Below are 144,179 nucleotides of genomic sequence, written 5' to 3'. Positions count from 1 at the left end.
ATTAGAATACAAAACACAAACTGTTTCACTGTTTCGAAACAACGTATCGGAACATTACTTTGTACTGTTTCATTTGTTTCGAAACAATTACGTGTTTCAGTTTGCCCATCTCTAGTAAGGAGTGAGGAGCGAGCGACTCGTGCGGACACGTGGCGTCCGGTCGGCTTATCTGCGCATCCAACAGCTGCGCCGCCCGCCCTCCGAGGCAACAACAGGTGGCGTAACGGTCGCCAGCTGCACGGGGTGTTCACCTGTATAAAGACCGTTTTACACACGCGACTTTCTGGTCAAAATGAACTGCTCGTTGTGGGCGTGCATCACGTGCTTGCGTGTAAATTCGCCGCCGACCAACTCGCGAGTGGAAAGTGATGCAAATGATCATTTGACTGTTCGGAGTGTGGAGCGCTAAGATCTAAAGTTGCCAGCACAGTAGCTCAGCGTGTTCGGTCAGAGCATTAGCTGCGTTCTGTAATAAAAAAAACTGTGTGAATGGATCATCGATGAACTTGAACGGGTGTCATGGGACGTCTGCCCCGAACAAATGCAACGAACAAAATTATATATAGGAGGCGGTGGCGCCGTCGGAAGTTATATTAATGGATTTTGTACTTGTGTTTCTTCTTAATCTTTATTTTGTTATTTGCTTCGTTTCGTGGCAACATTGCAAAGGCCGCACGACGACCTAGTGTTGTTCCTACTTATGGTCTCTCACAAGACAGACTGAATATGTTAACACTATGCATAAATAAGAACGTAAATAAATAATGATTTATTAATAAAATTGTTCCGACAGTGAAAAAGTCATATACAGTATATTCAATGAGAAAAATAATTTTTTCTACGTTTTTTTCTTTGTCACTGATCAAGAAACAAAATAACAAGGATACAACATTAGGGCGCTATTTATTGCCTTAAAATATTGGATGTTTATAGATTTATATTTGCTCAAGCAGATAAATTCTTTCAGTCCTCAGTTATATGGAGAATTTACCATACGACCTGCGACAAGAACGTAAACTTGAATTTTGCTTCGGTTGTTAATAAACTCTACAAGGGTCACGGATTTATACTGAAGGGAAGAGTGTGTGTCAGTGAGTGTGTGTGTGTGTGTGTGTGTGTGTGTGTGTGTGTGTGTGGAGCGGGACGGGGGGGGGGGAGCTAAAAACCGTGAAGGGTGACCAAGAAATGAAAATAGTAAGCATATTCCGAAGGATGTAGGTTGCCGTAATTATTTGGAGATGATGGGGCTTGCACAGGATAACGTAACGTGGAGAGCAGCATCAAACTAGTCTTCGGACTGAAGACCACAACAACAACATCGTTGCGTATCCCTAGATTCTGTTAACATATTTCGATATTTTTGTAAAGTGTACCGTCCCTCGTAACCCTACCTTCACCAATGCTGAACTACAAGGGCGTCAGTTCTCTAAACAAATGAAATTTTGACGCTGAGTGTAAAAATGACAACTCATAATATGCGAGACTGAGTGCAAAAATAAAAAACGCCAGGGGCGTAACCCAACTGCCAGAGTAGTCGGTTAAGGCAGTCACTCATGCAGAAGGGGCTTAATGCCTCCTACTGGAGCACAGCAGTGTCGCCTGTCGTTGAAGGAATAACGTTCAGTTCAGAGTACGGCAATCGAACGTTACTTAATTGACATCTCAAATGGTCACAGATTTGTTTAACCCAAGGGAAAGCGTCTCTGAGATACGGGGAAACCGAGCAGGCTGACGCTTGAAAACAAACTCCAACTACCTTGCGAATGCCTACTTCCTGAAACTTCCTGGCAGATTGAAACTGTGTTCCGGCCCGGATCGAACCCGGGTCTTTCAGTTTAGGCTGCGGTCACTGTGACACAGACATCAACTGATTCCGCCGACGACCGACATCGGCGGGTGATGGCCGATCTTTTCAAATCAGTAAGCCTCTACGTGCGCGGTCACAATGCGGCCGATGTCATAGCCCGAACGTACAGACTTCGGACGACAATAGGTGAAATTGAAATCAGTTTTTTTTCTTCTGTCGAATCGACCGGTATTCTCATACATGAAATTTGGACAGTGAGAAACTGTTAAGTTTACTCCAAGAAAAAGCAATTTCTGGCATTTTGAGGATGAAAAATATCACAATCGAGATGTAGCTCGTTATCTATGGATTGAAATCACCGCTACGGTCGCAGGTTCGAATCCTGCCTCGGGCATGGATGTGTGTGATGTCCTTAGGTTAGTTAGGTTTAAGTAGTTCTAAGTTCTAGGGGACTGATGACCTCAGATGTTAAGTCCCATAGTGCTCAGAGCCATTTGAACCATTTGATTGAAATCGCAGCTTTGCTGGAAACCAAAAGTAGCTACAATCTTTATTGGAAATTTTTGGCGTAAATTATAACCTCACAAAACAGTTTATTTATGTGAGACGACTGGCATATCTTATGTTTAAAGTTACTGTAGTGGATAGTTTTTCGGCTGTTGTAGGTGGGCATTAGCTTTCTACAAAAAATTGTTGTAACTGCTTACTCGCGTTTTTATGCTAGTAGGGGGGGGGGGGGGTGATTCTGTTATATGAAGTGGTGTGCAAATGTGGTGTATATGTTGCCACTTTTCAATCTCTATGTATTCAGAATATGTTATTCTAAAATTTATGTTGTCTTTCACATGTGCGCGGTTGAGAGTCATTGAAGGTTAACTGAAATATGTGTAGTTTGCTGAATTTATCTGAATATGTGCAGAGCGTTTGTAATTTTGCTTATGTTACCACAAATCATCTCGTGTATGTAACAGAAAGTTTCTCTCTTCATCTCATATGTTTATAAAATTTTCTGGTTATTCCAATAACTGGAGAAAAAGTGTACAGTAGTTGTCATGTTGTTTTCGAGACAGATAGACCTCATTCAGATGCATTCAACGTCTTTTTAATAGCAAAAGCCGCAATGTAGCACTCGTCTCCAGGCAGAAAAGCGTCGTTGCATCCACGGAGATTAAAATAGAATCTATCCTCCCTGACAGAATAGATTCTATCCTAACTCCTTGAACCCTCCAAAATTAACAAAGGAGATCGGACGCACTGTGACTAACCCGTCTACCGATGTTATCGGGCATCCTGGGCGTGGTGGCGGGGGCGGGGGTTGGGGAGGACGCGGGGGAGGGAGGGGGGGGGGGCGCAGGAGTTGGTTGTACTACAGTAGCTCAGTTGGTAGGTCATCTACCCGTCAAAACCAAAGATCCCAGCTTCGAGTCGCGTTCCGGCACAGCGCACACTCTACTGCAGAGTATAAATTGATTTTAGCCTTCTTATTATTCGACAAAGTGAACCGTGGACCTGCCCCTAGCGCAGTTTGGTCACGTGACTAGCTGACAGCTACATTCCAGTTTAAAGTAGTGCGCTATGGTCCTCGCAGTTCGAGCACGGAAAGCGATCTTCTAAAATGCATTCGAGGGCAATCGCAACGGCTTGTTGTCAACGTCATTAAGTTTATTGATGGTGAGAAGTAAAAAGGAGTGTCAGTACTGAGAAAGAAATTTGACGGAACGTGCAAACCAAATGTTAAAAGCTTGGTGGGAAGGAGACGATGCCATGAGGAACGCGATTCAAGTAGTTACCCCGAAATAGTAGGAGTAAAGCACACTCAATAAATGTCCCTCTGATAATGTGGATTAATATGTTATTAGCTAACAGTAAACATCTGATTCCTCTAAGAATTGAACTCCCGCGTATTAAATTGCTTCAAGCGCCTGACTGCTTTACAGATGAGTCAACGTGTTAAATACTTGACATGTAATCGAGTAAATTTTGGAAAAAATTGAAATTATGTTCAAAGTTTTTTGGAAGTCGCTAAGTGCTGTCATTCTCAAATATTGGATGAGTACAGTCTGGCTATTTGTGAACTGTCACTTATTCTGCCGTAAGACAACTGTAATACTTGTCTTACAGTGCTAAATTTTCAACACGATTATACTTCTTATTGAGCAGATTATGGCAGAATTTTAAATTTTTAATTACTTGAAAATTGAAAACCAAATTTTTGTTGCCCCTGGAAACTGTGAAACAGGCAACCTGCAACTAAAACAGGGTTCCGAAGTAGTCGCTTGTTGTTAGTAATATAGATTCCTGCGGTATTGCGAACAATACAAAGAAATACCAACAGCACTGGGTTTCTCTTCTAGGCTAGCATGGAAACTGTGACAAAATTTGATCTGGCTATAGAATTTCGTTGTAAATGGGGCCAGAATAAACGAATCATCATGTGCGAATGAGATGACATACTTTCATTCGTTACCCGCTTACGAAAAAAATAAGTGCTGTAATTAAAGCTGTAGCAATTTTTTTCAGATGAAACGTGGAATCATACACATAACTGAAAATAAATGATGTGAGGTGCTGGTCGGCGAGAAAAGTTGTCGAACAAAAGTGCCGGTGACGTCTAGCTGTTATGCTTTGCAAGATCTCGGCATATCGATCATAGGGGCACCGACTTCGGTGGAATGTTTTAAAATCATTACACTCATACGTACGCAGTATTACGTCAGTACGACGGATCTCAACGTCCGAAAGTACGGACTTCGGACGACAGTCGGTGGAATTAATTTTTGTTTTGGTCGGTTCGGCCAACGTTCCCACATGCAAAAATGGATTGTGAGAAATTTTTATGCTTATTGCAAGAAAGGAGTTTCTAGCAGCCTGAGGATGAGAATGATAATAACACGGATATGTCTCGCAAGCTATGGTCCTAAATTACTGCTTTATCGGAAACCACAAGTTTCAAATAAATTAAAAGTTTAATAGGTCTAATAATGTATTGAACGTTGCCTTATATAAAGTCATGCATTGCTAGCCATTTCAGATGCGTGATTGTACTCAGTACAATTCACCCAACCTTGACTTAACGACCGGGAGCAGTGGCGTTTGCATAGAATTATCAGTGCTAACAGACAAGCAACACTGTGTGAAATAACCGCAGAAGTCAATGTGGGACGTACGACGAACGTATCCATTAGGACAGTGCGGTGAAATTTGGCGTTAACGGGCTATGACAGCAAGTGACCGATGCGAATGCCTTTGCTAACAGCACGACATCGCCTGCACCACCTCTCCTGCCCTCGTGACCACATTAGTTTTACTCCAGACGAGCGGAAAACCATGGCCTGGTCAAACGAGACCCGGTTTCAGTTGTTAAGAGCTGATGGTAGGATTCGATTGTGGCGTCAGATCTCACGAAGCTGTGGATGCATGTTGTCACAAGCTTGTTGTGGTTCCATAATGGCGTGGGCTGCATTTTCATCGAATGAACTGGGTCCTCTGGTCCAACTGAAACTCTTGGGGACCATTTGCAGCCATTCATGGGCTTTACATTTCCAAAAAAACGATGAAATTTTTATGGATGACAATGCGTCATGTCACTGGGTCGCAATTGATTTGAAGAACATCCTGTACAATTCCAGCGTATGATTTGGTCACCCACATAGCCCGACATGAATCCCATTGAACATTTATGGGACAGTTCGTTCACAAATCGTACACCGACAACACTTTCATAATTATGGATGGCGACAGGCAGCGTGGCTCACTACTTCTGTAGGGGACTTCCAACGACTTGTTGAGTCCATGCCACGATGTCAGTAGGTATCCCACGACTTTTGTCACGTCAGAGCACACTCTGCGAACTCGCGACACCTTTGGGAAATAAAACACCCAGAGGAACATTACTCACACACATTCAATGACACCCGTACAAAGTATTCTGCCAGTATAAACGCTAGGGACTGAAATACAGCATTCACAAAAGGGTTCTCCACTGCTGTTACGTTTGCCCACTCAATCGTGACCATAAGACCATCCGTGAGTATCTAAACTAACATTGAGATAGCAGGATAGTTAGCACTGGTCCACTTACAAGTGCAGTGGACAGCATAAACTTTGACCATTTAATCAAACCACATCTGCGTCTGCAGTTATTGGCAACATTCAAAAGAAAAATTTCGTTCGACAATCAAAGTCTTTTCCTACGCGATTGTAGATATTTCGCTTGACAGCGTCAAATGAATTATTACTTCAGCCTATTTCTCCACTGAGACTCGATCGTCACCAGTGACATGATCGACGCGCTGCCAACCGTCGATACGATCTGCTTCAAAGAAGGGATCGCTACCCGTTTTTGTAAACTTTTCTCCGCTTTTGACGTGAGATACGTCACTTTTCATAGCACACGTAATTAAAATACTTTTATTAGCACCAACTGTGGAGAACGCTTATGTCCACACAGATCATATTACGAGAATTTTAGTATCTGTGTCTCTTATCTAAACAATATCCTTATTGACAGACTGTTTCGTGTCTCCCTTACTTCCGCGACAGCGATGAGTCCATTCCTATGATTCCTAGGGGTATCTCTCCCCTCAAACTGCATTTTACTTTTTAGTTTCGCTGCACGTGTATGTACACTCCAAACTTCTAGAAGGTTCGAGAAGCCACTTTTGCCCCCCTCCGTGACTAGCCTTCCACCAAGTCAGCATCCCCGCGGCACATTTCTATTGGTACCCCTCACGCCTTTCGCACAATGGCAAACCTGGCCAAGACATCAACGTGGCTCCATTTTCATCCTCGTCAAAACACTGTAGTACGATTCTGGCCTTACGACAGGGACAGTTTATCCTTCTGGAAGATGCCATTGCTGCCGGGGAAACATCAAACATGAAGCGATACAGTTGATTATTTACGTAGTACATAACTGTCATGATGCCTTCAATTACTACCACAGCTTCCAAGGAAAATTAGGTGGGGAATAGAGCAAGGCCTGATTCCACCCACCTGCTATGAACAATGATATCATATCGAGTGAATAGCATAGTTTACACGAGTTACTAAGACAACCATAGATTACAGTTAATAAAAAGGCCGATTACATCCTTCAAGATGGTGACTACAAGATAGACCATTACACTCGAAAACAAACAAAAAATAAAAGCGAAATATTTCAGTCAGCTAATGAAACGGAACTGACGGGACAGTAGCGAGAATTAGGGGGCTTGGACCGAAATAATCTAAAAAAAGACAATAAAACTAAGATCACTCCAAAGCAACCCAAAAAGCTAAAAATCACGCACACGGCTTTCTACAGAATAATTATAATATAGAAGAAACACAAAATTAGAACCGAATATTTCACTTGACCTATATAGCTCAAACGAAGAAGGCGACATCAAAATCCCCGACACACAACCGTAAAAACCAATATCCCAATTTTAACTAGATCTATATAGCTGAAACACAGACATAGACCCCCTCCCCTCACCCCCACCAAATGAAACTAACCGAACATTAGTTTGAAAACCCTAATTTCATAGGTATTTGCCTTCCACAAACAAACTACAGTCTCAGAATAATTGAAAAAGTCCATAAAAACACACTTAGACAACACCAAATTAATCAAGGTTGATTCACAACACACACACACACAAATCGTACTGCAAATAACGAAATATTCAAACTGCAAAAAGCCAATGACAAACTCGAACACTCAGTATTAAAAAAAAACTACAAACTAAAAGTAACAGGTCAAAAACCAAAAAGAAAGAAATAACCAGTAACTACTAAAGACTCGATCCATTTCAAATATGCCGCGCCTCCACGACGTCACATTCGAAAACAACAGCCAAATATTTGAAAGAACCAAAATTATAAATAAGATCAATGCTCGTATCACTCGCAAGCATTTGAGCTATGATCTTAGATTCCTGCCTAACCTAGTCCTCTACAAATATGCTACATTACAAAAACAGGGAAATAAGTGTAAGAAACAACATTGTAATTATAATCAAGAATCATTTCACTTGCAACATCTTAAACTGTGTTTCTAGCCTCTATTGTTATTTGAATTTATCTTGGAAGAAGAAAATAATGAAATCTTTCTTTTATATGTTGTAATATTTCATGAGGATCACCTATATACTCGTCACAATTGAGAGAAATGGTTATCGAAGTTAAATAATATCTCTGAAATTAGCATTGACTTATTAGCAACGACTGCATGTAATATTCTTCCTTTTACTGATATCCGGATCAAATTATGTTCTTTAGTAGGAAAAAACACATTGATTTCTTTTCAAGACAAATTTACTGTGTAGCTTCATCTTGCATGGTTGTATTTCAAATATATATCTACCGTAAAATTATCTGAGTCGCGTAACCTCATTAAAGTATCGTACTTCGAAAGCAAATAAACTATGTGCAGTTTCTGTTGTGCAGTAGATACAAGTAATGGCTGTTAAAAATGAAAATAAGTTGGCATTTCGCGACTCACTCTAGCTTCGACTAGTAAAATTACAGTGGCCACATTTAACTTAAATGTTTCAGAATAGTAAAGGATAGAAAATTACATAAAGAAGGTTGGAAGAATCTTTTCAATTAGAAATAGACAATGACCTTCATCAGTATAAGGGCAGCACTCGCAATGGTAAATTGTAAAGACAAACAGAAGAGAATGGAACAGAATGAACGAGTCATTGCCGTGCGTAACTATATGCACTGAAAGCTGGCCGTTGTGACCGAGCGGTTCTAGGCGCTTCAGTCTGGAACCGCGCGACCGCTACGACCGCAGGTTCGAATCCTGCCTTGGGCATGGATGTGTGTGATGTCCTTAGGTTAGTTAGGTTTAAGTAGTTTTAAGTTCTAGGGCACTGATGAACTAAGAAGTTTAAGTCCCATAGTGCTTAGAGCCACTTGAACCATTTTTATGTACTGAAACATGAAAAATCCAGGAGTGCTGGCTTCTTACCATATGGTTTCTCTTAGACAGACATGGCTCTTGACTTAATACTGTAGAATATAGTTATTTCCTTTGCATACGTAGAATCACTCTGAAAAACGAGAATCTTTCTTACATTGCTAACCGGTTTGTAAAGAGGCGCCATAACTGTTCTCGTGGATCCTAGCCTAATGTTATCCTCACAAATCGTGCCAAATACCCAACAAAACAGTCAAATATATGTGAGAAACAGGAATCTACATATAATCGTTACTAGTTTCTCTAGCAACAATTTAAGCTGTGAGTCTGATGTCAACAACTACCGCCCAATCTCTCTTCTGACTGCCTTATCCAAAATTCTTGAAAAAGTAATGTATTGCAGAGTAGCTTCACTCCTTTGTAAAAATAAAGTCTTAACAAAATGTCAATTTGGTTTCCAGAAGGGTTTTTCAACGGAAAATGCTATATATACTTTCACTAATGACATATTAAATGCTCTGAGTAACCGGAAGTCACCCGTTGGGATTTTTTGTGATCTATCAAAGGCTTTTGATTGTGTAAATCATGGAATACTTCTAGATAAGCTCAAGTACTGTGGTATGAATGGGACAATGCTCAAATGGTTTAAATCATACCTAACTGGGAGAGTGCAGAAAGTTGAAATAAGCAGTTCACATAATATGCAAAAAACTGGCGATTTCTCAAACTGGGGAACAATCAAGAATGGGGTGCGGCAAGGTTCGGTCTTGGGTCCTCTGCTGTTCTTAATATATATTAATGACTTGCCATCCTATATTCACGAAGATGCAAAGCGGGTACTTTTTGCCGATGATACAAGTATAGCTACCCAACTGGTGAAATTGTAAACGAAGTTTTTCAGAAAATCATTAAGTGGTTCTCTGCAAATGGGCTCTCATTAAACTTTGACGAAACACAGTATATACAGTTCCCCACAGTAAATGGAATGACACCATTAATAAATATAGACTTCGATCAGAAATCGGTAGCTAAGGAAGAATATTCAAAATTTCTAGGTGTATGCATTGATGAGGGGTTGAACTGGAAAAAACACACTGAGGATCTGCTGAAACGTTTGAGTTCAGCTACTTATGCTATTAGGGTCATTGCAAATTTTGGCGATATACATCTCAGTAAATTAGCTTACCACGCCTATTTTCATTCTCTGCTTTCGTATAGCATCATATTTTGGGGTAACTCATCATTGATAAAAGAGTCTTGATTGCACAAAAGTGTGTAATCAGAATAATTGCTGGAGCTCATCCAAGCTCATCTTGCAGACACTTATTTAAAGAGCTAGAGATTTTCGCTGTAGCCTCACAATATATGTATTCACTTATGAAATTTGTTATTAACAATCCGAACGAATTCAAAAGTAATAGCGGTGTACATGGCTACAACACTAGGAGAAAGGATGATCTCCACTACTCAAGGTTAAATCTAACTTTGGCTCAGAAGGGGGTAAATTATGCTGCCACAAAAGTCTTTGGGCACTTACCTAATACCATCAAAAGTCTGACAGATAGCCATGTAGCATTTAAAAGAAATTAAAAGAATTTCTTAATGGCAACTCCTCCTACTCATTAGATGAATTTTTGGATGCAGTAATGGGTAATTTCCCCAACCCCCACAAAAATATTAAGTGTCATGTAATATTTTGTGTAATGTAATATCTTGTATAGACATCTTTTAATAACCTGACACGTTCCACATCATTACGAAGTGTCGTGTTCATGATCTATGGAACAAGTACTAATCTAATCTAAACTAATCTAATCTAATGTGCTCTCGGGTTCCACCCTAACAATACCCTCATAAACAACGACATATTTGGAACAAACAGCACGGTTTACAAAATCATAGCTTACACCAGATACTAAGACAACCACACATAATATTTAAAAACAGGCTGCACACATCTTTCGCATCGTAAACTCGTGACGTCACTCAGGACGTCATGGGTTAAAGCAGACAGATGGAATCAGACCGTGTGCTTGACCCCCCAGGCGAATGTCCCCTGTAGCATAATGCTGCCGCCACCGGTCTGCATCCGCGCCGCGGTGCATGTATCGAGCAACCGTTCGCCTGGAGGACGGCGTATCTGGCCACGGCCATCGAGCTGGTGTAACAAGAAACGTGGTCCAGGCGACACATTTCCATTGATCCACGGTCCAGTCTCGATGATCCCGTGCCCGCTGAAGTTGTAACTGTCTTACGTTGGCTACATGGGAACATGAAGATGTCGCCTCCTGCCGAGCCCCATGTTTAACAATGGGCTCTGAACGGCTTGTACCTGCACCAGCGTTGCACTCTGTCGTCAGATTTGTCACAGCACGCCAACACTGCTTTACAGAGCGGGCAGGCCTCGTATCTCCGCATTTTGTAATGAGACGTGGACGCCAACTCCTCGTCGCCTACTCGTAGCTTCACCGTCTATGGCTACTTTCCATAGAAGTTCATTACAGTAGCACGCATACCGCCGACCAGCTACGCCGTTTCGAGATGCTCATTCCCGGACACCGCGCCGTAACGTTCTGTCCCTTGTCAAAGTTGCTTATTTCAGTGTCTTTCTCCATTTGCGGCTCACATCGTCGCCAAAATGATTCCCCATTCGTCGGTGCTCCACTTATATACTTTCCTTACTGTGTCATGTGCTCACAACGAAATCAAACGGCATTCAGTCTCGCAATCGCCATTGGTCATCTCAACAGTGGTTTTGAATAGAAGAGGGAAGAAATTTGATGGAGACAAGGAGTAAGTATCTGTAAGATGGCCAAAAGTATAGTTTTCAAAATATTTTTATTTTACACTGATTAGACCGTCTTGAGACGACAATATCCACATATATACATGATGGCAGTATCGCGCCCACAAGGTATAAAAGGGCAGTGTACTATCGGAACTGCATTTGTATTGAGGTCGTTCGTGTGAAAAGATTCCCGACCTGATTATGGCCGCCAGACGGGAAGCGGAAGAGCTAGACGCATGGGGCCTTGCAGTTCGGAAATCGTTAGGGATTCCAATATTCCGAGATCCACAATGTCAAGAGCGTGCTTCGAGCACCAAATTTCTAGGATTACCCCGGGAGTAGACAACATACCGTGAGAACTACTGACAGCCTTGGGAGAGCCAGCCCTGACAAAACTCTAACATCTGGTGAGCAAGATGTATGAGACAGGCGAAATACACTCAGACTTGAAAAAGAATATAAGAATTCCAATCCCAAAGAAAGCAGGTGTTGACAGATGTGAAAATTACCGAACTATCAGCTTAATAAGTCACGTCTGCAAAATATTGACACGAATTCTTTACAGAGGAATGGAAAAACTGGTACAAGCCGACCTTGTGGAAGGTCAGTTCGGATTCCGCAGAAATGTTGGAACACGTGAGGTATTACTGACCCCACAACTTGTCTTAGAAGATAGGTTAAGGAAAGGCAAACCTACGTTTCTAGCATTTGTAGATTTAGAGAAAGCTTTTGACGATGTTGACTGGAATACTCTCTTTCAAATTCTGAAGGTGGCAGGGGCAAAATACAGGGAGCGAAAGGCTATTTACAATTTGTACAGAAACCAGATGGCAGTTATAAGAGTCGAGGGACATGAAACGGAAGCAGCGGTTGGGAAGGGAGTAAGACAGGATTGTAGCCTATCCCCGATGTTATTCAGTCTGTATATTGAGCAAGCAGTAAAGGAAACAAAAGAAAAATTTGAAGTAGGAATTAAAGTCCAGGGAGAAGAAATAAAAGCTTTGAGGTTTGCCGATGACATTGTTATTCTGTCAGATACAGCAAAGGACCTGGAAGAGCAGTTGAACGGAATGAACAGTGTCTTGAAAGGAGACCGAGCGGGGTGGCGTAGTGGTTAGACACTGGACTCGCATTCGGGAGGACGACGGTTCAATCCCGCGTCCGGCCATCCTGATTTAGGTTTTCCGTGATTTCCCTAAATCGCTCCAGGCAAATGCCGGGATGGTTCCTCTGAAAGGCCACGGCCGACTTCCTTCCCAATCCTTCCCTAATCCGATGAGACCGATGACCACGCTGTCTGGTCTCCTTCCCCAAACCAACCAACCAACCAACCATCTTGAATGGAGGATATAAGATGAACATCAACAAAAGCAAAACGAGGATAATGGAATGTAGTCAAATTAAATCAGGTGATGCTCAGGGAGCGCTGATGATCTCGATGTTGAGCGCCCATAAACCCCCCCCCCCCCAACGATGCTCAGGGATTTAGATTAGGAAATGCGGCACTGAAAGTAGTAGATGATTTTTGCTGTTTGGACGGCAAAATAACTGATGATGATCGAATTGTACACTGGCAATGGCAAGAAAAGCGCATCTGAAGTAGAGAAATTTGTTAACATCAAGTATAGATTTAAGTGTCCTTTCTGAAAGTATTTATCTGGAGTGTAGCCATGTATGGAAGTGAAACATGGACAATAAAAAGTTTAAAAAAGAGGAGGGGGGGGTAAAAATCGTAGAGAGACCAAGAGATAAATACAGTAAGCAGATTCAGAAGGCTGTAGGTTGCAGTAGTTACTCGGAAATGAAGAGGCTTGCACAGGATAGAGTAGCACGGAGAGCTGCATCAAACCAGTCTTTGGACTGTAGACCAAACAATAACAACAAGATTCTTTCCATCAATCACAGTCTTCGCATCTGCTTGTCTGCTGTTTGGTTATTCCAGTCAAGATCGCTCCGGTAGACATCCGAAGATGTTTTACGGTCGTTACTGTTTTCAGCAGTTTGTAGTGTTTTCATATATGCGTAGGAAGTTACATTCATTTACGTTCAGAATCAACTGCCATTCCCTGCGCCATTCATCAATCATCCATAGGTCCTTCTGCAAGTAGTTACTGTCTTGTGGCGTTGCAACTTCCTTTTAGGCAACCGCACCTTCTGTGAACAGCATGAAGAGCTCCCAAAGCACTCTACTAGGACGATATACCTTGTAAACAGTAACTATCCTGTAACGCTTCTTTGGGGTACTTTGCATCTGTCGATTTTGTTCCGTTAAGAGCGACATGTTGAGTTCTGTCTGCATGGAAGATTTGAATCCTCTCACAAATCTGGCCGATACTCGGTCATTCGCATTTTTTTTCACTAAACGGCAGTGCGTGTCGGCATCAAATGCCTTTCTGAAATCGAGTAACACGGCATAAACATGAGCGTCGATGTCTGCAGCGCTTTGAATCTCATTGGGGAACAGAGCGAACTGAGTTTCGCAAGATCTCTGCTTACGGAATCCATATTGATTTTGATAGTCATAATGCATGAGCATAAAAAAGGTTCCATAATTCTACAACAGACTGACGTCAAGGATATGGGCCACGTGCATCTGCCCTAGGACACTACGTGAATACTAGAATGGCCTCGCTTTTCTCCAGTCGCTAGGTAACTGCCCCACCATTATATTATTGTACTTGGCCTCTCGTGACCCTTATTGGAAACGCACTGTAACATTAAACAAAAACATCATTTTTTTCGACTGTCAGGTACACTGTAGAAGTCCGAATACCTTCAAGACAAGAAGAGAAAGTTGTCTGATCGTTAAAACAGCGAAGCACATTCTGATCAGCTTCAAGTGTACAGGTAAACACACGAGTCGACCGAATAGCCCTCACCCGCAAGTGCAATAATATTGTGGTCTTTTAATAACCTCCGTTATGTGTGAAAGAGTGATTCTGACCCTGAATCGTACCTTGGTGGCGTTCGCTCGTCCGAGAGAATGAAATCAGTCGCCAGTCGGATGGCGCCATGAGGGAACGGAGGTGTTCCAGCCCACGCTGTGCATTGTTCCCACATGTGATTTGCTAAACGTGAACCTGCTAACTTGAGTGGGCAGTTGCCACCCAGAAAACACCACTGTGCTCGCGCCTCCTCACAATCGGTTCCTAACCACGCAGCTAACGTTCGCAGTTGCTTCGCCCCTTAACTGCCTAGCAGAGGTCCACGGGCATCGTTGCCTACAGCAGAAGCGCCGCGGTGGTTTCATAAAAATAACAATTCTGTTTGTTTGCTTTATGAGCAAAGGAACAACATTTGCCCTAGTAGTGATATCTAGTGGGCCGCTAAGTAAGCAGAGTTACTATGGCAGCGTGGTAGATGGCAGTCGAATCGTACTGTCTTTCATTTGTTTTTACATTAAGTTTGAAGATTAGTTTTATCGAAGGCAGATAGCTTTTAATTGTTGTTTGTCTTCTGTGATTTGTGTTTCTCCGTCAGCATGCGCAAATTTCTAGACGTTAAGTACAAAACGTGATATTTCAAATCTGTCAAGCAGTTCTATACATCAAGCTGCAGGAAATATGACAACAATGACTTGAGTTTTGGTTTCACGTATGCTACTGTTCGAAATAAGGAATGGTTAAATTTATTTCAATGCCCCAGCTCCTAAAATATTGCTTCCTAATAAAGTAAAACGATATTTTAGTAAAATCGCAGTAGTTTGGTAAACAAACCACGAGAATGTTTTCCTACAAGTTAAAAGAACTGACAGAACGAAAAGTATCTTTCACTAAACAAGCTACGATTCTGACAGATCCTCTACTGTCATTTTACAAAGTTGCCTACGGAGCAGCAAAGAGCAAGAAACCTCACAATATAGCGGAATATCTTATTTTACCTGCGCTCTGGAGGTGCTTCAATTGTGACAAGTGAGTCAGTTTTCAATCAACGGACAAGTGAGTCAGTTTTCAATCAACGGACAAGTGTACCTTAGCACATTACTCTGTGGCCGCCAAATACTCGAGATGACTGACTATATTAATGACCAGCTGGTTGGAAAACTCAAAGGTAATGATGATTTTTGTAACACTTGGACGAAGCTACAATAATAACGCGCATCTGATTTGTTATATTGAGATTTATTAATGACAGCAAATTTCATGAAGATCTTCTTTACTACAGCGAATTAACTTTTGGAACAAAAGCACTCTTTGAAACACTGCACTCTTTTATGGAGGTACACAACATTAATTGAGAAAATTGTGTAGGCATGTGTACAGATGAAGGTCGTAATGTGGCTGGCTGTCATGCAAACTCTGATTCGTAAAGAGGCTCCTCACGCTGTCTGGACACACTGTTTTATCACCGGGAAGCAATGGCATCAACAAGAGTGAGTCGTGTCCTCCATGACGTTCTTCAATCAGTGAGCGAAGTGGTAAACTTCATTAAAAGTCCCCAAATGCCGGGATGGTTCCTCTGAAAGGGCACGGCCGACTTCCTTCCCCATCCTTCCCTGATCCGATGAGACCGATGACCTCGCTGTCTGGTCTCCTTCCCCATACAACCCAATTTTAAAAGTCCCCCGCTTGAGACGAGGCGTTTTCAACAAATATGCATCGATATGGGGCGAAGCACATTCCCCTACTTTTTTACGGTAACTCCAGTTGACTTCCAAGCGGAAATGTCTAGAAAAGGGCGTATGAGTTGAGGAATGAACTTTGCTCGTACCTTGTTCAAGGGAAACATTTTAATTTCGAGGCGTTATATAGTATCTTTATGACAAATTTTGAAAAACCCTGTTCATCGGATGTATCCCTTCAGGGAAACGAGCGCAACATTCTGTAACCGTCTAACAAAATTTCAGCCTTTAGAAAGAAACTGCTGTTGTTAAAGAAGTAGATGGATAATAAAAATATACGTTAGGCTGTTCTTGTTCTTCACGATTCCGAGAAGTTCGTAGACAGTGACTTTGTTTTGAAGTTGGCATTCCTTTGTGACGTCTTTGAAAAACTGTATTCATTGAATGTATCCTTTCAGTTAAAAGAGAGCAATATTCTGCAATTGTCACACAAAATTTCAGCCTTCAGAAAGAAATTGTTACTGTTGAAGAAGAAGTGGGATCATAGAAACATATTAGGTATTCCCTGCTCATCACATGTTTTTAGAACACAACGACTCTCAACTGAGTGAAGAATTGACATCTGTGTTTGTGGGTCGTTTAACTGAATTCAGTGATTATTTTCTGAACTGCCTCCCAGAGGAAGTTGAAAATCACAGCCGGATCAAAGATTCTTTAAGTTCAGAGCTTCCATGAACGCTTATGACTGAAGATCGAAAGCAATTTGTCGATATTTCGACAGGCGAAAAACGTTGGGATCAAAGTTCATTTTTTCATCACTGCTTGAATTTTGGAGCTTGGTGAAGCAGGAGCAGCCCCAAGTAAGTAACAAGGCTCTACGAGATTTTATAAATTTTGCAACATCCTAGTCACGTGTCGTAGATTTTTGGCACTGGCAGTCACAAAATGAATATAGAGAAAGAGATGCGACTGGCAGTCACAAAATGAATAAAGAGAAAGAGATACGAGTGGCAATTTCTAATCCTGATCCGAGATTTAAAGAACTGGTTACCTTGTAATAACAAGCACACCCTTCCTCTTGATTTCGTTGCAAGAATAAGTATTTTCGGTACAGTACGGGAACAGTGTTTTGCCACAACGGAGTGTCTACGAATAGATTGAAAAATTCCAAAATGGTCGCTGAAGTGTTACGCACGATGAAGGAGCCGGACGACTGTTTGCCGCCGCAAATGAAGAAACCATTGAGCGTTCACGTGAAATGATTCTCTTAGATAAACGAGTAACTATTGACGAAGTGTCACATTGTCTGCAAATTAGTCACGGTTCTGCCTACGAAATCATCCACAACAGACTTGGGTTTTATAAAGTTTGTGCAAGATGGATCCCAAAACAACTCACACAGTTGCATAAACAAACGCGCTTCAACATCAGCACAAAAAAACATTTAGATCGCTATGGTAACGAAGAGGACAGCTTCTTAGACAGGATCATTACTGGTGACAAAACATGGATCTATCATTACGAGCCGGGGAGTAACCGGCAGAGTGTGGAATGGAATTTTTTCTGTGTTGTGTTGTCTGACCTGTATCCTATTTGATGACACTGTTGCCTCAATATGTTGCCTATTCTGTGGACAATTCTGTTATTGGAGGTGAGTATGTGCCATTATGTTTTGTGTGTGTGTTGTTGCATTGTTGTGTCTTGTATGTAGTTATCGTTTTGTGTGCTGTAGTGCTCTGTGTTGTGTAAAGTTGTGTGTGTGTGTGTGTGTGTGTGTGTGTGTGTGTGTGTCGCTTTCATTCGTTTCCTGTTTACAAATTTGTTGGTTTAATTTCCCTATTATGTGGGGCTTGTAACCATTTTCAAATGGCTCTGAGCACTATGGGACGTAACTTCTGAGGTCATCAGTCCCATAGAACTTAGAACTGCTTAAACCTAACTAACCTAAAGGCATCACACACATCCATGCCCGAGGCAGGATTCGAATCTGCGACTGTAGCGGTCGCGCGGTGACAGACTGTAGCGCCCAGAACCGCTCGGCCACCCCGGCCGGCCTTGTCACCATTTTCCTCTGGTATTTGTTGTATTGTTTTTAATGTCTGTGTGTAATTCTGTTTGCTTATGGGTGTTCTGTTCAAACTGTGGAGCATGAATATGAAGCTTGCTTGTTTGTATGCCATCGTATTGTCTGATGGATTGTGAATGGTGGTGCTCATGATTATCAGTTTTCTGAATATCATGAAATCATGGGTGCCGTTTATTTTTCGTATGGTGAGATCCAGAAAATTTAGTGTGTTTTCTGTAACTGTTTCTAATTTGAAGTTAATTTTTGGGAGTAAGTTGTTTATTTCATTGCGTAGCTCTTCTATATACGTGTGTTTGGGGGGGGGGGGGGTGGCGGGTGGTCCATCAGCATCAGTCTGGCATATTATGTCATCGTCATAATTGTACCAATATACAACTATGTATTTTTTTGTTTTAATGTGTGTGTGAAGATCTTTTCTCTAAGTTGTTTATAAATATGTTGGCTAGGACCACTAATTGGTGATCCCGTTGACAGCCCTTCATGTTGGGAATAAACTGGCTGTGTTGAACATAAAGTAATTTTGTGCTGTTAAGGTTTTGAGTATCGGTATTTCATTAATGTGTGAGTCTGATGTTTCCTTGTTGGTCTTTGTATGATGATGTTGATTGTTTCATTTATTGGAATACAAGTATACACTGATGTGATATCAAATGATATGAGGCTTGCTGTGTCTGGTGTGTCTATGTTCTTGATTCTCTCTACTAGTTGCATTCAGTTCTCTAGGTTGTAGTTATTTTCAAAAGTGTATATTTTCTTTAGTAATGTGTGTCTATATTGGGCTGTGTGGTATGATGAAGCGTTTCTGAAGTTGATGACTGGTCGTAAAGGGGTACACTCTTTGTGCACCTTTGATAGGCCATTTATAATGGATACCTTTGGATTCTTTTGTGTCATTCTTCTTATCTGGCCGAAATTAAACAAAGTAGATTTAATATGTGCGTGCAGTGCCCTCAGAACACAAGAGAAGAAGGATAAGTCACTACAAAACATGAGTCTGAAAACATTTTGCCACACCAGAATCACGTTAAAAAACATCAAGGGATGTGTTATGTGTTAACTCGCTGATAAATTCACATTTATAACATTTGGTTTTCAGATCTACATCTGCGTCTACATAGATACATGGCAAGTCATTGTACGGTGCGTGACGGAGGGTACCCAGTACCACTACTAGTGATTTCATTCCCTGTTGCACTCGCAAATAGAGCGAGGGAAAGACGTCTATCTGTATGACTCCGTATGAGCCCTAATTTCTCGTACCTTATCTTCGTGGTCCTTAGGCGCTGTGTGTGTTGGCGGCAGTAGAATCGTTCGGCGGTCAGCTTCAAATGCCGATTCTCTAAATTTCCTCAACCCCTTCTCTCCAGGGATTCCCATTTGAGTTCCCGAAGCATCTCCGTAACGCGTGTTGTTCGAACCTACTGTTAGCAAACCTAGCAGCCCCCCTCTGAACTGCTTCGATCTCTTCCTTCAGTCCGCCCTGGTACGGACTCCAAACACTCGAGCAGTCCTCAAGAACAGGTCGCACCAGCGTTCTATATACGGTCTCCTTTACAGGTGAACCACTCTTTCCTAAAAGTCTCCCAATAAACCGAAGTGGACCATTCGCCTTGCCTACCACAGTTCTCACATGCTCGTTCCACCTCATAGCGCTTTGTAACGTAACGCCCAGATACTTAAACGACTTAACTGTGTCAAGCACGACACTAGTAATACTCTTCAATAGAATTCTTCAGGGTATCAGACCGCATCGTCATAATTTAAAATGCGCCAACGTTTCGGCCAGCGTTGCAGCTAGCCTTCATCAGGACCTTACGTTAAACGTCATAATTCAAAATGCGCCAACGTTTCGGCCAGCGTTGCAGCTAGCCTTCATCAGGGCCTTACGTTAAACGTAAGGCCCTGATGAAGGCTAGCTGCAACGCTGGCCGAAACGTTGGCGCATTTTAAATTATGACGATGCGGTCTGATACCCTGAAGAATTCTATTGAAGATGACAACGGCCGCGGAAGCCTACGCTTATACTAGTAATACTGTATCCGAACATAATCGGTTTGATCTTCCTACTCATCCGCATCAACTTACATTTTTCGACATTTAAGGGAAAGCTGCCATTCATCACACCAACTGGAAATTTTGTCTGAGTCTTCTTGTATCTTCCTACAGTCACTCAACGTCGACCCCTTATTTTATACCACGGCATCATCAGCAAACAAACGCAGATTGCTGCCCACCCTGTCAGCCAAATCGTTTGTGTATATAGAGAACAACGGCGGTCTTATCACACTTCCCTGGGCACTGCTGACGGTACTCTTGTCTCTTATGAACACTCGCCGTCGAGGACAACATACTGGGCTCTATTATTTAAGAAGTCTTCGAGCCACTCACATATCTGTAAACTTGTTCCATATTCCCGTACCTTCGTTAATAGCCTGCAACGGGGCACCGTGTCAAATGCTTTCCAGAAATCTTTTGCCGGTTGCTTTTCATCCATAGTTCTCAGTATATCGTGGGAGAAAAGGGCAAACTGAGTTTCGCACGAGCTATAGTTTCTAAAACCACGCTGATTCGTCCACATAAGCTTCTCAGTCTCAAAAAAGTTTATTATATTCGATGTGAGAATATGTTCAAGGATTCTGCAGCAAACAGAACTTAGGGATATTGGTCTGTAATTTTGCGGGTCCGTTCTTTCACCTTTCTTATGTACTGGAGCCACCTGCACTTTTTTCCAGTCGCTTGGGACCTTGCGCGGGGAGAGATTCACGAGAAACGCAAGCTAGGCAAGTGGCCAATGCTCGTAGAGTACTCTTTGTAAAATCGAACTGGGATTCCATCAGGACCCGGTGATTTTTTGCTTTCAAATTCTTCACTTCTTCCTCTACGCCAGGTGTTTATTATTATGTCGTCCATGTGGGAGTCTGTCCGATGGCCAAATGGTGGTATGGTTGTATAATTCTCCTGTGTGAACGATTTATTGAACGTGAAGATCAAAACCTCAGTTTTTGTTTTGTTATCTTCCACTGCCACACCAGATTGGTCAACAAGGGACTGAATGGAAGCCTTGGATCCGCTTAGCAATTTTACACACGACCAATATTTTCTCGGATTCTCTGCCAGATCTTTTGCTAAGTTGTGACGGCATAGTTGTATTCTTCGCGCATAGATCTGTTCACAGACGCACGAATCTCTACTAACCTTCGCTTGTCGTCATTTACATGTCCCCATATGAACCGAGAGTGCAACAGCCTTTGCTTCCTCAGCATACGCCGAAATTCATTATTAAACCATGATGGGTCTTTTCCATCCTTTATTCACTTACCAGGCACATAACCCTCCAGAGCACGATTTACAATCTGCTTAAACTTTGCCCATAATTCCTCTACACCAACTTACTGGAACTAAGTGATGCGAATTCACTGTGTAAGTGAAATGTTAATAACTGCTTATCTGCTCTGTCTAGCAGAAACGCTCTCCTAGCCTTCTTCACTGATTTATTAACTTTCGTAATCATAGTTACTACAATGAAATGATCGCTAACCACTGTTTCTATGCTGACATTATCGATAAGATCCTGCCTATTTGGAGCTACAGGGTCTAACATATTTCCATTGCCTGTGGGCTGCCGAGAAAGTTGCTCGAGACAGTTTTCAGAAAACGTGTTCAGAATTATTTCGAATGACTGTCTGTATGTATCCCTTGCAATGAATCCATAGACATCCCAGTCTATAAGAAGTCGCCTCCAACCAATATTGCCTGATCTGGGTATTTACGTGCTATCGACCGTAGACTTTTTTTGAGTGACTCTAGAACTGTCACAGCATGTCGGGTGGCCAGTAAAAACATCCAACACTTAAATTGGTTTCACCCACACCTGTTATACGTGACCGTATGACTTCACTGTCACACTCAACTTTGAGACCTCAATAGAGACAATATTTTTTTCAAATGCAATGAACACTCCCCCTGCTATGGCCTCTAATCTGTCTTTCCGATATACATTCCAAGACTGCCTAAATATCTCAAAGCTTTCCACTGCGGGTATGAGCCAGTTGTCGGCCCCAAGAATAATTTGAGCTCGAGAACTTCCCTGGGGGGTCAGTAAATTCGGGAAATTTATTACGAATACTTCGACAGTTTACTGATACACTTGTGACAGTCGAAGTGTCTTTATTCTAACGCCATTTGACTTCCCTTACTGCATACTGACTGGCAAGTGGTGATCAGCGCACCTCAAACTATTGCCTAGCCTAAGAAACCTTCATGTGCACTCCACAAGTACTCTGCTACCCGAGGAGCTGCTTCCTTTGTGTAGTGCACCCCTGATTTATCAAGGGAAATGCTACAAATCCCCACACGATAACGGAGGTCTAGAAAGCTCAGAAGGTGAATGGGCGAGGCCAAGCGACCAGTCTCCGCATTGGCACTCCTCCCCAAGAGACCCGAAAGCGTTACCACCTGCCACTCGCCCTGCTGTGAGAGCGGAACTACCGTGTGTACTGCACTAGGAGATGCCTTGGAAGCACAACCTGTGGACGAAACAAGTGACATCTGAGACGTCCCATGCAACGCACCAGATTCTCCACCACCTACATCCCGAGGCAGCAGTCTGAAGGTGACTAACCGTAGCCAAAAGCCTATTAAGCTATTGACGAACTGTGGTCAGCTCCTCCTGCGTCCGCACACAGCATGCACACATTTCAGCCATCCTAGTGAGACTAACTGAAGAAGTGAACTATAAAAGCAGACAGTCCAAAATTTGCAACTTGCTCTCCTCCTGATGAGTCACCAATGGACGCTGATGCGTTAATTAGTAACGTAGCTGGCTGTTCCGTGAGCAGCTACTGCGCTGCAGACTGAAAGAATTTACACTTACAAAAAGGCGAGATTAACCCTCTTAAACAGAGAAACATGCACAAAATTTAATAAATATAACTATGTGGAAAAAACAGAAAAGACAAACATTTAATTTGCCATACTGTAAACGTGTTTCTGCTGAGGGCTGGAGCCTGATTGACCAGCTATCAGAGCAGGACACCATACAAAAGATCCTGCTATACCATATAATGTAAAATCAAAGTAAGAAAAAAAACGAACAAAAACGTCTTTAGGACACATCTTGTTAGATCAGCTATAACCTAAAATATGTTCACTTCTTTCAGTCGTTCAATAAACAAAACCCACTGATGATGGCACATAAGTGCCAAAACATGTTTGGGTAACAAGAAAAACAGTGTTTTGCATAAAAGGTGGAACCCGTGTCCAATAATTTCAACTGCAAACACGGAAAAAATACAAGAGCTCAAATCCAAAACATGGATACTGCCAAATTGTATGCATAACATGAGTCTGTAATGTATGTGTACCATGAAGGCATTGTGTTCTTACAGTTGCGTTGGGCAAACTCAGCATCACTGTCTCAAGATTCTAATATGTGTATCTGTGTTGTTGTTGTCTTCAGTCCTGAGACTGGTTTGATGCAGCTCTCCATGCTGCTCTATCTCTGCAAGCTTCTTCATCTCCCAGTACTTACTGCAACCTACATCCTTCTGAATCTGCTTAGTGTATTCATCTCTTGGTCTCCCTCTACGATTTTTACCCTCCACGCTGCCCTCCAATGCTAAATTTGTGATCCCTTGATGCCTCAGAAAATGTCCTACCAACCGGTAACTACTTCTTGTCGAGTTGTGCCACAAACTCCTCTTCTCCCCAATTCTATTCAATACCTCCTCATTAGTTATGTGATCTACCCATCTAATCTTCAGCATTCTTCTATAGCACCACATTTCGAAAGCTTCTATTCTCTTCTTGTCCAAACTATTTATCGTCCATGTTTCACTTCCATACACACCATAGAAATACTTCAGGAACGACTTCCTGACGCTTAAATCTATACTCGATGTTAACAAATTTCTCTTCTTCAGAAACGCTTTCCTTTCCATTGCCAGTCTACATTTTATATCCTCTCTACTTCGACCATCATCAGTTATTTTTCTCCCCAAATAGCAAAACTCCTTTACTACTTTAAGTGTCTCATTTCCTTATCTAATTCCCTCAGCATCACCCAATTTAATTCGACTACATTCCATTATCCTCGTTTTGCTTTTGTTGATGTTCATCTTATACCCTCATTTCAATACACTGTCCATTCCGTTCAACTGCTCTTCCAAGTCCTTTGCTGTCTCTGACATAATTACAATGTCATCGGCGAACCTCAACGTTTTTATTTCTTCTCCGTGGACTTTAATACCTACTCCGAATATTTCTTTTGTTTTCTTTACTGCTTGCTCAATATACAGATTGAATAACATCGGGGACAGGCTACAACGCTGTCTCACTCCCTTCCCAACCGCTGCTTCCCATTCATGCCCCTCGACTCTTATAACTGCCATCTGGTTTCTGTACAAATTGTAAATAGCCTTTCGCTCCCTGTATTTTACCCCTTCCACCTTTAGAATTTGAAAGAGAGTATTCCAGTCAACAATGTCAAAAGCTTTCTCTAAGTCTACAAACGCTAGAAATGTAGGTTTGCCTTTCCTTAATCTATTTTCTAAGATAAGTCGTAGGGTCAGTATTGCCTCACGTGTTCCAACATTTCTGTGGAATCCAAACTGTTCTTCGCCGAGGTCGGCTTCTACCAGTTTTTCAATTCGTCTGTAAAGAATTCGCGTCAGTATTTTGCAGCTGTGACTTATTAAACTGTTAGTTCGGTAATTTTCACATCACCTGCTTTCTTTGAGATTGGAATTATTATATTCTTCTTGGTGTCTGAGGGTATTCCGCCTGTCTCATACATCTTGCTCACCAGATGGTAGAGTTTTGTCAGGACTGGCTCTCCCAAGGCCGTCAGTAGTTCCAATGGAATGTTGTCTACTCCCGGGGCCTTGTTTCGACTCAGGTCTTTCAGTGCTCTGTCAAACTTCAAAATGGTTCAAATGGCTCTGAGCACTATGGGACTCAACAGCTTAGGTCATAAGTCCCCTAGAACTTAGAACTACTTAAACCTAACTAACCTAAGGACATCACACACACCCATGCCCGAGGCTGGATTCGAACCTGCGACCGTAGCAGTCCCGCGGTTCCGGACTGCAGCGCCAGAACTGCTAGACCTCCGCGGTCGGCCCTCTGTCAAACTCTTCACGCGGTATCGTATCTCCCATTTCATCTTCATCAACATCCTCTTCCATTTCCATAATATTGTCCTCAAGTACATCGCCCTTGTATAGACCCTCTATATACTCCTTCCGCCTTTCTGCTTTCCCTTCTTTGTTTAGAACTGGGTTTCCATCTGAGCTCCTGATATTCATACATGTGGCTCTCTTTTCTCCAAAGGTCTCTTTAGTGAACAGTAAACATTTTGATAAAGTAGAACAGTTTTTTTTCTGTTCATTGAGATTCATATAATGTTTGTGACAGGAAATATTATATGGTGAAACGGATAACCAGAAGAACTCATAGAGTGTATACGGTGAAAGAATATCTAGAAATCACTGCAAGTGCTTCCAAACATTGTAAGCTCACCATAAAGCTGAAGCCCAGTTCACACTGTTCATCTCGGCTCCGTCACGTCACGGCACCTTCACGTCACAGCACAAGTCAACTCACGTGACCTCAACTCACATCGCTGTCAACTGTTCCTTTTGCGGGAACTGCGATCTTTGCTAGATGATTTTCAACTGTTTTTCCGTGCGAAATGCACATACACAATGCGGTAGATTATTTGTGTGGATGCCGAAGTCCACATTTGTTCTAAAGTGTCATTTATTGGACTCAAATCGTTTACAGCTTGCAGGGATAGCTTGTATATTAGAGAAGGGCGACAGAAATGCAAAACAACGCAAAGAAAGTGCGTGAGTCCGAACAAATGTTATTGCGTGGTACAGAAGGGGAATTTCACACGTTATACACTACTGGCCATTAAAATTGACAGGAAGATGATGCTGTGATATGCAAATGATTAGCTTTTCAGAGCATTCACATAAGCTTGACGCCGCTGGCGACACCTACAACGTGCTGATATGAGGAAAGTTTCCAGCCGATTTCTCATGCACAAACAGCAGTTGACCGGCGTTGCCTGCTAAAGCGTAGTTGTGATGCCTCTTGTAAGGAGGAGAAATGCGTACCATCACGTTTCCGGCTTTGATAAAGGTCGGATTGTAGCCTATCGCGATGGCGGTTTATCGTATCGCGACATTGCTGCTCGCGTTGGTCGAGATCCAATGACTGTTAGCAGAATATGGAATCGTTGGGTTCAGGAGGGTAATACGGAACGCTGTGCTGGATCCAAACGGCCTCGTATCACTAGCAGTCGAGATGACAGGCATCTTATCCGCATGGCTGTAACGGATCGTGCAGCCACGTCTCGATCCCTGAGTCGACAGATGGGGACGTTTGCAAGACAACCACCATCTGCACGAACAGTTCGACGGCATTTGCAGCAGCATGGACTATCAGCTCGGAGACCGTGGTTGCGGTTACACTTGACGCGCATCACAGACAGGAGCGCCTGCGATGGTTACTCAACGGCGAACCTGGGTGCACGAATGGCAAAACGTCATTTTTTCGGATGAATCCAGGTTCTGTTAACAGCATCATGATGGTCACATCCGTGTTTGCCGACATCACGGTGAACCCATATTGGAAGCGTGTATTCGTAATCGCCATCCATACTGGCGTATCACCCGGCTTGATGGTACGGGGTGCCATTGGTTACACGTCTCGGTCACCTCCTGTTCGCATTGACGTCACTTTGAACAATCGACATTACATTTCAGATCTGTTACGACCCGTGGCTCTACCCTCCATCGATCCTTGCGAAACCCTACATTTCAGCAGGATAATGCACGACCCCACCATGTTGCAGATCCTGTACGGGCCTTTCTGGATACAGAAAATGTTCGACTGCTGCCCTGGCGAGCACATTCTCGAGATCTCTTACCAGTTGAAAACGTCTGGTCAAGGGTGGCCGAGCAGCTGGCTCGTCACAATACGCCAGTAACTACTCTTGATGAACTGTGGTATCGTGTTGAAGCTGCATGTGTAGCTGTACCTGTACACGCCATCCAAGCTCAGTTTGACTCAATGCCCAGGCGTATCAAGGCCGTTATTACGGCCAGAGGGGGTTGTTCTGGGTACTGATTTCTCAGGATCTATGCACCCAAATTGCGTGAAAATGTAATCACATGTCAGTTCTAATATAATATATTTGTCCGATGAATACCCGTTTATCATCTGCATTTCTTCTGGGTGTAACAATTTTAATGGCCAGTAGTGCACAAGGAGCGTGAAGAAGAGGAATCGGCTTTTTATATTTTGGGAAGTGGAGGCATCATTTCGTTCATTCGTTATGTCAAATTCTCCCAGAATTACTAAAAGGAACATAGTGTTACGAGCTGCAATCACATACCATGAAAATTCGGTTTGTGGTTAACTTTAGTTGCTAGTCCAGTTAAAATTTTTGTGCACTAGCCGCATCTCTCTCAATACCTTTCCCTTCAAGATACATAGGTTTTCTTTACATGCTGTAATTGGCTTTTAGTAGCTCAAGTGCCTTATTTGTACTGGGGTTAGCTAATGAAACCACATAAATATTGACCAATGATAGTTGCAAAACTGTATCGCACACAGTTCAGAGAGCTGCTTAACATTAAATAGGCGTGCCACAAAAATATATTTAAACAAACAATTTGCAGTGTCTGAGGGTTTTCAATGCATTTCTTTATGTAACACTAGAAATGCCTGACAACATACAGATAAATTCCACTCACTAATCATCTGATTCTACACAAGATAGTTTTTTTCTCTTCAAGTTGCAGTCATGTTGCAATCCATTTCGCTGTAAATATTAAATAGAGTACTGGTATTTATAAAAATCCACTTTATAAATGTAATAGAGGGCAAGTAATTTAGTATGATCGTATTGTACAATCTAGACTACCGTATCACTGCTTCAATTAATCTGTCATCATTGATTATAAATTTTAACAAAAGAAATAACGTAACGAAACAGTTTATAATGAACAACTGATATCAACCACGAAAACCAGGACGAAACGAAATATGGAGGTCTGCCAATGGCCGTGTATTGGGAGGAAACGAGCTTGTGGATCATGTGATCAACAACGGACGGATGATGCCAGTTGTCAAAACTTTCCTCCAGAGAAACCTTGATGGTGACGTGACATGATGGGACAGGACGGCCAGTATGGATACCGCCATTTCAAATGCACTGCAGTATGTTTAGACGGGATGTGACGTGACGGCCAGTGTGAATTGGTCTTAATAGACACTGAAAATATGTACAACTTTTCTACGTGATGGCCAATGTACTACATGAAAGGGTTGTCGAACGAATCAAAACGTAGACATATTCCAATATACCACAAGTCATGTTTCAACCGTGTTCCTTTATGCATTTTGAATGTTGTAGGTTACAGCCAGGTGTTGTGGCTTCTGAATACATAAGACTACAGAAGCATAATTCGATCTTTATTTCTGCAAGTGTCTGTTGCTTTTAATTCTGAAAAAGCTTACTCTGTACCAGTGGCTATTGACAAGAACAAAATGCAAGACCTTCAACGTATGCCACATGAATTTAGATATTTCCATGATGATTTGATGAAATGGCCTATGTATCACTCTCCTGCTGTAACTGCTGCAGATGATGATCAATGAAACCATTTTGTACATACCTTGATTAGAGTTAAAAATACTGTTAAATTGAATGGATGCAAAAAGAAACAATTTAAAACAATTCTAAAAATGTAAACAGAACATGCATATGAATTACTTCCTCAAGAAAAGTACCTTATTCCAAGAATTGGGAGACTTTTTTCAAAGAGATTGCAAAACCTGGCAAGTGCAGTAATGACAGAATATCAATTTTATTCCATTCTTCAAACATCGGAAAGCCCCATATATGCACCTACAGAACTTTTTCCTTTGTTCCTGAAAACGTAAGATTTTGGAGTGAGCTCCTTTCAAAAATTAGTGATCACTTATAATCTGATGTGAAACTATCATTCTGCAATGAACAAGGTGCTATATATGATAAGTGTCAGTGAAAGTATCAAGTACTTGTGATCTGTTAGTACAATAATTGTTCCCAAAATTAAATATTTGCCTTCTTAAGTTTTAATAGATTACTAATAATTTGTGTGTGTGTGTGTGTGTGTGTGTATGTGGTATCTGATATTTGCACATTCGTCTGTTTCTGTCTAATATAGAATGTTTAACCATGTCAGAGACCCCACAAGAAATGTCTCTAAACGAAGTTCGTCAGTTTCAGGGGCAGCAGATTGAACGATAGCCGTTCAGTGTCCAACAAATGACTATGTTGCTGTTGCACCAATCAATTCCACAACTGGTTGCTACTTCCAAGCTTCGGTAGCTTGACAGCAAAGAAGATGACAGGTGTGAATATTGCACACAACTGGAAGCCCACTTCCCCACGCTATAAGATGAGACATACTTACATTTACCACTGATTTAGCATTCTAAGCAACGTTTTGTGGTCAACCCTCACCTAGGTTTATTCCAGTTTCAAAGACTACAGTTACTCCAGAATTGCAATGATGGGAACACAATGAGGTGATACAACCCATTTATGTAAGTCACTGGCCATCCTCCTTAGTCATTCTCAAAAACTCATAAGAAGCTTTGCGCTTGTGTGCTGAATTCAAAGCCACAGTAAACCCACAACCTGGCATGGCTTCATTCCTTTCTCATGACCAGAGGAGTTAGTGGACAGATTAGGACACGATAGGACAGATTCTTTTTGAAGACTGATAAGATGAGACATATTTACATTTACCACTGGATGAGCAGCCCAAGCAACATTTTGTGTCAACACACACCTAGGTTTGTTCCAGTTTCAAAGACTATCGTTTGAAAGTGCTTCAGCTCCTCCTGTTTTTCAGCAGATCCTGGAACAATTAACGGTATAGGTCCCTTCATGCACAAACTATTTAGACTATTTTGTCGTTGTGGGTCACACGCCCGCTGAACATTTGGCGAATTTCGAATTTTGTTTCAAGCCCTTGCTGTGGCTGGTTAGAAGTGTGACAATGAAAAGTGCTCCTTCTCCCATGAAGAACTTGAATATTTAGTACTTATTATAAATACACAGGTTATTCATCCTGCTAATTTACGCTTGTCTGCCATTAAAGATTTCCTGGCGCCCCATAACGTAAAGGAAATCCAAGTCCTCATGGGGAAGCTCACATAATACTTTAAGCATAGTGTCTTGAAGAAGAAAAGAAGTGTAGGCACTCGAGAAGTTTCGCAGGCCTACCGCTAGGCGGCTCTACCGTCGCTTAGCGCTAGTTGGGGAACGTTATAATACACACCTCTGTACTAGTCGGATCGTACACAGTTTTAAAACGCTGTAATTGACAAGATTAAGACAAGGTGTGGTAAGACAAACATGTGGTTCCTGAAGAGGGGCAGCAGCCTTTTCAGTAGTTGCAGGGGCAACAGTCTGGACGATTGACTGATCTGGCCCTGTAACACTAACCAAAATGCCCTTGCTGTTCTGATACTGCAAACGGCTGAAAGCAAGGGGAAACTACAGCCGTAATTTTTCCCGAGGGCATGCAGCTTTACTGTATGATTAAATGATAATGGCGTCCTCATGGGTAAAATATTCTGGAGGTAAAATAGTCCCCCATTCGGATCTCCGGGCGGGGACTACTCAAGAGGATGTCGTTATCAGGAGAAAGAAAACTGGCGTTCTACGGATCGGAGGGTGGAATGTCAAATCCCTTAATTGGGCAGGTAGGTTAGAAAATTTAAAAAGGGAAATGGATAGGTTAAAGTTAGATATAGTGGGAATTAGTGAAGTTCGGTGCCAGGAGGAACAAGACTTTTGATCAGGTGAATACAGGGTTGTAAATACAAAATCAAATAGGGGTAATGCAGGAGTAGGTTTAATAATGAATAAAAAAATAGGATTACGGGTAAGCTACTACAAACAGAATAGTGAACGCATTATTGTGGCCAAGATAGACACAAAGCCCACGCCTACTACAGTAGTACAAGTTTATATGCCAACTAGCTCTGCAGATGACGAAGAAATTGATGAAATGTATAATGAGATAAAAAAAAATTATTCAGGTAGTGAAGGGAGATGAAAATTTAATATTCATGGGTGACTGGAATTCGAGAGTAGGAACAGGGAGAGAAGGAAACATAGTAGGTGAATATGGATGGGAGCTAAGAAATGAAAGAGGAAGCCGCCTGGTAGAATTTTGCACAGAGCATAACTTAATCATAGCTAACACTTGGTTCAAGAATCATGAAAGAAGATTGTATACATGGAAGAACCCTGGAGATACTAGAAGACATCAGATAGATTATATAATGGTAAGACAGAGATTTAGGAACCAGGTTTTAAATAGTAAGACAGTTCCAGGAGCAGGTGTGGACTCTGCCCACAATCTATTGGTTATGAACTGTAGATTAAAACTGAAGAAACTGCAAAAAGTTGGGAATTTAAGGAGATGGGACCTGGATAAACTGACTATACCAGAGGTTGTACAGGGTTTCAGGGAGAGCATAAGGGAACAATTGACAGGAATGGGGGAAAGAAATACAGTAGAAGAAGAATGGGTAGCTGTGAGGGATGAAATAGTGAAGGCAGCAGAGGATCAAATAGGTTAAAAGACGAGGGCTAGTAGAAACCATTAGGTAACAGAAGAAATGTTGAATTTAATTGATGAAAGGAGAAAATATAAAAATGCAGTAAATGAATCAGGCAAAAAGGAATACAAACGTCTCAAAAATGAGATCGACAGGAAGTGCAAAATGGCTAAGCAGGGATGGCTAGAGGACAAATGTAAGGATGTAGAGGCTTATCTCATGAGGGGTAAGATAGATACTGCCTACAGGGAAATTAAAGAGACCTTTGGAGGAAGGAGAACCACTTGCATGAATATCACGAGCTTTGATGGAAGCCCAGTTCTAAGCAAAGAAGGGAAACCAGAAAAGTGGAAGGAGTATATAGAACGTCTGTACAAAGGCGATGTACTTAAAGACAATATTATGGAAATGGAAGTGGATGTAGATGAAGATGAAATGCGAGATATGATACTGCATGAAGAGTTTGACAGAGCACTGAAAGACCTAAGTCGAAACAAGGCCCCCAGAGTAACAACATGCCATTAGAACTACTGACAGCCTTGGGAGAGCCAGTCCTGACAAAACTCTACCATCTGGTGAGCAAGATGTATGAGACAGGCGAAATACCCTCAACCTTCAAGAAGAATGTAATAATTCTAATCCCAAAGAAAGCAGGTGTTGACAGATGTGAAAATTACCGAACTATCAGTTTAATAAATCACAGCTGCAAAGTACTACCGCGAATTCTTTACAGACAAATGAAAAAACTGATTGAAGCCGACCTCGGGGAAGATCAGTTTGGATTCCGTAAAAATGTTGGAACACATTAGATAATACTGACCCTACGACTTATCTTAGAAAATAGATTAAGGAAAGGCAAACCTACGTTTCTAGCATTTCTAGACTTAGAGAAAGCTTTTAACAATGTTGACTGCAATACTCTCTTTCAAATTCTGAAGGTGGCAGGGGTAAAATACAGGGAGCGAAAGGCTATTTACAATTTGTACAGAAACCAGATGCAGTTGTAAGAGTCAAGGGGCATGAAAGGGAAGCAGTGGTTGGGAAGGGAGTGAGACAGGGTTGTAGCCTATCCCCGATGTTATTCAATCTGTATATTGAGCAAGCAGTAAAGGAAACAAAAGAAAAATTCGGAGTAGATATTAAAATCCATGGAGAAGAAACGAAAACTTTGAGCTTCGCCGATGACATTGTAATTATGTCAGAGACAGCAAAGGACTTGGAAGAGTAGTTGAACGGAATGGACAGTGTCTTGAAAGGAGGGTATAAGATGAACATCAACAAAAGCAAAACGAGGATAATGGAATGTAGTCGAATTAAATTGGGTGATGCTGAGGGAATTAGATTAGGAAATGAGACACTTAAAGTAGTAAAGGAGTTTTGCTATTTGGGGAGCAAAATAACTGATGATGGTCGAAGTAGAGAGGATATAAAATGTAGACTGGCAATGGCAAGGAAAGCGTTTTTGAAGAAGAAAAATTTCTTAACATCGAGTATAGATTTAAATGTCACGAAGTCGTTTCTGAAAGTATTTGTATGGAGTGTAGCCATGTATGGAAGTGAAACGTGGACGATAAATAGTTTAGACGAGAAGAGAATAGAAGCTTTCGAAATGTGGTGCTACAGAAGAATGCTGAAGATTAGATGGGTAGATCACATAACTAATGAGGAGATATTGAATAGAATTGGGGAGAGGAGGAGCTTGTGGCACAACTTGACTAGAAGAAGGGATCGGTTGGTAGGACATGTTCTGAGACATCGAGGGATCACCAATTTAGTATTTGAGGGCAGTGTGGAGGGTAAAAATCGAAGAGGGAGGCCAAGAGATGAATACACTAAACAGATTCAGAAGGATGTAGGCTGCAGTAGTTACTGGGAGATGAAGAAGCTTGCACAGGATATAGTAGCATGGAGAGCTGCATCAAACCAGTCTCAGGACTGAAGACCACAACAACAACAACAACAACAACAAGACAAGGTAAGTGCATTAGGCCACATGCACTGAAATATAAAACGTCGACGTCCTTCAAGGAAATTATGAAACATCCGGTGACGCATAATAAGCAAATAAAATGTAATGACAAAAATTGAAATATAGCTCTACATAAACATGTCATCTGTAGGGGCACATACCAAACAATAATACAGAATGAAATATAGGAGATAAAAGATTATATAAACTCACCTATATAATTTGTAGCTGTGAGTTGTCAGAAACTTTGGAGAGACTTCACAGTCTTCACTGACAAGAGCTCTTTGCTGATTTCTTTCATGCGAAATAAAAAGCAGCCGGCAAGTTCTAGTTTGTTGCAACAACTTTGTAAATTATATTCCTAAAACAATTTCGTCAATGCTGTCGAAACGAACATGAAATATATTAGCCCATAGATTTGAGATGGAACACAGTTTCTTTTCAGGGACTACTTCAACATGTAAAAGAATGTTGAAAGCACATTGGGATGGATAAGTCAAACGAGAAAGGCCATTTACTGAGCCGAAGTTCTTTGTGGTAGTGAAGGTTGCAACTTTTGTGTCAGATGGCATTTCATTCACAAGGATTTGAGCACACTTCACACAGCTCCTCTTTTTGTTAAGCTTCTTGATAGTGTAACCTGCTATGTGATAAACTAAACATTGTTTTGGAATGTTGTCTTTATATGGAATAGGAAGTTCATTCTCCCAATCCGCTATCACCATTTTGTCCTTAATTTCATCCTCAGCAGATAAGTCAATATGTTTATTTCGTACTTCCATTTCTTTAGCACGTAAATGCATCTGAATTTGGGTCCCAGTTCCCAGATGCAGAGATAACCATCTTAATGGGGACATGCATGCACTGTAACATATTTTCTTGCAGATAATCTACAGTTGATGGATGGTTGTCACAACCCATAGACTTCAAAATTGCAGAATGACGTTCCAGAGGATCCTGGTTGAATTTTTCTGTCAGTACATACCTTTGGACCATAAATCATGAGAAGCTTCCTATGTACTCTTTAGTGTGACAGAGATTCCATTGTTCTGATTGAAAAAATGTGTTGTTTTCTGAGAAAATGGTTTCTTAAAAGTCAATTAATATCTGGTATGATGGGGAATCTTTGTTGAATGAGTTATTTGACATTGTAGAGTTGAGTGCATCTGTTATGTTACAGTGTTCGTATCTCTCATGAATAGTTCTGTGTTTTCAATGTCACTAAAATTCTCGGGATTACTTTTGCGGAAAAAGTCTACAAAAACACACTAAAATATTACTCCACTTGTACTTTTTGATAAACAGTTCCTTAACGTCACGAAACAACATCACAACAACAATTCTAAGAGTCCAGAATGAGATTTTCACTCTGCAGCGGAGTGTGCGCTGATATGAAACTTCCTGGCAGATTAAAACTGTGTGCCCGACCGAGACTCGAACTCGGGACCTTTGCCTTTCGCGGGCAAGCGCTCTACCATCTGAGCCTCACGAAGCACGACTCACGCCCGGTACTCACAGCTTCACTTCTGCCAGTATCTCGTCTCCTCGCAGGAGAGCTTCTGTAAAGTTTGGAAGGTAGGAGACGAGATACTGGCAGAAGTGAAGCTGTGAGTACCGGGCGTGAGTCGTGCTTCGGTAGCTCAGATGGTAGAGCGCTTGCCCGCGAAAGGCAAAGGTCCCGAGTTCGAGTCTCGGTCGGGCACACAGTTTTAATCTGCCAGGAAGTTTCAATTCTAAGAGTGTCTGACAAACCACACTGTTAGAAATCTACTTTAGCCAACCACAAGCGACGGCTGCGCAGCAACTGCCGTTGTAAGAGATATCACGAAAACAGAAGTAATGGCACTTCTCCATCTGAGCGCTATGCATTAAGTTTATTGCAACCGAAGCTCAAATTTCTGAACTGGATGCACCAAAAGGTGTTCTCTTTGCGTGGTCAAGATGCGCTTCAGCAATTAAAAAAATACATTGTTAAGTCGTCATTGATTCATTCTAATCCAGCTAAGCCTGCTGTAATAGCTCTAGATGCATCTTCTTACAGGATTGGACCTGTGCTCTCCCATATAATTGGTCCATCTGATCGACCAATTGCTTTTGCCTCGAAAACAATCAACAAAGCGTAGTGTAGTTATAGCTGGTTTGAAAAAGAGGCCCTCGCTATTATCTATGGTGCTATCGAGTTCCACCAATATTTGTACAGTCATAAGTTCTGTTTGATTACAGATCATCAGCCTTAATGGCTTTGTTCAATCCTTCCAAGCCTGTCCCACAGCAGACAGGGCCAAAACTGGGATGTTGGGCTCTGCACAACATTCAAATGCTGACTTGTTGTCTCAGTTATCGGTCAGTGTTTGATTCGCCTGAGGAATTATGTTATCAAATTGATATACTCAAAATTTTGAAATTCTTCAAAATTTTCCTCTTGACTTTCGATGTATTGCTGGAGCAACTGCTTCTGACACAGCTCTTTGGTTAGTTTTACAATATGTGCACCATGGATGGCTGTGCAGTTTGAAAGAATTCCCCACACAGTGGCACATTCTACTTTCACTATAGTCAGGCACTATATGCATGGTCAGGTGTGATGCTGCTGCATACACGGAATGATATTGCACGGTTTGTCATCCTTCGTTTCCTTCAGCAGGAAGTTTTGTCATTGTTGAATGAAGGTCACTGAGGTACAGCTCGCGCAAATCAACTCGCCTGACATAGTTGTACTTGCCATGGCATGTACACCCAGATTCAGCAAATTAATCTCGTTTTTTCAGTGCCACATCTGTCTAGGTCGATTCTGGAACATGCGATGGTTATTGGTAGTCGACATGTACAGTAAATTTGATTTTGTTGTCCTCATGACATTCACTGCTACCGTTAGTACTGTATCGGCCTTGTCTTCTATTTTTTGTTTAGAAGGTCTTCCTGAGGTCCTTGTCTCAGTTTTCTGTGGACAATGGCGTACATCACGTAATACTCCTCCTTTGCGCACTCAGTCTAATGGTGAAGCTGAACTATTCGATCAAATGTTCAAAAATCACATTAAGAAACTCGAACCCTCTCACAGATGAGAGCATGGCTTAAAGATTTTTCTTCCTCCTCCTGTTCCTCATCCTGTGATGGGACTTCACTGGCAGAATTATTACAGTCATCGTCACTGTACCATACGACCACCGTGGAAACAATTCGTTCTGCCGGGTCAGACGAAGTTTCTGCTGTAGGACAAAGTTTTCTTTCGCGTCTTTACCAAGAAGAAGTACTGGTAGCACGATATCATCACGAAGGTCGTATGTCGTTCCACTTACAAACTTCAAAGTTCCACTGGAGTTCACTGGCATCACCAGAACCAGCTGCGGCGCTCTTATGTCAGTGATTCTCGTGCAGAAGTTTTGCCCACAGACCCAGAAAGCTTCTGGGGTCGGCAACAGCAGTCATCTCTGCCCCGCTGCCCGTCGGAGTCGGCGTCGTCGTGGTGCCAGTGGAGATCGATGATGCGCCGCTACCGCCGACACAAACGTCACCACCGTTCCCGCTGGCAGGACTGATGTCCATGTATGCACCGACCCCGACTGAATTTCAACTTGGATGAAGATCAGTTATACAGTGAATTCTGTGATTTCCAGAATTCATGTGCTAAACTTGATAAAAGTAAAACAGAAGACCAGACCTGGGTAGATTTCTTCATTCAGGATGCCACAACTGACGTCTCTCATTCCCAGTTGCTTAGGCTTATATCACACATATGAGGGGCGTTCAGTAAGTAATGCAACAAGTTTTTTCTCAGCCAGTTTTGGTTGGAAAACGTGGAATTTGTTGTGGGGCATCGTGGAATATCATCACTTCAACCCCTGTAGTTTCATGAAGTTCCGATCGCTGGCTACACTACATGTAGCCTTCAAAATTGTCTGTAAAGAAGTGTGTTTCAAGCAGAGAGATGTCATCAAGTTCCTTTTCGCGGAAAACTAGAGCATCACAGATATTCATAGGCGCTTTAGAATGTCTATGGGGACCAGGCAGTTAACAAAAGCACTGTAAGTCATTGGATGACGCATGTGCCACCATCACAACAAGGTCGCACAAACCTGTCTGATCTCCAATGTGCCAGCTGACTGCACACAGATGTGGCTACTGCAGTGTTGGTACGTGTGGACACTCTCACTCGAGGTAATCAATGAATCACAATCAAATACCTCGCCGCACAGCTGGATATGTCTGTTAATGGTGCTGACACACGTGTCCACGACTTAGAGTACTCAAGGGTGGGTTCCTCGTCGACTAACGGAAGACTATAAAGGGCATTGAAGGACCATTTGTGCGAAATTGCTTGCATGTTACAGAGTTGGTGATGACAATTCTTTTGTCGTACGTCGTGACGGGTGAAGAAATATGAGTTTACCACTTCAAACCGAAACAAAATGGCAATACATGGAGTGACGCCACACCACCTCTCCTCCAAAGAAAAAGCTGAAAGCAGCACCCTCAGCCAGTAAAGTATGGCGACAGTCTTCTGTGTCTCTGAAGGGTTTACCCTTTCAATGTCCTCCCTCATGATGCAACAATCAACTCGGAAATGTACTACCCTCAGGTAACTGAAGAAACGACTTCAGCTTGTTCATCGCCACAAAAATGTAAATGACTCTCCTTCTCCATGACAAAACAAGCCCTCAAAAAAATTTGCACACCTGGGAGGAGCTCACAGAACTTCATTAGACTATTCTTCCTCATCTGTCCTAAAGCCCAGATCTTTCAACTACCCTCTGTTTGTCCCAATGAAGGATGCACACTGCGAGAAGCAGTACATGGTTATTGATGCAGCAAGACATTGGCTCTGATGTCGACCAGTAGAGTGGTGCCATGCAGACATACTGGCCATGCTAGTGAGGTGGAGTAAGGCTGTCGCACTGAACAGAGATTGTGTTGAAATATAGGCTTTTATAGCCCAAAGATAGGGAGAATAATAAGGTGTATTGCAGGCCTCAACAAAACAAATCTGCTTTCAGGGAAAAATATGTTGCTTTACTTATTGAAGGCCCCTTGTATTTTCAGTTCCTACCATCAACTCATTTGTGAAAAGACTCTTCAGTGTGATGAAGAACCAGTGGTCAGAAGAAAGAAACCGGATGTCCATAAATATAGTGAAAAGAGAACTTCAAATACAAGTGAACTTGTCTGAAAGCTGTGGTGATTTTCTGAAAGAGAGAAGGGTCAATGAAGGGCTCGTGAAAGCAGCTAAGAGCAATGTAAAACATGCATTCAAAATTTTTTTTCTCTTTTTTTATATGAACTTGAACTTACTACATTGCATTTAAATGATCATTTAAAAATTCATTTCATGTTTAAATGGTAAATTCATACATTAAAAGCCAGCTGAAGTGGCCGTGCGGTTAAAGGCGCTGCAGCCTGGAACCGCAAGACCGCTACGGTCGCAGGTTCGAATCCTGCCTCGGGCATGGATGTTTGTGATGTCCTTAGGTTAGTTAGGTTTAACTAGTTCTAAGTTCTAGGGGACTAATGACCTCAGCAGTTGAGTCCCATAGCGCTCAGAGCCATTTGAACCAACCATACATTAAAAACAAGACTGAGGAAGATAAGACTTAATTTTTTATTTATGTGTTAATAGTACTTTAAACTAAATTTTGATATGTTTAGAAATTATAAGTACAGCATATTAATTATATTACTTATGATATCTGTAGTGAACTACCAGCATTTTCATCATTCTGTATGATTGGGAAATTGTCCAGCCGAGGGTTTCTTGAAAGCTGCCTTCACTAAGCATTTCCCTTTCCAGAACGAGTTCTGATTGATATCTGTAGGTCACTGGACGATCACAGGCTGATGACAAGCTCAAAACTTCCCAAACTATAATGTAAATTGTTCAAACCATTTGAAATGTTCTCAAATATAAGCACAAACTAAAAAAATTATCATATCATAAAGATGGGGAATTTTGTTGTGCTTCTGGACAGTTTATCAAACAGAATCATTTAATGTATAGTAATCTTGTAAACTTATTTTTGAAAATGAGATTATTCTATTCTAAAATGCTGTAAAAGCCAACTAGTAACATACAAATACATCAAAGATTTATTTTTGTCTTTTTATAATGTTTACATATTGAAGCAAGGTAGCTCCTGGAATAGGTTTCTTTGCTTCACATAAGGAAACATTATTTTATGACACGATAATAACGTGGGGCAATGTTACCCTCTGTAAAATTTATTTTGTTACCTTGTAGGTCATTTATGTATTGACATTTATGTACTTCTTGATATTGAAGGCACAAAAATAATAAAAATTCAGGGTAGTGCAACTTTTTTACTTAATGTGTAAAAAAATTAACGAACATGAACAAAATTTAATGTTATTTTCTTATCAAAGAAAAGGCCTATATTTCATTAGGTATGCCAGTGAGTCAGAATCTCAGTGACAATACCAGGAAAATATGTTTCAAAAAATCATCACCATCAACCAACTCTAGCACTAAGAAAATGCTTTTTTATTGAATAATTGTGAGGAATTTATTCCTTCAACTACAACATCCAGTTCTCGGAAAAGTACGTCTTTATTTACAGACCATTTCCAGTTATGAAGAGATGGTATTTAAAGTTGCATCATCTTCAATAAAACTTTCAATAACACCAGGTTAATGTTTAATTTTTTGTAGCCACAGCTTGTGATGTGGTTTTTCTAGGCTCCTTCATTCTCTATAAAAGCTGATAAAACTTACATTTGATTTCTTCTTTATGATTCCCAATCTTCTTTTATAAAAAATTTGTTCTGCAAATAGAATCAGGCACTGTCTGGATTTCTCTCTTCTTTTTTACTAGTAGAAGCATTTTGTGACATTTCAAACAAATATTCAATTTTTTATGGATTTCGGACATTCTTTCAGATTTTCAGTACTGTAAACTGTATTGTGGCTTGGTCCTAGCTCTCGTGTACACTCGTAGCATGCTATTACAGCATTAATCCCTAAGCAGTGCTCATTTTGAATGTAATAAGATTCATCCCAAGCTGAATCAAGTCTAAAACAAAGTAATGAAAATATTATGTACTTTGATTCATTTTGTCAGTGGTGCAAAGTTTCCCCTTATTTTCCCAGAAAATAATTTTCATGGTTGATCTCGATCATACAGTGATAAATGACGCTTTGGTTGCAATTTTGTTGATATGTTCTTGACAATAACTAATTTCTAAACATGAAAGAATGACATTTGCCTTCCATTTAAGTAGTTTTCTAGTAGCAAAGTACCAGTTTTATAGACAAAAATATACATCAACAGTACGGTAGTACAGATTTGGTTGCATAAAATATCGATGACAGTGAGTGGCAGAAAACTGAAACATATGAGCCAGCAGAAACTGTCAACTGTTGGACAGAATGAAAACTGTTCCAAAATGTTTATTAGAATAGATGCTAGATAGAACTGAATTTTGTTGGAGGAAAGTTACCCCCAAGGAGGGGGGAGATGGGGGGGGGGAAGTAGCCCCACATCATGATAATCAGTTTTTCTGCAACAATGAGCAAACGCTTTGGAGTGCTAAAACACTCTTAGTGTATTAGCAGGCAAACAGTACTGGCTTACATTAATTGGTGTGTTGAGAATAGCCAAGTATTTGTCTGTAGCCAGTGGACAGACAGTAATTCATCGCTACGGAATGTATGTGATAGACTCTGCCAGCCAAATGGCTCACACCTGTTTCCCTTTATATGTGTAGTATAATTTAATGTGAACAGCAAGTTCACTAAATAGGCAATTTCATTAGAATCCTGGACATTTTTCTAAATGATTAATCGCTGACGTTTTCTCGGTTAAAGAGCCTGGATGACTTGCAATAAATGCGATGTGGAAATTATCAGATGATATGTAGGACATGTGAGGAGCCTGGAGCTAAATGAGTGTTGAGCAACATTGGTTAGTGGTTCAAATGGCTCTGAGCACTATGGGACTTAACATCTTAGGTCATCAGTCCCCTAGAACTTAGAACTACTTAAACCTAACTAACCTAAGGACATCACACACATCCATGCCTGAGGCAGGATTCGAACCTGCAACTGTAGCAGCAGCGCTGTTCTGGACTGCAGCACCTAGAACCGCACAGCCACAACGGCCGGCATTGGTTACTGACTGACTGCTCATTCCAACAGTGTCTCTTGCCTACATTCAGCTTAAAATATGAAATGTAGTGACCAACTTTGAGCCTCTTAATGCACATAAAATACAATATTTTGCTGTGCTGTGGATTGTTACCATATGAGAAGTAGTCTAAATTTTTAATTACTACTTATAAAAAATAAAACTGCTTCCTGTTATTCATCCTTCAATGCGACACGTTTTACCAATGATGGATGACTTGATGGACACCTTGGTTGGCATTTTGGCTGTTTAGGAAATCTTCCATCTCATGCCATAACAGAAGAATGCATGGCAGTTGAGGAAAGGATGTCGAAAAACTTGATGGCCGAAAAAAGCAACATATGCTACTGTATCCTGTGCAGAACGAGGACATCGGAAAAAATCCAAGAAGGACAGCTCGTTTTGTATTATTTCGAAATAGGGAGAGAGCGCCATGGATTTGATATGTGCTTTGAGGTAGCAGTCATGAAATCAAAGGTGTTTTTCGTTATGGCGAAATCTTTCCACAAAATTTCGATCTCCAATATTCCCCTCTCAATGCGAAAATATTTTGTTGACTCCCACCTACATAGACATTGTAATAATATTAGAGAAATCATATCTTGTAGGGAAAGATTTAAGCATTTGTCTTTCCCACACAATGTTCAAGAATGAAGCGGTAGACAATTTGAGTGAAAGTGGTTTGATGAACCCTCTGCCAGACACTTAAATGTGAATTGCTGAGTAGTCATGTAGATGCAGATGCGTATCTAAAAATTAAGATCAGTCACAGAATTTTTACTATTGAAGACCTGTAGAAAATGTAACTTGAAGAATAGTGTACACTTTTCAGTACCATGATTAAGGAAACATATTCTGTATGTGATTTTTTTGTTGGGCTTTCACTATCTTTTGAGCAGCTATTTAGCATTAATTATAAATGGCATGATGTTGTCCATATACAAAGATGACTGAGATTCCAAGACATTTTAGTCACATCTGACACAATTTTGTGAACTGACACTCCGAATTGTTCTGACTCAGTGCTTTTCAACTGTGATATTCTTTGCGACTGTAAGCTTTACTTTTCTGTGTCAATGTTGATGACAGTGGGTATTGTTGTTTTGTTCCTATAGAAGTTCTGGTGCATGATATTTCCAAGATAACTTTTCATATATTATCATTCAAAACTATTTAGCATATTCGACCATATTTGACTTCACTGATTATTTGTTTCCTCTGCATTAATGAAATTTAGGCTTTATGAGAGTTTTAATGTCAGAAATTGCATATTCTATGTTTGGTTACAGTTAAGAGACAATATTTTGCATGTAAGTCAAAATTTAATGTTACTCATCTCCCTGTTTACTAAATTACTTACATTACATTTTTCACCTTACACAGCCATACTGGTGCCATCAAACATTTTTGAATCATATTTTATGTTTTGTGACAGATCATTGTTTTATAATAAAAGAGAAGAATTACTACAGAATCCAGTGGTGCAGAGATTGGCAACTTGCTCTAAATGTTCAGAAATGTAAAATTTTACTCTTCAAAAACGAAATAACTTAGTATCCTATGACTATAATATCAATGAGTCACTGTTATAATCAGTCAACTCATCCAAATACCTGGGTGTAACTTTAATGCAATTATCACATAGATTCAGTCATGTGTAAAGCAGGTGGTAGGCTTCAGTTTATTGATAGATTACTGGGGATGTGCAATCGGTATACAAAGGAGATTGCTTACAAATCACTCATGTGACTGGTTCTAGAATATTGCTCAAGAGTGTGGGACCCATACTAAATAGGACTAATAGGGGATATTGAACGTATACACAGGAGGGCAGCATGAATGGTTACAGGTTTGTTTGATTCTTGGGAGAGTGTCACAGAGATACTGAAGGAACTGATCTGGAAGACTCTTGAAGATAGACGTAAACTATTCCAAGAAAATCGATTAACATTTCAAGAACAGGCTTTAAATGATTACTTGAGGGATATACTACAACCCCCTACTTATCGCTCACATAGGGGTCATGAGGATAAGATTAGAATAATTGCTGCATGCACAAAGGCATTCAAACAATCGTTCTTCCCACACTCCATACATGAACAGAACAGAAAGAAACCCTAATAACTGTAACAATGGGATGCACCCTCTGCCATGCGCCTCACAGTACTTTACAGAGTATAGATGTAGATGTAGCAGCTCACTACTTTACAGCACTTCTATCAACTTCAAATCTGATTCCCAATTATTGACACTGGAAAAGCTTTTGTTGCTATTTGAGAAGTGTGAAATGACTGCTGGTGAACTATATTTTTAATGGCACAGGGCCTCAAGCTGTTTCAGAATCATGCATGGCCCATTCAATGAAATGCTGTTGTTAAATAAAAGAAAGTGCCTACAGTTTTCAATTAGTCATTTGTCCCTGACAGTGCATTACATGTAAAATAATAAATCGTCTTTTTTGTTGTTGCCTCCTTCCTAGAGCCAAATCGTGAATCTGACAACAAATTATGCTTACCCTACAGAGATGTGTTTCTACATGCTTATGCACTGGCTTCTCAAATGGCTCAGAAACACTTGGTAGCGAGGAAATGGGCCTGTAATTGTGTATATTATCTCCTCCTCCCTGTTTATAAAAACCTTTTATAAAAGAAAAATTTTAATCTATCTGGAAACTGGCAGAAGCCTGCATAAAAGAAACATTGCTGTATCTGCCACAACTCAGGCAACTAGCTGTGGCAGACTAATGTGGAGCAAAGAATTGTTGCTTCAGCATTTGGTTTTGTGGAGTCTTATTTGTCTTTTTATATGATTGAAGGAACACTGTGTCACATCTTAATACTAAAAAATTCGAACTCTGCAGGTATTGATGGTATACTTGCAACAATATTGAAGAAGAGTGCATCAACCTAGTTGAAATACTCACTCACTTATGTGACTGCTCACTTCAGGCAGGCACTTTCCCTGATGTACTGAAAACATCAAAGTTATTCCATTATATAAAAATGGTGAGAAAGATAATTTAAATAATAACAGGACCATCACAATCTCCTCCTGCGTCTCTAGAGCATTTAAAAATGTTATGTATGACAAACTTACGAAATTTACGAATAGAAATATCCTATGTAATGAACAACATGGATTCAGAAATAAGAGGTCAACAACAGCTGCACTTTACGAGCATCCTAAACCTGTTTATTGGCTTATCAAAAGCTTTTGACATCGTGGATCATAAAATTCTATCAAAGCTTGAAAGATATGGTATTCAAGGTCTGTCCAACAACTGGATCAGTTCCTTTCTGACTAATCATAAGCAGACAGTGTGCACCAAGCACACAAATATCCAACTAAAAATTGTATTTGAACACTTATCTGACTGTAATCAAATTAAATGTGATATACCCCAGGGATCAGTAATGGAACCCCTTCTGTTCCTTCTGTACAGAAATGATCTAAACTTAATTGTTGATACACATAAAACAATCATAGTTGCAGACGACACCACGATTCTACTAAAAGATTACAGGAATGAACAGTTACAGCAGTCAGTAAACATGGTCACAAAACAACTTAGATGCTGGGCACAGAATAATCAGGTTGTAACAAGCAGTAAAAGAACCATTGCCCTAAAATTCCACAATGCTCCTAACAAGAACATATTTAGCCCATCGGTCTCTATCAATGACGAACTAGTTGGTAACAGTACCGAAACAAATTTTTTAAGACTTTGGCTTCAGAGCAACGTCAAATGGAATAAGCATATAGAATATCTCAATGCAGAACTGAGCAGAAAATATTACCTTCTTTGCTCACTAAAATCACGTTGTAGTGAGAAAACATTAATAAATGCATATCATGCCTACTTTCGTTCTCTTCCTAAATAAGAGGCCACCTTCTGGGGAAACCCTAAACAGCTAACAACAGTTTTATCTACAAAGATGGACCATTAGAATCTTCTGATGTAATTCTTCATGCTTTCCCGGCGATCTGTTGACATCTTGGATATTCGGAAATCCAGCCGGATGTTCGCGTCGTTCTCGCACGATATTTCAACAGCGTGCCTCGCTGTCTTCTTCAGGTGCTACCTGAGACTGTTGTAGGTAGTACCTGAAGAATACAGCGAGGCACGCTGTTGAAATATCGTGCGAGAACGACGCGAACATCCGGCTGGATTCCCGAATATCCAAGATGTCATTAGAATCTTGTTTGTGTGCAAGCCTAGAGACTCTTGTAAACCTCTGTTTAAGAAATCTTGTATTTCTCCATTACCATGTGTATACATTAGAGAAACCCTTTTATTCTTTAAAATAAATGTAATAGGTAAGGACCGCACACTGCAGAGAAACTGTGATATATATGATCACTTTATCAGAGATAACATAAACTACATATAACCCAAATCGGCATAGCTCTGTGCCGAAAAGGTGCTTTTCACATGGGAGTTAGGCTTTTTAACAGACTTCCTAAAAACTTAAAACCGAGCGAGGTGGCGCAGTGGTTAGACACTGGACTCGCATTCGGAAGGACGACGGTTCAATCCCGCGTCCGGCCATTCTGATTTAGGTTTTCCGTGATTTCCCTAAATCACTCCAGGCAAATGCCGGGATGGTTCCTCTGAAAGGGCACGGCCGACTTCCTTCCCCATCCTTCCCTAATCCGATGAGACCGATGACCACGCTGTCTGGTCCCCTTCCCGAAACCAACCAACCAACCTAAAAACTTAAAAACCATCTTGAGGTCAATACCTTTGGAAAATCTCTAAAGTTTCACTGAGTTTACTCCATTGAAGAATTTTTAACTTTATGAAGTGTGTTATATAAATACTTTTGTATAAAGTGTATTATTGTAACCTTAAATAGGTGTGCCAAGAAATTACTTTCTAGATTAGATTACGTTCAGTTTTGTTTCCAAAGACCCAAAAAATGAGACGATTCTCGTGGGTGTGGAACATGTCAGAAAGTATATAATACTTACACCCTGATCATTTGTATGGAGATAGTCGAAATAGGTTAATACAATGCAGTAAACTGGAACAGCTAATAATTAGCCTACAGAATTAACGCGCTGTCAGAATGAATCATTGTTATGCACGATTAATAAATTTATCATACCCAAAATACCTAAACTTGACTGTTGTGACCAAGTGCTGTCAAAACTGCAATCTAACAGCTGTATACCTATAACTAGACTTGTCTAATGTCTTACGAATAAGCTGCTTTGTAGACAACAGTATCAGTAGATACATACAATACAATACCATCTATTAGATACCGGTAGCTGTAACTTTCTACGAGTTGTCTTGGATTCAAGGTTTCAAGGCGAAGCCATCGTTACAGCACGAGAGCTACAAAAAACAAAGAGGAATAACAATATGTAAGGGAGTGCCGAAAATGTAAAAAACTATCGTTGTTATTTCAGTGACAACCACAGTCTAACATAAGACTGTGGTGACCATGGAGGTAAGAATTCTTACCTCCATGGTGGCGACAAACCACGCAGCTTGGGCGGCATCTTTGGCACTGATTAAGACAGTGTTTGAGGTGTTTAACGTACGGCTAATATCTATGGAAGTGTTTGTTTTCGTAAAGTGATGAGAGATAATGTATATGTTTTGTTTCATAGTTATTAAAGTGACATAGTATATTTCGCATGGAACATGGAAGGGATACAAGAACGTGATAATCAGCTTGAAGATCTGAAGAAGTTCATTGACTCTTCAAATGAAAGTGTGAATAGTATTTTAGAAGCGTTAGAATGGGACAGGGATCATATACTTACGACGGTATGTTTATGCAGTACCTGAAACAGCTAAGCAAACTTAACAATGCACTCCCTAAGGAAACGACATTAGTAATCTTTATGACGTTTGCATGTTAACATGCCAGAAATGTACTGTAGTAGTACATTTGTACTGTTCGCAGTTTCATAGCCAAATTGGCCCCCTTTAAACCAAACATAGTCCTCCATCTTCGCCATAGATAAGTAATTCGTAGTTCACGATAACCGAAGATTTCATCAATGCTGGAAGGCGAGCCGGTTGTCACTGTCTTAAGCTATCCATTTATGTAACTTACAAATGGGTGATTCTATGTGAAGGGTGCCTTTATACCAACAAATTATAATAGTACGAAGTATTTGCAATTATAACTTTTCAACAGCAGAAGATCTCACAATCAAACAACTTATTTTTTTTTAAAAAAAAATCATTATTTTATTTCTACATGTAGACATATTTCAACTTCACCTTTGTAGAACTGCTCGGTAAAGAGCATTTACAGTTTGTCAGTTGATTACCTTGACCACCTGCTCTTTTGTTTCTCTTTTGTTACTATGTGCCACACTGTCTGTTCATAACTTGCTGAATTTTCAGTGAAATTTTGAAGCAAATAGAGTGATTTTTCCATATCTACCGCAAATGAAAACTTAACAATCCTTTGTCACACTTGCAAGTCAAACGTGATTTTATTTATGAATGAATTTATCCGTTTGAAAGCTTCTGAAAGTAATGTTGTGCACATGGTCAACATTTTTCTGTGACAATTTTTCTTTATAGTGCCACCCTTTTGTGCCTAAGATTGTGTTGCATGTGTGACACTACTTAAATCCGTTATATTAACATTTATGTTTAAGTGTTACACATTGTGTGAATTAAGTAATTATTTCTGTATTTGATCTTTTGCTGTGTAAACTATTTGACATTTTAAGAATGTCATGTGCCGAGAAATCATGTTTAGAGAAAAACATAAACATGATCCAGAGAAGTATGCAGAACATCGATCAAAAGAGTACGAAAGGTTCAAATTACAAAGGATGAAAGAAAAACAAGCACTTTGAACTGATAGACGTTAAGCCTCAAGTGTGAGCAGGACAGCATAAGACAATAGCAGCATGTAGAAAAGCTAAAATCATGAGGTAAGACAGACACAAGGAAACGTGAAACAATGGTAGCGTTATTATTTGTTGACGAGGTACCAAAACGTATGAGAATGCTGAATCTAGTTCGTAAATTCGAAAAGGGATATAAAGTCTGAATGAAGGAAAAGGGCTAATGTGGTGCAGTTTTATCTGTGTGATGACATTAGCTGCACAGAAAAATTTAAAAATTATGTAGTTCCACAAACTGAGAAGGAAGAACTGTTACAGAAACACAGAAAGATGATAACTATTGCTGAAGCCATTGAAGAGTTGCTCCATAACACTCGAATATTTAGATACCATGCAAACATGAATTTTTGGTGCAAAGTGTGGGAAAAGAGTTATGAGTATTTCCATACAGGATACAAGAATTAATAGTCATCCTTATATTTGACCATGAAGTCTTTGAGAGCATGTCAGACAGGTAAAAAAGATACAATGGGAGCTCTATCCAAAATATTTCAGTGATGAAGAAACAATTCGTAATGAAATACAGTGGACTCAATGGAAAGATGTTGATGGACATCCACAAATTGTAATGGAAGCTGGATTTGTAGCTGAATGTGTGGAAGAAATACAGATGCAGTTGCCAGAATTCAGACTTCATTATAATGTGAAAAGAAACCAGTCTCGGGCACTATGAAGATGTAAAGAGAACATTTGTAAATCACGATGCATTTGTTCAGGAGGATTTTGCAGGAAACTCCACTGCTGTGAGCAAATTTGAAATTCAAAGAGCTCTCCGGCATTAGCAACAGAATGCTATTTTCACTAATTTTGTTCAGTTAAAATGTGGTATCGTCCACAATTATGCCATTATAAGTGATGATTTGCCACATAGAAAACCAATTCCATCTCTTTAAAGTTCATTATGTGATAACATCTGCTAAGGAACGATGTTGAAAGTATCTGTAACCTCTGAAAAAAAAGGAATCATTGACAATTTTGTTGTAGCAAAAAGTCAAAGAAGAAGATGCGAAGGAAAATTTCCCATCTAGCAAAGATACGATTAACATTAAGCCATGGGATTTTCTACTTTTTACATAGGATGCAGGGTTGTTTTGTAGAAGTGAAGGATGTGAGGAAAAAACTAACAAAGTTTTACTCAGCTATGTGCATTCCAGTGGGGAGTATTGGATTTGACTAGTAAATAAAGACAAGTCATGGGAAGACATGTGAAGAAAGTCAAGCTTCTAATTTGAACCTATTTTTCCCCCATTTTATATTGCATGTTTTTAATTGTATGAGTGTTTTTATGTTCATTTCTGTGGTAAATTCCCTTTCATTTCTCCCATATCGTACAATGTATGTACACACACACACACACACACACACACACACACACACACACACACACACACACACACACCATTCTCAAAATGGAATTTAATTATGGTATGCATGTTTTAGAGAAATTTCTATTATTTTGTACTAAACGTGAACACAGAATTTGCAACAAAACAGTATTTCACACGATTTGAGGTTGTTTTGGTCTTCAGGCCAGAAACTGGTTTGATGCATCTCACCATGCTACTCTATCCTGTGAAAGCTACTTCATTTTTAAGTAACTACTGCACCCTAAATCCTTCTGAATTTCCTTAATGTATTCATCTCTTGGTGTCCCTCTACGATTTTTTCCCTCCACATTGCCCTCCAGTACTAAATTGGTGATCCATTGATGCCTCAGAACATGTCCTACCAATCGATCCCTTCTTTTAGTCAAGTTGTGCCACAAATTCCTCTTCTCTTCAATTCTTTTAAGTACCTGCTCATTAGTTACATGATCTATCCATCTAATCTTCAGCATTCTTCTTTAGCACCACATTTTGAAAGCTTCTATTCTCTTCTTGTTTAAACTATTTATTGTCCATGTTACACATCCATACATGGCTACACTCCATACAAATACTTTCAGAAATGACTTCCTGACACTTAAATCTATACTCGATGTTAAGAAATTTTTCTTCTTCAGAAGTGCTTTTCTTGCCATTGCCAGTCTACATTTTATATCCTCCCTATTTCGACCATTATCAGTTATTTTGCTCCCCACATAGCAAAACTCATCTACTACTTTAAGTGTCTCATTTCATAATCTAATTCCCTCACCTGGTTTAATGTGACTACATTCCATTATACTCAGTTTGCTTTTGTTGATGTTCATCATATATCCTCCTATCAAGACACTGTTATTCTGTTCAGCTCTTCCATGTCCTTTGCTGTCTCTGACAGAATCACAATGTCATTGGTAAACCTCAAAGTAGTTATTTCTTCTCCATGGATTTTAATTCCTACTCCACATTTTTCATTTGTTTCCTGTACTGCTTGCTCAGTGTATAGATTGAATGACATCAGGGACAGGCTTCTCAACCACTGCTTCCCTTTCGTGCCCCTCAACTCTTGTAACTGCCATCTGATTTCTGTACAAATTGTAAATAGCCTTTCGCTCTCTATATCTGACTCCTGCAACCTTCAGAATTTTAAGGAAAGTATTCCAATCAACATCGTCCAAAACTTTCTTTAAGTCTACAAATGCTAGAAGTGTAGGTTTGCCTTTCCTTAATCTGACTTCTAAGGTAAGTTGTAGGGTCAATATTGTTTCACAAGTTCCAGCATTTCTACAGAATCCAAACTGATCTTTCCCAAGTCAGCGTCTACCAGTTTTTCCATTTGTCTCTAAAGAATTCGTTTCAGTATTTTGCAGATGTGACTTATTAAACTGATAGTTCGGTAATTGTGACACCTGTCAACAACTGCTTTCTTTGGGATTGGAATTATTATATTCTTCTTGAAGTCTAAGGGTATTTTGACCAGATGGTAGAGTTCCTCTCAGGGCTGGCTCTCCCGAGGCTATCATTAGTTCTAATGGAATGTTGTCTACTCCCAGAACCCTGTTTTGACTTAGGTCTTCCAGTGGTCTGTCAGATTCTTCAGGCAGTATCATATCTCCCATTTCATCTTCACCTATGTCCTCTTCCATTTCCATAATATTGCCCTCAAGTACATCGCCCTTGTATAGACGCTCTCTATCCTTCCATCCTTCCATCTTTCTGCTTTCCCTTCTTTGCTTGGAACTGGTTTTCCATCTGAGCTCTTGATAGTCATACAATTGTTTCTCATTTCTCCAAAGGTCTCTTTAATTTTCCTGTAGGCAGTATCTATCTTACTCCTAGTGATATATGCCCCTACATCCTTACATTTGTCCTCTAGCCATCCCTGCTTACCCATTTTGCACTTCCTGTCAATCTCATTTATGAGACGTTTGTATTCCTTTTTGCCAGCTTCATTTACTGCATTTTTATATTTTCTTCTTTCAACAATTAAATTCAATATCTCTTCTGTAACCCAAAGATTTCTACTAGTGATGATCTTTTTACATACTTTATCCTCTGCTACCTCACTATTTCATCTCTCAGAACTACCCTTCTTCTTCTACTGTATTTACTTCCCCTGTTCTTGTCAATCATTCCCCAATACAACCTCTGGTTCTTTCAGTTTATCCAGGTCCCATCTCCCTAAATTCCCACCTTTTTCGCAGGTTCTTCAATTTTAATCTACAAATTAGAACCAATAGATTGTGGTCAGAGTCCACATCTGCCCTTGGAAATGCCTTAAAATTTAAAACCTGGTTTCTAAATCTCCTTTGTACCATTATATAATCCATCTGAAACCTTCTAGTGTCCTTAGGTCTCATCCACGTATACAACATTCTTTCATGATTCTTTAACCAAGTGTTAGCTATGATGTAAGTGATGCTCTGTGCAAAATTCTACCACACGGCTTCCTCTTTCATTCCTTACACCATGTCCGTATTCACCTACTACTTTTGCTTCTCTTCCTTTTCCTACAGTCACATTCCATTTTCCCATGACTACTAAAGTTTCATCTTCCTTAACTATCTGAATAATTTCTTTTATTCCATCATACAAGTCTTTAATCTCTTCATCAGCTGTGGAGCTAGTTGGCATATAAGCTTGTACTACTGTGGTAGGCATGGGCTTCATTTCTATCTTGGCTACAATAATACATTCACTATGCTTTTCGTAGTAGCTTACCCGCACTCCTATTTTTTTATCCATTATTAAACCTACTCCTGCATTACACTTATATGATTTTGTATTTATAATCCTGTATTCACCTGTTCAGAAGTCTTGTTCCTCCTGCCAACAAACTTCACTAATTTCCACTATATATAGCTTTAACCTATCCATTTCCCTTTTTAGATTTTCTAACCTACATGCCTGATTAAGGGATCTGACATTCCATACTGCGATCCATAGAACTCCAATTTTGTTTCACCTGATAACAACGTCCTCCTGAGTTGTCCCCGCTCGGAGGTCTGAATGGGGGACTATTTTACCTCCGGAATATTTTACCCAAGAGGACGCCATCATCATTTAACCATACAGTAAAGCTGCATGCCCTCGGGAATAGTTAGGGCTGTACTTTCCCCTTGCTTTCAGCCGTTTGCAGTACCAGCACAGCAAGTCCAATTTTATTAATGTTACAAGGCCAGATCAGTCAATCATCCAGACTGTTGCCCCTGCTGCTACTAAAAGGGCTGCTGCCCCTCCTCAGGAACCACATGTTTGTCTGACCTCTCAATAGATACCCCTCTGTTGTGGTTGCACTTACGGTACGGCTGTCTGTATTGCTGAGGCACGCAAGCCTCCCCAACTACGGCTAGTTCCATGGTTGATGGGGGTATGGAAAATTGATGTGCCAGTTGTAATAAAATTTCTACTTTCTGGAAAAGAAGTGGTTCCATTCATCACAATGCAAGAAAAATTTCAATTTTGTTTACATTGTCTGTGTTTGCCTTAACTTGTTCAAACTTCTTGCGTGAATTACTTAAAATACAGGCTACTACAATGTAAGCAATTAAAAATTTTAGCAGGTAAGTTGTGCTATCCATGATGCTTTTTGCAACTGCATTTTTGTCAAAATGTCATACATCTAACCATGAAATGACCTTATTATGGCCCAGTCCTTTTACTCCAGTGATAAATTTCTTAGGAGAACCAATTGATAAACATTTCACCATATAGTATTTGAGTACTGCTGCGCTATAGTATCATAATGATATTTGCGTACTCAATATCATAAACTGTTTTATTTTGATTACGCCTGGTTACAGTAGCTAAGAATGCCTGTGTGCACTTACATAGTGGGGAAAGTTCTGGCAGAATATATAAAATTTAGTAGTAAAGGAGACCACTCACCATATAACAGAAGCTTGGAGTTTTTGAGAGGCACACACAAAAGGGAACAAAACATTTGCTAACTGTCTGAAGAAATACTTTGACAAGCTGACATACAAATACATATGCACATGTTCCCATTATTTAACAGGCACTATGTTGTTGTTGTTGTTGTGGTCTTCAGTCCTGAGACTGGTTTGATGCAGCTCTCCATGCTACTCTATCCTGTGCAAGCTTCTTCATCTCCCAGTACCTACTGCAACCTACATCCTTCTGAATCTGCTTAGTGTATTGATCTCTTGGTCTCCCTCTACGATTTTTACCCTCCACGCTGCCCTCCAATGCTAAATTTATGATCCCTCGATGCCTCAGAACATGTCCTACCAACCGATCCCTTCTTCTAGTCAAGTTGTGCCACAAACTTCTCTTCTCCCCAATCCTATTCAATACCTCCTCATTAGTTACGTGATCTACCCACCTTATCTTCAGCATTCTTCTGTAGCACCACATTTCGAAAGCTTCTATTCTCTTCTTGTCCAAACTAGTTATCGTCCATGTCTCACTTCCATACATGGCTACACTCCATACAAATACTTTCAGAAACGACTTCCTGACACCTAAATCTATATTCGATGTTAACAAATTTCTCTTCTTGAGAAACGCTTTCCTTGCCATTGCCAGTCTACATTTTATATCCTCTCTACTTCGACCATCATCGGTTATTTTACTCCCTAAATAGCAAAACTCCTTTACTACTTTAAGTGTCTCATTTCCTAATCTAATTCCCTCAGCATCACCTGACTTAATTTGACTACATTCCATTATCCTCGTTTTGCTTTTGTTGATGTTCATCATATATCCTCCTTTCAAGACACTGTCCATTCCGTTCAACTGCTCTTCCAAGTCCTTGGCTGTCTCTGACAGAATTACAATGTCATCGGCGAACCTCAAAGTTTTTACTTCTTCTCCATGAATTTTAATACCTACTCCGAATTTTTCTTTTGTTTCCTTTACTGCTTGCTCAATATACAGATTGAATAACATCGGGGAGAGGCTACAACCCTGTCTCACTCCTTTCCCAACCACTGCTTCCCTTTCATGCCCCTCGACTCTTATAACTGCCATCTGGTTTCTGTACAAATTGTAAATAGCCTTTCGCTCCCTGTATTTTACCCCTGCCACCTTCAGAATTTGAAAGAGAGTATTCCAGTCAACATTGTCAAAAGCTTTCTCTAAGTCTACAAATGCTAGAAACGTAGGTTTGCCTTTTCTTAATCTTTCTTCCAAGATAAGTCGTAAGGTCAGTATTGCCTCACGTGTTCCAACATTTCTACGGAATCCAAACTGATCTTCCCCGAGGTCGGCTTCTACCAGTTTTTCCATTCGTCTGTAAATAATTCGCGTTAGTATTTTGCAGCTGTGACTTATTAAACTGATAGTTCGGTAACTTTCACATCTGTCAACACCTGCTTTCTTTGGGATTGGAATTATTATATACTTCTTAAAGTCTGAGGGTATTTCGCCAGTCTCATACATCGTGCTCACCAGATGGTAGAGTTTTGTCATGACTGGCTCTCCTGAGGCCATCAGTAGTTCTAATGGAATGTTGTCTACTCCCGGGGCCTTGTTTTAACTCAGGTCTTTCAGTGCTCTGTCAAACTCTTCACGCAGTATCATATCTCCCATTTCATCTTCATCTACATCCTCTTCCATTTCCATAATATTGTCCTCAAGTACATCGCCCTTGTATAAACCCTCTATATACTCCTTCCACCTTTCTGCTTTCCCTTCTTTGCTTAGGACTGGGTTGCCATCCGAGCTCTTGATATTCATACAAGTGGTTCTCTTCTCTCCAAAGGTCTCTTTAATTTTCCTGTAGGCAGTATCTATCTTACCCCTAGTGAGACAAGCCTCTACATCCTTACATTTGTCCTCTAGCCATCCCTGCTTAGCCATTTTGCACTTCCTGTTGATTTCATTTTTGAGACGTTTATATTCCTTTTTGCCTGCTTCATTTACTGCATTTTTATATTTTGTCCTTTCATCAATTAAATTCAATATTTCTTCTGTTACCCAAGGATTTCTATTAGCCCGCGTCTTTTTACCTACTTGATCGTCTGCTGCCTTCACCACTTCATCCCTCAGAGCTACCCATTCTTCTTCTACTGTATTTCTTTCCCCCATTCCTGTCAATTGTTCCCTAATGCTCTCCCTGAAACTCTCTACAACCTCTGGTTCTTTCAGTTTATCCAGGTCCCATCTCCTTAAATTCCCACCTTTTTGCAGTTTCTTCAGTTTCAATCTGCAGTTCATAACCAATAGATTGTGGTCAGAATCTACATCTGCCCCAGGAAATGTCTTACAATTTAATACCTGGTTCCTAAATCTCTGTCTTACCATTATATAATCTATCTGAAACCTGTCAGTATCTCCAGGCTTCTTCCATGTATACAGCCTCCTTTCATGATTCTTGAACCAAGTGTTAGCTATGATTAAGTTATGCTCTGTGCAAAATTCTACAAGGCGGCTTCCTCTTTCATTCCTTCCCCCCAATCCATATTCACCTACTATGTTTCCTTCTCTCCCTTTTCCTACTGACGAATTCCAGTCACCCATCACTATTAAATTTTCGTCTCCCTTCACTACCTGAATAATTTCTTTTATCTCGTCATACATTTCATCTATTTCTTCATCATCTGCAGAGCTAGTTGGCATATAAACTTGTACTACTGTAGTAGGCATGGGCTTTGTGTCTATCTTGGCCACAATAATGCGTTCACTATGCTGTTTGTAGTAGCTAACCCGCACTCCTATTTTTTCATTCATTATTAAACCTACTCCTGCATTACCCCTATTTGATTTTGTATTTATAACCCTGTAATCACCTGACCAAAAGTCTTGTTCCTCCTGCCACCGAACTTCACTAATTCCCACTATATCTAACTTTAACCTATCCATCTCCCTTTTTAAATTTTCTAACCTACCTGCCCGATTAAGTGGTATGACATTCCACGCTCCGATCCGTAGAACGCCAGTTTTCTTTCTCCTGATAACGACGTCCTCTTGAGTAGTCCCCGCCCGGAGATCCGAATGGGGGACTATTTTACCTCCGGAATATTTTACCCAAGAGGACGCCATCATCATTTAATCATACAGTAGAGCTGCATGTCCTCGGGAAAAATTACGGCTGTAGTTTCCCCTTGCTTTCAGCCGTTCGCAGTACCAGCACAGCAAGGCCGTTTTGGTTAATGTTACAAGGCCAGATCAGTCAATCATCCAGACTGTTGCCCCTGCAACTACTGAAAAGGCTGCTGCCCCTCTTCAGGAACCACATGTTTGTCTGGCCTCTCAACAGATACCCCTCCGTTGTGGTTGCACCTACGGTACGGCCATCTGTATCGCTGAGGCACGCAAGCCTCCCCACCAACGGCAAGGTCCATGGTTCATGGGGGGAACAGACACTTATGTCTTCTGAATTTACCGTGTTTTAGTTTTTATGAAAAAGTTGCCATAAAATTGACAAAGCACGTTAAATGTGATACTGGGGGGATCAGTGTGTTATCACAACATATATTTGTATTCTTTAGCTGCACTAGACCACACTCAGTTATCTCCTTCCAACCTAACATAGACTTCTGGCTAAGGAACAGATCACACTCTTATCACAACCAAAATTTCAGGATGGGTTCACTGTCACACTCCAGCTCATTTCCATTCTTGACATTCCACATCATTTAAATAATGAAAAGAGTAAACACACTGATAGATAAGCAGTCTACAGGCACATGAAAGGATCTCAGAGTTGCAGGATAGGAATGCACATTCATGCTTAGTGACAATTTCAGTCTTGTTCGTGTGCCTGTCCACTGCTCAACATCTCAATTGTACAATGATTGCTTACCTTTTCTCTTTCCATTATTTGTATTCCACTTGAAAGTTTTCTAGTATTCTATTAACATTTCATACGTTGTCCAACCAATATGAGCCATTGGTTTAAAGATGGGATGTAAATTGAACTAAATGCAGGAATTTACAGTGTGTCACATACAGGTAAGTTATAACAGGCTAATGTGTTTGATATTTAATTGATGCCTGTGATACCCCTTTACCAACTCACAGACTGCCATCTTTTACCTAACCTAGACTTAAGATTGCACCACAAATCATTATGTTACTGCAACTAAGATATTGTATTCACATTTATTTGCTTTGCCAACTTACAACCAAATTGCCGCCTTTCAACCTAACTTATGCCAGTCTGTCGCTACAGTCAACATTCAAAAAAAAATCATGTAGACGCAAAAGAGGGCCAGTGTTGTGTTCTATTCCCGCTTCGTTTTGTGTGTGTGTATGTGTGTGTGTGTGTGTGTGTAGAGGGGTTGTAATAGTTTACTGCTTAACACATGGTGGATGAAATTTGTGTCACAAAATTTTAACCCTGGATAGCTTATGCCAGTAGGAACCAAAATTACTAATGTCATGTAGGTCGACAACACACAATTTTTAAACTACAGAAACTTGGTGCCAAGCGCTCCGATTGGCCACGGAATTGCCATGTTGCCGGATGCTCTGGACAACGCATGACCATGAATGCTTTGCCTGCTGGAGTTTGTGATGTATCCAAGGTGACCTGCACGCTCAGTGGTAACGTGCTGGTCTTCCACCCGGGGGGCCTGGGGGCGAATCCTGATGAGGTCCTGACACATCCATTATAGTTTCATGATAAGACGTACCGGGAATCAACCTGTCAACAGCTGTTAGTTTGCATACAGAAAGCCTTTTACAGATTGTGTTGGCCCTGAAAAGGGCGTTTTTTGTAGCTAGGACATTGTTTGCCTAAAGCAGGTGCTCGAACTGGCGACCCTCTGACATGACACAAGCTTGTTAACATCGAGTTTTGTTTTGCCGAACTCTTTCAAAGAGTCCTGGTATTACCCTGATGTGATTGGTGGCATGTTGAATGCTATCCATTAATTCCTTTTTGTTTCTTGTTGGTTCGTGTCTAGATGTGTGAACTAGAACCTTGAAGAATCCCCACAGGAAAAAGTCTGGTTGCATGAGGTCTGGTGATCGCAGGGGCCAGTGTCCTATGAGCACCTCTCCCAATTACCCCGCCGTTGAAGAGCTCATTTAAATATCCGCACACAGAATGACTGTTATGTGCGAGTGCCCCATCATGCTGCAACCACATGCGTAGCCATATGTCCAGGGGAACATCTTCTAGCAGGCTGGGTAGAGTTTCTTGCAAAAAGTGAGCCTAATTTGCCCCGGTAAGTTGAGGAGGTAGGTGGACCAGCCCAATCAGATGGTCACCCTTAATGCCTGCCCAAATGTGAAAGAAAATCGTACCTGGTGTCTGTGGACACGTGTGACATGAAGATTTCCTCTTGCCCAGTAATGAACATTTTGAGTGTTGTAAAGGCCGTCCGGATGGGAGATGCACTCATTGGTAAACAACACAATGGTGGGAAGTCGGGATCTTGTGCAACACATCGCAGAAACCCTAGTCTCTGTTCATAGTTCGCCACAGGATTTAGGTCTTGGGCAGGGTGAAAACTAAATGGATGCTGGCTGTCATCTCTCAAGACCTCCCAGACTAACTGATAGTGACCCCCTTGTCGTGTCCAAACACTTGAGTACTTCTTGTAGGTGCTTCCTCGAAGCACTCAAGAACAGTTTCTTCAAGTGTAGCATCCTGTTGTGTTCAAGGTCTTTCAGCTTCACCATGATATCCTGGTAATGAGCCTGTTTCCCCAAGTCACCGGTGAGTTGCTGTGAGCGTTTGTGGGTGTGTGTGGCATCTTGCTGGGTACTGTTCCTCATACAACCGTCGAGCTTCGTGCGCACTATCGTCGGGTAGTCAATAAACAAAAACCATATCTTGTTCTTCTTCAAACAGATACTGTGCCGCCATGCTTACTGTATGACTAAATCGCAGGTGACGTGTGTGTGCTCCGAAGCGAAGCTTATGTGTGAATGCCTCTGACGTGAAGTGGAGACAAACAGCAAGACCTATTTGACACATGTGCATATCATGTTGTGGGCAGTGACCGGGTGGGGGTGGGGGGGGGGCGTTTGTATGTGTGAACCGACAACCATAGCGCTGCCCATCAACTGATGAACAGCAACAGGGCAACCCCATGGCCAGTTGGAGCGCATGACACCTAGTTTCTATAGTTTAAAAATTATACATTGTCAACCTACACAACATTAGTAATTCTGGTTGCTACTGACATCAGCTATCCAGGGTTAAAATTTCATGACACAGTTTTTCTCCACCCTGTAGAATAGGCATACTGGCATACTTACACTAACAAACAAATAAGCACTGAGCGAAGTCAGTTATATGCCCTCACATTTGTGTCACCTTATAAAATAGACAAAACACATTTGGGACTGCAGAGGTGTGTAGCAGAAAATAACTTTTCTGTACCTCCTTAATACTATGCAGTGTTGTGTATTTTAAGAACTATGAAAGTAAATGAGAATAAATCCATTTATGAATGATCCTCTAACTGATATTAAAACTGTTTTGAGGCTAATGTTTAGTAATTCTGCTGTTTGCAGTAACTACAGAAAGCAACTTTGAAACTGCACCATATCAGCAGTTTTTATTTTGTGCTTTCTTGTATATGTTACTCTCTAGTTTGCGAAAGGATGAATTGAATACCATCACAGTTTGTTTACTGACACTTTCCAGGACATTTCAAGCAGTATGGTGACTTGCCCAATAAGCAGCCAACACAGGGTACCAAATGAAAGAATGTCCAAACATGTTACTCTTTGCAAGTGGAAAAATGAAGGGTACAGTGATGCAGATGTGCCATTGCCAGAAGTAACTGAGCACAACAGATCTACTATTGTTCTTGGTGAGTATAAGTGTTCTGAATTTTTTAATGTAGATGTACAGTATGAAGAAATCAAGTACAAATTCTTTGTCTGCACAAATGTGTGGTTATTATTAAAAGGAAGAAACCATTTTTAATGCAGCCATATTCTATAAATTAAAAGTGATATACAATTGTAGCTAACAGGGTACTGTACTATTCCATCTTATTATAAGGAATTTTTGTTGAAAAATGGCAAAATTCAATAACATTTTTCTTTTTTCCCAATTAGTGGAGAGATGAAAAACAAGCTCACATATTTTGGATGTAATCGGAAGACCAAATAACTTCCAGTAGTAGTTATCCTTTTGTCCCTTTTCAGAACACATTTCTGATATATATAAACGAACATAAAATTGATGCATTTACTTTGGGCTTGACTAGTTTTGATGGAGAATTTTTTCGAAATGGCCTCTTTGATTAAATTTCATTAGCTGTATTCAGTCGAAGGTAGAAGGCTCTCAGAAGTATGCTAAAGATGTCACGGATGTATGTTTTATTCAAGTGCAGTACATATATTCCTCACAGAATAAAATAAAATATTAAGTTTCAGAAGTTCTATGAAGATACTCTCCAGTGGAATAGAAAAATTCAGCAGAAACTTGCTCAATTCAATTTTAAACTCCAACACATTATTCATAAGAATTTAATATGGTCTGATAGATTACTGAGTACTTGTGTTCTGACAAAGCTTATGCCTTTTCCTACTAATAAACCAGCAGCAAAAAAATAATGTGTACTGCAAATGTTACTGAAGTACTGCACATTATTAAGTCTAAGTTGTGGATTTCTTTGACTGACATTACAATCTGTCTGTGGTTCCCAAAACTAAACACTATCTACTCTTTACCTCTCTCCCTCTCCCTCCCTCCCTCCCTCCCTCCCTCCCTCCCTCCCTCCCTCCCTCCCTCCCTCCCTCTCCCCCTCTCCCCCTCCCCCTCCCCCCCTCCCCCCCTCTCCCACTCCCTCTCCCTCTGTCCCTCCCCCCTCCCCCTCTCACCCATTCTGGAAAACTCCCAGAGATACAAGATAAGGAATTGTACAGTGGAGTTAATTTTACTCAAGTGAGAAAGTAAATTCTGATCATGGAGGTATTTCTTTTAGGTATCATTTTGATCACAATAACACTTACCTCAGCTGATAATGTGTCTGATTGCTTTATTTCACAATAACTGTTGTTTTGTTTCAGTAGCTCTATTTGACTGTTCTGGAAATAACTTTTTGTATGCTTGTCAATCATATAATTTCTTTCACTCAGTGCTGGAATGATTCGAGACGAGGTTGCTCAAATCATTCAATTTTTCTTTTATTGGTATCTGTTTGCAGCTGCTTTGTATTCATATCAAGAAATTTCTTGCACTTCAGAGTGATATCCTTGTTTCATTAAGCTTTTGTATGATAAAACTGTTGTGCTCCTACTAGAATATCGTTTTTCTTAGCAGACCAACTTTACTTTGAAGTAATTCACTTGCATTAAGATGAGATGTAAGACGTAAGTTAGTTTGATAGCACAGTTTGGTTTTTATTTCCAATTGCAGACATTTCAGAATTCTTCCATAATCTTCACTGTCTTGTGCCTCCAGAAAGAAGTGTGATATTATTTTGGATTCAATATTGTTCCCATCTTCATTACATTTCTCACAGTGTGCTCAAATACCCTGTCTTGTGGTAAGCAAGACTGTTGACACGGAAATTCCAGTACCACACATACTACTAACCAGCCACCAAGTATCGCATTTGATGTAATGCCGCCAAATTATACACTTTTTCATGCCCACATGCAAACTACGTATGCCCTGTTGGTACATAACAAAAGATAATAAATCCAAAGGTAATGACACAATACATTGCCAATTTGTGTTAATGTAATTGATGTCACACAGTTGTAATATAAACCCTGTTTTAACTTAGTATTCAAAAGTGGACCAACTTGAAAGGATTTAATATAATGTTGTGGTCTTCTGTACGGAGATGGGTTTGATGCACCACTTCTTGCTAGTCTACCCTATGCAGATCTTTCCAACTCTGCACACTACAGCACCCTGTATGCATTTGAACCTATTTGTAAGTAATGCTGAGTAATATTTACTCATTTGGATTAAGTACTTTCCATTATAAACTGGTCTGCATGATGTGCAAGCAGTGTATTCATAAATAATTTTAAATTTACCAATAAACTGAAACCTGCTCGTTATTTTACTGACAGTTGAACCTACCCAAGTGTTTCAACTCGTGTCCTTGCATATTGCTGTTCCTTACATTTGTAAAACTATTTCTAATTATGTGTCACTAATCTTAATGTGAAATGATGCAAGATCTTTGCATTCAGTGAAAACCATCTAATTATCTATAAGAAGCTCCACAAACTAAAATCCAGGTTGTTCATGATAAACAACTCTTCCCCCCCCCCCCCCTCTCTCTCTCTCTCTCTCTCTCTCTCTCTCTCTCTCTCTCTCTCTCTCTCTCATTCACATGTAGTGCTAACAAGTACTTTGCTCCCATCTCAGCCAATAGTGCTGTGTTAAGGAAGGTGTATGTAGATTTAAAATGCAAAAGGAATATTGTGATAATCCTCCATTCACTAATTCCTGTTGTTAGCTACCAGCTATTATCAGGCTATGGGCAATCTCTTTTTGTCTAACAACAACGCCACACATGGTAATGGCTAAGCTCTGCAGAATTATTATGAGGGTTGCCCAGAATGCAATGCTCCGCTTTTGTTTCCTCAGCTGAAAACCATGCTATGAATGCAAAATGGTACATATGTATTATTTGAAGTCTCTGAGTGAGAGCCAAGTTTCCCTCACTTCCGGCAGATTGTGTTGCTGCAGGACAGTTTCAAAATGGTGTCTTTAGGTGATGTATGTTACAAGCAACATTCCGATGTTGAATTTCTCACTGCAGAGAAAGAAACTGTGGGGAATATTCACAAATGCTTGTGCAAAGTCTGCGGAGCTTCTGCTGTTGACAAAAGTACAGTTAGTAGCTGGACAAGGATTGGTACCGACAGAGAATACAAGCTTTTGTTTCATACAGGAGGAGGGCCACAGAACGGGATGGAGATTATATGGAAAAATAGTGTATGTAATAAAACACCATTCTTTCGTGTGTGTAATTCTCAGTGAAGGAAAAATAATGTGGTGCATTACTTTTTGGGCAACCCTCGTACGATGAACTGATGTAAGCTTATAGCAAAACACTGCTAGCACACCAGTGTTACCTACAGAATTAACAAGGAGAAACACAAGAATCCCAGTGCTGGCGATAATTTATTTTGTGTTCTCATTTTGGTAATCTTCATATGTAATACATTATAAATTTATTAAAGGTCAGATGGAATTATTACAATTCAGAGAGAACGATGTATGTGGTAGAACAGCGGTAGATAGACACCAAGCCTGGTTAAAGTATCAGAGTCATAAAACAGAAGAATCTCACAGATGAGGAAGGATGAAAAAGATCAGAAAGAATGAAAGATATTGGGCAATTCTGAAAGAAAACCTACTGAAGAATATGACCAGAAAATGACTGAGTGAAGTTGCAATGAGGCTGTAAAAGAAGAAGAATTCAGATCTTTTTGGTGTGCATGCAAATGAGAATTTTGAGCCACCTGGCAGCAATAACACTACTTGCTACATTGCTGTTTGTGAATGTTAAATCCTAAACATGACTTTCTCTATTATGCGAACTTCTTTGTGTAAACCTCAGAGGGCCTGAAAATAATGCATTTGATTTAATTTGCATTGTAAATTTGGTGTTGCTAGTAGAAAATTTTAACTCGAGAGATAGCTTTACTGCTATGAGCTAGGCTGGTTGTAAACTTTCATTAAAATAACAGTGCCTGTAGTTGTCAACTTACCATTTAATTAACATACTTTTCAGATATTGAAGCTTAAGTTCGTTTTGTATATTCCTTTTTTTTTTTTCAATATTAATTCTTTGGTGTTTTTTCTGCTATGATAACAAGAGATATTATTTCAAACAAAATGTGTAACTTCTTGCAAATATTGCCTGCACGTGTGGCATAGTATACTGAAGTCCTAAGTTGAAATCAGATTTCTTTTCACTTTGTCTCAATGATTCCCTAAAAGAGATGAATGAAAATATTTTTGATTTTAACGCAGTACTTCATCCATAACAAAGAAAAATTATATCTGCACTGTTTCAGACGCTATCTGGCCACTCTGTTTTTAGTGCTCAGCTTTTTATTACTTTTTCACAGTTGGATTATTCTTTGGAATCCACAGCTTGGTATAATTGACGTGTATTCCACAAGGTGTCACGCCCATTACTTTTGTTGCTCTGGGTGGAGTCAGAGATGGCATCTCATGCATCTCTCTTTTCTTGGTATCATCACTTATGAAATAGAAAAAAAACCAAAGAATTACATATTTACGTAAACAGTAAAACATTACTTAAGTTTTATGCAGTTTCATTTCTGTGTTCATTTTAGTTAGAGTGAATATGACACTGAAGCGGCCTTATGAAGCATAAAAAATGAAAATGGAACATTATGACGTGCAGAAGAAAAAGAGCATCATTTATGTGAAACAGGGATGCTTCCTTAAATTACCTATGAGTTTTAGTTACTACTACTGACCCGTAGGATATATTTACCGAACTTCCTAATGGGAACCAACATGGAATAACTGAACTGTCAAGAACACATATTGAGTGAAGAATCACAATGGCCCGCCCTCCCCCACCTCGTGCTGTTCATGAATGGCAGCACAGAAGGTCAAACGACCAGACTGACATACAGTTTTACAGTCGGGGTGCATCGGATAACCAAGAGAGTGCTCCTTCTGTCATATGAAATCACACCCCAGACTATACCTCCAGGTGTAGATTCAACGTATCCAGCACATAGACAGATTGGGTTCAGGTCCTCACCTGGCTTCCTCCTATGCAACACAAGGACATCACTGGCACTGAGGTGGAACCAGCTTTCATCAGAAAACACAACAGACCCCCACCCTGCCCTCCAGTGAACTCTCACTGGACTCCACAGAAGTTGCAAATAGTGGTGGTTCGGGGTCAGTGGAATGCACACTACAGGATTTCTGGCTTGTAGCTGTTCTCGAAGTAACTGATTTGTAACAGTTCTTTGCACCACTGTGATGCCAACTGCTGCTCAAATTACTGTCACAGATTCACTGCAGTGCCCCAGAGCCCTATGCCAAACACGAGTCTTCCCTCTCGCTAGTGCCACTTGGCCGTCTGCAGCCCGGTCTCCTTACGACCATACATTTTTGTGACCACTGCTGCCAACAACATGTACAGTGGTCACATTCATACCAAGTCTTTGTGCGCTGCCACAGAATGAACATCCAGCTTCTCAGAAACCTATGACATGACCTTGTTAAAATATTTTGTCTATGTGTGATTCTTTCTCTCACCTTTGGAAATTGTACTTAAGAATTTTTAAATAAGATTACATGTATGTTAACAGTATTTGGGTTTTGGCACTGTGTCATTCTTTCCAGAATCTTTAGATCCAGTGTTTCATCATTCTTGCTGAGGCTTTCCTCTGGAAACTGGCTTCACACTGTGATGCACTGTCAGAATTTCACATATTTAGAAAAATACACTTCTTACATGTATTGCTGTAAAAGTTCATGATTGACTGACTATTCAGTGACAATACTGTGATTGAAGAATTTTTAACTTTATGGACAGTGCCCGCAATAACCTATGTTCTCATAAAATTAAATAAATGTGCACTGAGATGAATGTTTTACAAAATTTTTGCCAGGCCACTGAACACACTATTATTATTATTATTATTATTATTATCATCATCATTATCATCATCATCATTATTAGTTCATTTTTCTTAATATTTCAGATAAGCAGCGTCAGTTGTATCTTTTGAAGCAAATAACTCCCAAATCAGAAGGTAAGAGATACAAAGTAACATTTTTATTTTTTCTCAAAAAAATGTAACCAGGCTTGTTTATTGATTAGTTGGCTAATCGATAAATTACATAGCCTTTATCTTATTAGAGGGAAATACTGTTACAGTAAAATGCAGTTTTAAGAAATGTATAGATGTTGGTCGCTGTATGTCTGCTGTGCAAGAATGTAATTCTTTTTAAATGGTGTGGGTTATTAAAAGATGCTGCAGAGGTGCGAAAACCAAACTTATGTTTAGAACTGAAGTATATATGTAAGGTTATTTATTTCATGAAATATTATAAGAAACTTTCAAACAAAGAGTACCATTATTGTTGGTGAATGTGAATGGTGAAAATAAAATTAAAGATAAGCAGAAATTACAAAACATTTTCAAATCGTATGAGTCACAAATTCTTAAGGTGTGTGTCCACTAGCAAGTAAACTTCTTCAAGTCACTTCCAGAAGCTACTAGAAGCTACTTCTGTAAGTTCTTCAACTTGGAAACATCCCCAGCAAACCAACTTCCCAATGCTTCATCAAGTTCCAGAAGGAGCTTCCACAAGTTATTGGGAACCGTATCTTGCAGCTTGCAACTTGCCAGTTGCTAGAAGTTTTTCTCAAACTTTCAGAACTTCTGTGGATTCAATAGCAGTACAGAAATGTCAGTGTTGAAAAGGAGAAAGGCATAAAGGTGTGCCATGGAAGCCTTAAAATTTACAACTGGCCATAATAAGTCAAGGAAGTGTGAAATGGATTTACTGATTACTTTGTTTCACCAGAAGAGCAAGTAGAATACCAGTGCAGATGTCTTAAAATTTAACTGAATTTGTAATGTTAGTGTAAAAGTAATACATAAATTTGCAGAAATCAAAGAGTAATTAGAAGACGATCTCTTGGTTCTATAGCTTGCTGCACATTTGTACCCTGTTCTTGAATATTTGATTGTACTATGGACAGAAAACGTTCAGAGCTTGCATAAAACATTCTCAGAAAGTTTTTAATCTGAGTGAAGTTCATTCAGTGGTTTCCAAATCTTCACCCAAACATTTCCTTTTTCTGACTTTGTTTTTCATCACAATTTTTCTTCAGTAATAGTAATAATGCGGGAATGCTTATCTGTTTCACAACTCAACTGTAGTGCAAACGCTTCTCTGAGTACTTGCAGCAAGTGCATGCAGAAGTTACTTGCTAGTGGACACAGACCTTTTATGCCACAGCCTACTGCCTATATTTATAATAATAACAATAAAAAGAGAGAGAGAGAGAGAAGAAATGAGGAGCTGAGTATGAAAGCACCATTGGTACACTGTGAATTCTGAGACAGTATGGACTATGAGTGGGACAAAATGTTAAAGTTTGGCATTAGATGCAGATGGAAGTGTCAGTGATACATATAAACAGGGAGACTGAATAAAAAAGGTTTTCCTAGTGTTATTATTTTCAAATAAAAATAATCATGGAATCCATTACACATTTCTAATTCTAAATATATTAATAACCAGTTAAATGAGAGGAATCACGAGAAACAAAGCAAATTGCAAAAGATTTCAAGCATTTAAATAATGAGGTTAGATATAAAGCTGTAAGTGCCATTAGCATAGGTATGAATCATTCATGGCCTAACAATGAAACTACAGTGGTTGAAGCAAGATGGTTGCTACAAGTCACAATTTTAATTACTCAGACCTTTGGAAAAAGAAAATATTTATTGTAGGTTAAACAAGAAAGGGAAGATGAACTGTCTTTTAGACTGGAAGGAAATTACTATTACAAACAAGAGCATTTAGAAAATGAAGCAGAAGCAGAGTTGAGCAGAAAAGGGAAGATAAATGGTACAATAAAGTAAAATAATTAAAAAAAATGGGTCTGAGATCAGTGGTTTGTTTTGATTTATTGAAAGAAAAGAAAGGATGGTGACAGAAAGAGAACAAGAGGAGAATAGGAAAAGAACACTGGTTTGTATAAACAGGAAAGAGTAGAGGAAGAAATGGCACTAGGATAGGAAAAACTGAACAAAAAATTACCACTAGTAAAAGTGGAAAAAATGACAGAGAAATGTGATGGTAATGTTATGAAAATGATAGACTGCCACCCACCATAAGCAGGATGCCGACAAGCCACAGTTAGTCACAATAAAAAGACTGCTAAACATTTAAGCTTTTGGCTGAAAGGCCTTCTTCAGAAACAGAAAGCACCCAAACGTGGCCTAGCCTGACCAACAAGTTATCCATTTCTAGTTGCAACCCCTCTGTACACAATGATCTGTAGCTTTTCAAATTCTGTCAGTCCTTATCTCTCGCCAACCTAGTCCTGCAAAACTATATAAATCAGGTACAAATATCCTTGCAATACCTCCTCTCCATCCATAAAACTCTCCAGCTCTGCAATCCCTAATTCCCTCATTCCATTTCCCAGATTGAAACTCTTATCCTCCAAGACATAGAGCAGCATGCACAACCCCACCTCAAAAACCTCTCCAACCTTGTTCGTCTCCTACTCCCGCCATGGATTGCCATTCTCCATCACCAAAAGAGGAGCCGTCAAACCTCCACTGCATCCCCTCATAGCCGACAAGCCCTGCCTCACAGACCTACTACATTTACCACACCCTCAGAAACTACATCCCACCACCATACCGAATCTAGAACCTAAAAAGACCCAATCTACAGTCATGAATCTGACTTCCAAAAGCCTCTGTCCCACAGAAGTATCAGTGTTTTCCGAAGCCCTTACCTTTCACCCCACTCCCATATTCAATCACAATGGACTTTTTAAAAGCTCTTCTTTTCTTCTCCCTGTCCTTACAATTGAAACAATTTTTTCCCGCTAACCCAACCAATTGGACCCAATCCAAAATCAGTATTGAATCCTGATTCAGTTCACTCCTCTGCACAAACATGATCCATCCCCATTGCCCCCAAACCTTCCTCAGTTAACTTTCTAGAATTTGCTAACCTTGAATCTGGTCTCATCATCATTCCTGAAATCTCTCAACATGGGAACCAGCCTTACATCTGCAGAAAGAACTGCAGTCCACCACCTAAAAAATTATGCCAACCTGTAATCCTAACTGCCCCCTAAGGCTCCATCACTGAAGTTATGAACTGCAGGGATTACCTGGTGGAGGGACCCTACTGGCTGTCAGATTCATCCATAAACTCAGCCACCCTGGACACCCCATTGTGACCAATTTCTGTGCCCTCACTGAGAGAATCTCTGCTCTCATTGATCAGCACCTTCAGCCTATTACCTGTAATCTATCCTATATAAAAGACACCAACCATTTCTACCACCAACTCTCCACAATACCTGTTCCTTTAGCAGCCAGCACCAAGCTCTTAACTGTTGATGCCACCTCCCTCTACGTATTGTTCAATAGTGGCAAGACTTGGATATTAACCCAGGGAATTGCTGGTATTGAACAACACTTTTCCCCATGCCCGACTGACTCCCGATCCTATGACCTCTTTCCTGGTCACCATGACCAGCTATATCCTCCCATACAGTTACTTCTCCTTTGAAGGCATCACCTACAAACGAATCTGGGGTACAGCGGTGGGCACTTACAAGGCACCCTCCTGAAACTTTGTCCGAACGGGCCCTGGAAGACCCAACGGTACTGACCGACCGCCGTGTCATCCTCTGCTGATAGGGGTCACTGGATGTGGATATAGAGGGCATGCGCTCAGCACACCTCTGTCCCAGCCGTTGTTAGTTTTCGTGACCAGAGCTGCTACTCCTCAATCAAGTAGCTCCTCAATTTGTGTCATGAGGGCTGAATGCACCCTGCTTGCCAAAATCACTCGGAAGACCAGACAGGTCACCCATCCAAGCACTAGCTAAGCTTGACAGTGCTTAACTTCGGTGTTACCACTGCGGCAAGGCCGTTGACAACATGACGTCATCCTATGCCAACTTATTCATGGGACACCTAGAGGAATTCTTCCTGAACACCAAGAATAGCAAACTCTTCACCTGGTTCAGGTTGAATGGCAACATCTTCATGGGTTGAACAGAGGGTGAGAACACCCTGTACACATTCCTCCACAACCTCAACACCTTTTCCTCCATTTGCTTCACCTGGTCCTCCTCAACCAAATAAGTCACATTCCGTACTGTTGACCTCCACGTCAAGGATGGCTACATCAGTACCTGTATTCAGACCAGCCCTACCAACCACCAACAATATATCAGTTTCACAGCTGCCAGCTATTCCATAGCAAGAAGTCCCTTCCATACAGTATAGCCACCTATGTTCATCGCATCCGTATTGGCAAGCAGTCCCTCTTCAAATGTACCAAGGGTCTCACTGAGGCCTTCACAGGCCGAAATTACCTTCCTGAGCTCATTCAGAAACTGATCTCCTCCGTCCAGCCTCTCCAGTCAGCTACCACCTCGCACAGTCGTCACTCAGTGCCATCTAGGACTGGAGCAATTGACAGGATTTTGACTACATCTCATCTTGCTCTGACATGAGGAATATGCTATGTACTATCCTCCCCATCCCTCCCACAGTGGTATTCTTCCATCCACCAAACCTGTGTGGTATTCTTTTTCGTCCTGACTCTACCCCTGCTCCCAAACCCTTGCTTTATAGTAACATCACTGTAATAGACCTAGATGCAGGAACTGTCCCATACACCTTCCCACCATCCACTACTCAAGTCCTGTCACAGACACGAAAACCAGAGCTATCTGCAAAAGCAGCCATGTGATTTACAAACAAAACCGCAACTACTGCACTGCTTTCTATGTGGGGATGACAATTAACAAACTGTGTGCCCACATGAATGACCGTCACCAAACTGTGACCAAGAGACAAACGGACCACCCAGTTGCTGATCATGCTGCCCAACACAATGTGCTCTACTTCAGTGACTGCTTCATAGTCTGTGCGATCTGGATCCTTCTTACCACTACGTGCTTTTCATAATTGCGCAGGTGGGACACCTCCTGTTATGTGAGTGCAACCACTAGGCTTTTCCCCAGCTCTATTTCTCTCCTGTACCTTCTTCTTTTTCTGCTCCCATAGCAGCCCTATCCTGACTCCATCATGTTCCCTGCTTACTATCAGAGGCAGCACAACACCTTCCCCCACCCCTACCATCATATCCTTCCCCCTCCCAATCCCACACTGCCTCCTTAGCACCACCACCACCACCACCTAACACACATTGCTGCTCAGTGAGGTGCATTTGCAGTCCGCAATTGGGCCACAGTAGCCGGCCAGAGAGATTGGCAGTGTGTGTGCGTGTGTGTGTGTGTGTGTGGGGGGGGGGGGGTCTGTCTGTCTGGGGGGTGGGGGTGGGGGGCTGTGCGCATACTGTTTCCAAAGGAGGCGTTTTGGCCAAAAGCTTAAATGTTTAGCGGTCTTTTCATTGTGCCTGTGTGCTGTCTCAGTGCTGCCTCTGTGTTGTGAGTAGCAATCTGACCTTTTCATAATATTGTTGTTATTCCATCCTGAACTTTCCTAATAATGGAATATGTTAGAAAGTGACCTCTGTTCACATTCCATACTCTGGTAATGGGGGGATATGTTGGGCCACAAAAAAGTATTTAAGTTTTGGTTGTCTTGCTGCAGTGTGTATAACATGACTAATAAATTGTCTGTAAGGTTTCCTTTCTTGGACCATTCATACATAGTAATAGTTTGATGTTCCTGTAGTTTACAGTACTTCGTGAGCTTCTCCAGTTTTCAGCCCTTGGTTTGGTCAATTTGGTACATAGACCTCTCCAGCTTTCTCCGTCCTCCCACTGTTTTTCTCTCCCAACTCTGTGTTAGTCTTCTAGTCTTGTATTCACACAATCCTTCACTCCAACAATCCATCTGCCTCTGGGCCTTTCTGTAGGTATCTTGCTCCCATTGTCATTTCATGAGCCTATCTCAGTATCCTGCTTAAGTCAGGTGAGTACAATAGGTTGTATAGCACTTAGCAGCCCCATGAGTCAAACAAATCAGTGACAGCTTGTCCTGTACATACTTGAGCATTGTCCTGCAAAATGATGGTCAGGTCCTGCAGAAAGTGTCATCACTTCTGTCTCTAAGCTGATTGTAGGTTGTGTTCCAAAAATGAACAGCATAAAGAAAGAAGTGGTGACACTTTCAGCAGGATCTGAACATCATTTTACAGGACAGTGTGTGGATGCAAACTGTTACTGATTTGTTTGACTGGTGGGGCTCCTAAGTGCTATACCATCTACTGCACTCCCCTGACTTAAGCCCTCGTGAGTTCAACTCGATTTCTAAACTGAAGGAAACACTTCATGGCTTCCGCTTCAGAACTGCTACAAATTCGTTGGGCAATAGATCGTGCCGCTCGAACTGTCAACACAACTAGCACTGCTAAGGGTATCTTACGACTTCAACATCGTGGCAATGGGTAAAACTTTGAAACGTGTATCTATTTTGTATGAGCTGTAAATAAATAGTTGCCAGTATTAAAGTGCCAACCCTCGTATTTCCTTTACTTTTCTCATGGTCAGCCTTCTATTTCTATTTTTCTGAAGGTTTTCCTAGATTTAACTTCTTTTCACACTACCATACACTTTCACAGTGTCCAGGAACATCATTATTAAATCCTTGCCATATTTGTATTCTCTCTCTTGAAGCTGCCTTATGCTAGAAATTAACATTCTGATAAGAGTCGTTTGTTTTAGCATTTGCTTTAGTGTTCATTATGCTGTTTTTCTAGAAACCTGGGAAATCCCATTTAGGTCCAGCAGCTGGTATTGTAGACTATTTAGCCTTCACAAGTCACATTTTCTGGGATGCACCACATGGAGGCTAGTCGTTATCAGTATTTTATCTTATAATAAGTATGTACTATACATATATCTTTTATCTCAAAATGTACCAGATGTAATCTGATGCTCTATTTAAAGCCATACGAAATAAATAAATAAAACTAGAAATTAAGCTCCTCTGTCAACCAATATTGTTCCTCTTCCTCCTACTCCTACTCCTACTATCTACCATACTATCTTTTCCAGGATCTTCTCAAATACCTGGGCAGCATCACACATGAAAGCAACTGCTCTATAATTGTGACACAGTTTCCTGCAGTCCTTCTTAAAAATAGACATCAAGATTCCCCTTTCTCAGTCTTCAGGTGCCCTCTTCTCTTTCATTGATGTTCTTATCACTTGATAGAGCCACATCACTCCAATAGTGCCAGCTGCTCTCATAATCTCCACTCTTATACAACACAGTCCAGACACTTTTCTTCCTTTTGTGCCCTTTATCGCTTTGTCTGCTTTTGTCCACAATAGGTCCATCTTGACATTCTTACACCCCCAGGCTCCTCATTTTCCTCTTTTATATTTCCATTGGGTTTTAATAACTCTTCAGAAATATTTTTTCTGCATCTCCTTGATTTCCTATAAATTCTCATTTCTTTTCTTCTGTGTTGATCGTGCCAACATTTCCCATTATTATGCCTCCTGACATTTTCCATTATTATGCCTCTCTTCTTAGTCTTACCCTTTCTCTAGAGGACCTTTTTGCTCACTTTGGTGTCCTCCTCTCTGACTGTGATCACCATGTAGGACTTCAGAAGGTATCAACTTGACATCTGCATCCTCACACCTTTCTCTTTCCTTGCTTGTGTCTGCACAGGATTGCCACAAGTTCTGGAAATCAGGGAATTTCAAACACATCAGGAAAATATCAAGGAAATTAAAAAAAAACTGGAAAAATATCATTTTTCTCTCAGCAGATGAAATGATTTGTTTGCTGAGATGTTATTCATTGTCACTGGCTGGGCGCAGCTGGGTACATGAGCTCATGAGCTGCTTCCCTACCGCTTCATTCTTACTGCTTCTTCCCTTTCTACCACTCCCCTCAACTTGCATTCAGTGATACCGCCATTTCTTGATGCTAGCCTAGCAACTGCTGACGAGAGGAGTAGTTTGTTTGGATCTGATTCTCAGATACTGTTGATGCAGCAGCTGGAGACACCTGTCATGTGTGCGTGAGTTGTTTCTGAATGATTGTGTGAAAGTGTTTGTGTGTTCTCATTTTCTGACAAAGGCTATGGCCAAAAATTTAGTTGTGAGAGTGTCATTGTCATTTCTATGTGCCTGTCTGCAGCTCAGTGATCATCTTTACAGTGAGTTGCTACCTATCCTCATTAGTATTGATTTTCAGAGTATTCACACAAGTTATCTATAGCAGGGATTGATCTTTGCGGTCTTATTTCGTCAACATGGTATCTGTGACATTTAAATAGCTGGTCACACCAGTGGGCTTCCATTATGGACCAAAACCATAGGCCTTGTCTATGGGTATCCCTAATGGGTCAGGCCCGCCAATCTGAAGCCCATCATTTCCCACTGATGTGCAGGCCCTGTCTGTTGGATCTAGTCTCACTGATCTGCCTGCAGGCCAGGTCTGTTCGTGTGTGGCGTAATGCGGCAGATTTTCATGGTTTATCCATGGACTCAGGACTGTGGTGCTCCTTGGCAGGCCAGAGGCCACTGGCAATGGATTTCAGGAATTGCAACTGTCTTACAGCAAGAACATTGTACAGTGCGGCATTTTATAGACATCTTATTTATTCTAGCAATTTTGGCACTTTGAAAGTAGTTTATATTAGAAAGTATGGATGATAAGATGAAGAAAATTATGGCAGTCACTGGCAGTTTGGACACTATGTACACACATATTTTGCGAAAGAAAAACCATATAATTCCTGTAAAATAATAGACATAACACAGTGGACAATAACTGACTATAACAAACATAGTAGAACCAACATTTTATTGGCAGTCACGTATAGTGTTGGTTTACACAACTCTCTCGTGCCTTATACACTTCTTTCAAGAGGCCTATTTTTTTCTGAGGTTATTTCTGAAATCAGTGGAGCTATTTTAAATCTGTCTTGCGACTTCAATGAAATATGTATTTTTGTCATCAAATGTGTTTAGTTTTATTGACATAAAAGAACATCAGTGGTCTTAATGAAAAAAATATATGTATACCATTTGGCTTGTTTTCTCAATTTAAAACCAGTTCATTGCAAAAGATGTTGATGTTAGTACCTAAGATTTTTGCTCACTTGTTTAGAAATACAGAAGTCCGTACATTTTTTTTGTCAACTTATGTCTTTACTTACCCTTGAGATCTTAAAATTTATCACTCCAGGGGGCCAGCAGCTCTTTCGTGCGCTTGTGTGTGGCGTGCACGGGTGCCTGAGCTATTGCAGCCTTTATTCTTTTCCGGGCTGCTATTCCTTCCCCTTTCCCTTCCTTTTCCTTCCCTTCCCTTCTTCCTTTTACTTTGCCCCTACCTTTCCTTCTCTTGGCATTCTTCTTTATGTCAGCCTGACTATCCTCATGACTAAGCTTCGCTTGCAGTTTTGGTTGGTTACTTTTACTCTTCCTTTTTGGTCCCTCTCAGGGGTTTGACTTCCATCTCCACATTTGAAATCCGTTGTTTGAGCCAGATGGGGAAGAATTCCCTTCCTACCGTCTTTGGCATGGGTTCCCCTCCTCCTCCTCCTCCTCCTCCTCCTCCTCCTCTCCCTCACCCTTTTTCCCCCCTTCCCCTCCATCCCCTGCCAAAACCCTTCTGTCTCCATCTCGGTAGCCAGTCCGTGTGGTGGTGCTTTATGTAGCCATCTGGCTGAGCCCCCTGATACCACAGGGCTCACACTGCTGGTACCTGTACTGTGAATGCCTTGTGCAACCGTAGAAGTGGTTGCCCATCTTTTCGGGGCATCGGAACTCCCGGCAACGACCGTCCTGCAGGCGACCATTGCTGTGGCTGGGTGGTACCCACAAGGTGAGCCCCTGTTTGGAGTGGTTGGTACCAGGGCGGACATTTGGCACATGAAATGTGTTAAACTCTCTGGCCGCTCTATTGTGGCCACATCTCTTCCGTAACGTATTTCTGTCTCAGTTCCTGTTTCTGCCTTTCCAGCCTTACCCTCCTTGGATACATCCTGGGAGGAGGGCCAGACATACTGGTTTGGGACAAAACTCTTTCCACAATTCCTGGTCTGTACGAGGACCAGCAGGGAGACTTTTGCCACCATCAAATCCTTTTTCTTTGTGGAATATACTGAGGACAAGTTCAGTGAAGTTGAGTCATAAGATGATATCTGGCTCTCTGCTTATAAAGACAACTTCAGCCAGTATTCCTCTGTGCCTGCGACCATTTAGGAGGCAACCCCGTGGCTATCGATCCTCATAAGTCACTGAGTATGACACAGGATTTAGTTTCCCATAGGGACCTTCTCCTCAAGTTCGATGATGAACTACGGCTAATCTGGAACAACGTGACATTCATTTCGTCTGGCATATCCAGAAAGACCCCAAGGGCCATCGTGTAGACACTTGCGCTTTCATTGTGGCATTTGAGGAGGATACCCTGCTCAAGAATGTCAAGGTAATGGTGTACAGATGTGATGTGAAACTGTACATTCCACCTCCCACGCATTGCTTCCATTGCTCAAGTTTGGCCACATGTCCTCGCGATGCGGTTCCTTTCTCATCTGTGGTGGCTGGTAGCTGCCCTCTTCATGTGGGGAGCCCTTGCACCCCACCACCTAACTGTGTAAACTGTTCTGGAGTGTCCAGTGTGCATGAAGGAAAAATGTATTCAGGAAATAAAGACCCTTGACTGTCTCAGCTACTTTGAGGCTCGAAAGAAATTTGGCAGAGCTCACCTTGTAAAGCTCTCCTTTACCTTTGCCTCAGTTACACTTCCTCTCCTCAGCCCTCCTCCTTACCCCCATCCTGCCACCCTTCCCTTTCCTCACCTTTGGCGGCTCTCATTCCTTCCCCTCTAGGAACTCCTCCTCCTCCTCCTCCTCCTCCTCAGCAGGGAAAATGTCCTCTTCTCTGGCTCCTGCTAGGGATGGGCCTCTGTCTTGGAACAGCCTTCTCCAGTTTTCTCAGGGAGGAAGCTTGCACCCTCAAGCCAGAGGAGAGACCCACACTCCGAAGGTCCCAGATGTACTTGCTTTCTGTCCAATCACTGCAATCTATTCCATTACTGATAATGCCTCCTCCTTCCCTCCGAGGGAGAAGAAGAAGCAGCAAAAGTCAAAGGATGAGGCTTCCCAGAGGGCTTTGCCCCCTCCACCTCATCCTGAATCAGAGCCAGTTTCTATGGATGTCATCATATCCTCGTTGGTAACGACCACCTATCAAGTGACAAGACCTCCCCTCAGCTGCTTCATGTCTCATCTGAACTGTCACCACATGATAATCCAGTGGAATTGCAATGGATATTATCGCCAACTCCCACAAATACAACGCGTTGTTTCCTCCTACTCTTCATTCTGTCTTGCTCTTCAAGAAACTCACTTTCTTGTTGACCACTGTCTAACATTTTGTGTTATTGGCCATTCTTTTGGAACTGTGCGTGCCCCATGATAGCGTCTGGAGGGGCCTGCACTCTGGTTCGCGCGTATTTCATTAGTGACTGGATCCCCCTACATAGCAACCTGGAAGTGATAGTGTTTAGAATGAAGACGACTCTGGCATTTACCATTTGCAATGTCTACCTCCCTCCAGGTAGGCCACTTTCTTGTGTTTAACTCTCTATCTTAATACAGCAACTCCTGCCCCCATATCTCGTCTTGGAGACTTCAATGCACACAACCCCATGACTGCCACTTCATCAGGTAGGGGTCTTGTACTTGACCAACTTACTACAGACTTTGATTTGTCACTCTTCAGTGACGGTTCCCCTACCCACTTCAGTGCCACTCATGGCACATTTACTGCTATCAGTCTCACAATCTCCTCCCGTGCTCTTGTGGTTCACCTACGTTGGTCACCCCGTGTTGGTAATTGCATTGATGCAGTCATGCAGGGCATCTCTGCCACTGTTCTTCGCGCTGCTGGCACTACTGTCCCCATATCCCTACTCACCACCGACCAGTACAGTGGTGGACCAAGGATGTAGCAGTCGCTATCCAGGACAGCTGACGGGCACTGCAGCGATTTAAACAACACCCTTCACACACCAACTTCCTCACTTTTAAGCGTCTCCATGCTAGGTCTTGATACCTTATCAAGCGGAGTAAAAAGGAATGCTGGGAGCGCTGTGTTTCCTCCCTGGGGACATTTGGCTCTTCACCACAGGTTTGGTCCAAGCTCTGTAGCCTTCTGGGCCACCAGTTATAGTCAACTGCCCAGGGGCTTATCCTCCAAGGTGCTCTATCTACTGATCCATTGGTCCTTGCAGAACACCTCGTGACACACTTTGCGACAACATCGGCATCCTCTTCCTATCCTCCCATCTTTTCTGCAGCAAAAACACAAGAGTTGAACAGACCCCCTTCTTGCAGGCTGTTACCTCTTCACATGACAAGGCCCCCGGCCCAGATTCCATCCACAACCAGATGATCCAACACTTGAATGTTACGCAGAGGCAATATCTACTCAGGGTCTTCAACCACATTTGGCTCATGGATGCCTTCCCCTCACAATGGTGAGACAGTATAGTTATCCCCATCCTTAAGCCTGGGAAGAACCCAATGTCTCTTGACAGGTACTGCCCAATTAGCTTGATGAACGCACTTTGTAAACTGCTTGAGAGGATAGTTATCTTCCGATTTTGTTGGGTACTCGAATCTCAGGGCCTTTTGTACCCGTATCAGTGTTGCTTCCAGGAAGGATAGTCTCCAACTCACCATTTACTCAAATTGGAAACTGCAATCCGACAGGGTTTTACTAACTTCAGCACCTTGTCACAGTCTTCTGTGACCCACATAAGGCATATGACATGGCTTGGCACCTTCGCATTTTAGTTACCTTCCAAAACTGGGGCTTTTGTGGCCCCCTTCAGATTTTTATTTGCAGATTTTTATCCCACCCGATCTTCCGAGTTCAGTTGGCACTTCACGTTGCACCCCTCGGATTCAGGAGAATGGTATCCCATATTCAGGACAGCGGTATCCCACAGGGTTCTGTATTGTCACACTCTTCCTCATAGTCATCAATGGGCTTGTAATCTCTGTTGGCCCTCAGGTTGCCCTGGCATTGTATGTCGACGATTTTTGCATCCGACGCAGCTCCCCCTTGGTAGCGCTTGCTGAGTGCTGGCTCCACGGCGCCATCTGACGGACCTCTGTGTGGGCCGTCTCCCATGGCTTCTAGTTTTCCCCCTCCAAAATGCGGGTTTTGCATTTTTGTCGTCAATTCATAGCACACCCTGATCCAGAATTTTATTTAGGCAACCAGCTCCTAGATGTTGCAGCACAGTCCTGTTTCTTGGGCCTTTATTTGAAAAGCTGACATGGCTGCCCCATATTCACCGCCTGAGGATGACATGCTTGCGGAAGTTTAGTGCTCTCCATCTCCTGGCACCACACATCTTGGTGTGCAGACCATGCTACTCTTCTCCATCTTAACTGTGCTCAGGTTTCCCCCACGCTAGATTATGGAAGTCAGGTTTGTAGTTCAGAGGCTCCTTCCACTCTCAAAAGCTCCAGGGTGCTACCATCTTCTGCTCTGATGGTTCTAAGATCATAGATAAAGTGGGATACGCTTTCACATCTCCTCAGACCTCCCTCCACAGTGTTTTAATGTGTATCGATTCATTGAGCAGCCTGCTACTTTCGCCATCGTTTGGCCTCTGGTATCCATGACCTTCTCTCCTAACTTGACCGTGCCACCTGCTCACTTGTCTTTCTCTGGGTCACAAGTCATATGGGTAGCAGGGAATGAACTGGCTGACCATTTGGCGAGATAAGCTGATACTCACCCTCCATTCCCTTTCATGAGTCCAGATGTGGATATGCAGATCTATGTCAACTCTCTCTTGCCCAAAAGTGGTATGACATCTGGTGTGCACCACTGCTCTCAGTAATAAACTCTGCACAATCAAGGAGACCACTGCGCTTTGGTGCTTTTCCTTCCACTCCTCTTGGAAGGAATCCACTGCTTCATGCTGTCTACACATTGGTCGTACCAGGCTCACCCATTGTTTCTTCATGTGTAGTGCACTTGCACCACCCCCACAATATGGTTGTGGAGCCAGACTGACAGTATCCCACATATTGGTGGAATGTTCCCTTCTTTTGGCCCTTCATGCTAAGTATAGTCTTTCTTAATTTTAATATTAGCAGACAATTCATGGATGGTTGAACTGGTCCTCAGTTTCTCCATGAAAGTGGTTATTTCCAGATATAAGGTTTTGCTTTACTCCTGAAGCAGAGGCAATGTGGTTGTGATTGGGGCCTCTCTTCATGTTTTCTTGGTCTGCGACCCCATGATAACTCCCCCGTGGAAAGACCACTCTTTTTTCCAGTTTTTAGATTTGCTCTAACATTTTATGCCGTTTACTGTATGTGTTTTAACTTCCTTGGTTTATAGTTTGACTCCCCTGATTGGTTCCATCCACTTTTAGCAGACCCTTTTCTTCTGTGAGTAATTTTGGAATTGTGGGGGTAATGACCTTGCTGTTTGGTCCCATAAACCCTCTCAATTAATCAATCAATCAATCTTAAATTTTGTCAGGGAAAAATTCTGAAAGTTGTATGGAAATCAGGGAAATATCAAGGAATTTCACTTGGGGAAACTTGTGGCAACCCTGTCTGCATTTAAATGTCTCATTATTGTGATTTTCTGTTCAGTTAGTTGTCCCTGAATTTCCTCTTCAAATTCCTGCTTGTCCTTTTGCAGAACATCTAACTTAGGGTGCATACATTTGCAGACTTTTCAAAGCCTTCCTTTTGCCTTTTATTTTCACTCTAATCGTCATCATCCTGTCACTTCACCTCCTCTTTCAATCCTGTGCTCATTACGACAGCCATTCAGTGGCTTCCTTCAACCCTCTGCTCATTACTACTGCCATTCAGTGGCTTTCTTCAATCCCATGCTCATTACTACTGCCATTCAGTGGCTTCCTTCTTCCTCATTCCCACTCCAGTGCAGCCTATATCCAATGATCAGTGCCATACGTCCTTTATCTTTCACCTCGTTTCTCACTGTCGTAGAATATCAAGTCTCCTCCTATTAATCAAGATTGTCACTCTTTATCCTGTCAGCACCTGTGTGTTCATTGAACCAAATCTTGTCATAGAGAATACCTAGGTTATATTCCATTGTATTCATGCTTTGGGAGACTTATTGTATGTTTGAAAGTATGTAATTTTATCCACTACTGGCTTATTGGTCCTATCATAGCTTGATTTGTTATTAGAGTTTTCTTTACAGCTTTGTTAGTTCACAGAAGGTGTTTTATTTCTCTTGTACCCTTCATCAACAAGGAACTCAGCGAGCTTTCTCTGATCTGCCACCTTGGGACAAACCCTCTAAGTTAATGTTCCCCTGAGAGTTGCAGTATGAGTAACTGTAGATTTATATGTCTCTTATTTGATGTCTAGTATGAATATACTCACTCCCCCCCCCCCCCCCCCCCCCCAATGAACCATGGACCTTGCCCTAGGTGGGGATGCTTGTGTGCCTCAGCAACACAGTTAGCTGTACTGTAGGTGCAACCACAACAGAGGGGTATCTGTTGCGAAGCTAGACAAATGTGTGGTTCCTGAGGAGGGGCAGCAGTCTTTTCAGTAGTTGCAGGGGCAACAGTCTGGATGATTGACTGATCTGGCCTTGTAACATTAACCAAAACGGCCTTGCTGTGCTGGAACTGTAAATGGCTGAAAGCAAGGGGAAACTACGGCCCTAACTTTTCCTGAGGGAATGCAGCTATACTGTATGATGATGGCATCCTCTTGGGTAAAATATTCCGGAGGTAAAATAGTCCCCCATTCGGATCTCTGAGCGGTGACTACACATGAGGATGTAGTTATCAGGAGAAAGAAAAATGGCATTCTATGGATTGGAACGTGGAATGTCAGATCCATTAATCGGGCAGGTAGGTTAGAAAATTTAAAAAGGGAAATGGATAGGTTAAAGTTAGATAAGTTAGATATAGTGGGAATTAGCGAAGTTCGGTGATAGTAGGAACAAGACTTCTGGTCAGGTGAATACGGGGTTATAAATACAAAATCAAATAGGGGTAATGCAGGAGTAGGTTTAATAATGAATAAAAAATAGGAGTGCAGGTAAGCTACTACAGACTGCATAGTGAACGCATTATTCTGGCCAAGATAGATACGAAGACCACGCCTACCACAATAGTACAAGTTTATATGCCAGCTAGCTCTGCAGATGGCAAAGAGATTGAAGAACTGTGTGATAAGATAAAAGAAATTATTCAGATAGTGAAGGGAGACGAGAATTTAATAGTCATTGGGGACTGGAATTTGGTAGTAGGAAAAGGAAGAGAAGGAAAAGTAGTAGGTGAATATGGAATTGGGTAAGGAATGAAAGAGGAAGCCGCCTGCTACAATTTTGCACAGAACATAACTTAATCATAGCTAAATAATAAATGTCGTGTGACTAGGGCCTCCCTTCGGGTATACCGTTCGCCAGGTGCAAGTCTTTCGATATGATGCCACTTCGGCGACTTGCACGTCGACACTTGGTTTAAGAATAATGGAAGAATGTTGTATACGTGGAAGAGGCGTGGAGACACTGGAAGGTTTCAGATATATTCTATAATGGTAAGACAGAGGTTTAGGAACCAGGTTTTAAATTGTAAGTGATATCCAGGGGTAGATGTGGACTCTGACCACAATTTATTGGTTATGAACTGTAGATTAAAACTGAAGAAACTACAAATTTTAGTTGATGGGACCTAAATAAACTGAAAGAACCAGAGGTTGTAGAGAGTTTCAGAGAGAGCATTAGGGAATGATTGACAAGAACAGGGGAAGGAAATACAGTAGAAGAAGAAGGGTAGCTTTGAGAGATGAAATAGTGAAGGTAGCAAAGGATAGAGTAGGTAAAAAGACAATCACTAGTAGAAATCTTTGTGTTACAGAAGAGATACTGAATTTTAATCGATGAAAGGAGAAAATGTAAAAATGCAGTAAATGAAGCTGGCAAAATGGAATACAAACGTCTCAAAAATTAGATAAACAAGAAGTGCGAAATGGCTAAGTAGGGATGGCTAGAGGACAAATGTAAGGATGTAGAGGCATATATCACTAGGGGTAAGATAGATACTGCCTACAGGAAAATTAAAGAGACCTTTGCAGAAATGAGAACCAAGTGTATGAATATCAAGAGCTCAGATGGAAAAACAGTTCTAAGCAAAGAAGGGAAAGCAGAAAGATGGAGGGAGGATAGAGCACGTCTATACAAGGGCGATATACTTGAGGGCAATATTATGGAAATGGAAGAGGACGTAAGTGAAGATGAAATGGGAGATATGATACTGTGGGAAGAATTTGACAGAGCACTGGAAGACCCAAGCCAAAACAAGGTCCCGGGAGGAGACAACATTCCATTAGATCTACTGATAGCCTTGGGAGAGCCAGCCCTGACAAAACTCTACCATCTGGTGAGCAAGATGTATGAGACAGGTGAAATACCCTTAGACGTCAAGAAGAATATAATAATTCCAGTCCCAAAGAAAGAGGTGTTGACAGGTGTGAAAATTACCGAACTATCAGCTTAATAAGTCAGCAATACTGACCCCACATTTTGACTTAGAAGATAGGTTAAGGAAAGGCAAACCTACATTTCTAACATTTGTCAACTTAGAGAAAGGTTTTGACAATGTTAACTGGAATACTGTCTTTCAAATTCAGTAGGTTGCAGGGGTCAAATACAGGGATCGAAAGGCTATTTACAATTTGAACAGAAACCAGATGGCAGTTATAAGAGTCGAGGGCATGAAAGGGAAGCAGTGGTTGAGAAGGGAGAGAGACAGGGTTGTAGTCTATCCCTGATGTTATTCAGTCTGTATATTGAGCAACGAGTAAAGGAAACAAAAGAAAAATGTGGAGTAGGAATTAAAGTCCAGGTAGAAGAAATAAAAGCTTTGAGGTTTGGTGATGACATTGTAATTCTGTCAGACAGCAAAGGAACTGGAAGAGCAGTTGAACGGAATGGACAGTGTCTTGAAAGGAGGATATAAGATGAACATCAACAAAAACAAAACGAGGATAATGGAATGTAGTCAAATTAAGTTGGGTGATGCTGAGGGAATTAGATTAGGAAATGAGACACTTAAAGTAGTAAAGGAGTTTTGCTATTTGGGGAGCAAAATAACTGATGATGGTCGAAGTAGAGAGGATATAAAATGTAGACTGGCAATGGCAAGGAAAGCGTTTCTGAAGAAGAGAAATTTGTTAACACCAAATATAGATGTAAGTGTCAGGAAGTCATTTCTCAGAGTATTTGTATGGAGTGTAGCCATGTATGGATGTGAAACATGGACCATAAATAGTTTAGAAAAGAAGAGAATGGAGGCTTTCAAAATATGGTGCTAAAGAAGAATGCTGAAGATTAAATGCGTAGATTATGTAACTAATGAGGAGATACTGAAGAGAATTGAGGAGAAGAGGAATTTGCTGCACAACTTGACTAGAAGAAGGGATTGGTTGGTAGGACATGTTCTGAGGCACCAAGGGATGACCAATTTAGTATTGGAGGGCAGTGTGGAGGGTAAAAATCGTAGAGGGCGACCAGGAGATGAACTAAGCAGATTTAGAAGGCTGTAGGGTGCTGTAGTTACTTGGAGATGAAGGAGCTTTCACAGGATAGAGTAGGATGGAGAGCTGCATCAAATCAGTCTCTGGACTGAAGACCACAACAACAACAATGAACATAGTTATTCAAAAACTCAAGGATTGTCCAGCCCATATCTTCAGGAGGTACAACACCCAATACTGCCCCTAGAAATCTTTGAAAACCAAAATAATTCTCATAAGTTTAAGAAAACTAGTTTCTGTTTTCAGTGAGAAAATAGAAATGTGTTGGGAGAGATTTGAAAGGTATGGGAAGCAGTTTATTCAGACACCAAGCTGACAAGAAAAAAAAGGTATCAGATAAGCTCTTTCAGCAAGTCTGCCTTTGGCATATCCAAGTTAGAGTTCCTCAAATTTTTCTCTACACCTAAGTTTAACCACATTGCTGGAGTTAAAGATATCCTCTTATTCAAGTAAGTCTCATCTGAAATACTACATCACCCTGTCCCACCCACAAGAAACAGACTGAATAGTGAACACTGCCTCGAACAATTCTGGCCATAGTCACAGTGGATACCTGCTTTTCCCTGAAATCACCTATACTGCAGGCATTCCAGTGATTCCTCACCTCCAAGCCCTTAGCAGAAAAGTCTCTGAAACTTCTGTCCTTACTCTGAGTCACCCAGTGAGTAAATGGTAAGGCACTGGACTCAAAATCAGGACACCAGCTTCTTAAATCCTCATCAGGCTATTCTGGTTTAGGGCTTTTGTGATTTCCATAACTCCCTAGATCATTCTCTTGAAAGGGCAGGGTGAATTCCCATTACAGTCCAATTTTGTGTTTGGTCTCCAGTGACCTTGTCGTTGTCAGGACATGTTCACTGATTTCGATTTTCAGCGGTCTCCACTCTTCGTATGTTTCAAGTAATATTCTCTCTCCCTCTCTCTATCACTTTCTGTGTGTGTGTGTGAGAGAGGGAGGGGGGGGGGGGGCTTGCATTCACATTGCAAGTTTTGTTCAATTAGTATTTCATCTCAGCTTTTGCTGTACTGTCAATTTGTTATCACCCATTCATTTATTTTTCATTTTGCTCCTTAAATGCCAACTTCTGCATTTCACCTTCACTGCATCTGCCAAGTCTCTGTTTTTGAGCGACATCTTACACATCTCAGTGTCATACATTCTAATTAAATTAGTTCTAAAGGACATCATATTTGTTCATCATTACCCCTCATTTTTAGAAAAATAAGTGTTTAAGATTAAGGACACATTTTATTTATTATTATTAAATTCGGTGCCTTTCATATGACATACTTCAGGTTATCTGTCTGCACAGGAGTGAGATTTTAATCTGCTGCAAAGATTTTTAAAGACACATATTTAAGCTGGTAGTATATTTCAGTAATCTTTGAGTTTACTAAATTATTTTGTGTAAATATATTGTAGAAATAATGTTAAACCTCATAATACAATTTCTCATTATTGAGTTCATAGTCTTAAATGTTAAAAAGTTAGGAATCTGATTTACCTTTTTATGTACTGAGTTAAAATTTATCAATCACTCTCTTATTTTTCAGCATATTGTGTGTGATTACATATGGATTCTGTTGCTTGAAAGAAAAAGTAAACCTTTTCAGCTGCGGTATCCTTTTTCATATCCTTTAAACAAATATCTGATTTTCGAATACAGATGTAAGTTAATGTACTGCATGAGACAGTTTTCACCAGTTGCAGAGAGTAAATGAAAAACTAAGTAATTAAATAATGTCATGTGTGTAGTCACAATAGGAGTGAGGAATGTTTCAATTTCCAGTTTGAATATAGTATATAGACATACTGTCGCTGAAACAATGCTGAGAAATCCCAGTCCCACAAACAAAATTGTACTGTGCATCACACAACTGTATGTTGTATTATGATGCTGCTACAGTAAGACATGGAACTGCATGTGTTAGGCATTTGTTATTTATTGTGATGACTGATGAAGAAATGTTTGCCAACAAAATTAGACATTTGAGAAAACTGTTTCTCAATGCTAAACGAACCATCTTGAGGAAGTAAGTTTCCCAAAATGCTCTAAATCTCAAAACTTGCAAAGCAAGATCTATTGCTGTGATACAATAAGCTGTGTTGTATTCGTCATGACAGTGACATGGATTATGTTGATTCAGTGGCCATGCCAGTGTGCAGTAGTATTTATGATGAAGAGTGAAATGAGAATGAAAGACAGTATGAGATTGCACAGAATTAAGTGAGAATGTGAGTTCTCCATGATTAAGGACAAGGTGGTTGTGTCTGTCCCATACACAGTAAATAAATTGAAATAGTAAATGAAGCCTTTGGAAACTCAACAAAAAGAGACTCTTACAACTGATTCGATTGTTTCCTTATAATATTTCATGCTTCTGTTGTCAGTTATTCAGTCACTAGAAACAATTTTCCTTCTCTGGAGATTGAATAAAATATTGTTATATCTACAAAAGTGAACAATGGGTTGCATATGTTTGTAATATGGATAGACAAAATCTCACCAAGTGGTAGCAGATGGAAACATACAGAAAGAAGCGAAACAGTCAGCTTTCACAATGAGAGGCTAGTTGTGATACAAGATAGGAAATAGATGGAGGAAAAGAAACTAAGAAAGCATAAGGATATGAGAAAAAGCATAGGAATAGTCTACCAAAATCCTGGTCAAGGAAGAAACCCAGATAGAATAACAGGAAGAAAACCCTTTCATGCTCTGTGGCAATTTTACTGGTTTTCAGTATGAGCATACAAATTATTAGAAAGAATACTAAAATCATAAAAATCAACCCTACTATATTATTCTCTGTGATGATTAAATAGGAAATAGAAGAGACAGATAACAGAAAAAAACCTGGAAAGTAATCTGTGCTAATTGCTTACAGATAGTGACACTACTCTTTCCAGAAGAGATAACAACTTCTGTTAGTAGTCACCATTATAATGAGTTGTAGGAATTGTTTTTTTTATGTTTATTATGAGTGAAATGATTTTGTTCGAAGCTACGAAAATCTTTTATTAATATATATGGATTTACATGACTTCTCCTACAAACCTAGCCCAGCAAGGGTGCCTTTGTAATTAGTGATTAATTAATTTCTTTATTTTCAATTTAGATTTGATTTTAACTAAAGAGCTAATTTTGGAATTGTGTAGAAATAATGTGGTGCTGTTATTAGTGTGTTTATTACTATTTTACAGATTTTATGATATAAAACAGTATATATATATATATACACACACACAAATATTCCAATAATTTCTATCAAACTGATTTTTGTTTTTAAGGAATGTAATCTGTTTGGATGGAAAAATTATGTGATAGGAAAAATTATGTGATAGGAAAAATTATGTGATAGTATTTAATAGTCTACATAGTTCTGACAGACACACTGAATTATTCGCAAAGAAGAGTTATTGTTACTGATACAATGCACTGGAGCAAGGATGGATTTGAAAAGCATTTGTAAGCAGCTCTGTGGAAATGGAGCAAGTGATTAGACAATGGAATTTTGACTTTCAGACTGGGTGAAATGATTCAACGTACTGGGGTCGAGTGGTATGGGTAACGGTAGTGAAAATATATGTCTAATTGCCAATAACCTTGTGACTATTATTCATAAGACACAAATTAATCATCTCCTCTACATAGTTATATATTTTACAAGACATACAGTGACTGGAGAGAAATGCAGGACAGAGTGGTGCTGAAATACACAAAAGAGAACAAAAACTGCTCTTGAGATTCAGTCAGCTAATTGCATCTAACTGGTTCAGGTGGGTAACAATAGATGGTTCTGAGTCATGTAAAGAGAATAAATGGCCATCTCATACTCCAGGATTTAGGTTCTGCATCCTAAGTTGTCTTGGCATTGTAGGGATGAGAACAGTTTTCTTGCATAGTAACTCCAATTTAGGCATCACATTTCATTGAGTATTTATCTGTCCTGACACTTCTTGATTTTTGAAATTGTTTGCTACAATTTTTCGGTCATCACTTGCTTTGTGTATATCACAGTAATACACAAGTAAAATGCAGCTAATTTGGGAGTACTTGTATGGTATTGTGAAAGAAGTCTGTTTTAGAAAGTTACATTCTATTTCTAATACATATTGTGTATTTTTTGTATGTTGTTGGTTACAAAACCTGTTGATATTACATATTAAAATTCTACTGTCTAAGTACTGTTTCTGGTATCTGATACCGAACCTCAAATTAAAGCCACATTTATTGCTATGTTCAGAGCATGTTGGCCATGTATGTAACAGTTTTTTAAGCAATATTCTCACATAATAACTTAACTCAGTCAACGAAGGAAAATTAGGGGAAAAAGTTTGAGTAGTTGCAAAATTGTGTACAGTGGTAGAAGGGAGTGCCATGAGCAGCATACTAAAAATCCTGAACGGTAGAGTGGAGTATGAGCACGGCTTCACTTTAAGGTCACTTGTTTTAGATTTTTCATAAATAACATGAAAATCACAGCTCTTAGCAAAAGTGTGTCCCACTACAAAATTAAACTACATTAAATTTCCTGCAAAAAAGGTTCTCTTCACTTTTTCTCTAGGACTAATAGTTTCTGCACTGAAAGGAATGGAAAAATTTCAGGTTATTAAAAATGTTTCAAAGGCATAAAATTAATGTTTGTTGTTGAATGACATAAATTTAAAAAAAAAATGTGTGTACCACATCTAACTGCAGTGAACAGTATTATAAATTATGTTGTGTTCTGGAGTGGGTTGTGCTGGAGAAGGGGGGTGACAGATGGTAGATGTATGAGAGAAAGTAGATCACCAGATTGTGGTTATGCATTTTCTTTCTTCATAAATCTGCAAACTGAAGAGCGAGCAAGTGCGTCGCCCCTCTCTCTACACCCCACTGTGTCACCAGCCGCAACTACAGGGTATTTCACCAACTTATACTGACACTTCTGCAGCATATCTTGTGAATCACAGGCGATGCAGTGTGCAGATCATGCCCAGTTGTGCTTATGTTCCGCAGAGTGTATTAACACTACATGGGCACATGGAATACACATATGATTTACTCTACTGTATGGCAGCTGTAGTGTGCTTCTGGGAAAGGCAACTTCCCCCTCCCCCCCCCATGAGTGCTGCTTGTTTTTTAGTTTACAGACAGACCATGTGTCCCTAGCATTTTCTGTCCAGTTCTCTTAGGTGAGTAGACAAATTAACTTCGCTGATCTTGTATTTATGTAGGGGAGTTATTTTCAATTTATTAAATGAGTACCTATTTGCAGTTGTAAGTGAGCTATTAAGCTCAATGGGTGACACTGTTATCTGTCTAATACACTGAAGAATGTGCCAAAAGTGAAATATGCTGTCAATATGTATTTGACAAAGTCAATTTTGTTGTGTCCGCTGCCAGAGGCTGGAATACATTTCACAGCAAGGGGATATCAAATGCAGAATTCCAGCCTCACCTCTCCCAACATCTGAAGAGGGCCAGAGGCTTAAATTGGCTTTCTCTTCAAAAGAAGTAGGTCACATAGGTGTTTCAGATATTCCAGTACAAGTCAAGCAATGCATTACAGCAGATTACAGTTTTAGACATTAACATGATCATTCCCATTCCATCAGACATATTTGCATCCACCGTGCAAGACGTACTGTGGATGTGTTGAAAGTTGCTCCACTCAGTGCAGCCCATTCAACAAGTGCCAGAAATTCCTGGATGGAAGAGATTTGTTCAGTTCAACAATAACACAATTATTATGGGAGAAGTGTAGTAATTTTCTGGTAATGCATTAATTACACAGCTAACTTTCGCTATAGACAAGCATGCTTTCCAGGAACAAAGATAAATACTGGTGCAAAACCTCTGGGCTAGTAAAAAAGCGATAGAAGATAATTTTACCTTTTTTTTATTTTTAGTTTTGACCATTGAATTTTAATCATCTCCAGCAAAGGAAATAGAAATTCAGTATTGTTCATCTCCCAGTGTAGTGGCCTTTCAAATATTAGTAGCAACAATAATAAATTTCTTTACTTAAATAACAACAATGCATAACGATTCAGGATATGCTGCAGGTCTGCAATACAAAATAGATGAGAACAATGTCAGACAATGGCGACTGTAAAGAGACAAATTATTTGAGTGTTCCAGTAGCAGAAACTCCTTTAGTGGACCAAAATGTGGCTAATATCATGTTCTTGAAGTAATTTTAAATGAGTTTGTCCAGAACAGCATCAGAAATGCCTGCCTGTGAACGCTGAAAATTTATAAATTAGGGCATATAAAATTGCTTGAGTGGAAAAATCAAAAATTTTAAGCCTAGCCACAACTGGATTGGTCCTTTTATGAAGCATTGGGGCTTTTCACTTCAAAGGTGAACTTCAGTTGCGATGGAGCTGTCGAAAAATTATGAAGAAAAACTCGTGGAATTTCAGCACTTCATAATCAGGTGGTGCACTAAAAACCAGTACCTTATTGGCAGGCAGGGAGGACATCCCTGTAGTATTGTCCAGTTACTGGTGTGTGTGCAGGTACAACATGCTGATAAACCATTCCATGAATATCAAAGAATGAGATGACCATAACTTTCCCAGCGGAAGCAACCACTTTTCCTTTTTTGCGGTCGGTGATGAAGGAGATTTCCACCCTGAGCTTTGCTATTTGCTCTTAGGGTCAAAATGATTTAGCCAAGTTTCATCAGCAGTGATTAAATTTGAAACAAACTCCGGATCTTCCTCTAACATGAACTTTAACTCCATGCAGACCTGCACTCGAATGCCCTTTTGTTTGGGAATCAACAGTCTTAGAACCCACTGTGCACATATTGTGTAATTTTTTCTGTCACCAACATGTGGGTGGCACTCAATGAAATGTTCAGTATTTCAGAAAGTGATCTTAAGGTAATTCGTTGATCCTCTCTCACAATGACAGCAGCAGTATTGATGTTTTCTTCCATAAGAGCAGTAACTGGAGCACCGGGTCCACCTTCCTTTGGAATTGATTGTCTCCCCTCTTTAAACATTTTAAACCACCTTCGAACTGTGCTGTGGGGAAGAACAGACTCTCTGTAGGCCTCCTGGAACATTGTATAGGCCTCAGCTAAGATTTGTTGAGACGAAAGGAGAATTTCAAAGTGTCATATTGTTCCTCGTGTGTTACCTCCATTGCAGTGGTAGGTGATACTGAACATGTGTGACCTTGCCTGCCTCTCACAGGTGAGAACCAGGAGTCCCGACAATGAAACTACTGCGGCGTGTTTGTTGCACATTAAGCTAACAGACTATTATAAGATTAAATTTTAGCATGAGAAATTATAACCATAAAAAAATTATGATAATTCTTTATTGAACAGCCCTCGTTTATGGTGAGTAACAACTATCCTTCTCATAATATTGTCATTATTCCTTCCTGGAGTTTCCATTGTTTGTAACTAATGTGAGAAACACATCCTTAGTGATCCTGTATGTCAGTTGTAATGTTCTCCTGGAAAGGCCACTTCTCCCACTGCAAGTGCTGCTCCCACTTCATTTTACAGACAAACTGTATTTTGAGGACGCTGGAGTAGATGAGACATATTCAGTCTATAAAATTCCAACTGGGCTGAAGTCTGAACTGCAAGCCACCCAGTGCATTTAGTGAACAGGGAAGGCAATTAAGTTCATTCAAGAGACATTCATTTACTTACAATAATTATTGGCTGGATGTAGCAGCCAAGAAGACCTGCACACTGCCAACTGTTGCAAAATGAAAGGTCTTCTCCTGCCCCTTTTCATGTTACATGCAGTGACCTCGCTCTGAGATGCAAATGTGTTGTGTGTATGAGCTGACAGATTTCAGTTGTGGCTCACTGCTATTGTAGTCACACGATACTACTTTTCTGGGTTTTGTGAAGTGCAAAATTTTACATTACAGTACATTTAAGGGCGTAGCCCAATTTGAATGCATGAAAAATATGTGATTTTAGTGATTTTTTTCAAGTAAAATAAAAGTCTGATGATGATATTGTTGTAGATGCTACACTTTTGTCTTTAACAAATATTTTCGTGACCACATTGGATGCTTCCTGCAACTGCTGCACCAGATGGAATGACCCCTAGCAGTTGGAACATTGGTGTCGGCAGGAATTCCCGAAGTCCTTCTATTGGACCTGTAACAAAATAATTTTTTATAAGTCATTTACAATATATTTTCTATCAGAAAACATAGGATAATTGAAAAATATTAAGGTCCAACAAAATTCTGATGTGTTGAAATGAATGTCATATCCTTAAAAAAAAGTGTTCAAATGGCTCTGAGCACTATGGGACTTAACTTCTGAGGTCATCAGCAGTCCCCTAGAACTTAGAACTACTTAAACCTAACTAACCTAAGGACATCACACACATCCATGCCCGAGGCAGGATTCGAACCTGCGACCGTAGCGGTCGCGTGGTTACAGACTGTAGCACCTAGAACCGCTCGGCCACTCCGGCCGGTTCATATCCTCATTCACAAAATTAAGACAAAAGCATGCACTGAAAATAATACATTTTTGAAGATGTCACAAATTGGCTCTGTACACTGATAGAGAATTCAGTTTAGAATGTGAGTGATTTCAGAGACACTTTCACAAATCACTTTGTAACTCAGTAATGGAGTTTCTTAGGAAGTCAGGATGAATACTACAATAAAGTAGACATCCCAGAAAATATTTCAAGCCAAAAACAAGCAGTTTTTGGGGCTATCCCCTTAACACGTTCACATCTCGCAAAACATTACTGAACAGCTTCTCTGAAAACTGCCTAGAATAGATAGACTGGATCACCATATATGATGATGATATATGGAATCAAATGGCAGCAAATAAACATGATATTTAAGAGAATCTCCATGTTAGAGCTGGTATCAGTGACAATAAGACAGTTGTAGCAACAGTGATTACTAAAGTAAAAATGAAAATAAAATGAGTAGAAAGATTTTATATGCTCCGTAAACTAGGTAATGAAGAGTAGTGTCATATCTTAGTGAGGAATTTGAAACTTTTCCTCAGATCAGGAGCATGTAGATGATCTATAGCTTTAAAAGAACAATTGACCATGCACTTGATAGATACGTAGCGAGTAGAACAATTCATGGTAGGAGTGATCCTCCATACAATGCAGTCACTATAAACAAACAGCCAAGGAAATAGAGACTATAGTTTAGTAGTTTTAAAACAAAGCATAGGGCTATAGGTAGAGAAGTGCTGAATAAAACGTGTTTGGCTGTCAAGAAGGCAATGCAAGAACCCTTCAACATCTGCTGCAGCTGAATATTGTCATATCACAAAAGGCAAAGAAGTGTTCGTTGTATGTCAAAGCTGTGTGTGGTACAAAAATTAGTGTCCAGGAGCTCATGGATAAGACAGGAACTGAAATTAGGGGTAGGAAAACAAAAGCAGAAATGCTTGCTTCCATTTTCAAATGTTCCTTTAGAATGGGAAACCTAGGAGTGTTGCCCCAATTTAACGCACATACCACTTCATTTAACACACATACCACAAATATTAACATAAAATTTAATCTATTACAAGACAAATTTTAATAATTATTTGAAATTAGCTTTCCGAAAGAACTTATCAGAAAGGACATTAAATAGCCATATAACAAAAGAAAAAAAGGAAAAGGAAAGAAACTGTGTGATCCTGCAATAGTCACACACTACAAAAACCACTCAAATTTACTGAGAAAAGTTATTTAAAAAATAAAGGAACATTGACCTAATGTCAGAAATCAGTATTTCCAACAACAGGCTATACAGAATGTAGTGAAATGAGAGGCGTGATAACAGGCCACAGAACAGGATTACATCACTGTTGAATAAAATGGAAGGGCTACAAATGATCAGTTACATATATCAGATATGTTTAACAATAATTTCTTAAATGTAGTTGAAAATATAAGGACAAACTATTCAAGAAAAGAATTGCAGCAGTTCACTGAAAAAACAACTCTCTTAAGGTTCAGTCACGTGAATGTTTCACCAACTTCACCTTCTGAAATTAAGAAAATTATTTATTCTCTATGTTTCACCAACTTCACCTTCTGAAATTAAGAAAATTATTTATTCTCTAAAAAACAAAAACTCATCTGGATATAATTGTGTTTCAAGCAGAGTGCTAAAGATTCATACAAGTATAATAAACCCTACATTAAATATGTAATGCATCACTAACTCATGGCATTTTTCCAGAGAGATTGAAACATTGGGTATGATCAAAAGATAATGGAAATCAACTACATCCCCGTCAAGTAATCCCCCTCAGATATAATAACTTGTACCAGCACTTTTTTCCAATCTTGGAGACACTTCTGGAACTAACTTTCCTTTGTGGGTTTCAGCTCCTTCAGCGATTCTGTTATCATCTCAGCAGTGGTGGCAAAATGACGTTCTTTCATAGTTGTCTTCAGCTTTGAGAGTAGAAAGAAGTTTCAGGGGTCCATGACCCAGGAAATACGGTGGCTAAGCAAAAAAATTATTTGTTTGTTTGCCAAAAAATCACGAACAAGCATTGAGGTGTAAGTGGGAGCATTATCATGATGCAATTTCCACGAGCGCTTTTGCCACAGTCCTGGTCACACAAACAGCACACAAGTTTCAGGCAGTATTCCTTATTCACCATATGACCACAAGGCAGGAACACATGATGCAATACCCCATTGTAATTTAAAAAAAAAAATAGTGAGAACAACTTCCCATGTGTCTGAACTTGTTGATTTTTTTTTTTTTTTTTTTTCCCAGGCAGTTTACATTTGGGCGATTGAGCCTTGGTTTCAATGTCGTACTGAGCAATGTGTACATGACATTCTTGGTTGAAATTCAACAATTTTGGAACAAGCTTTGTTACCATCTGTTTCATGTTCAAAACATCTGAAAAAATTGCTTGGCTTAAGCCAAAGGATATGCTGACATCATCAGCAACCCGTCTTGCGGTGATTCGGCAGTTTTCTAGAACCATTTCTTTTATTTTTTCCACATTGTCATCAGTAATTGATGAGCAAGTCCATCCAGATGAGTCATTGTCTTCAACGCCTTCTTGACCCTCTGAGAAACATTTATACCACTAATAAACTCTTGTCTTGCTCATAATAGATTCGCCAAAAGCCACAGTCAATATTTCGAATATCATGCTGCACTTTATTCGATTTTTCAAGCAAAATTTAATGCAAATTCTTCGATGCATATTTTTTGTAAGTAAAAATCCGCCAAGCACTTGAAAACATGAAAACTATAACCTTCCCGACTGTCAACCATAAACTAAATATTCATTACAACTGAAAATGCAAACATACATCAGGACCTTGTGTACCAACCATATTAAAAAAAAATGTTGAAAATCAGATTTGTAAAACTTGTAAAATTAAAAAAATCTCATTACTTTTTGATTATGTCTCATATGTCATTGTAAAACCCCTCTATAAGAAAGGTGATAGTGATGTCAATAACTACTGACCTGTTCCAGTACTGACGCCTTTTTCCAAAATTTTTAAGGAGATGTATTCTAGAATAGCATCCCACCTGAGCAATAATAATATCCTCAGTGAATCATAATTTGAATTTCAGAAGAATTGCTCAATTGAGAATGCCACTTACTAGGACTGTTGATATTTTTAAAAATATCCGGAATCCGATATATCAATAATTAAGAAAATGTCTCGGCCTTTGGTACGTTGATTATTGATATATCAACGGCAAAAATATCGGGTGCACTTTGTAAATACACTGCCAGTTTTAGAGCTGTATATTTAAGTATTGATTTATTATTAGATATTCTGTGCATAAACGATGTAGCAGCTTGCTTATCCCCTGTAGTGCAACAATTGAAAGGAAAAAAAATGCACGTTCACGTTTTCATGCTTGGTGATAACCACTTTACTAACAATGGTAACTACAGGTAAGTGAGCCCACAGCCCGTGGTCTGGCGGTAGCGTTCTCGCTTCCTGCGCGCAGGGTCCCGGGTTCGATTCCCGGCGGGGTCAGGGATTTTCTCTACCTCATGATGACTGGGTGGTGTGTGTTGTTCATCATCATTTCATCATCAGTGGCGCGCAAGTTGCCGAAGTGGCTTCAACTAAAAAGAGCTTGCAATACAGCGGCCGAACTTCCCCGCATGGGGCCTCCCGGCCAACAATGCCATACGATCATTATCGTTTACAGGTAAGTGGCACAATAGAAGGTGTTTGATGAGTCCATCGTTTGGTTTCGTCTCACATGTGATTTGTCTGGAACTCTTCTTGCTGACATCCCTTTTTTTTTCATTTCTGCAAACACCAACGAACTAGCAGTTGGGTCAAAATAGTGTGGTGAAGTTAAACATTGCAGTTTCTGTTGGTAGCACCAAGCGCCGATTACATCAGCATTTCCTCTCAAACGTCTCTTTCCCCTGCAAAGTCCAATCTTGTCATTTAGATTTTTGTTCATCAGTTTCAGCAAGCATTTGTGAAGAGTGCTGATGTGAAGAAATAGCACACTAATTGCATTAAAAATTGTTTTTTAACACACTTGGTGTGCTATTTCTTCATATGAGATACCTTGTTATTCCACTCTCACTGCTGCCCCTCAGTGCAATTGGACTTCTTCTTTGGGCCATATGTACTTGCTTCAGACAGTCAGAGGGAAAGACTGGACATGATGAAAGCTGAAAAGGTAGTAAGAATCCTTCACACAGTGAAAGTAAAATTATGTTCTACTACAATTAAAAAAAAAAACTTCAAATATGTATTGAAAATTGTGAAAAAATATGATATAAAATTAAAATATTGGCACTCGATATTGCCATTTCGATATCGGTATATAAGTGACAAAAATATTGCCGATATATATTGATATCTTTTGGAAAAAATATCGATATATTGATATTTTATCATCAGCCCTGCTACTTGCACATTCACTCATCAAATTTACCAGCATTAAATAACAAAATAATACCGTTTAGTATATTTTGGAACATATCAAAGGTATTTGATTTTGTGAATTACAGTTTTCATCTAGACAAACTGAAGTTTTATGCAATTGGTGGTACAGCCAACCAATGGATAACGTCATATCTAACCAAAAGAATGCAGAAAGTTGTACTTACTAATTCAACCAATGTAATCAGGGAAGATTCTTTTGACTGAGGAGAAAACACACATGGGATTCCCCAAGGCTGTTTTAGATTCGCTGTTGTTCCTCGTATGTGTAAACGATATTTTGTCCAGTATACAACAAGCAGATTTAGTGTTTTTTGCAGATAACACTACTGTTCTAACCAACCTTAGCATGCATACTGCAACAGAAGAAATAGTAAATAGTGTCTTAAAGCTATTGTTGACTGGTTTTCTGTAAAGGGTCTTACTGTAAATTTCAGAAAGACACAACGTATTCAGTTCTGCACATTTAGAGGTTCTATAAAAAAAATGTATATGTATGATATGTAGTGTAGAAATAACAACTAACATAGAAATTTCAAAAACTTTAGCTATCCATAATGACGAGAATTTAAACTGGAAAAATATGATTTTGAAATGCATAAAATAACTTAGAATCATTGCAAATCTTTGGGAGAGACGAATCACTAAGTTGACGTATTTTGCATAGTTTCATTGAGTGACTTATGGACTAATGTTCTGTAATTCTGTAATAACTCATGTTTAAGAAAGAAATCGTCATTGCTCAAAAACATATTGTAAGAACAGTATGCAGTGTTCACCGATGATCATCTTGTAGACATCTATTTAGGGAGCTGGCCATTCTGACAACTGTTTCACAGAATATTTATTTCCCATGAAGTTTGTTGTAAATAATCCACTGTAGCTCAAAAGGAACAGTGATGTACATAATTACAGTACCAGAATGTAAAATGACATTCAATACTCCATATTAAGGTTTGTCTTGGTGCAGAAAGGGGTGCACAATACTGCAACCAACATTTTTGATAACTTACCCAGTGATATAAAGTGTCCGATAGTTAGCAAAGTAAAATTTGATAACAAACTGAAAAAGTTACCGCTGGACAACTCTTTCCGTTCTGTTGAAGAATTTCTGTAGTTATAATGTATAGAAGGTGGTGGGTAGGAATTACTAACTTCTCTAAAAAAAGAAAAAAAGACACCACCTTTTAAATTATCAGCATTTAGCCACACTTACAAGTGAACGTGTAATTTGAATGTAAAATAACTCTTTCCACATCATTATGATGTATCATGCAAATGATCTGTGTAACATGATAATAACTAACTGCAAAGATGAGTGAAAAAGATATTAGTGTAAGTTGCATTGAAAAATATCAGGAATCTTTAAAACTGAACAAAGTTCCAGAGCTGCCTGATGGAATCCATATCAGATTCTATATTGAATTTGTGGCTGTGTTAGCCCCTGTTTTAAATAAAATGTACTGAAAATCCTTCCAACAGAAAACTGTGCCCAGTAGTTAGAAGAAAGCACAGGTCACACCCATATGCAAGAAGGGCATCAGAAGTGATCCACAAAACTACCATCCAATATACTTGTAATGTATTTGTTGTTGAATATTATAACATTTTTGGGGCTAAAATGTAATGAGATGCCTCAAACAGAATGACTTCCACCATGTCAACCTGCACAGATTCCGAAAACATCATTCGTGTGAAACTCAACTCACACTTTTCTCACATAACATCCTGAAAGTCACGGATCAGGACAGTCTTATAGATGCAGTATTTCTTGACTTCTGAAAGGCATTTGAGTCAGTACCAAACATACATTTATTATCGAAAGTATGATCATATGGCGTATTGATTGAGATTTGTCGCTGAATTGAGAATTTCTTGGTGGAGATGAGACAGCACATTATCTTGCCTGTAGAATCATCAACAGATGTAGAAGTAACTTCAGGTGTTCCCCAAGGAAGCAAGTTGGTACCCTTACTGTTCACATTGTATATTGATGACCTTGCAGGTGATCTTAGACTTTCCACAGGTGATGCAGTTGTCTCTATTGAAATGCTATCTAAAAGAAGGAGCCCAAATATTCAGTCAGATCTCGATAAGATTTCATGCGAAGATTGCGTACTTGCTTGAAATGTACAGAAACATATTTTTGTGCACCTTACAAAATAAAAAAAAAATAAATAAATAAAAAAAACACTCATTATTGTATGATACAATATCAGTGAGTCACAGTTGGAATCAATCAACTTGTACAAATCCCTGGGAGTAACAATCTGTAGAGATATGAAATTGAATGATCCCATAGGTAAAGCAGGTGGTAGAATACCAGGGAAATGAAATCGGTCTACAAAGGTGATTGTATGCCAGACATTCATACCACCTATCCTAGAGTATTGCTCAAGTATGTACGATGCGTTCCAAATAGTACTAACGGGGGATATTGAACTTATACAAAGAAGGGCAGCACTTATTGTGACTGGTTTGTTTGACATTTGGGAGTGTGTCGCAGAGAGTCTAAGCAAAGTGAAGTGGCGGAGTCTTGAAGACAGATGCAAACTGTCCCATAAAAGCCTACTTGGAAAATTTCTAGAAGCAGCTTTAAGTGATGAATCTAGGAATATACAAGAAGCTCTAAGTATCACTACCATAGTGATCACAAAGAGAATAGGTTTATTACAGTACATACAAAGGCCTTCAAGTAAGCATTCTTTCCATGCTCTGTATATAAATAGAAAGGAAAAAACTAATAATAAATGGTGCAATAAAAGTACCCTTTGCTATGCATTCCACAGTGGTTTGCAGAGTATAGATGTAAATTTAGAAGCAAATTGGCATAGCTGAGTTATCAATCTTGATTTGTTGTGTAGTTCAAACAGGCAGACATATTTAGTCTGTCAAATTGTATGAAGTATTTAAACAATTGAAAATCCTGACTGGAATAACAACAACGCAGATTAGGCTAGATTACTGCTTTCCACGTAAAGGAAATGTTGAGCAGCAGATAGGCACATTTAAAACTAGGCTAAGCTAATGGACGAAGTCCTTCTTCAGGTTTTACATGCACAACTCATACACACTACCTCTGTCGTCTTTGGGCTCTGAGGCCTGAGAGAAAGTAAATTAATGTAAGTATGTTATAAAATAGAGATACATGTGATAAGTCAGGCCTCAGGTTCAGTGCCTGAAAGCAACAGATGCTGTGTATGTGTGTGTGTGTGTAAATCTGATTTTGCGCATTAGCGTAGCCTACTTTTAATGTTATTGTCTGCCACTGATTGCTTCCTCTGTGTCACGAGCAGCAACTGATTTTGATATAATTCATGTTGTATGAAATATTCGATGGAGGATGGGATGAACTATCTTCATTTTGTTCTCAAAACAACATGATTTAAAATGATGAAAAAAGATAGATATCCCATTAGACTGTTATTGTACAAGGCTGAAAGCAAAGATAATGTGTCCTTCATCATTATTTTGTATTTCATGATGAGCACAAATATAATATTGTTGTAATGAAGTTGTTGTGATGAACTTAGTCACAGTGATGCAGTTGGCAAATAGATTTGTTGTAAATGTGATGAAATGGTATTTTTTTCAGATAATTCAACACTTGAGGCGAGAAATGTGCCACAGACAGCAGAGAGGCTAATGTCTGACTTTAGCAGTTCTGAAAGGCTTGCTCTTTATAATTATGCTGTTGCGAATACAATGCCTCCAGCATTTCTGAAAGCAGATGAGCTCAGTATCTCGTAAGTTGATATCTTATATTATTTATTTCATTTGTTTATAAAGTCTCGTAGTACCTGAAACTTTTGTGCTCTTAGTCAAGATATTCAATCATGGAAAATCCGGTTTTGAGTGTAACGCTATTACAAAAAGGTTATTTGCTACTCACTATATAGCGGAGATGCTAAGTCGCAAACATGAGCAACAAGGCCTTCATCAGAGATAGAATGCACACACACACACACACACACACACACACACACACACACACACACACACACACACACACACACACACACCAGAGACTGCGGTCATGTGTGTGTGTGTGTTTTACATCTCCAATGAAGCCCTTGTTGGTTGAAAACTCATTTTCTGATAGCCTTTTTGTAGTGCATGTCTGCAACTCTGCATTTCCACTATATGGTGAGTAGCAACTATCCTTTTCATAATATTCTTAGTCAAGATACGAAATATTTTTAATTATTTCTATGACAGAAATTAACCCTGTATTGCATGACCCTTTTTAGGGAACCAATTAAAGTGAAAAAAATATCTGGGGTTAGGGTCTGGCACACAAAATACCATGTAACAGGTTGAAAATATAAATTTCGATTTATTCAGTAACTGTTGCCATATAACAACAAACTGAAATTATTTGTTATTTATTAATCATCGTGTTACAGAGGAAACAAAATCTGTGCTATCATTAAAAATCATTTTACACATCTTAAAAATGTAACTACTTGTGATCTAAATGTCAGAAATAATTTACTCTTTCAGTTACTTTCATGTGTGTTTATGTACACTTGACCTTCAGCAGAGATGATCAGTTTCGAACTGTTTCTGCCAATATAGTAATGCTTGATGCAGCCAGATTCTATTTGTTGCCAGATGTCAACATCATGCATATACAACCAGTTTCCTTAGCATTATATGTAAATTTACAGTTAGTTACCAAATGGCAACACCATGTAGCAGAGGGTAATACCATTTACATTATGTGTTTACTAGAGTTTAATGGTTTACATTAAAATTAATTACTTTGTGTTCTGTTTTAACTATTTTTATAACTGAATTGCATTAATTTATTTTTCATAAATAATTGTGGAGCTAGAAAAGCTTTCTCTTTCATGTGTGTGCCTGTCATCAGTTCAACGCTTATTCAGTGAGTGGTCTTCTTTACTCTTAAATTATCTACATTCTGCCTGAACTTCCCTTACTATTTATAGCACCTTGTGGCTTTCTTCTATCCTAAACCTTTTATCGACCTCTCTTTGTTACTGTCTCGTAACTTTCTCTCTCCTGTATTGTCAGTCAGCCTTGTTCCCAGTGTTTTTCTTCTCGGTTTATACTCTTGTGACTCAATGCTTCTCCTATTCACAGAGTGATCCCCTTGACTCCTAAAATATGTACGTTCTGTGAGAACTTTCCATACTATCAATTTATTTTCTCTTATGTATTCATGATGTGTGTTCATCTTGGGCAACAATTTAGGTTAATTAAACACATAAGACTATCACTAATTGTAAGATATTAATGCTTTGACTTATTTCTACATTTAGTAGGCTGTAAAGGTTGCAGTAATTGTTACATTTCTCATTGTGTCACTCTTTCTGAATGAGGCCTGGATACAAAAAATCATGATGAAGGTCCCATGAAGTAAAGTGAACAGTGTTAACACAGTTTTAATCCTGCCAGGAACTTTCATATCAGTGCACACTCCACTGCAGAGTGAAAGTTGAATCTGGAAGAGATGTATTTCATTGTGTACATGAAATTAAATCTTTCCATTAGTAATTTTTGAGTAGCTTTCCATTAATTCAAATTTTTATTGTAGTGTTATTGTTCATACATAACTTTCCTTAGAAGTTCTACGTGTATTCGCCACTCCCCATAAATATTTCTTTCCGTTCTTTCTTTTGTGGGAATAATCAAAATCCAAATGCCCAACTATATGAAATGAAAACATGAAAGTGCCTTTCAAAACCAGAGCACTATCGAGAAAGACCGGCATCCACATCCATCCTCAGCAAGCCACATTATAGTGTTTGGTGAAGGGTACTTTGTGTACCACTTTCACTGTGCATAATAATGATCCTATAAAAATCCTTTCAGGCATGCCTGGAGTTAATTTTGCCTCTGAAGATGTCTGACCGTTAAGAATGACATGATGTATTGTAATTGCTGGGAACTTCTCATTCCAGTCATAAATCTAGTCTGGTATTCCATATGCAAATATTTCATTCATTAGGTAACATTGCAAGCTTTATCGAACACCTTTTGGAAGTCAAGACTATGGCATCAACGTGTGTGCCAGAATCTACTTACTTCTGGATCTCTTGGATGACCAGAGCGATCTGTGTTTCACGCAACTGTTGTTTATATAATCTGTGTTGTTTCCTATAAAACAGATTTTTGGTCACCAGAGAGATCAAAATACACAAGCATAAAACAGTATTTCAAAATTCAGTGACCCATTGTTTTTTGTGTCAGGTTGAAAACTATTCTGGAAAATGGGAATGATGTGCTTATGTTTCCAGTCAGTAGGAACACTTCATACTTCCTTTGATTTACAGTATACTGCTGCTGGAAGAAGAGAAATTTCTTTCACATACTGTATGTTCGAGGGCTGTTCAGAATGTGAGCTCCATTCAGTCGCCAAATGGAAACCTCAGTGAAAATCCAATGAAGATTTACATAAATGGGTTCAACAGTATGCTCATTGATCATGTCATGTTACTCTTTTCAGTTCTGAGTGCACAGTGAGCACATAAAGATGCATAGAAAATAGTGTATCCCACCAAGTATGAGTGTCTGTGGGAGATGTAGCAATTCGCCTACTTTATTTCTTCTTTGATTGTCCTCAGTGTCGACGTACTGGCTGAAAAATTAGGGGTTGGATGTGCAGCTACTGTCTACTGTAAATGATGTAGTCGACAGACGCACAGTTGCTGTTCACAGTCTTTTACTTTCACTTTTCACAACCCCCCAATCATACACAGTTATATATGTCCAGTGCACTATTGTCCAACTTTTGATAAGCCTCATTAATAGTTTGCAGGCAAACATCCACATACTGCTACAATAGTTTCCTGTTGAACATCAACGAGCAGTAAAAACCTAACCATACAGTTCACAGTTTTACGAATAAATTGCTTTAACACAGAGTCTATTGGTGTAACACTTATTTCATTGTTAAGTTGATGCATTGATGTCGTTTCAACCAACACAAGTTCCTCATCTGAAACTCGGCCGTGGACTGATTGTCTCGGGACCAAAAATCGGGCCCCTACATATCACCACAATAATAGGGGCCTAAACCACACATTGTTCGAAGCTTAATTTACTGAAATTACAACTAAAACTTAACTCATTAAATTAACTGAACACATCAAAAAATTTGTTCCTTTTAACAGTTTCTTCTACTACAAGGCTTAGGCTGAATTATTTGTTTAAATGATGAAATTAACATACATCATTATGTAAACAATACTTTTGACAAAACTGTTAATTACTTTGGAATTAATGAAGGGCTGGTTTTGCTAACATGTTTTCGAATAGAGCCAAATAGATACTTTAAGATTACTAGTATTTCGTCTTCCAAATGTTTATAATTAGTATAGAATTTATATTTGTTTATATGTCAACAATAGAATTTAAGTTACGAAACAATTACTGATTTCACTCTGTAATAAAAGATACTAACTAGTAATAGTCAAAATACATTAGAAAATCAATTACATACATAAAACTAAGCACAAAATTAGATCTGGTGTTATATACTTGGACTAAGGGCCAACCTTTCTCTTTCATGAAAATGCAGATTATATTCACATATGTTAATGATAATCAGTTAAAACTGAAAAAATGAATTTAAGGAGGCAGGTGGAAAAACAAGAGGGGAGGTAAAATTATCCCAGCTTGCTTCGCCACAGAGATTTCGTCTGATTTCATCCAGCTCACAGAATATAACTGTCGTGCATTGCCTGCTGCCCTACAGTTCTCAGACTCACAGTGCAGGGGCAATGAGAACACCCCTACAATGTTTTCAGTGAGAAATGTCTGATCACTCACCATACAGGCCAGACTGTCTGATTTTCATATCTGCTCACATGAACCACTGGCTATGAAGACAACATTTTGGCACAGACAGCAAGCTGCAGATCAGTGTAGAGAACTGACAGAAGGCACAGGGGGGTGCCTTCCATAACAAGGGTATTGGAAAGTTGCTACCACACTATGACAAATGTCTGGTGACTATGTAGAGATGTATGAGGGTTTCCCAGAAAGTAATGCACTACATTTTTTTTCTCAGCCGAAAACAATGTTACGAATGCGAAATGTTACATATGTGTTATTTAAAGTTTCCTGAGTGAGCACGCCAAGTGTCTGTCAGTTCTGACAGATAACATAGCTGCAGAACAGTTTCAAAATGGTGTCTGTAAATTATGTATGTTACAAGCAATGAGCAATCATTGAATTTCTGACTGCAGAGAAAGAAACTGTGGGAAATATTCACAAACGCTTGTGCAAAGTCTAGTGAGCATCTGCTGTTGACAGAATTACAGTTAGTCGCTGTTCACGCAGGGTCAGGTCATCAGTAGGCGGTTCGGTGGTTCGCCACGATTTGCAACGGTCGGGGAGAACATCCACGGCTGTCACACCTGACAAGTTGCAGCAAGCTGATGCTGTCATTCGCAAGGACAGATGCATTACAAGTCGGTAGTTGATGTGCATCTGTCAATCAACAAAGGAAGTGTGAATGCAGTTATCCACACTCTTGGATATTCAAAAGGGTGTTCAAGATGGATCCCACAGTGTCTAATTGTGGATCACAAATTGCACAGGAAAAATGGTTGTCTTGATTTGTTGCAATGTTTTGAAGCTGAGGGGGAGGTGTTCTCGTCTTGGATTGTGACAAGTGATGAAACCTGGGTTCACCATTTTGAGCCCAAAACAAAACACAGTTGATGGAATGGCTCCATTCCCACTCCCCACAGAAGAAAAAATTCAAAGTAACTGCTTCCACTGGTAGGATCATGATCCTCATGCTCGGAGACTGTGAAGGTGTGATTCTCATTGATGTGAAGGCAATAGGTGGTACCATTAACTCAGAAGCATATGCCAACATATCAACAAAACTCAAGACACACTTCTGGTGACTTCCGCAGCACAGCAACCCAGGAGATATTTTGCTGCAACATGATGACACTCAGTCCCACACAAGTCTGAGGACTGCTGAACACATCGCAAAAAAGAGGTGGATAGTTTTACCTCATCCACCCTGCAGCCTTGACCAAGCCCCCTTGGATTACCACTTGTGTGGGCCATTAAAAGGGTGTCATTCGTGGAAGACATTTGTAGGACTTTGAGAGGGTTATTCACACAGTGAAGCACTGTCTCCGCCACCAGGACGAGGGTTGGTACTGACAAGGGCTTGTTTTGTGCTGGAGGGAGACCATAGAATGGAATGGAGATTATGTGGAGAAACAGGGTGTGTAGATAAAACATCATTCTGTGGTATGTGTAATTCTCATTATGTTCAATAAAGAATTGTTGAAAAAAAATGCGGTGCATTATGTTCTGGGCAACCCTCGTAGTTGGAAGGTGTAGCCAACTGCAGCAAGTAAAACATTTTTGATTTTCACTGTAGCTTCCATTCCATGACCAGTTGGATCTTACTTTCTGAATAGCCCTCATAGATTTACATAGGCAACCCATCAGGTTCAATCACCTTTCCTCTGTTGAGCTATTTTAGTTGATTTTTTTATCCGGCACTCACTTATTTCAATATCTGTCATTTTAGTATTCATACAGCAATTGAAAGGAGGGAACATAGTACAGTTTTCCTCAGTGAAACATTTTTGGAAAAAAAATTAGTATTTCTTTCTTCTCTCCATCATCTTCTGTTTCAGTGCCATTATGGTCTGTGAGTGTGTGAACAGATGGCTTTGATCCATTTCTGATTTAGTGTAAGACCAAACTCCTTAGGGCTTACTGTATGATCAGTAGATAGAAATTTACTTTTGAATTTGTTGAATGCATCACATAGGCTATCCTTACGCTAATTTTGGATTGGTTCAGGTCTTGATCACCTCCCCACCCCTCCACTTTGCCGTGCTCCAAGAGGCTTTGTTTGTGTTTAAATATGCAGCAGAGCTCTCTTTGCTTTTGGAGCAGCTTTCTAACACTGCCTTGAACCACCATGGTTTTTCCCCACTCCTTCCAACTGTACCCATTACATACCTATGCAAGACGTACTGCCTTGAAGTTTGCCTGTTTATACCCAGTATTCTCAGTCTTGTGGATGAGTGTTTGATGATGATTGCCCAGGTAGTCTAAAATCTGTTTCATGTCACATTTAATAAGCAGAAATCTTCCTAGCTTTCTTATATTCCTGCTGACACCCAAAGTCAGTGATGCTATAACAGCCTTATGACTACTAATTCCCTGTTCTGTCAACCAAAAAAAGAAAGAATTTTTCAGGCTATAAAGTTGTTGGTTGGTCTATTATGAAATACAAGAGGGGACTGTTGGAGATCAAACAAACATAATGAGCAAGATGGTATGAATCATATGGTGACTTTCAATAGTCTTGATGGTCATTGGCTAAATAGTTCAATCATCTGACTGTGTCTTCTCATCCCACCTACATTTTACATCCTGAACTATTTTGGTATTTAAAACTGAGACTGCAGAATCTGTCATGACAACGATTTGCTGCCTTCAAAAGGTTCGCCCTCACTCAATGTCGTACAAAGCTTATTTAATGTAGGCCGATCTTTGTTATGATTATAATCATATATGTGACACTGACTTACTTCTTGTGGGAAGGAATCCAGATTTGTTACTCATTTCTGAATACTTCTGTTCTTTCCAAGTGTGTGAAGATAAGAGAGTCCTGTTTCACTTCTTTCCATCTTGTTTTTTCTTTACCAATTCGAAATACAATTGATTCTCTAGCATTAACTGTGGCTGTGGTTTGTGTGACTACCTTGGAACTGGTAAGAGGTCTCTCTGATTTTCCACCTTCTACTCAAAGTATTCCCACACATTACACACGAGCTAGTGTCTTTTAAACGCAATTCGTTGCCCGACTTTCTTTCCTGATGTGTTTGCATCCAGAGTCCTGTGTCTCTCTCTTTTCTTTTGCATTTCATCAGATGTGACAATCACACTAAAATCAAATAAACGCAAACCTTGTAGCAAAATATTCAAGTTTCATATACAGCACTAGGGCTAACAGTGTAAGTGAACTGACCATTTGTTGTGACAGTTTGGCAAAAGTGAACAGGTCAAGTGTGACGGTGTGCACTCTGATTGGAGAATGACAGCTCCAACATGTGAAGTGTCAACTACCAAGTATTTTTACTGAGACTATAATCATGGTCCTATTGGAGTTGGCATGCCATTGTATTCTTCCGACCTTCAAACTGACGTACCCAGCCAGTCATAGGGCTCCTCCCCTTAACATGGACTTAGAACCAAGGTGCATTTATCACATTAACAACTATTGTTAGAGATGAAAGGAGTGATAAGTGACAGATAAAAATCCTAAAATTGACCAAGTACTGACCGCAAGACCTTTAGATGTGTTAATGGCACTGAAACAATGAACAAAACCACACCTAATTTATAATATGTAATAAACACAAATCAGAAATCTAACTCTTGGAAGGCACAACAGAAATGTTGTGAAGCTGCATGTCCTGAGAGATGGATAACAGTCTGGTGTACAATTATAAAATTCTGATGCAGGCCAGTTGGAGATTATTATTCGTTTGGAGATTATTACACACTTATTACGTGGAGATTATTACACACGTATTCAATGTCCTGAGGTATGTTGGGTAACAACCACTGGAGCTGGCACTTATATATTTTGTAAATGAATGGTGGATCCAAGTCATTGTCAAAGTTAATCACATTGAATATATATTGAGAGGTCACACTGGTTATCAGACTACCTCTTCATAATGCTGTCAGTTTGTAGGTCCATGTGCCATTTGTGGGTGACCATAGCCTTATTGAATGACCCTGCACAGTAATAATGAACTGATATTCAGCACTGTAGATTTAGAGAAAGCTTTTGACAATGTTGACTTGAATAATCTCTTTCAAATTCTGAAGGTGGCAGGGGTAAAATGCAGGGAATGAAAGGCATTTTACAATTTGTACAGAAACCAGATGGTGGTTATAAGAGTCAAGGGCCATGAAAGGGGAGCAGTGGTTGGGAATGGAGTGAGACAGGGTTGTAGCATATCCCTAATGTTATTCAGTTTGTATATTGAGCAGGCAGTAAAGGAAACAAAAGAAAAATTTGGAGTAGGAATTAAAATCCATGGAGAAGAAATAAAAACTTCGAGGTTCGCCGAGGGCATTGTCATTCTGTCAGAGACAGCAAAGGACCTGGAAGAGCAGTTGAATGGAATGCTCAGAGTCTTGAAAGGAGGATGTAAGATTAACACCAACAAAAGCAAAATGAGGGTAATGGAATGTAGTCAAATTAAATCAGGTGGTGCTGAGGGAATTGGATTAGGAAATGAGAGACTTGAAGTAGTAGATGTGTTGCTATTTGGGGAGCAAAATAATTGATGGTGGTTGAAGTAGAGAGGATATAAAATGTAGACTGGCAATGGCAAGGAAAGCGTTTCTGAAGAAGAGAAATTTGTTAATATCGAGTATAGATTTAAGTGACAGGAAGTCTTTTCTGAAAGTGTTTGTATGGAGTGTAGCCATGTATGGAAGTGAAACATGTACGATAAATAGTTTAGACAAGAAGAGAATAGAAGCTTTTGAAATGTGGTGCTACAGAAGAATGCTGAAGATTAGATTGATAGATCATGTTACTTATGAGGAGGTACTGAATAGAATTAAGGAGAAGAGGAATTTGTGTCACAACTTGACAAGAAGAAAGGACCGATTGATAGGACATGTTCTGAGGCATTAAGGGGTGACCAATTTAATATTGGAGGGCAGTGTGGAGGGTAAAAATTGTAGAGGGAGACCAAGAGATGAATACAATAAGCAAGATTCAGAAGGATGTAGGTTGCAGTAGGTACTTGGAGATGATGAGGCTTGCACAGGATAGAGTAGCATGGAGAGCTGCATTAAACCAGTCTCTGGACTGAAGACCGCAATAACAACAACAACAACAACAACAACAACATTCAACACTAAAAATTATGCAGTGATATTTGTCATCAGTCCTGGCTCCTGAATATGTAACTACTTCAGACACAGCCATTTAAGATCTGTTGGTAAGAAAATCTTGTGTGTAGTAGCAATGGTGAACTTATATAATGGCTGCAGCATTTACAGGAGAACACAAGGTGTTATGGAGAGTCTACCTCCTCTCGCAACAAGAATCACTGAAAGTTGTGGGATTGTATGTTCTATAGCACATAATATTGTAGTACACTCTTGATGTTGTAAAAATGAACTGACAGAAGGCTCATGATATTTGTGGATGTAACCATTGTTTGCACTGCAAGGGTGCTGTAACTGTGGACTGCTCTACAAGGGCCATTGTGTATTTTATTGATTGCTACAACTCTAATTACTATACTAAAAATATATGCCAGTTGGATCATTCCTTTGGTTTCCTTAAAAGGGTTTTGTTTTATGTTTTTATTTCCTTTGTGTAAGGTTTAGTTTGTTAGAGGAAAATTTCTGTTTTGTTGTGGTTTAATACATTATTTCATTAATGTATAGTGACTGAATTGTAATTTGGTTCAAAGTTTTTCATTTTTGTTTACAGCTATAAGAAGGATGAGGGAACACGTGCAAAAACGAAGTTGGAGTTGTTAATGGAAATGAGGGATGCAAAGCGACGAAGAATTAGTTATCGTAGCAAGAAAGTTCATACTAACCGAAAAAGCCATGTTGAGGTATACTGTGCAACTTATTTTAATACCTAACAACAATGCAAATTTCTTGATGGAACAATACATAAAATAGAGGAGAGGTAACAACTCGCCTATAACAGACTGATGTATGGCATATAGGAACCCATAACAGAAATGAGTCGTCACACTAGCTTTCAAGCTCTTGCTCTTTTTCTAGCAAAAGGACACACACACACACACACACACACACACACACACACACACACACACAGCACGTGCGAAGGCACACTGTCATAGCAGTGACGAGACTAGTTATTGATGATCAGTTATTGAGAGCAGTTGCCAGGGCAGCTGGAGGTGGTAAGCTGGTAGAGAAGGACACATGAGGCAAGAACACTTTGTAGGGATATGGAATGGAATGATCACATAGGGTCAGTCGTGAGAAAAAGCAGTTGGTACAGTTCTGTTTATTGGTAGAATACCGGGGAAGTGCAATCAGTCTACAAAAGAGATTGCTAACAAATCACTTGTGCATCCAGTTCTAGAAAATTGTTGAAGTGTGTGGATTCCATACCATATAGGACTAACAGGGGATATTGAATGTATACAGATGAGTGCTGCACAAATGCTCACATTTGTTTTTAATCTGTGGGAGATTGTCACAGAGAGACTGAGGGAACAGAACTGGCAGATTCTTGAAGATAGATGTAAACTATCCTGAGAAAATATATTAACAAAGCTTCAAGACCAGCTTTAAATGATTTATACGATTACGCTAGGGATGTACCACAACCCCCATGTATCGCTCACATACAAATCATGAGGATAAGATTAGAATAATTACTTTATGCACAGAGGCATTCAAACAGTCATTCTTCCCACGTCCTATACATGAATGGAACTGGAAGAAAGCCTAATAACTGGCACAATGTGATGTATCTACCCTCTGCCTGGTGGTTTTCTGAGTATAGATGTAGATGCAGATGTAGAACCTGAGTGATAAGCATCGTAAAACCATGGAGAACAGTCATTTTCGTGGCGCTGAGCACACCAAACAAATGCTGCATTTTTACAGGTGTAAATTTTGTTTCTCAAGATCATTTCCTCAAAGACTGTGAGGACAATTGATGAACAATTGAATGAATTTTTATGCAATTTTTCCATCACTGAATTTGCATTCTTATTTGATCAGGTAGGTGCAGTTTTACAATTGCTTAATTAAGTTTTTTACTTGACGGTGCAAATAAATGTCACTAGGAATTACTAAAAGGTGCATGTTGGTGGAAGTACTTGTGCAGTGTAAGTAGTCAGATGTCTACCATTTAATAAAATTTCATTGTACAATGCGGAATAGATTTGTCCATCCCAAGAATAAGTCAGTAAGAGAAACCTATCCTTTTTTTTACATATGGCTTTACACTGTTGATTAAAAAATCTTTATATAGCTTAGAAGTCAAGTTTGCCAATTTCGATGTCATGACTCTGGCATTTTGATATTTTTTTTGTTTTTCTTGTCGACCAGATTTTGAAACCTAGGTCCAAAGGACCTTGTAGTTTGCTTTAGACATATTAAGACTAGGGACAACAATTGGATACATTTTTATAAAACATGATGATTAGATATTTGTTAATTAGCATATATTTGATGGATTTTGTATTTGAATGGTATAGATATTTGAACTGATATAACCTATAAGTGACAAAGATATGCTTTGTGCATGTGTTTACTTGTCTTTTTCTTCTTGCAGATATTACGGGAAGTTATACAAAATCAGATGGATTTCCTTCGGGAAATCAATAGTAAAGAAAACGAAGAAGATGTTGGAAGTACAAGAAGTTCAGAAACTGCTATTATAAAAGTGGAGAATGATATGACTGAGATCGATATACCGGAATGGAAGCGGAATAATCGTGACACAAAAAGTGAAATAAATGCTTATGACAGCAGTGGAGATTTTTCTAGGGTACGAAGGCACGATTCACAGGAATGGTACACAAAGGATAAATATGGTACTAGGAAGAGGGACCCTGAGTCAAAGGTTCATAATGGGTCTTACAGAAGAGATGCGGGTTTAAGATATGATAAGTATGAACAAAGTTCAACAAATACAGACATGAGTCAGGTTCTTTATGATGATCATTCAGGCACTCAAAGTGAAAGCAGAAGAGAAAAAAGTACTAATTGGTACTACAAGAAAAAGAGAGAGAGATCCGAGAGTAGCGACTGGGAAAGTGGAGACAATGAAAGAGCAAGAAAAGTGGAATCTACTTATTATGAAACAGAACGTAGCAAACATCACAAAAAACATGGCCATAGACCTGAATCTCACAGGTCACACGAAAGTTCATTTTCTAGATCAGAGAAGAGAATCAAAGATGGAAAGAAAAGAATGTATGAGACTATGAGCACTAGCGAATTTGAGTATGGTGAAACAAGCAAATGTGACTCTGAGAAACAAAAATATCATGATGTGAAACACAAACATTATAAATTGAAAGCAGTGAGCAGGAACTTTCACAGAAGCGACTCAGAGAGTAGTGAATTTTCATACGGCAAGCAAACGGCTCAAGAACATAAAACTGCCCACACTTATGCATCAGAAGAGGAGTATGTTCATGATAAGGAAGAGAGTATCTCTAATAGTTATTATTCATATTGGAAGCACACCAAGGAGGAGAAAGAAGGATCTGAGAAGAAAAGCAAACACCACAAGAAAAAGAAAAAGAAGAAAAAATCTAAATATGAAGATCATAGTCCATCTGACTGAAGGCAATTGAAGATGAAGCAGAGGTGCCAGAGCAATGTAATTGATTGTCTTTGTTTTTTAGTCATTCTGTGAGTTAAGAAACTCAGAAACCCGGCACTCTTTAAAACTTTCGACAAAAGGAAAATATGTTAAAACATTAGTTTATTCTTTCTTTGTTCTTGTAAATAAAGTGCTAATATTTTTAAATTTCTATCATTCAATCTACCTGCCCATATAAAATGTCATTGAATAATTACTTTTGCTTTTGTGGGTATAACCACTTTTATGGCTTTGTGCATCAAAAATATAAATGAATTAGTGCTTAGAAAGTATGTACTTCCAGTGTAATCAGTGTGAACATGTAGTGTCTGCATGCAACCACAAGTAGGGCCTAGATTATTTATGAATTAAGAGATTCTGTCGTGACTAAGCTGAGGACATTATGACACTGACATATGGTGGTTGTGATCAAAGACCGATTTCTTTAGCTCTCCCTACTATCCTGTCGTGTGCAAGTCTCTTCATCTCTGCATAAATGTTGCTACCTACATCCAATTTAATTTGCATACTGTAATCAAACGTTGGTGTCCGTCTACAATTTTTACCTCTCACGCATCCCTCCAGCAGCAAAGTGTATCCCTGGATGCCTCAGGATGTTTTCAATCAACTTCTTGTAGTCAGTTAGTGACATAAAGCTCATTTTGATTCCATACCTCTTCATTTGCTGTCCAATTTTTCCATCTAATATTCAACATTTTGCTGTCTAAGGCTACATTTCAGGGAAATACTTTCAGAGAGGACTTCTTACCACTTAAATTTTTTATTCAGTGGTAAAATATTTCTCTCTTTTAGAAACACTGGTCTTGCTATAGACAGTCTGCATTTTATATCCTCTCTAGCTCAGCCTTTATAAGTTATTTTGGTCCGCAAATAACGAACCGAGTGAGGTGGCCCACTGTGCTCACATTCAGGAGGACAGAAGTTCAAGTCAACATCTAGCCATCCAAATTTAGATTTTCCGTGATTTCCCTAAATTATTCCAGACAATGTCAGAAGCTGAAGAAATGAATTAAAGTTTGTGCCACAGCTGAGACTTGAACCTGGGTCTCCCTGCATATAGACAGGTGTGCTAGTAATTACACCACCACAGCATTATAGCTAACACAGCTGCATGATCTACCCTAGTCCAGTGCTCTCCCTAACGCAAACTTCAGTTCACTTCTTAAGCTTATTTTCCCCTCCTTAGATTATCACTACTGCCGAGACTCTCCGGTATTGGAATATCACCCCAGCATTGGACGTAATGGGGAAATCCTGCCTGTACCTCAAACATATGTGATCTATAGATATGAATTAATGAAATTTTTGTTGAGATATTTGAGTCACATATTTGTCTACGATAATAACAGAAGCTGAAGAAATTAATGATTTCCCCATTATCTCCAATGCTGGAATGCTATTCTAATAACAGAGAGCCTCAGCAATAGTGGTGATCTGGGAAAGGGAAAATAAGCTGAAGATGTGAATTTAAATGTGTGTTAGGGAGGGCACTCGACTAGGGTAGTCTGTGCAGCTGTTTCTGCTATATGGCTGCGGTGGCACGGGGATCCAGGTAGCTAGCACAAGGAGACCCCAGTACAAGTCCCAGTCGGCACAAATTTTAATTCATTTCTTCAGCTTCTGTCATTATCGAAGATGAAGATGACACTCCAATGTCTCAAAAAAAATTTAATTATATCAGATGTACTCCAGACAAATTGTGGGATGGTTCATTTGAAAGTGCACAGCTGATTTCCTCCCCATCCTTGAAACATTCTGAGATTGTGCCCTGTCTCTAATGACCTTGATGTTGATGCAGTATTAAACCCCACTCTTCCTTCCTTCCAAATAGCAAAGCTCTGTTACTTTTAATGTCTCATCTCGTAAACTGATTACCTCAGGATCATTTGAATTAATTTGACAGCATTCCATTACTCTTGTTAATGTCATCATATTTCCTCTTTTCAAGGTACTATACATTCTGGACAATTGATCTACATTTTACGCTGTTCCTTACGGAATCTTGCCATCAGCACACCTTATTGTTTTTATTTCTTCTCCTTGTAGCATTGATCCCCTTAACAAATTTCTTCGTGGTTTTTCTGTACTGCTTGCTCAGTGCAGACTGAATAACATCGGGGATGTTTCATTCCCGTCTCAGCTATTCCCTTTTGTGCTCGATTCTTATAAATGCAGTCTTCTGCACAAGCTGTAAATAACTTTCACTCTGTGTATTTAATCCTGGTACTTCAGAATTTCAGTGTATTCCAGTCAACATTTATCAAAAGTTTTCTGTAAATCAACAAATGCTTTATACGTAGTTTAACTTTTTTTCCCGTCTAGCCTCTTATGAGTAGTTGTAGCATCAGTATTGCTTATGGGGTCATACTTTTTTCTGATAGCCAAACTGATCTTTTCTGACATCAGCTTCTGCCACTCTTTCCATTCTTTCGTAAATAATTTGTGCTACTGTTTGGAAAGTATGATTTATTAATCATATGGCTTGGTAATGTTCACACCTATTGAAACCGGCATTCTTTGGAACAGGAATTATTACATTCATGTTGAAATCCTGTGGATATTTGTTGTATTTCATACATCTTACGTAAGAGGTGGGATAGTTTTATTATGGCTGGCTCTCCCAAGGACCTCAATAATATGAGGAAATATTGTTTACTCCTGGGCTCTTGTTTCTCTGTAGTACCTTCAGTGCAGTGTCACTTTCTGTGATATTGTCTTCAAGTTCATTTCCCATGTATACCCTTTGTATATATGCCTTTCATGTTTCCCTTCCTTACTCGATACTAGCTTGATATCCACACAGCTGTGTCTCTGTTCTCGTAAGGTCTCTGTAATTCTTCTGTAGGTTGCATTTACCTTTCTCCGGTCACGAAAACTGACATCGGCCGGGAGAGTGCTGTGTGCCTCTCCGTACCTGCATCCGACACCACAAATTGGCAGAGAATGACACGGTGTCCAGTTGGTACCATTGGGCCTTCTGAGGCCTGTTTGGATGGAGCTAAATTTAGTCCTCTTTAGCATCTGTCTTGCCCACAGTCATATATGCCTCCTGTTTTGCATATTCTGTTGGTCTCATGAGGGGAGACCATGACGTTGGGATCACGGATTTACTTCAAACTTTATACACTTTTAGTAAGCCATTAAACCAACATAATGTGCAGGTAGTAAGAGGCACTATTCTGGCAATTCTGAGAAATTGCTAGAGAAGTTTTATGCATGTATTATGTAACTGATGTATCTGTGCATAGGTGCTGGATGTTAGAGTACACAGTGGTCAATGGTTTGCGTTCGAGGTTCGTAAGACGAACGTGTATGAAGCGACTGTTTGACTTATGCTCAGCTTTTTATTTTGTAGTGCAAGTGTAAATTCTGTGATATTCAGAAAATTTGCTCCTACACTTTTCATTCTTGCTACATCAGCAACATCTTATTGCTACACAAGTTAACTGCCAAATGCCGCCTGCTTCTGTGCCTACTGGTCAAAGCGTCGAGGTGCAAAGTAGTTCCGGGTACCTTACCAGATTGCGTGTATAAGGGATTCCGCAAATCATGACAAGCATACTTTTTCAGGAAAATTCTTTGCATTTCTTCATTTACTTGTTGATAGTTATAAGTATGTTTATATTAGTATATATATTAGTATAGTATATATTAGTATATATATAGTTAAGGCTCACTGGCCACTTGACCATCTTCTTCTTCTGTGCAGATGCACAGACAGTGCCCGAACTCTTACGGGAATCAGCAGTGCGCCGCAAGTAATGAGTATAATGGACGGGGGCACTACGAATGTAGTGCGGGACAATACATTGAGCACGTGGGTTTCGCAGGAGGCATACCAGAGATAAATCCCTGCAGTTGCACTATCTTCTGTGTCCTCTGTGACTCAGGTGGATAGAGCGTCTGCCATGTAAGCAGGAGATCCCGGGTACGAGTCCCGGTTGGGGCGTACATTTTCACCTGTCCCCATTGATGTATGTCAATGCCTGTAAGCAGCTAAGGTTTTTCATTCCATTGTAATTTATTCTAACGAGCTGCATGGTCACCGATGGTATCTGTTCTTTCGGACATATCCGAAAGAACAGATACCATCTTAGTATATATAAGGGTTTTCCATTGATCATGACCAGGCCAGATATCTCACGAAATAAGCGTCAAACGAAAAAACTACAAAGAACGAAACTTGTCTAACTTGAAGGGGGAAACCAGATGGTGCTATGGTTGGCCCTCTAGATGGTGCTGCTGTAGGTCAAACGGATATCAAATGCATTTCTTAAAGTAAGAAGCACCATTTTTTAATACATATTTGTGTAGTACATAAATAAATATGAATGTTTTAGTGGGCCCACTTTTTTCGCTTTGTGATAGATGACGCTGTAATAGTCACAAACGTATAAGTACATGGTATCATGTAACATTCTGCCAGTGCGAACGGCATTTGTTTCGTGATACATTACCCATGTTAAAATGGATCGTTTACCAATTGCGTAAAAGGTCGATATCGTGTTGATGTATGGCTATTGTGATCAAAATGCCCAACGGGCGTGTGCTATGTATGCTGCTCGGTATCCTGGATGACATCATCCAAGTGTCCGGACTGATCCCCAGATAGTTATGTTATTTAACGAAAAAGGTAGTGTTCAGCTACATGTGAAACGTCAAACACGACCTACAACAAATGATGATGCCCAAGTAGGAGTTTTAGCTGCTGTCGCGGCTAATGCGCGTATCAGTAGCAGACAAATTGTGCAATAATCGGGAATCTCATAACCAGGAATTGCATGGTGACGACTTTGAACGTCGTGTACAGTTCTGCCACTGGGCACAAGGGAAATTACGGAACGATGACAGATTTTTAGCGATGAAGCATCATTCACCAACAGCGGTAATGTAAATCGGCGTAATATGCACTATTGGGCAATGGAAAATCCACGATGGCTACGATATGTGGAACATCAGCGACCTTGTTGGGTTAATGTTTGGTGCGGCATTATGGGCAGAAGGATAATTGGCCCCCATTTTATCGATGGCAATCTAAATGGTGCAATGTATGCTGATTTCCAATGTAATGTTCTACTGATGTTACTACAAGATGTTTCACTGCATGACGGAATGGCGATGTACGTCCAACATGATGGATGTCCGGCACAACGCTCACGTGCGGTTGAAACGGTATTGAATAGCATATTTCATGACAGGTGGATTGTCATCGATTGGACGTCCCCGGATTTCTTTCTGTGGGCAAAGTTGAAGGATATTTGCTATCGTGATCCACCGACAACGCCTGACAACATGCATCAGCGCATTGTCAATGCATGTGCAAACATTACAGAAGGCGAACTACTCTCTGTTGAGAGGAATGTCGTTACACATATTGCCAAATGCATTGAGGTTGACAGACATCATTTTGAGCATTTATTGAATTAATGTGGTATTTACAGGTAATCACGCTGTAACAGCATGCGTTCTCAGAAATGATAAGTTCACAAAGGTACATGTATCACATTGGAACAACTGAAATAAAATGTTCAAATGTACCTACGTTCTGTATTTTAATTTAAAAAACCTACCTGTAACCAACTGTTCGTCTAAAATTGTGAGCCATATGTTTGTGACTATTACAGCACCATCTATCACAAGGCAAAAAATGTGATCCATCTAAAACATTCATATTTCTTTACGTACTACACGAATATGTAATAAAAAGTGGGGGTTCGTATTTAAAAAAAACACAGTTGATATCTGTTTGACCTATGGCAGTGCCATCTAGCGGGCCAACCATAGCGCCATCTGGTTTACCCCTTCAAGCTAGACAAGTTTCGTTCTTTGTAGTTTTTTCATTTGACGCTTATTTCATGAGTTATTTGGCCCAGTCACGACCAATGGACCACCCTGTATAGTTAAGGCTCACTGGCCACTTAACCATCTTCTTCTTCTGTGCGGATGCACAAACAGTGCCTGAACTCTTACGGGAATCGGCAATGCGCCATGAGTAATGAGTATAATGGGCGAGGGCACTATGTATGTAGTGCGGGACAATACGTTGAGCATGTGGGTTTCGCGGGAGGCGTGCCAGAGATAAATCCTTGCAGTTGCAATATCCTCTGCGTCCTCGGTGGCTCAGATGGATAGAGCGTCTGCCATGTAAGCAGGAGATCCCGGGTTCGATTCCTGGTTGGGGCGTACATTTTCATCTGTCCCCATTGGTGTATGTCAACGCCTGTAAGCAGCTAAGGGTTTTCATTTTGTTGTAATAAATATGTTTGTTCTAATACTTAAATTTAATTAAAAGTTGTAAGTAGTTGAATAACATGTAATTCACTAAAACTTCATGGAAACACAATTGGTTTTTTAATTATATTACCTATCCAATGTCATATAAATTAAATAATATAAACAATGATGAAATAAGTATAGATTTAAAATTAAGTTTGAGCGGAGTCGAACCATCACCTCATACATGTTCATCTTAGTAAACTCGAATGCTAACCACTTGACCACTATGCCACTATGAACTGTCACAAGCTGCACTTATATACAGGTACGCCCCTTACGTAATAGACACACACAACTTCTCTTGCGATTTTCTCGGAATTGCCAGAGTAGTGCACTTTACTGCTTGCATATTATCTTGTTTTTTGGCCTACTGGAGAAGCACAATGTTTGAAATAAATCTGTGATCCCAGCATTGTGGCCTCCCCTTGTCAGTTTTTAGACATCTGCTTCCCTTCCACGTACCTAATTTTCTGAAATTTTATATTTTCTTCTTTCATCAATTAAATTGAGTATCTAGTGTGCTATCCAATGATTTCTGGTGGGCCTTATCTCATTGCCTATTTGATCCTCTGCTACCTTCACTATTTGGCTTCTCAAAGGTACCCACACGTCTTGTATTCCGTTCCTTTCTTCTATTTGTCAATAATTGCCCTTTAAGCAGTAACAACCATTAGCTCTTTCAATTTATCCATGTCCAGTTTCCTTCCTTTCTGCTGTTTTTGTATTTTCAATCTGCATTTCGTGCCCAATGAATTTTTATCTGAGTTCTGTTCTCAGTTTTAAAATCTGATTTCTTAATTTGTTGTTCCACTGCATAATCACTTATGACAAAGAGTTTGTGTGAATTAAATTGTGATCTGAGCAAAATTCTTCCAAGGGGCTTCCCTATTCATTCCTTTCACTCAGTCCAGCTTCGCTTACTATTTTCCTTGTCTTTTTTTTCCTACTATTAAATTCTAATCATAGTCTTCTCCCTTAACAAACTGAATAATTTCTTTTATCTCATCATACATTTATAAAATCTCTTCGTTATCTGTGGAACTATTAAGTTTTAATTAAGCTTTTTGTCTATCTTGGCCAAGATGCTATTCCTGTTTTCTTATTCATTATGAGACCAACTCACACACAACACTGTTTGAATTTATGTTGATAACCCTATACTCTCATTACTAGAAAGCCTGTACTTGATGCAACCGCAATTCACTAATCTGATTCCCACCAAATCTATCTTCCACCCATCCAATTTTCTTTTCAAATTCTATACCTCATCTTCCCAGTCAAGGGACCTGACATGTCACCCTGTGACCCATATAATGCCAGTTTTGTTTTTCCTAATAACAAGATCCTCCTGAATAGGCTCTGCTTGGGGATCTTAATGGGGGCTATTTTACTATCAGAATATTGTCGCATTGTAACCACAGTCACAATTCCAAATCTGATAGCATGATTATCATCTTTATTTCAAACACAACATAATAACAAGCAGGAGAGAACTCCTGGACAGTGGATGCTGCTGTTTACAGAAACACTGCATACCAGAATACACAAACTTAAGAAATTTCATGGACTTTCCAGAGATGGCAAATACTATATAACAAATAACAACTGGTGATTGCATTTGAACTGGTAACTGTTTCGCATGTCAGCCAGTGGCTGATCACAATGTCACATTGCATGCAGCACAGCAGTGCTCCCTCTCCTGGAGAAATAGCCACCTGCTGCTTCAGAAGTTCTCATTGAAGCCTGCTACAGTACCCTGGATCTAGATCTCGATAATGGACCGAGCGAGGTGGCACAGTGGTTAGCACACTGGACTTGCATTCGGGAGGGCGACAGTACAATCCCACATCCAGCCATCCTGATTTAGTCTTCCGTGATTTTCGTAAATCGCTCCAGACAAATGCTGGGATGGTTCCTTTGAAAAAGTACGGCCGACTTCCTTCCCATCCTTCTCAAACCTGATGAGACTGATGACCTCGCTGTCTGATCTCCTCTCCCTTAAACAACCCAACCCCTTGATAATGGTCCTCTGTATGACCGTACAGGTGAATCCTTGAGTTCTGGTCATCTTGTCACGTCCTCTTCACTACTATGAGCATTGAAGGTAGCCCCTCCCTTTGAAGATTTTCAGTCTTAGAGTGTGTCTTCAAGGAAACTGAATGAGAAGCTCCCAGTGTTGATCTGTGTCTCAGGACTGTAGTGGGACGTCATATAGAGGACATGGACATGGTCTGTGTGCTTTTATCTTCTTGGTAAAGGGTCATAATCTTCAAATTCTTGTGTGACATCTGACTGGCAATGAAGGGTATGATATGGTCCAAAGTAGCACTTTATTAATTTTTCCAATAGTCACACTTTCCACACAAGCGTAAAAATCCATACCACACCATATCTTCTTGGCTGTATCTCCCTGACTGGTGCTTGGTGTTATAGTGCTCTCAGTCCTTCTCCTGGGCATCCAGAGTCCATATGCAAGTCCGCTGTCTTGCTTGTTTGGTCCTGGTGATGAGATGTTTCACGTAGTCATCCAGAGTTGAAGTGGCAACAGTGTACCCACTGTCATTCCAGCCTCCTGGCCATGTAACAGAAAGAATGGAGTGAAGCCACTAATACCTTGCTTTACTGTGTTGTATGCAAATGTCAAGACAGGTAGTATTTTATCCCAGTCTCTCTGTTCAACATCAACATACATCAAGAGCATATTTGCCAACATCTTAATAAGATGTTTTGTGAGTCCATTCATCTGTAAATGGTAGGTGTGTCTGTAGTCGGTAGGCAGTTGTCATCTTGAGATTTTCACTCTGCAGTGGAGTGTGTGCCGATATGAAACTTCCTGGCAGATTAAAGCTGTGTGCTGGACCGAGACTCGAACTCTGGACCTTTGCCTTTCGCGGGCAAGTGCTCTACCATCTGAGCTACCCAAGCATGACTCACGTCCTGTCCTCACAGCTTTACTTCTGCCAGTATCTTGTCTCCTACCTTCCAAACTTCACAGAAGCTCTCCTGCGAACCTGCAGAAGTAGCACTCCTGAAAGAAAGGATATTGTGGAGACATGGCTTAGCCACAGCCTGGGGGTGTTTCCAGAATGAGATTTTCACTCTGCAGCAGAGTGTGCGGTGATATGAAACTTCCTGGCAGAGTACAACTGTGTGCCGGACCGAGACTTGAACTCGGGACCTTTGCCTTTCACGCGCAAGTGCTCTACCATCTGAGCTAGCACGACTCACGCCCCGTTATCACAGCTTTACTTCGGCCAGTATCTCGTCTCCTACCTTCTAAACTTTACAGAAGCTCGCAGGAGAGCTTGTTTGCGCTGTCATGATCTGAAATTACCTTTGACACTAGTCTTGCCTGGAAAACTATTCCACGATCATCACAATGTAGCAGGTGAGGTAGTTGATGCAGACTATTATCCAGTAATTTCCATTTGTCAATTTCAGGAACCTCTCCAAGAGATTCCAATTTGATGGAATGGTGTTGCTGCAGGTGGAATTGGTAACAGACACCCTGGAAGTAATTGCAGCATCTGCTTCTGCTACTGGCATTCCTTACAGTGGCCCATATATTGTCTAAAGGATTGGTAAAGACCTGGCCCGTGATACTAGGACTGCTTTTGTCAAGAGTCTTCTTGAATCGCAAATGACCAGATGTTGAAGTTTCATAGAAAAATTGCAAGTTAGTTGGCCTTAGATGAGCTGGGATGACAAGCAACCATTTTTGGTACATTGGTTCATAGTTCCTCTTATACAGTGTTCCATTTATTCATTGGAACCCTTCTTTGAGCAGTTCTTCCTCCTTCAGAGCTATGGTTTTCAGCAATGCTGGATCTTCTCTCTTTTCAGCATAAATGTCATTCACTACAGTGATGATTGAGATTTCATTTATGGCGTTGCGTTCCACCAAACGATTCCTTGAAAGGCAGTCAGCATCTTCATATTTACAGCCACGCAGGGAGAATCAATACATATACAAAGGAGTGGGATACACAAGTACTAAGGAATGCCGAGATGTGCTTGAAGTTCTCTAAAGCAGTTCAGATGAAGAGGAATGGAAATCTCTAAAAAGGACAATCACAGAAGTTACAAAGGATAGCATAGGTACAAAGAAGGTAACTGCGAAGAAGCCATAGGTAACAGAGGAAATACTTCAGTTGAGCGATGAAAGAAGGAAGTACAAAATTGTTCTGGAATGCAGAAGTAAAAGTCACTGTTGTTGTTGTTGTGGTCTTCAGTCCTGGGACTGGTTTGATGCAGCTCTCCATGCTACTCTATCCTGTGCAAGCTTCTTCATCTCCCAGTACCTACTGCAACCTACGTCCTTCAGAATCTGCTTAGTGTATTCATCTCTTGGTCTCCCCCTACGATTTTTACCCTCCACGCTGCCCTCCAATACTAAATTGGTGATCCCTTGATGCCTCAGAACATGTCCTACCAACCGATCCCTTCTTCTGGTCGAGTTGTGCCACAAACTTCTCTTCTCCCCAATCCTATTCAATACTTCCTCATTAGTTATGTGATCTACCCATCTAATCTTCAGCATTCTTCTGTAGCACCACATTTCGAAAGATTCTATTCTCTTCTTGTCCAAACTATTTACCGTCCATGTTTCACTTCCATACATGGCTACACTCCATACAAATACTTTCAGAAATGACTTCCTGACACTTAAATCTATACTCGATGTTAACAAATTTCTCTTCTTCAGAAACGCTTTCCTTGCCATTGCCAGTCTACATTTTATATCCTCTCTACTTCGACCATCATCAGTTATTTTGCTCCCCAAATAGCAAAACTCCTTTACTACTTTAAGTGTCTCATTTCCTAATCTAATTCCCTCAGCATCACCCGACTTAACTCCACTACATTCCATTATCCTCGTTTTGCTTTTGTTGATGTTCATCTTATATCCTCCCTTCAAGATACCATCCATTCCGTTCAACTGCTCTTCCAAGTCCTTTGCTGTCTCTGACAGAATTACAATGTCATCGGCAAACCTCAAAGTTTTTATTTCTTCTCCATGGATTTTAATACCTACTCCGAAATTTTCTTTTGTGTTGTTTTACTGCTTGCTCAATATACAGATTGAATAACATTGGGGAGAGGCTACAACCCTGTCTTACTCCCTTCCCCACCGCTGCTTCCCTTTCATGTCCCTCGACTCTTATAACTGCCATCTGGTTTCTGTACAAATTGTAAATAGCCTTTCGCTCCCTGTATTTTACCCCTGCCACCTTTAGAATTTGAAAGAGAGTATTCCAGTCAACACTGTCAAAAGCTTTCTCTAAGTCTACAAATGCTAGAAACGTAGGTTTGCCTTTCCTTAATCTTTCTTCTAAGATAAGTCGTAAGGTCAGTATTGCCTCACGTGTTCCAGTATTTCTACAGAATCCAAACTGATCTTCCCCGAGGTTGGCTTCTACTAGTTTTTCCATTCGTCTGTAAAGAATTCGTGTTAGTATTTTGCAGCTGTGGCTTATTAAACTGATTGTTCGGTAATTTTCACATCTGTCAACACCTTCTTTCTTTGGGATTGGTATTATTATATTCTTCTTGAAGTCTGAGGATATTTCGCCTGTCTCATACATCTTGCTCACCAGACAGTAGAGTTTTGTCGGGACTGGCTCTCCCAAGGCTGTCAGTAGTTCTAATGGAATGTTGTCTACTCCAGGGGCCTTGTTTCGACTCGGGTCTTTCAGTGCTCTGTCAAACTCTTCATGCAGTATCATATCTCCCATTTCATCTTCATCTACATCCTCTTCCATTTCCATAATATTGCCCTCAAGTACATCGCCCTTGTATAGACCCTCTATATACTCCTTCCACCTTTCTGCTTTCCCTTCTTTGCTTAGAACTAGGTTCCCATCTGAGCTCTTGATATTGATACAAGTAGTTCTCTTTTCTCCAAAGGTCTCTTTAATTTTCCTGTAGACAGTATCTATCTTACCCCCTAGTGAGATACCGGTAAGCCTCTACATCCTTACATTTGTCCTCTAGCCATCCCTGCTTAGCCATTTTGCACTTCCTGTCAATCTCATTTTTGAGAGGTTTGTATTCCTTTTTGCCTGATTCATTTACTGCATTTTTATATTTTGTCTTTCATCAATTAAATTCAATATTTCTTCTGTTACCCAAGGATTTCTACTAGCCCTCGTCTTTTTACCTACTTGATCCTCTGCTGCCTTCACTACTTCATCCCTCAAAGCTACCCATTTCTCTTCTACTGTATTTCTTTCCCCCATTCCTGTCAATTGTTCCCTTATGCTCTCCCTGAAACTCTGTACAACCTCTGGTTCTTTCAGTTTATCCAAGTCCCATCTCCTTAAATTCCCACCTTTTTGCAGTTTAAAAGTCACTAGGGAATGAAATTAATAGCAAGTGCAGGGAAGCTAAGACAAAATGGCTGCATGAAAAATGTGAAGAAACCAAAAAAGAAATGATTGTCGGGAGGACTGAGTCAGGATATAGGAAAGTCAAAACAAACTCCAATGAAACTAAAAGCAAGGATGGAAACATTAAGGATGCAATGGGAATTCCACTGTTAAATGCAGAGGATAGAGCAGATAGGTGGAAAGAGTACATTGAAGGCCTCTATGAGGGGGAAGATTTGTCTAATGTGATAGAAGAAGAAACAAGAGTCAATTTAGAAGAGATAGGGGATCCAGTATTAGAATCACAATTTAAGAGACATTTGGAGGACTTAAGATCAAATAAAGCAAATGGGACAGATAACTTTCTATCAGAATTCCTAAAACCATGGGGGGGGGGGGGGGGGGGGGGGGAAGTGGCAACAAAATGACTATTGACGTTGGTGTTTAGAATGTATGAGTCTGGCTACATAAAATCTGCCTTTTGGAAAAATATCGTCCACATAATTCTGAAGACTGCAAGAGCTGACAAGTGAGAGAGTTATTGCACAATCAGCTTAACAGCTTATGCACCCAAGTTGCTTACAAGAATAATATACAGAAGATGGAAAAGAAAATCAAGAGTGTGTTACATGACGATCAGTTTCGCTTTAGGAAAGGTAAAGGTACCAGAGAAGCAATTCTGACTCGGCGGTTATTAATTAAAGCAAGACCGAAGAAAAATCAAGACAATTTCGTAGGATTTGTTGACCTGGGAAAAGCATTTGACATTGTAAAGTGGCGCAAAATGTTCAAAATTCTGAGAAAAATAGGGGTAAGCTATATGGAGAGACAGATAATATACAATATGAATAGGAGCCAAGAGGGAATAGTAGGAGTGGACGACCAAGAACAAAGTGCTCCAATTAAAAAGGGTGTAAGACAGGGATGTAATCTTTTGCTCCTATTGTTCAATCTGTGCATCAAAGAGCAAAGATGGAAATAAAAGAAAAGCTCAGGAATGGAATCAAAATTTAAGGTGAGAGGATATCAATGATACGGTTCACTGATGACATTGCTGTCCTGAGTGAAAGTGAAGTAGTAGTTCATGATCTGCTGAGTGGAATGAACAGTCTGAGTACAGAATGTGGATTGAGAGTAAATCGAAGAAAGACGAAAGTAATGAGAAATAGCAGAAACGAGAACAGCAAGAAACTTAAAAAATGGTTTTGATAATCAAACATAGGCAGCAAAATAAACCACAGTGGTTGGAGCAAGGAGGACATCAAAAGCAGACAAGCACTGGCAAGAAGGGCATTCCTGGCCAAGAGAAGTCTACTAGTATCAAACACAGGCCGTAATTTGAGGAAGAAATTTCTAAGAATGTACATTTGGATGACAACATTGTATGTTAGCGAAACATGGACTGTGGGAAAACCACTGAAGCATTTGAAGTGGGGTGTTATAGATGGATGTTGAAAATCAAGTGGATTGATGAGGTAAGGGATAAGGGAGGTTCTCTGGAGAATCGGTGAGGAAAGGAACATATGGAAGACACTAAAAAGAAGAAGGGACAGTATGGGGGCATATGTTAAGACATCAGGGAATTACTTCTATGGTACTAGAGGGAGCTGTAGAAGGTGAAAACTGTAGAAGAAAACAGGGACTGGAATACATCCAGCAAATAGTTGAGGTCTCTAGATTGCAAGTGCTATTCTGACATGAAGAGAGTGGCACAGGAGAGAAGTTAGTGGTGGGCCGCATCAAACCAGTCAGTAGACTGATGACTTAAAAGCACACACACACACACACACACACACACACACACACACACACACACACACACACAGTGACCATATCACTTTTTGAATCGCCAGAACTTTCAGGCCAATAAGCCAGCAAAGGGAATGGTGATCCATCACAATGGTGAATGATTTTTCAAATAAACATGGTTGGAACTTGTTGATTGCTTAAACAACTGCAAGGCACTCTTTTTTCATTTGTTGAGTAGTTCGTCTCTGACTACGAGAGTACTGTGCATGCATAAGCAATCATCTTTTCATGACCTTCCTTGTGAAGCAGAACTAGGACTGCAGCTATCCCTTAACCATTAGCTCTTATGTGAAGTTCTGTTTTGGTATTCTTGTCATAAATTGCCAGAGCTGGAAAAGATGTTAGCATCTCCTTAAGGACAAGGAAGGATTTTTATTGTACCTTGTTCCAGGGCAATTTGGTGTCTCCCTGCAACAGTACTTGCAAATCCTTTATGAATCGCCAGTAGTAAGACACATTTTGACCAAATTGATCACATCACAAATGTGCCAAAGAGCTGGAAAATCTGTGACTGGTCTCATTTTCTCTTGTGGACTCCCTTCCCATTAACTAGGTGCCCCAAGACTTGTATTTCTTTTTCAATGAAGAAGACATCTTCAGATACAGTTTGAATCGTACAGTCTGAACACACTTCAACACAGTTGTCAAGTGGCTTAGATGTTCCTTGAATTTCTTAAAAAATGACAATATCATTCAGTTAGCAAATAACGATAGACCTTGTAAGGTATCGAAGGAGGTTATCCATCATATGTCCGAAGCAGGCTAGAGCATCAAGTAGCCCAGATGGCATAACTTTGATCTCATAGGGAACATCAGGAATAACGAAAACAGTCTGATGATGGCAGCATACTGCCAAAATGTTTTGTGCTATTAAATATTAGTAAAAAGTGACTGCAGAAGAAAAATCATTTTAAAAATTAATTCTTTTATTTGAAGATCACATGTAAAAGATAATTTTGTTATGATATAAAAGACCATTTAAAATGGTATTCACTTTCATATAACTAGTATTTTTACGGTACAGAAGTGTACATGACCCTGCTGTATTGTATACTATCAAAGGCACACCTGTTGTCCACAATAATTGTTGAATAAATGATCCTGAGAGTCATGTATTACAAATAAAACTCGATTCACTGACAGGGGGAGGACCTCAGACACAGCCAAGCAAATTAGCTCGTATTTGGCAGGTCAGTTATGTACAAACTAAAATAAAATACTGTCTGCTTGTGTCTGTGTATGTGCGGTTGGATATGGGTGTGTGTGCGAGTGTATACCTGTCCTTTTTTCCCCCTAAGGTAAGTCTTTTCGCTCCCGGGATTGGAATGACTCCTTACCCTCTCCCTTAAAACCCACATCCTTTCGTCTTTCGCTCTCCTTCCCTCTTTCCTGATGAAGCAACCGTTGGTTGCGAAAGCTTGAATTTTGTGTGTATGTTTGTGTTTGTTTGTGTGTCTATCAACCTGCCAGCGCTTTCGTTTGGTAAGTCACATCATCTTTGTTTTTAGATATAAAATACTGTAAGATATTTTTGAGAAAACCGCACCTAAAGTTCAAAATAAAATACAGTAAGTTATTGTTGAGAAAACCACCCCTAAAGTTCATGTCACACAATCAACTCAGAATTGACTGGATCGATGGGTAATTATAAACTGAGCATTTTTCATCATGTTTGGATCTGCAAAAGTCTATATTCCTGGAAATCGAGGCAAGAAACTTTTACAACTGCCACTTATGCACCCATAAGGTAAAGACAGTTCATTGCAAGTGCTGCTGGTGTAGCAACCAAAGCATCTGGCTGTTGTGATGGTTCTGCCATTTGATGCTCACTTTTACCTTCAACTCACGGAACTCACCACTTCTTCCATAAGTACTACGTGAAAATTGCTTTTTACAAAGAAGAACTATTCAGCTATTCGGGAAGACTATCTGGTTTTATTTGCCAGATTACAGACAGACTTGAATTCACAACTCAAATTACAACTTGTTAGTAATACAAGTATGACTGAATTCTTCCAAGGCTATTGAAAGAATTAATAATCCCCCTTTACTTCATTCAACACTCTTAGGTCAGCATTGATCATTGTCATGGAACTTCATTGTGAAGGGGCTCCGTGGTGTGATACACAGCGCTGTAGACTCTGTAACTACTTACGATGATATGGTTTCACCATAAGATGGTCTTTCTCCATTGCAAGACGCCCCAGGAGCATCTCTAATAAAAAATCCAAACATATCAAGCCCAGAACTGGGTCAGTACTCTGACTAACCATAATATCATAATTTAAATTTGATTGCCTATCAACTAGCCATGATTTGTCAGTTATATCAGCTGTTACAGAGCAAGTGTTTTATGAACTCCTGAATTATTAATTTCCATCTTTTGACCCTCACACGGTGTTTGGTTTCCAAATGTGTATTCTTTTCTGTTTTGAAATTAGTAGGAATAGGTAGGTTAATAAGTAAAGTGAATCAATAAAGAATAATAAAGTAGGCAAATAAATTTCTCAGATAACATTGACAAGTAAAGAATGAAACATTTAATTTAATTTTATCCATATTTTGCAGCTTAAAGCGTGACTGTATTCAAAACATTGAAGGTATGAATTAAACAAAGCCTTCAGTAACAACTTTTTCGTGTTTTATTAACTACATGATGCATTTTGGAGCCTGTGGGTCCATCGTCAGGTGTAATTTGTCTTAATACATGTTTTATTTCTTCTCCTGAATTCCTCATTTCTTCTCCTCATTCAGGAGAAGAAATAAAACATGTATTAAGACAAATTACGCCTGACAATGGACACACAGGGTCTGAAATGCATCGTGTAGTTAATAAAACACAAAAAAGTTGTGACTGAAGGTGTTGTTTAATTCGTACCTCCAATGTTTTAAACATTTAATCCTGGTCGCTTTAAAATTTCTCTTCCTCTAACTCTGTTACATGTCCTCAATTTCCTTTGAACAGGTAGATGGATGGTTCTCGTCTACAGCTGCACCAACATGATTACTCTGCAATTCACACTTAAGTGCCTGGCAGAGGGTTCATCGAACCACCGTTAAGCTCCATCACTGTTGTTCCACTCTCAAACAGCACACAGGAAAAATGAACAATTAAATTTTCCCATGTGAGCTCTGATTTCTCTTATTTTATTATTAGGGTGATTCCTCCCTATGTAGGTGGGTGCGAACAAAATATTTTCTCTCTCTGAGGAGAAAGTTGGTGATTGAAATTTCATGAGAAGGTCTTCCCGCAGTGAAAAACTCCTTTGTTTTAGTGACTGCCACTGCAATTCCTGTATCGTATCTGTGACACTCTCTCCCCTATTTTGTGGTAATAAAAAATGGGACCAGAAGAGGGAGAACAAATGTATCGTAAGCAGTCTCTTTAGCAGACCTGTTACATTTTCTAAGTGTTCTGCCAATAAATAGCAATCTTTGGTTGGCTTTCCCCACATTATCTATCTGATCATTCCAATGTAAGTTATTAGTAATTGTAATCTCAAATAAACATTCAAAGCCAATATTCTTGCAGCACCAAGAACATGTAAAGAATGCAGTCTTGGTGCAAGTAGATCATTCCTTCCAATGATTTGACAGAAGACAGACTTAGTTTACATTTAAAAATATTTCTTTTTCAGGAATTAATTTTGATGCATGTCGTGCCTGCAGTAACATCGCCAAAAATCAGTGCTGAAAGTTGATCTTGAATTACACTGTGGAACATTATTGCACCTAAACTGTAGGGCAGTTCCTGCCAGGTTTCCAGAACTAGATTGCAATGTTAAAATCTCAAAATAAAGTTTCTAGCTAGGCAATAAAAATGAACATCACATGGCTGGCACACAGTTCTGCAGTTTGGCAATATTACTTCTATCATCTAAGTTGATGCATCCTTGTCATTTATAATCATACAGTTGTACATGATGGTCTGAGTCTGTCTATACTAGGGATCAATATTAGACAAAACTTGTTATCTGCAACTTATGGTTTTAAAATGTTCTCAAGATATGTGTTGTAAATTACACTACTGGCCATTATAATTGCTACACCAAGCAGAAATGCAGATGATAAACGGATATTCAATGGACAAATATATTATACTAGAACTGACATGTGATTACATTTTCATGCAATTTGGATGCATAGATCCTGAGAAATCAGTACCCAGAAGAACCACCTCTGGCCTTAATAAAGGCCTTGATACGCCTGGGCATTGAGTGAAACAGAGCTTGGATGGTGTGTACAGGTACAGCTGCCCATGCAACTTCAACACAATACCACAGTTCATTAAGAGTAGTGACTGGCGTATTGTGACGAGCCAGTTGCTTGGCCACAATTGACCAGACGTTTTCAATTGGTGAGAGATCTGGAGAATGTGCTGGTCAGGGCAGCAGTCGAACATTTTCTGTATCCAGAAAGGCCCATACAGGACCTGCAACATACGGTCGTGCATTATCCTGCTGAAATGTAGGGTTTCACAGGGATCGAATGAAGGGTAGAGCCACGGGTCGTAACACATCTCAAATGTAACGTCCACTGTTCGAAGTGCCGTCAATGTGAACAACAGGTGACCGAGACGTGTAACCAATGGCACCCCATATCGTCACGTTGGGTGATACGCCAGTATGGCTATGACGAATACATGCTTCCAATGTGCGTCCACCGCGATGTCGCCAAACACGGATGCGACCATCATGATGCTGTAAACAGAACCTGGATTCATCCGAAAAAATGATGTTTTGCCATTCGTGTGTCCAGGTTTGTCGTTCAGTACACCATCGCAGGGGCTCCTGTCTGTGATGCAGCGTTAAGGGTAACCGCAGCCACGGTTTCCGAGCTGATAGTCCATGCTGCTGTAAACATCGTCGAACTGTTCGTGCAGATGGTTGTCTTGCAAACGTCCCCATCTGTTGATTGAGGGATTGAGACGTGGCTGCACGATCCGTTAACAGCCACGCAGATAAGATGCCTGTCATCTCGCCTGCTAGTGATACGAGGTTGTTGGGATCCAGCATGGCATTCCGTATTACCCTCCTGAACCCGCCGATTCCATATTCTGCTAACAGTCATTGGATCTCGACCAACGGGAGCAGCAGTGTCGCGATACGATAAACCGCAATCGCGATAGGCTACAATCACCTTTATCAAAGTCGGAAACGTGAAGGTATGCATTTTTCCTCCTTACACGAGGCATGACAACAACGTTTCATCAGGCAACGCCGGTCAACTGCTATTTGTGTATGAGAAATCGGTTGGAAACTTTCCTCATGTCAGCACGTTGTAGGTATCGCCAGCGGCGCCAACCTTGTGTGAATGCTCTGAAAGGCTATTCATTTTCATATCACAGCATCTTCTTCCTGTCAGTTAAATTTCGCGTTTGTAGCACTTCATCTTCGTGGTGTAGCAATTTTAATGGCCAGTAGTGTAGATTTGCCAGTTTCGTGGATTTGGAGCAAGTTACATAAACATTTTTTAATGAGTCAGTTAAACAGTTGACTTTTCTACACACTGAGGACCAAATTAATCATTGGTTTCTTGTAAGCACTGGAAACTTTAGGCAACAATTTTCCAGATGCTACAATTGAATAAAGCACAATGTTTAAATCCTTTATTTTATGTATACTACAAGCTGTGACAACAGTTCTTTCCTGTGTTGAATGCTTGTCTTCACAACAGTCTCACTTGGTACTGTTTTCATACAACAAAGCTTAAAATTTTAATTCTTTACTAAAACCTAAAACACACACACACACACACACACACACACACACACACAGTGCATCTCAGAAGGCTGTAGATGCCTTCGTAGCTAGACCATGACACTTTTATTTAATAGCCTTTATCTTATCTGTGCATAAGCAGCGATCGAAGAAGTTTATATCCCCATTTTTCTAGAAAATATGTGTTTTTGATTCCCATATATGATGATGAAAAATGCGTAATTTTGAATTATTTATCAATCCTGTCAGTTTTGGGTCTTATTGCTCATCATGAACTTTAGGGGTTGTTGAGCCAAAATACTGTATCTGAAAAGTTTCTTATTTTAGGACGTACAAAAGTGACCTCTCAGATATGAGCTGAATCAGTTGGCTGTGTTATTTTTTAAATGAACATACCCACTGGAACCATGATTCATCCAAAAAGAAAGGTAGATTAGGATCAATTTCACTGTCTTGCACGATATTCAAAATCCATTCACAGAACTTCAATCTCTTTTCCGGGTCCCCAAGTTTAAGTCTTTGCACAGGTGCTACTTTATAGGGCTGCAACTTTACCAATGTCATAGCTGTTTCAACAGAGCCATAGGAAATTCCCATTTGCTGAGAAAACTGTGTAACTAAATCTCTGCATTTATCATTATTTGTGGAAGCCTAATAAAACATTCTCCTGGACCAATATTGCTATTATTTATACGAGATGGATACAGATAGCTGCGGCAATCTTCGTGACGGCGCATTACAAAAGTGAAGGTAGGTGAACATGTCCTTTTCTTCCCTTGTGGCTGCCATTTTCTTTTTTTCTTTTTTTAATTTGGTTATTTACTGCGACACTAATATGTGCAATCTTCATCATTTCTCTTTTTCTAATGAAGTCCAATTCCTTCTTTTATAATTTTTATCTGATTCTTGTTTCCACAATAACCGACATTCTTTGTAACCAGGCCACAAAAAAAGGTAAATCTAAGAAAATATGTGTGTGTCTGTCTTTCCCTTATATTTGTCACATGTGAGTGACTTTTATAATAATTACAATTTCTTACCATCATCCCCAAATGCAGTAGTTATTAGACAGCTCACTCACTTGCGAATGTATGTGCCTTTTCTTGTTGTTGCAGCTAGTCTGTTGTTAAATATTATTTATATTTTATTAATATTCTGTGTCATAGTTTCCACTTGTGTATATTGCTATTGTGACTACACTGCTTCATGATGAGAATTATTTCATGACTTTATAATTAAACCCATTTTCCAAATTACTGCACCGGCTGGTGAAATAATCAGAAAGGTTAAAAAAACAAAGAGGGTGAACTACAGCACCATGCATTGATCAGCTAGAAGTAAGAGGTTTGGTTGTCTTTCCTCATTCAGGCAATATAATGCTCTAACGACATTGTATTAAGATAGAATCCAACATAATGCTCCACAACTTAGACCAGGGAGGATGTGTTTCTTTATACCTCTAAGCTATTGCAAAGGATATTTAAAGCTTAGTCCGTGTTAAACTGGCACTTATTCACTCATAGATTCCAAAAAAAAAAAAAAAAAAAAAAGGTTTACAGTGTTTGCAATGAAGTGGCAACAGGAAATGTGTAAATGGATGGCGATGATCTCAGAAGTACCCTCCCTCATATACTTTGGGGAGTGTAAATGTAGATTTAAATTAGTTGGTGGCAGAAGCTTTGCTATTTATCTTGTATGAAATTAGTGTGGATGGTTCAATCATTGTTAATACAAACAAGAAAGAGCATTTTATTTTTGAGGAAAAATTTAATGTTCACTCTACAAGTAATAGAAAGTGTGTGGAAACTTATTTGTCATATAATATTCACTCTTTCAAAATTGTCAGCTTTTCGTTTGGCATCACTGGCATTCGTTGTGTCCATTATGTGGTATTTCATGTGCGTATGCTGTCACTTGTGATGTGATCTGTTCCTTCTGTCTCGTTTAAACATGCCAACAATTCTAACAAGCATATGTGTTTTGTGAAGAAAATGTGCTTCAACACTAATTGAATGGAGCAACTCTCGATTGGGCTTATGCTGAATTGAAACTGACTTCTTTAAATATGGCTCTCACATAATTACTACAGACATTACCAGTGATGGGGGCACATAATTGGTTGAAATTACTATGACTCATTAGCAGAAAGAGTCTTGTGTAGTTTTTATCAAGAAGTCGGGCTTGTTTTTGGAAGCTAAAGCATGCTAATGTTGAAATTACTTATGCGAGAGAGCACAGATTGATAAGTAACTTTCTCCAGTCACAGATAGTAGTTTGATAAAGTGCCATGGCAGTATTGCTTCCTTTTGATTAGCTGAAAATGTTGCAGTCAGTACCCTACTGCAGAACCCTGAACACACACTTCGGATACTCTTCCTGTGTACAAAGATGATTGTCACCCTTTTAATTGTAACATTTCTGTATTATGTAGAAACCACTGATTTTAATATTCTTCAAAACACAAAGGCTGCTACAGTAGGTAAGTTATTTGAGAAATGAAGCAAATTTAAGTAAAAGTCATTTATACATTATTGATACATTAACTGTGATCAGATATCCTTTGCTTACTAATTAAAAATCCTTGGTACTTTGTTGAGAAGTAATAATAAATGAACTAGTGAAATGAGAAACCACTACTTTCACTGAAATTACTGTGAAGGCAAAGTAGAAAGTTCTTGTACATGCAATGAGATATTAAATAGTTTAAAGATTCTTTATTTTGCATGTACCTCTCATTCAGATCAGCGTGCATTGTCCAATATTTTCTAGTATGTAGGTTTTATCCTTGAAATGTTATTCTTGATTTTATTCTTGAAGATATGCACAATATCCATCTACAACTCCCATAATCTCTTCTCTGGACTTCAGACATTTACAAGCACAAATTTCTGTAGTTGTAGGAGGTCCTATTAAAATGACAGATAACCTTTCTAGGCAAGTGCAGTGTTGGAAAGAACTTAAGGAAACCAGCTGTTTTTCATATTCTATTAGAGTATTCAAAGTGCTAGTTGGAAAAAAAAAATTCTGAAACAGGTGTAGAAAAAACACACTGGTGAGGAAATTTAAAAAAAAAAAAAAAAATAAGGGTCAGTAAGAAAGTTTTGAATACAAATATTATTATCAAACATCTACAAATTTTATAAAATATTTTATAGGATTTCTAAGACTGAATGTACTTTAAAGATGTTGAGTTCTCCTCTTAACTAAAGGTATTGTGAACATTAATGCAAAATCAAGAAGTTTGATAGCTTAGGAAAATATATGTTTTAATGCACAGTTTGCTTGATCTGGACTGAACAAAAATATTTCTATTCTTTAGAAAAGTCATCATTATTCATATAAGACTACATAAACCCTCTGTTTGTTGTTTCAGAATGCAATGAAAGCATTGCTACTCACTCACAGTTTAGTGGATTGTTGGGTCAGAGAGAGGCACAACAAAAAGATTGCTAAACAAGTAAGCTTTCAGCCAAAAGACCTCCTTCTGGATTAAGGAACATACACGGACACATCACGCAAGTGCAACTCTCACACATGACTACTGTCTCTGGGTGTTGAGGCCAGACTGCAAACAACAGTGGATATTTTGAGAATCAATCTGGGTGGTGATGTAATGGTAAGGAGGAGGCTGGGATTGGATTGGGGGGGGGGGGGCAGGGTAGGGGTGGCGGTCAGTAAGTACTGCTTGTGGGAGCATACAAGAATGAGGTGGGAAGTGGGTAGGGCAGCTAGGTACAGTCGGGAGGTTAGCTGGAGTGCAAGAGGTGGGAGGGAGGGGATCAGAGAAGGAGAGAAGTAAAAAGACTGGTTGCATTGCTGGAATTGAAGGCTATGTAATGGGGATAGGGGAGGGGATAGGTGGATGAAGGGTAGTGATCAATGAAGGTTGAGGCCAGGAGGGTTATGGGAATGAAGTATTTACTGCAGGGAAAGTTCTCACCTGCACTATTCAGAAAAGCTGATGTTAGTAGTAAGAATCCAGATGGCACAGGCTGTGAAGCAGTAATTGAAATGACAAATGTTGTGTTGGGCAGCATGCTCAGTGACTGAATGGTCTAGTTGTGTCGTGGCCACAGTTTGTCGGTAGATTTCATGTGTACAGTACGCCCACATAGAATGCAGCACATTGTTTGCAGCTTAGCTTGTAGATCACATGACTTATTTCAAAGGTGGTGCTTCTTTTGATGGGATAGGTGGTGGTGGTGGTGGGTGAAAGTATGGGACAGGTCTTGCATCTAGGTATATTGCAGGAATATGAACCATGAAGCAAGGGGTAGGAATAGGGGTTTTGTAGGTATGGATGAGGATATTGTGTAGATTCAGTGAATGGCAGAAAAGCATTGTGGGAGGGATGGGGGGGGATGTGGGTAAGACATCCCTCATTTCATGGTATGACGAGAGGTAGTCGAAATATTGACAGAGACTTTGATTCAGTTGCTTCAGTCCTGGGTGATACTGAGTCACAAGGGGAATGCTCCCTTTTGGATAGATGGTGGGACTTTGGGAGGTGGTGAGTGATTGGAGAGATGTACAGATCTGTTTCTGTGCAAGACTGGGAGGGTAATTACGGTATATGAAAGTCTCAGGGAGACCTTCGGTTTATTTTGAGAAGGACTGCACATCACTGCAAATGTGACGGCAATGGGAAGGGACTTCTTGTTATGGGATGGGTGGCAGCTGTTGAAGTGGAGGTATCGCTGGTGTTAGTAGGTTTGAAATGGATGGAGGTACTGATGTAGCCATTGAACCCTTCACAACTCGTTTCACTCCACCATCCAATCGTGATCCATCCCCACTGTCCCAAATCAAAATTGTTAAATTTTCAGAATTTCTTAATCTCAAACCTTGCCTCACCATCATTCCCTAAATCTTTCAACATGTAAGGTAACCTTACATCCACAGAACAAACCACAATCTACCTAAAAATTGATCCAGACCTTATAATCCTACCCACTGACAAAGGCTCCACCACTGTTGAGCTTTGAGCCACAAGGGTTACCTGGCAGAATGGCTTCACCTACAAACCCTGCCACAATGACCCCCTTCTAGAAATCCAACACAATCTGCAGTCTCTCCTCAAATTCTTAGACCCACCCTAGAACCTGTCCCTGGAATCTCTCTCTCTCCTCACACGTATCACTCCTTGCGCTCCAACCTTCTACCTGTTTCCTAAAGTCCACAAATCCAACCACCCAGGATGCCCCATTGTTGCCAGTTACTATGCCTTCACTGAGAGTATTTCTGCTCTCGTAGACCAATGCCTTCAGCCTATTACCCGCAAACTACCATCCTACATAAAAGGTACCAACTATTTTCTCCACCGACTCCCAACAGTTCCTATTTCTTTACCACACAGTGCCCTGCTTTTCACTATTGATGCCCCCAGCCTTCACACTAACATCATTAATGCCCATGGCATTGTCAATATTGAACACTACCTTTCCCAGTACCCAACGGATTCAAAACCTACAACCTCCTTCCCAGTCACCACACCCAAATATATCCTCACCCACAATTACTCCTCCTTTGAAGGTATCACCTACAAACAAATGTAGGGTACAGCAGTGGGCACCTGCAAGGCACCACCCTTTGCCAACCTATTCATGGACCATCTAGAGGGATCTGTACCAACCACCCAGGATCCCAAACCCCTCACCTACTTCAGATTCATTGATGACATCATTATGATCTGGGTCAAGGGTGAGAATATCCTATTCTCATTCCTCCAGAATCTCAACATCTTCTCCCCCATTCGCTTCACATGGTCCTCCTCAGCCACCTACCTTTATGTTGACCCACCTCAAAGATGGCTATATTAGTACTTATATCCATATCAAACCTATCAATCATCAACAGTACCTCCACTTTGACAACTGCCACCCATTCCATACAGCCTGGCCACCTGTGTGTCTGTAGTGATGAGCAGTCCCTCTTGAAATATATCAAGGGTCTCATTGAGGCCTTCAAGGATTGTAATTACCCTCCCAGCCTTGTACAGAAACAGATCTCCCATGCCTTATCTGTCCAGTCACCCACCAGCTCCCAGAGTCTCACCATCCGGCCACAGAGGAGCATTGCCCTCATTTCTCAGTACCACTCAGGACTGGAGCAACTGAATCACATTCTCCACCAGGTTTTTGACTACCTCTCTTTCTCACCCCTCCTACAGTGGTATTCTGCTACCCTGTGAACCTATACAGTACCCTTGTTGATCCCTACAGAACCCCTACTCCCTAACCCATGCCTTATGGTTCATATCCATGTGACAGACCTAGATGCAAGACCTGTACCATCCATCAACACCTACAGCAGTCCTGTCACAAGCATCACATATTCAGTCATGTGGGTACAGGCTGAGCTGCAACCACTGTGCTGCATTCTACGTGGGCATGAAAACCAACAAGCTGTTGGTCCACATGAATGGCCACTGAAAACTGTGGCCAAGAAACAGGTGGACCACCCAGTTGCTAAGCACGCTGCCCCATACAATGTTCCACATGTCAATGACTGCTTCAAAACCTATGACATCTGGAACCTTCCTACCAACACCAGTGTTTCTGAACAGTGCATGTGGGATCTCCCCTTGCAGTATATCCTTCATTCCTGTAACTGTCCAGGCCACAACCTTTGTTAATAACTGTGGTCCCCTCCCCCCCCCCCCCCCCTGCCCCCCCAAATCTCATCCTCTATTCACCCACAAGCAACACTTTTAGATCCTCCACTCGTACATACTACACCCGCTCCACCCGAGCCTCCTACTTACACTCACCAACCAGATTACTTCTCTCATCATGCACTATTGCTCACAGTCTGGCCTCAGCAGCCAGTGTATCTTCTACATCCTGCAGCCTTTGCCACCAAAACAGTATCTGCTGTGAAAAAGAATTACTTGGTTTCTGAGCAAGATGCATCGGTTATCCTGTATGGTTTTCTGAAATGTGATGGGTTATCAAATTGTTCTTACTGACCACAAAACCCTTAGTTTCTTGAAGAGATACAGCCTGAGGCATTTTCGCTTAGCTAAGTGGATGGTACATTTGTAACAAATTGAAATGAAAATTAAGTTTGTGAAGAGAAAAAGCAGCATAACTCCAGATGTTTTGTCATGATTACCAGTCTGCCAGGGAAGGTGATTATCAGGAAGAGTGACTGGAGGGACTAAACTTGTTTTATTTAATGTGAAATCAGAGGTATATGAAGTTTGTGGGGAGAGAGCAGAATGCAAATGAATATATATATAAATAGTTCGTATGTTCAAAGAAACTCCCAAAAGTTAAAGTCAAATACAAATAAGGCTGTGTTATTTAGGAGAAGGAAGGCTGATAGGGAAAAATACATGTTGTGTTTTTCTGATCAGCATTCTGATGCTGTTATGGGCTTTATGAGATGCAAAATGCATTGCCAAACTACAGGAGATATGATATTCAAAAACTTATGGCATAGAGAACAGAAGTGGGTAACTATGTGTGTTAAGTGTCAGAGAAACAGATCTGCATCCATACCTTTTCAAGCAAATATATGAATTTTCATACCTCAGGTGCCATGACAGCTTATTGCAGCAGATCTCTTGGTCCCATACATGCTTTTTGTGTTGGGTGGTCTTTATTTTTGTTGTACTGAACACCTACACAAAATATGTGAGATTTTACCTGATCAGGAGGGCTACAGCATCAGTATTAGGAAGTAAACTATAGGAGAATTATTTTGCGTATGTGGGCTTGCTAACAGGATATTTATCAGACAATGGACTGCAGTTTGTTGCAGGAAATTTGCTGCCCTTTATGAAATCAAGCAGGCCAAAGATGTTCATCATATTTTCCTCAAGCTTACTGAGGTGAAATGTGGGCTAATTACGTGGGAACCTTTACATAAAACATAAGTATTTTGTGGCATGAATCAACGAGTGTCCCTCCACATGAACTAATTTTGGAAAAAAGCCCTCAAATACTATTGAGGAGGAGGTTATTTTCCACTACTGCAAACTTTAATAACAACACAACTAGAACATGAAGCTTTATGTAGAATAGAAAAGAGAGCCACAGACCAAATGACATGACATGACAAGACAAGACAAAAAGACAAAAGCTGTAATGTTTAAAATGAACAATTTGGTTTTGGTAGAGAAAGGCACTGCAGATACTGAAAAACAAGAAGGTCATTAGAGATGGAGCACAAGCTAGGATTGGGGAAGGATGGAGAGAAAATTGGCTGTGCCTTTTTGAAAGAAGCCATCTCACATTTGCCTTAAATGGTTAAGAGAAATCATAGAAAATCTATATCTGGATGTCCTGATGGGGCTTTGAAACAACATTCTTCAGAATTTGAGTCCAGTGTGCTAACCATTGCACCATCCTGCTCGGTGTTTGCCCATTGGACAGCTTCCAGATAGAGTGGTGGAATAATACTGCCACTGGTTCTTAGCTTACAATGCAATTTTCTTTCCCGAAAGAATGGGCCCGTCTTTTATGTGTCCATAAAAGTAATGGGAATTTTTTTAATATCTTACTAGCACCCTTCACGGAGCTGAAGAGATGGACGTGAGGCAAGGGGTATGAATTAACTTTATTAAGTTCCCTAGGTGCTTGTAGGAAGACATCTAGTGAAAATAGCAATTGCACTTCACTAAACCCAGGCAATAAGTAGGGTCACCTTCTCGTTTTTTTGGGAGAGTGGGTTGACTGGATTCTCAATGTAAGTCTGTGTCAGCACTCGATAAAAACAACAATGCAGCCAAGAGAGATATTGTGGAGCTTATCACAACAAGAGCAACAGAGAAGCTACTAGACTCCTCTGTGCTCCACCATGCTGCATTACTTCAAGGGCAGCTTCAGCAATGGTGAATCATCCCAGCAGCTGGTGTAATGCCATCCCTTGGTGTTGGAGATGGTGATGCAGCTGTCCGACTTGTCTCGTAAAGTTTCCTACATGCTTGTACTTCGTGCTCGGTTCTCCCTGACCATAGTACTAAAAGTGCTGAGGGCTCCTGGGTCATGGTAAATAATATTCTGATTTAAAGTGCTCTAACATTTGGTGAAACTTTGCAACTCATGAAATAATGTCGAAGACCAATGGAAGGGACTAAGATTTGGCTCTCTCTGCTTTGATGTTGGGTACTTGTAAATGGTAAGTGTTTTGTTCTTTATATTGTTTTAGCAAACCACCACCTTTCAAAATAAATTCTTTATTGTTAAAAGATGAACCTCAAGGAATAGAGTGTAAATGAGTTAGCAAATAGTGTACTATGTGAAATCAGCTCATGGCTTATAGATAAAATTTTTGATGCTGTTGTGCAGTGACAGCATTCATGTTTAATATTTTAGTGAAAAGCAGCCCAGACAGCTTCTTTTCTAAAAAAAGAAGAAGAAGAAGAAGAAAAAAGGAGTAGTTTGTGACATTGTCAAGTTAGTGCTACAC

General features: G+C 40.0%; 1 protein-coding gene across 1 annotated transcript; it reads left to right on the top strand.

Moving 5' to 3' along the window:
• Window positions 1–47,436: 47,436 nt before the first annotated feature.
• On the top strand, window positions 47,437–114,739 carry LOC126090452 (U11/U12 small nuclear ribonucleoprotein 48 kDa protein-like). Its single transcript, XM_049906988.1, has 6 exons — window positions 47,437–47,670; window positions 60,702–60,870; window positions 66,737–66,787; window positions 101,810–101,960; window positions 111,698–111,827; window positions 113,534–114,739. The coding sequence occupies exons 1-6, from the start codon at window positions 47,545–47,547 to the stop codon at window positions 114,551–114,553; spliced, it is 1,647 nt and encodes a 548-aa protein (XP_049762945.1). The 5' UTR covers window positions 47,437–47,544; the 3' UTR covers window positions 114,554–114,739.
• Window positions 114,740–144,179: the final 29,440 nt, after the last annotated feature.

This window comes from Schistocerca cancellata, chromosome 1, assembly GCF_023864275.1.
Source record: "Schistocerca cancellata isolate TAMUIC-IGC-003103 chromosome 1, iqSchCanc2.1, whole genome shotgun sequence".
In the NCBI taxonomy this organism is placed as follows: domain Eukaryota; kingdom Metazoa; phylum Arthropoda; class Insecta; order Orthoptera; family Acrididae; genus Schistocerca; species Schistocerca cancellata.
Note: the sequence above shows the minus strand (reverse complement) of the source record. Positions and strands in the feature narration are given on the sequence as shown.

Excerpts from the sequence above, each read along its gene's own strand:
- LOC126090452 (XM_049906988.1), top strand. The coding sequence starts at position 47,545 with ATGGAAGGGATACAAGAACGTGATAATCAGCTTGAAGATCTGAAGAAG. Across the intron at positions 66,788-101,809 it reads AATAACTCCCAAATCAGAAG|ATAATTCAACACTTGAGGCG; the intron begins GTAAGAGATACA and ends TATTTTTTTCAG. Across the intron at positions 111,828-113,533 it reads ACCGAAAAAGCCATGTTGAG|ATATTACGGGAAGTTATACA; the intron begins GTATACTGTGCA and ends TTCTTCTTGCAG.